The sequence below is a fragment of the Manis javanica genome, chromosome 3 (assembly GCF_040802235.1).
Source record: "Manis javanica isolate MJ-LG chromosome 3, MJ_LKY, whole genome shotgun sequence".
Taxonomy (NCBI): domain Eukaryota; kingdom Metazoa; phylum Chordata; class Mammalia; order Pholidota; family Manidae; genus Manis; species Manis javanica.
Window position 1 is genome coordinate 120,723,001 of NC_133158.1, and position 144,179 is coordinate 120,867,179.

The window sequence follows — 144,179 nt, forward strand, 5'->3', positions numbered from 1 at the left end:
AAATAAAACTTTTTGTTGGCTTCTCAGGATCCCAGGCAAGAGTCTATTTCCTGTCATTGTACAGATTCAGAAGTGCCAAGACTATGGTAACACATCTACACACACGCACACAGAAACCTCTTTACTGGATGTCCATGGCTAGCCAATGGAGAAATATACCTCCCAGAAATGCTTGTGAGTTCAACTATGCTTTCTTCACCTGCCTGGCCCACTGCAGCTAGGTCCCTGCCCACCCCAACAGCATGCACGCCATGGGGCTGCAATCCTACATTGTAACAAACATGTGAAATGGTTGAAGCCAGGAAGAAAAAAAATCCCTAGTGGCAGAAAATTAGGAAGAGATCTTTGTATTTTGTGTTTCCTACCAAGGAATTCTTAGAAGTTCAGAGACTTCCATAATAAGCTGTCATCGGATCCAGCTGTTTCCGAATACAGCCTCAGGTTTGATTGCAGGGTGTCTGACCCAGGAATGCAATGTTCCCTTAGCCCAGCCCTGTCCCTACTTACTGGCTGGGGCAAAAGAATATAGTGTGTAACCATAAGTTATAGAAACCAAGTACGTATAAATCGAACCACCTATTAAATGCCTGAAGAGAGATGACTTGAAATCCCTTTGGTGGATTCTGAAAATATGAGCCCAGACTTTCCATGTTCTATAATTGTGAATCTTCTAGGTTGAGCTGTTCTGAGATCAGGCACACCTGTTTGGAAATCCACATCAGGAATAAGCCTCAGCCACTCCTTAGGGCACAGTCTCAGCTGCCATTTACTGATCCTAACCTAATGTTTGAATCCTCTCAACAAACTGTAGGTGAAACATATTACTGTCACCATCTGCCTCAGTTTGCAACTGGGGAATCTGATGCTCAGAGAGCCCAAGCAACTTGCCTAAGTTAGCCCAGCTAGAGTCAGAATTCTGATTTCCTGACCCCAAAGCTCCTTCCCAGGGAGTTACTTTACCAAAGAAGCCAGCTTGCACAGAATTTTACCAAGCGAATGTCTGCTTATTCCTGCTAGTCTGCTATTCAAAGCAACCTCTATTCTCTACCTCATTGCATCCTGTTTTTTTAACACATGTAATTTAATTTAAAAGCCATGCAATACTAACCAAATCAATTCAAGAGACTTCTTGAAAACCTTGGTTTCCTTTGCAAATAATTATCCTTTAGATGCTCCCAATACAAAGTGGAATCTCAAGACCTCTCTGACGTACTTACAACCAACCCATGCTCTCATGTTGTTCCCTCTCCCTAGAGGCAGATAATCTGGATGCCTCTAGTGAAGCCCTCCCTTTGGCTGACATTTGCCATTCACAATGGGAAGGATGCAGTCAAGCCTTATTTGAAATAGGCAACAAGGCCTGGCTGATCTCCCACAGTCATTCCTGTGCTAACACACACACACAAGGATGTTCAAGGTGTTGTTTTTAACCTCAAAAAATTGGAAACAGCCTGATATTCAACTTCAGTGAAACAAGTAAATGAAGAAGGCATACTAGGCAAGCCTTAAAAATGGAGTTTGTGCCCGGAAGATGGCTGGTTAGCCAGAGACGGGTAAGATTCCTCAAGGGAGGAACAACCTAAGACAGGCACAGTCGCAGGGGGGCCATCAGGTGAGAAACTGGGGATCAACAGAGGTGAGGCTTAGAACCTCACCCCCCTGTTTTGAGAGAAATCTTCTGCATCCGTGGATGTTTTGTTGCCCTTGTCTAGCTTGGATTAATACTTAGTCTCTAGGAACACACCTGATCATCTACATTTGCCCTCTTACAGCACTAAACTATGTTTTCTACCTTTATCTTGCATCTACCTACCACTTCAGCATTTATTAAGTAAATAAATAAATAAGAGAGAAATGTGGGATTCACATATAAATCAAGTATAAAAATCAAATGAATAATCATATCTGACTTGATTGTTTATAGTTCATGATGCGTGATCAAAACCGAAAGTTTCTGTGATATGACTGCCCTTGCATTGTTCACCATGTAAGAACTTATTCACTATGTAAGAACTTGTTCACCATGTAAGAACTTGTTCGTTATGCTTCAGAAGATTGGAGACCGTTGCGAATTAGGCTTGGGGTTGATTAATGATTGTGCACTGAGTCCCCTATACAGAATTTCATTGTTGTTAACAACCATTAGATCAATAAATATTAGAGATGCCCTCTCAAAAAAAAAAAAATGGAGTTTGTGAAGAGTGTTTAATGCCCTTAGGACATGCCTAGGATACAATTCTAGGCAAAATGCAAAGTTATATATTAAAAATTATATCTCCATTATGTAAAACAGCAAAGAAAAAAGGGAAGAAATATGTTTAAATGTTAACAGATTCATTTCTAGAAATATGGGTGTGCCTATTAGTTTCTTTTAAATCATTTTTTATATTTTCCTTATTATACACAATGGATATATAATGATTTTGTAATTTGAAATTACACATTTTTGAAACTTTTCAAAGATCAAATCCCCAATTTTAATGAATTAAAAAGACTAATAAAAAATTAACAAAAAACAATAATTTTGGGGAAACAGTACAAAAGTGAGACTGTTAAATATCTGAAAACTCTGATTGGAATTAGGCCATAAATTTTTAAAAATTTCTAAGTATCATGATAGATATGCATGCCTGCCAGTTGAAAGAACAATTTCTACTTCCAATCCTACTCCCTTACAAGCAATAATGTACCAAATCTTTTAAAATAACAAATGTAACAGCCTGCAGGATTCTGTTACTTGTCAGCCCTGCGCTTGGGCTCAAAACGGCTTGAATTGACCTCTTCCATGCTTAGTCAAGCTTGATGAAGGGCTCTTGGATGAAATCCCTGGTGTGGGTGGTGAGGGAGGCTCGGGCACAAGCAAATACAAGCCTCCTCCCGAGCCTGGTGTGAGCTTAGTCACCTACTGAAGGGATTTCAGACTCTGTTCTCCCTCCCCTAGGCAAGATAGCTGAGGCAGAACGCAGCAGCAGAAGGACATGCTGGGTTGTCCAATCAGTCTGAGGCACTCAGAATGCCAGTAGCCCATTGACAACACGCCTGCTTCCTGTGGACCCAGTCTTACACTTTTGAGTGTTCTGGGCCAAGACAAGGAGGCATCTAATGACTGCTTTTGCTTATTCCCCCCATCTCTTTATCAGAATCTGCACTATTTCTCTCTCACCTCTCTGCTCTGATGTACTTCAAGCCACCATTCACACACATTAGATTTGTCTTTCCCAAATTTCTCCTTTTCACTTCTCATCCCTTGCTCCAGAACTGAACTTAGCTCCCTCTTGCCCAAGGAATCAGATCCAAATTTCTCAGATCTCCAACACACAGTCCCTACCCAGCCCTCCTTCCCATGCCCTCCCCTCCTCCCTGCCCCCACCCTAGCATCCAGCCTGGCCCTCTCCATCCTGCAGCCTGCACTTCAGTAACCCTCAGAAGTCCCTTCCATTGGAAAGAGAAGTTCCTTCACTAAAATAGAATAATGAAGTCTTGTCCAAATTATGTTCAAAGACACAATTTTCTCAATGTCAAGTTTCCTCCTATCAAGTTTTGTGAAACCTTTGGCACCAGCAGCTCTCCCTATCTCTAGTGAGAGCCCACAGATGGCAAAGTGAAAAAACAAGTCCCTGATGAAAAATCGTGGAAAAGCCTCAGGAACAGCCCATCACGTGTCTTAAACAGCTTGTTTATTTCACAGAACATGTGTTCATGGTTGTGGTTTTATATGTACACATAAAATAAATTCCCATTTTCTACTAATAAAATTGTTTGGGTTCATGTGATAGAATTACATACCACATGCTTTTGTTAAAAAGCCTGTTAAAAAAAAATCCTGGTGTTCTCTCTAAGAAAATCATGATTGCCATGAGCCAGGACACCTGGGTGACTTGCAAACCATTGCTTCAGACACATCACACCCTTCTTCCTCTAATGTATCACACACTCATGCACATTTATGCCTTTATCATGCTGTTCTGCCTATAATCTCCACAATCCTTTCTCTGCCAAAGAATACCTTGCCATTCTGCAAGGTCCCATTTAAACAGCACATTCTCCATGCAGGCTTTCTGTCCCTCTTTCCTGAGAGCCAACAGAACTCATTTAGTTCTGTCATAAATCAATGAAGAAAAAAGCACTAGACATCAGAGATAAGTAGTTAAGAAGAAAACACTAAGTGAAAACTATAAGGGAAGAAGTAATCACATTGAGAAGCAAGGTAAGAACTGTTTAATTTATCCCAGGAAATACTGAAAAGGTTAGGAGTTGTCATGAAGGTTAACACCTAGTGCCTGAATTGGTACTGACATTGTATCATGTTTCTACTCTATGACAGACACTTTGCTAGATGCTTTTTGAATATTCTGTTTATGCCTCTTTGGAAGCCTTAAGGTTTGCATTGTTATCCCTATTTTACAATAAAACTGAGATGCAGAGAGATTAAATTTGCTCAAATTCACCCACTTAGCAAATGGCAGAGCCATGATGGACACCAGTTCCTCTGCTCAGACCCATGAGGCACTGAACATCTTCACATGCACACTGACTGAAGAGTCAGATGGCTCTGTAAGGCAGGAGTTATTATCCCCATGCTCAGATAGGAGACCAATGGGCAGAGGACTGAAAGGAGCCACACCAACAGTCCACAGTCAGCACTGACAGAGTTGAGACATAAAATGGGACTTTGGCTCCATGTTCACCCTCTTCACCACTCAAGAGAGTGTAGGTATAATTTGGTAACTGCAAGAGAAGGCGATGAATCAGAGAAGTAGGGGGAGGTAGTTTAATCCCCTGAAGATCTTTGAATAAATAAAGAGCTTCTTCCAGATATGAGTCTACAGAGCCATTACCATAGCACCATAAGGATTACCTTGTTACCATTTACATTTGCAAGGTGTAAACATAGTTGTAAATGAATGCAACCCACATTCCAGTCAGGAATGTGTGGGTTGGAAAGGATAAAGCATGGATCCTGTAATGAGAACTTACACCTTGTCACTGAGGGCAGTTTAACACAGAGGGAGGAAGAGGAAGACCATATTTAGCTTTGATAGTCTACTGTGGTTGGGATGGCCCTGTCAGAACAGGCCCCAAGGTCAGTTACCAGGTTCAAGACGAACATTCCTAAATGAGAACGTCCAGACGAAACCCAGATAAACATGCAAATCAATTAGGCTATGGAGAAAGGAGCCAAAAGAGTGAGCAAAGATTTCAAAGGTGGTTCAAGCCAAAGGGCATGTTAAATTCTCCCAACCAGAATGTTACCTGGTGACAAATGGTCAGACTGAAATGATCTTTCTTGGCTACCTAATGGAGACCTGCTGCATGGGCTAGGGTCTATCCCAGGAAGCTGGCCACATGTAGAAGGGCCAGGCAGGCCAGCAGAGAAATGGAAAGTGGCTCTTCCAAGCTGTTCAACATTGCCAGCCCAGTGGCTAAGGGGGCATCTGTGGTGGAGAATCCAGGTTAAATGAGTCAGTGAGGAAGCCAATTCTCTCCTGAACAAGGCCTGGATTTCTGAAATGGGGATTTGGGTTGTTGAGGGCTGAGATTAGCTGTAGAGTCTCACCAAGCTCCAAGCCATCCCAGTTCTGGCTGAAATGAAACTCAGCGTCAAGGCCCAGGTATTGCTGTTGAAAAATGAAGCACTTCCCTAGGCACATCATGCCTACTGTAACTCATCCTTCATTTGCACTGGCAGAAGCTGGGTGTGTGCAAAAACAAATCCACAAGGAAAAGGTAAATCAGTCACCCTCTTTCTCAAGCACAGTGTTTTTTACTGTGTAGTCGAAATCCCTTGCTGCTCACTCACTATTCATTCATCCTTTAGTGACCATCTGCTAAGTGCCAGTTGCTCTTTGGAGTTGAGCAATTCAGACAGGCATCCGAGGGTGTCCTCATTAGAGGACTTCATCCTGTGGGCAGTACAGACACATGAATAATGTGATATACACTTTCATCGAGGGCCTCACAGAAGATATGATGTTGGGAGTAGTCGTTCATGTCTTTGGTCGATTGTTTTTAAGCATCTCTGAGATGTATCCCATGATTCCAAAATGTAAATGATCACCCCTCTAATGACTGTATAAGACTCCTTACATGCTGTCCCCACAGTATCCATTCCAGCCCCTCTCAGTCATGTCTCCTGGCCCTAACATCCTCTACATGCTGTTAGCCACCCCTGAGCAATTGCCAGAACTCAGACATGCCAGTTACTGCTAAGCTTCCATATGTTTGTGACTGTTCCCTCTGCCTGGAAGGCCCTTCCTTTCTTGTTCTGCCCAGCAAAGTTCAAGTCATTAATCATCCAAGGACTGGCCCAAATAACAACTCTCTCTGCTGCCTTCCTTATCCCTAACAGGAGGTATTCACTGCTCCTTCATGGGTACTCCAAGAACTCATTTACAGGCCTCTGTGGCGACACCTATAAACATTGTATAATAGCTGTTTGTTCCTGTGCTTCTCACCCACCTCCCACCAGACCAGGAGCTCTTCTCTTATACACCCCACAGTGAGGACAGTAGCCACTCAACAAATGTTTATGGAAGTGAAAATGAAATTTACTGCTGTGTAAACTCCCATGTGTCTTTCCTTAATAAGGGCCTATTAAAAGTGACAGGCCAGCCTCATCTAACAGGAGGGACAGACCACTCACCTGCCATAGTCAGACACTCTTATCCACTTATTGCTATGGGGGCAGGAGGGAGGGTGCAGAAATACAGTATAGTGAGATCCAATTTGTGGGATTTATTTAAAGGCTATAAAGCATCTACTTAGATATGATTGTCTAGGCAATAGAAAATATCTAGAATGATACCCAAGAAACTGTCAATAGTAAATGTTTCTGAAGAACAGATATTGGCTGGAAGATGATATAGGGGCTTCTATTTTCCATTCTACATCTTTGGTGATGTTGAGATTTTTGTCATGAGTCTCTGTTGCTTTTCAAAGAAAGAGAGCATTAAAATGGATCCTCTGACTCCATCTTAAATGAACCAATTCCAATCAGGTTGATTACCAAAAGACATATACTGGAGTCTCACTAGGCTGTTCATAACAGTATCATTAGTAATAGCAAACTCTGCAAGGTGCCCAAATGTCCATTAACAGTAAAATGGATAAATCAGCTGTAATATATTCATACAATGAGATACAATACAGCAAAGAGAATGGAAAAAACACAGTCACGAACTACCAAATGAATGACTCTTCCAAACATAAAGCAAAGAAGTCAGATACCGAAGAATATGATTCTGTCTATATAAAGTACAAAAACAGTCAAAATTGATGTATGATGTTAGAAGCCAGGATGGTGGCTACTCTTGTGGGGAGGAGGGTTGGGGGATTAGTGACTAGAAGGGGGCATGAGAGGGTCTTTTGGGAGCGGGAGCTGATAATGTCCTGTTTTGTAATCTGATCACTAGAATACAGAAGTGTTTGCTTTGTGAAAGTTCCTCAAGTTCTACCCTTGTGATTTGTGCAACTTTGCTGTATGTATACTTCAATAAAAAGTAAACAAGCACATGAAATAGGCCACAAGTGAGATGCCTGAGCATTCCCTCGCATCCAGCTAACCATCCTTTTAAGAGGCAGATGCCTGTGGCAGTGGAGATGGGAGCTAAAGCCTGGTCCCTAATGGTTTTATGAGCACCTGTGTCCTGCCCCAAGGCAGAGTCCAAGTGTAGGAAGGAACATTCTGCACCTACATAGTGCAGAGAAGGCAGAGCTTCCCTGGGGTGGGATGCTATTCTCATATTCTGCATTTTTAGCAAAGTGTTTTGGCTTCTAATGGGAGAAAATTCAGAAAAGGAGAGGAAAAGGGATGAGGAGAGGTTTTCAGGTGGGCTCTGGAGTAAATGGAAACTGCCTTATGCCCCAGAGCAAGCAACAGCCTGTCAGCAAGAATCATGGTTGGGAAGGGACATAAGAGGACATCTACTTCCTTTTTAAACACTGATTGTTTGGCTTCAAAGTGAATATAGGCAGGAAGACCACCTCGGGCTGAGAGGGCATGCTTGGATGCCCCATTTGAAGCCATGTGATCAAATCCCCTAACGGGTGTTTTACTGGGGCCATTTCATCAGTTGGTTATGGTTGATCTTCCCTTTGTCCAATTCAAAATAAATATAGCCCCCTTCACAGGACTGACAGAGCCAAAGCAGAGGTAGGGACTTACCCAGCAGTCAAGGGCTGAAAGCTTCACCCTTCTTACCACCCACTCTCCGGCTGCCACACTGAAGCAGGCCCAGGAAAGGATCCACATTCCAGCCCTGCCAGCCCCTAGCCTGCTCTGCCATTGGGGCCAAGGGGCAATGCCAAAATGAGGCCTTTCAGAGCTTAAGGCAGGCAAAATCTGAGTTAGCCTGCTTCACAGTCTTTGGGGGCTGGTGTCTGAGGGTGTTGCAGTAAGGGTTAACCCCTGGCCATGTGAAACTCTCCACTAAAGGCATAAAAGGAAGCAAAAAGAGGACTGAATGGTCAAAATAGATTTTGCCAAGTCTACACATTCAAGTTCATCCACTTCCTCATTGAAGGAAGGGGGTCATTTAGTTCTCACTCAGAGCCCACGGACTCTTTCTCTAACCTATTTCACACCCACTTGGTTTGCTGGTTTCCAAGCCCATGGCAGGTCAGAGTCAGAAAATTACAGTAGACATAAGGGGCTGCTGGAGAAGCATATTCTTAATGTCCTGAGAAGTTCTGATTGACAACCTGACTTGGTAAAGGCATAGGAAAACTCTGAAGACTAGGCACAGGATCCCCCAAATCCCAGCAGCCTGAGACTCCTTCATATGAGGACAGGAGTCCTTCATGGGCCTCAGGGCTGGTGCAGGATGCTAGCATATGACTGGCTCAATGAACAGGTGTCTGTCCTGTGAGGTCAGACCAGAGCTCAGGAGAGACTGCAGGGTCACCTGTGCAGGTAAAGATCCCTCTGTGGACCTTACAGCTTTGGGAAGCCATGGGAAGTTTCCAAAGATTTTCACCCAATTGTTCTTCAAAGGTTTGGGGCTTAAGGAAGAAATCCCTCAGCCCTTAAGACTCTGATATGACATACCCTGCAGGTTTTCTAGATAATAGATGTCATAAAATGTAAGAATTGAGAGTTAGAAGGAGGAGGCAGGAGAGACAATGTCTTCAAGCTCAGGAAATGAGCCAGGAGAGGGACGGGGCCCCACTCAGCCAGTGGATCAGTGGGTCGAGAAGATGAACTTGGTCAGTGGCCTGGCCTGCTCCTTCCTAACTGTGAAACCCAGACATGTTTTTTAACCTTTTGCTTTGACCCTCAGTTTCCACATCTACAAACTGGGTATTATTACTACCTCTGAGAAGGATCGGGAGTATTACATACAACAATGTATGTGAAATGTCTATCACAGAGCCTGGCATATAGGGAATGCTCAGCAAATATAGTTTCCATTCTTGTTGGCCCCCGGATAGTAACTCAGAAGTGTGGCCAGAGCTGCTGGAACAAGTTCCCAAGGAAGCAGAGGGATTTTCATGGGAATGGTAAGTAGGCAGCCAGAGTCCCCAAGGCAAGATGATGAGGGAAATCCACTGGGAGAAGGACGCAGGAACTGAGACTCAAAGTAAAGCCTTTCAGAGCAAGGACTCTGTTCACAAACGGCATTCAGCTTCTAACTCCAGCTCTTACAAGTATGAGATCTTAGGCAGCTTGCCTAACTTCTCTGTGCCTCGTTTTCCTCATCTACGAAGTAAGGCTAATAAAGGTATGTCTCCGCATCACATTGTTAGGAGGACCAAGGGGTCTGATGGAGGCAAAGCTCCTAACAGGCCTGGCACCGTGAAGTGCTCTTCCAGTGTTGGCTGTTGTCACTATGCACACATGCCTTTCCCGTGGCTGAGGCAGCCCAGCAGAGTGGCTAATGGCCAGGCTCTGCAGGGCCCCCTTGGGTACACTCTCCTTCTCGCTGTGTGCTAGTTATGTGACCTGGAGTGATTTATGTAACCTTCCTGTACCAAACATTCTCAGCTGTGAAGAGTGGAGGTGGTAATAATAGTACCTCCCTCAGACGGCCGGTGTTGGTACTAAATGTGCTAATGCACGTGAAGTGTCTAGAAAAGTGTCTGGCTCATATTAAGCACACAATAAATGTCAGCTATTATTACTCCCTGGCTATAAGGAACCCTGAAGACAATATGGCCCCTATTCATTTAAAGAGACATTGAATCTAAAAGATTTTCTTTTCTCTCCTCAGCTTTTAGAATATTTATATCTGAGTTTTAGAAAGGAAGGTGTGCCAGCTAGATGGAAGCCTTTACCTCTCCCTTGAAGATAAGAAAAAGGTTTCCATAACGTTTGACCCTGTCTTCAAGACCCTTCTTCCATATTCAACAGGAATGGAACAACCCTGAGGCATGCAGCCCCTACCCGCACCTCCACACAGGGCTGCACTCACCCAGCCTTTCTAACAGGGGCACGGGAGGCATTTGCCCAGGGTGTGGACTGAGATCACCATGCTGCCATGCTCCCCACTCCCATTTTGGTGATGAGCTCAAGGCTGGGTTGCCTCCATCACACTTGAACTTACTTTCGGCATTTTAGGGAAAATTTTAAAAGTGGTCCTCGAAAGGGAAACAAGCTTTCAGGTTTGGGGCAAGGGACTTGTTTTTCTCTCCTTCCATGTTGTTTCCCTGAAGACACACTGCAAATTGAAGAATAAGGCACAAGTTTTTCTATTGGGATTGAAGTTTGCTACTTCCAGAGGACAAAGGCTAGACTGAATAGTAGATGAAGCTCCAGAGGGCTGGCCTCTCTTTTTGTTATCTTATCCAGTGTTGGTTCTTTCCTGGAGGAGAAGGAATGGTACACTGTCTCCTTGTAGCCAATTATAAAGTGTAACTTATGTGCTACGGCTTATGTGGTAAGGACCTCTGACCCCACGGGCTCCAGTCCTTCCAGCAGGCTGGGGCCTGAGAGACAGATTCAAGCAAAGAGGAGTATGAAAGCTCTTCTGGAGAAACTAGATCAGAGAACAGACTGAAAACAGAGATCTCCAATGTAAGTAAGGTTCTGAGGAGGAAAAACTCAGTGTACTAGACAATGAGCTTCTAAATACTGACCCTTAACTCTTATAAAGGCACAGAAAAATAGAGAAGATGGGGAGTGGGGTGGGGATGGGAGCTGAGGAGGTGAGGCACTAAGAAGCAGCAGCAGAAGGAAAGAAGGAAAGGCAAGAAGAAAAGACATCGTACACACTAAATGACGAGGAATGAACTCTGGACCAGAAGTCATTCTGACAAAGTAGGTCATCATGAGTTATATCCTCATGTTTCATCCCAGAGCCAAGGTGCCTGGTCCCAGGGTCTGACATCTCTGTCCAACATGAGCTCCAAATTCCTAAACTGCAGACTTTTAGAGTTGGAACAATCCTGAGCTCATCTTTCACACTCACTGCTGTAGTCCTTCTGTTCTATCCCTCAATCTTTGTGTAAATGTCTCCTGAGATGCGCAATCAATACCAGTGCTGTATTCCTTTGCTGGGCTACTCCAAACATTCAGGTCCTTCTTAGTGCTGTACTGAACTAAAATTCACCTCCCTGTGACTTCAGCCAGTTCTGTCCTCTACCAATCGGGGTTCAAATATTTCCTGGGGGTTTGCTGAGCAACAAGGGAGCATGCTAGGTCTCCCACATCTGGACTCTGGGGCTTGCTTGCCTTAGTTCTGCAGGTTTAGCAACCTACAAATTCTGTGACCATTGGCAAATTACTCAATCTCTCTGTGCCTCAGTTTCTCATCTATAAAATGCAGATTAGTAGTAACCACTTCAGTACTATTATTATGAGGATTAAATGAGATAATCTGTGGTGAATTGTACATGGCATGTACATGTACATGGCAAGATCATATTTTAGGTGCTCAGTATCAGCTATGGAAATTGTGTGACAGATTATAGACACCTCTAAGACAAAGACTGGATCTTATTCACCTCTGTAACTTTTTTGCCTAGCACAGGGTCTGGTTGAATATTTGGTGTACAATAACTATTTACTGAATGACCAAATAATTAATTGGCAATAGTTCTATTCTGGTATACATCCCTACACTTGATCTTGTGTCTGTGACAACTGTCTTATAAAAACCCATCCCCAACTCCTTCCCTGCCCCCAGTTTAGCCATTATTTATTACTACTTAATCCAGAAATATCAACTTCTCTTCCTATGGTGGGATGGAGAGCCTTGCCTTGAGGTAAAGGTCACAAGAGTCACACTCCAGGCAGTAAGTCCAACCCTGTATAGGAAGTCGTTGTTAAGTGCCCTGTACTGTCTCCTTGTAGCCAATTATAAAGTGTAATTCATGTGCTATGGCTTATATGGTAAGGACCTGTGACCCCACGGGCTCCAGTCCTTCCAGGGGGCTGGGGCCTGAGAGACAGACTCAAGCAAAGAGAACTAGGAAAACTCTTCTGGAGGAACCAGATCAGAGAACAGACTGAGAAATGATGAGATGGGGCAGAGATGGGGAAGATAAAGCTGGGGAGAAGGAGGATGGGAGATAACCTGGGCCCTGAGTCTCCTGGAGAGATAGAGCCCTCAGGGCAGTCAGCGAACAGCTGGGAGCACATTTGGACTAGGGTACAACCTCCATCCACCAAACAGAAGTGGCACAACCTGGGGAATGAAGAAAGGCACTACGGGAAAATTTTCCTGGAGCAGGAGTAGGCAGCAAAATGTTCTGCTAGGAAATTAGGTATCACAGAACTGCTGTTACAAGTTCACAGCACTTTCCCCACCCATTAACACAGGCCCACCCCAGTCTCACAAAGCCGTAGCTCATGCCTGGTCAGCGCTGGGCCCAGGACTCAGAGTACTCCAGGTCCTTTAGGTAACTCCAACATTTCTTGAGCTGGAAAGGACAAACCAAACACCCACTCTGTTTAAGAAACTCAAGTGCAAAGAGAAAAGAAGATGGGCAAATTTTGACTTAAACACATTTTTTTCACCTTAAAATCCAAGATGGGGGTGGGGGGAAGCCCCAGAGTTGGCTACCCTGGAACTCCATTTACTAGGGACCCTCTCCTAACATTTGGTGCCTTTCCTCTCCACCGCTGGCACATGGGGTGAACGGCAGGGCACACCAACGGAGAGAGAACGTAAGAGCTCCCTCCCCAAGCCACAGCATCCTCGGGGAAAGCAGAGAGCAGCCCCACAGCCTTCACAGGAGGGGGCAGAGGGGGCGGAGGGGGAAGAGGATTGCTTATTTATTTGTTTCCTGGAACACCCTGTTAAGAATCTCAGCAATTGCAGTTAGTGCCCGATCGTTTGGCAAGCAGAGTAGCTTCTCTTCGTTCCCAGCTGCACGGGATCTAATTCGCAAATGCACCATCTTGCATTCAACACTTAAATGGAAAACAAGCAGCCCGGAAGGGAGGCAGGCGGTCTAACTCTGCAAGCCTGTTTTAGAGGGATTTATGTTTCTAGGTCGGTTGACTGGTTGGTGCCATCTCGAAGAGGATTTCTTTGAGCACCGTCCCTCTCTCATCTCGGGTCCAGAACCCACGTCTGAGGAGATTATAAACTGCAATTAAACATGGAAAGGGGGATTTGGCGGGGCCTTAGGCCTTGCCAGTATAAAATAGTGACTAAAATCTGAGAGTTCAGATTTTAAAGGGAGATACTGCCTATCCTTCCCCCTTCGAAACTTGCTTAAAGGAAATTTAAGGCCTCTCTTAAAGGTAGCTAAGATTAGAGAGCTCGGTTTCCGTTTTCTGTGTTTCTGTGGGCCGAACGCCCAGGTCGGTCAGCGAGTTTTTCTCTGGGTGAAATGACGAATTCCTCTCGCCTGAATTCTAAAATGATAACTGCTTGGTGCTGCAGCTGCGAACGTCTGGCGCCCAGCGGCCCAATCCTGGCGGGTTTTGCGAGGGGGACAAGTGGGGCTGAATTGTTAAGAGGGAAGGAACCATCCCTCGGTGAAAAGTTGGGAACGCTGCAAGGAGTGAAGTTAACAGCGGCTCTTCCCGGCCTCGGCCCCTTTAAATGCTTCACTGACTCAGCTAAGCTTCCCCATCAGGTCGCGTTTTTATGAATGAAAAACGTCCTTACTTTCATTATATAAACAAGCCTGCGCTGATTGGCTAATGGCCCCCGGTGCATAAATTATGTAAAACAACCCCTGAGGGGGTGGGGAGGGAGATACTGTTGACCAATGGGAGCCGGAGTTGATGGGGCCGCTTGCCTGGATTTGCCCGCAGACAGGGTAAACAAGAAGTGAAGGACAGTCGCGGGAGAGGCCTCGAGCCAATAGAAAAGAGGGTGGGCTAATGCCGCGGGCCAATGGTGGCGGACGGAGCAGCGGTCCTTTGGGGGCCGGGCCAGCGCTCCAGCCTGGTTGGCAGCTGCAGCGCAGAGTCCAGCCGCTGGTGAGCGGAGCAGTTCAGCGTCCCCGGAGCGGTTCGGCCCAGCCATTCGTCTAGGCGCCCAGGCCCGGTGCGCGCGTGCGTGAGCGCGCCTGCGCCCCGGTGCCACTGCAACGGGAGGTGAGCGGCCACCTCAGGTGAGGGGGCGTCCAGGGCTCAGCGGGGCATCGGAGAGGGTGTCCAGAAACGAGTCCGAAGGGCCTAGACGGCGAGTGTTCACGGGCTGATTCAGAATCCTCAAAAGTCGGGGTGCACTTTTTGTCTGGGCTGAGCACCACCGGGGCTGGCTTCCCCTTCCTCCTGTGGCCCGGTCCGGTTAGGTTCCTGGGAGGCGTCAGGCGGGGGCGGCTAACGGTTCCGGAGCGCTGGGAGAGCGGTTTCCGCACGTAGCGGGGGAGGCGCGCCGGAGTGCGAGGTGCGGGGGCTCCTGGGTGGGGATGCGGTCGCGGGTGGGGGACGCGGAGTTGCGGGCTTTACAGTCTCTGGAGGTCTGAGAGCCCCGAGGGAACTTGGAGGCTCGCGAGAAGAGACGCTCGGCGGAGCTTTGCAGTGAGGAGGAGGGGGCGGGAAGCAGCTTCTGTGGGGATATTTCAGAGGTGATGCTACCCCTTGGAGCACCAGGAGGGGTTAAGTGACTTAGGCATGTGCAGCCTGCGGGGGTGGTGGTCGGCCGGGAACTTATGCAAGTCCAGGCCTTTCAAGTTTCAGGTTGTGGAAAGTGGACACCCAATCCCCCCACTCGCGCCCCCAGCATACTGAGGGCGCCGAGCTGCACGGCGATTCTCGAGAACCGCGGCCTGGGGATGGTGGGGGAAAAAATGGGTGCGGAGGGGCGATGGAGAGACGCTGGAGCCTCGCGCTGGGTTAGGCATCTGACCGCATTTTCGGAGGGGAGGGGTCCTCTAGGGGAAACCGATATCCTGGGTGAGAATGGGTTCCAGGGAGAGATGTTTGGAGGGTTTTTTTTGCGTTGAGGGTATTGGGGGCTGTTGGTACTCCTGGCACCGCAGCTTGGCTTTATGAATGTGAGTGACTTTATGAATGAAGCGGGTTTCTTTCGTTGGCTCACTGCTCCCTGTGGCTTTTTTTTTTCCTACTTTTTGTGAATGAAGCATTGAGCTTTCGTCCTAAAACGCTAGGGTGAGGGGCCTGCGTTGGGTGTGCATTGGGAGTGGGGGCGGGGGTGCATCTGAAGGAGTTTTCATGAATGGGGAAGTCTGGGAATTGGGTGGAAGTGTGTCTTGTTTTGTGAATGGGGCCCAGCGCGAAGGATCCAGTTACAGCCTTTACCTGATGTTGCGGCCGCGGCTCGCTCTCCCATTCATAAAAAAAGGACCGCTGCGCGCCGCGGGGGAGGGGCCTCGATCCGACCGCTGCGCCGTGTTAAAGTTTTCCTGGGGGCACCGGGAAGGGGGGACCACAAAGGAAGTGGTTTAAACCCCTGTATGAACTCGAGCCTTCGTTTTAGGCTTTAAAAATATATATATTTTTTTGAACTCGATTTTTCTCGCCCTTGAACTCAGGGCTGCTTTAAAGATCTCAATGCTTCTTTTGGTTTTGCCTGTGGCAGCTTCTTTCTTTAATTTTTTAAAAAGATATTTCTCCTCTTCATGGTCAAGTATTCTGTTGCAACATATTTCATCGTGAAACTCTGAAAATATCTTCCTCTCAGATCTCCTTCCCGTTTTCCCATTTCCCCAACAGATGTTTACAGAATTCCAAGGCCACGATTTAATCTGACAGATTTTTTAAAGGCTACAGAGGACTCGTTTTCCAGCCCCTCAACTCACTGATGATATTTCTCAGATTTTTGTGTATGAGTTGGTGATATTTGAGAAAGGTTTTAATTTGGACGTTTCAGTGTTCTTTGCAGTGCACGCAAGCAGGCTAAGCGGGAGTGTTTTCCTAGGAAGTTATGAACCGTGTGCGGTTTTGCTCCTCTCCCTCTTTCTCTTTGACTTTGAAAATATCTGATTGCTTGGGCCAAAGTGCTGAGAGGGCTGGCAGTCAAGGGTTTTCTTGTATCCTGCTCACTTAAGAAAATTTGATAATGTTCCACATAGTGTGAAAAACAAATGGGGTGGAATTGCTCCCTGAGAAAAAGTTCCCAACTTAAAAATTTTATTCAAGTTAGACAAAAGAATTAGCCTTAAGTACTTTGCATTGCTTAGAGCTGGGGTGAGTGAAATTAATCTGGTCCTCATTTTGTCGAATTAACTGCGTTTTTGTTTTGAAAATAAACCAATGTTCAGGAAAATGGTCCTTACCTAAAATAGTTACTTTATTCCTCTTAAAGTAGAAAAGGTTCCCCTCCTCTCCATTTTGATCCCCAACGTCTCTTCCTAGCCTCAATCAAGACTTGACAGTGCTGAAACAAGTTTATTTTTATTTTGGGGGCATATTTGGGAAAAACTGACTTCACTCTAATAAACTGAATTTTCTTTCCATGGATCTTTTGCTTTCAGTGCTTTTTAAAAGATCTGTGGTAGAGACACATTTAAAATATGTGCAGTGGAATTTAGTTTCCTTTATTCATTTCTTTTCATAGTTATTCCTTTAGAAGTTGGAGGTATTACTGATATCTCTGTAAGTTGCCATGGAAATATTTGTGATATTACAGACACTACACCTAGTTGGACGGAAGGTTTAGATTTTAATAAAGAGTTGTGTGAAGATAAGTCTATCTCTGATCAATATAGCCCTGGAACTAACTATATATAGCATTTTACCACTGACCTACAAAATACTTTTAGAAACACTATTTATGTCACATTCTTAATTGCCAATAATTTGGAATGTTTAAACCTAGTTTCTCTACTTCCTGTCACTGTAGTACCAAAAATTAAATTACCTCCGCAAGTGCCCTGGGGAATCTTTTGTTGGAGAAAATCTTGAAATCACCCATTTATAATAAAAATAAGGTTTTTTGGGGGAGTTAGAGAACAGATAGTAGTGAACCTATTATCTTAATGATAAAAAAGAGAGAGAACAAACCAACAGAAAGAAAAGAATGCATAAATGGATTTGGCACTAAGTACATTATGAACCTTTGATGCCCTTTATCAAGGCCAGTGTTAGTCTGTAAAGCTTACACCTCCAGTGGGCTTTAAGTACCTCAGAGAAAGGTAGTGATTTTGCACAGGCCCTAAAGAAAGAGCAGTATAAATTACTTCATTTCTCTTCTTCCGCCCCACCAGTTAAAATCTCCCAAATTCATATTACAGGAGGACCCCTTTACCCCCAGAAATTACTCAATGCTGAAACCTTTCAAAGTGATATTAGAGACGTTGGAAGCACCATGGATGGGTTTTATGATCAGCAAGTCCCTTTTATGGTCCCTGGGGTAAGTTAATGTGGCTTTTGGTTTGTATTGTTCTCCCTCTTCGAATATAACTCTTCTCCTTATTGGTTTAGTGGTACAACCCCCGTTTGGGCTCCTTTATTACACTCAAGTCTTCATTCTGTTGGCTTCTTTCAGAAATCTCGATCAGAGGAATGTAGAGGGCGGCCTGTGATTGACAGAAAGAGGAAGTTTTTGGACACAGATCTGGCTCATGATTCTGAAGGTAGTGAAGCTTTCCTCTCTGTGTTGTGGCTTCCTCAAATGGCTCCGTTGTGAGAGCCCCGCCGCAGGCACTCCTCCCTCTTCTCCCTAGCAGAGGAATTCTCCTCATTCTGGTGTCTTCTGTTTTCAATTCCAGAGTTGTTTCAGGATCTCAGTCAACTTCAAGAAGCTTGGTTAGCTGAAGGCAAGTTTCTTGGCTGTCCTGTTTTCCATATAAAACATTTTACTATGCTTTTTAATAAAACTTAAAGGTCTAAAATAAAAATCTCTTTTCCAGCACAAGTTCCTGATGATGAACAGTTTGTCCCAGATTTTCAGTCTGATAACTGTAAGTACCTTTCTGGTGGTGGCACATTTGTTCTGGGATCACCCATATCTAGAATACTCTTTCAACTATCACCAGCATATTTGGACAGTCGCATGCTCTTACTTTCTTTTAATAATTAAAAGTTAATCCCCCATACTTTTATTCCCTATTGAAATTATTTTTAAAGAGCTTTTATTCTATTGCAGGTAAAACTTACTGGACATAATTTCAACCTAAATTTCTTTTTGCCTGAGAATATTGCAAGGGCCATTGTATATAAGATGTTAGACCAAACTTCCATTAACCAGATATTATCTTACAGTATTTTTTGTTTGATTTGCAAGTTAAGTTCTTGATGAGAATCATGAAGTCTCACTTTTTTTTCTTTTAAAGGTGCAGAAAATAGTTAATGGAAGATTCCAGTTAATTGTGGCTTCACCCAACATGTTGTCGATTTTGTTTCTACTTCTAAGCTGACAGAGGGTGGACACAGAGTGATCATTGATTTTCTCTTATTGTCCATGTAGTTGTCAGGATTCTTCAGAGAAGAGTAAAAACATTTTCTTAAAATGGTTATTAAGTGCTCATATCATTGAGATAACAAATGCAGTAGGAAGCTCAAAAGATGGCTCTCTGTGCTGGCAGGGGCATGGTTAGCTTTGCACTGATCTTTCAGGGCTGTCGTCCACAGGTTTCGGAGCTTTTATGGCCCAGGCAGAGCTATCAAGGACAAAGCTGGCTGATGAAATTTGAGTAGCACAGGGCAGCTCTAGAGAGCATTAGTCACTGGTGAATGAGCAGGTTTAAGAGAGGCCTGGAGAAAATGCTGCCTCTCTTGAGAGTTGCATCATAGAGAAATTCATGTCTCTTAGTCATAGTTTATAATAGCAAGCACCTGAGCCAGGCAAGAATTCAATTTCTCATTTTGTACCAACAAATTCTTTCCAGCTTTGTTTTGTGTGTGTGTGTGTGTGTGTGTGTGTGTGTGTGTGTAAGTGTGTAAGAATGCCATTTGGAAAGAGGATATCTGAGTCTAAGTAAAAGTTGGGTGTTCTAAATCATTAATGAAAGAGCAGAGATAACCAGATAAACAATCTTTAATGACAGGCCTCATTCAAGGCCATGAAACTTTAAAAGGGAATAAACTAACCCACATATGTATGGTTTACCTTAGCTTTGTCACAGCTTGCTGTGGATGTTTTCTATAAGAAAGTAAATGAATGTTAATTATTGCCCTTTGATTGCTTTCAAATGATTGGGAAGCTTGCCACTGAAAGGCTAAATAAAGATAACCCAAAGTGTGTGTGTGTGTGTGTGTCTGTGTCTGTGTTTGCAAGATAAAAGAGAGGATTTGTAATGCCACTTTGTTCTGTGTTGACAATTTGGCCCAGCCTTTCCAGTTCTTGCTCAGAGCAGCATAAACTGCAGTCTGTTTTGGGAGGTGGCTTTCTTGGCAGAGGTTCTTTGAAATGCTTTTATGACACTTTCCTTTGTTTCTCTGTAACCCTGAAAGAGTTAAGAGGGAAGTGAGATGACTGCATTCAAATTGATTTCATGTGCTGAAGCAAAGGTATGTTGTTTAGAGGAAGATGTCAGGATTTATATATGCAGAGAGATTTATCTGCAGCAATAGGCTAACGTGAAAGAATCAATAAATGTGTTTTGGCTCCTTAGAAATAATTTCTGCTCAGTGAATAGAATGTGCTAAGTTCTTTAATTAAATTGCCATACCTAAAATGGAGGTGCTTTGGGAGGTGCGTCTGCTTACCAAGGGTGATGTGTTTTTTAGTTTGTTTTTGCTGACCTTAACTTCTTAAGGTCAAGATTTTCGGTCTTTTAAGGATAAAACAGATGGTTGAATAGCCTTGAAAATTCTTTTAATAAATCTTTGCCCCTCTCTGATTCTTATTTCTGGAGATGAATCTTCGAGGAGGATAAATTCAAACAGATCCACTTGCCTTAAAAGTTAGGCAACACCATTGTGGGGTGGTATGACCCTGAGCCAGCTATCCTCACTGTTAGGTGTGACTGCTTTGTCTGCAGTTGAGACTATTGGTGTAGATGCCAGGGAGCTGGCAGAGAACCCCAGGCTGGATGGAATTTTCTGAGTGCCTTCTTGTCTCACAGCCGTTGGTTAAGGATCAGCTTCCATTCCAGTCACCCTGTAGAAGAGTCCATGATTATTCTAGGAGAGGGAGAAGCTCATTCAAATTTAATGAAACCTTACGAGTTGGTTTGAATCAACCAATCAGTGAGCCATGACCCAAACTTGCCGTTGCCCAGTAAAGCAAACCTTTTCCCTATAGTGAGCAGCAGAAGCATTTCTAACAAATCCTCTTCTGTGGCCTGCCACTGGTAATAGTTTCTCTTTACTGTCATGATTTGGTTAATTTACATTGTGCATGTGTGAGAGAGAGAAAGTGTTTAAAAGAAAAAGAAATACTAAAGATGGATAATTGTTTATTTAAGAATGTCAGTTTTGAAGTTTCTGGTTTACTTTTTTTGGTAAACACTACAAACTCAGTTTCTAAAGAGATTATATATATAAATTTTCCAATTTGGGTACCTACCTATAGGCATCCATCCATAAATGTGATTTGAATAAATGAAGCCATTGTTCTCGTCTCACATAAGTGTCCACTTACTTGTAGCTGTACAGATTTTACCTTACCTCACATACACAGACATCAGCAAAGTATCCCCCATCTGGAAACTCTTAAAGGTCAAATTCAAGGGAATAGAAAGTACAACCTATAGACGATAGTGGTTCTGCCAGTGCCCCGTATTGTCTGTTGGTCCTGAGAAGTAACCCTAGAGATCCCAGGTTGTTTGAGCTGGAATTCCCACGTAGAGAGAATCTTGTCCAACCCCTTCATTTCACAACAGATTATAAAGTCTGGATTAGCTGGAGAGGACTGACTAGCGTTCCAGGCAAATGGGAGGGGTTAGGTGAAATGGGGGGAAAAATTGTACAATAATATCCTTAAGGAAGTTATCACAAAGCTGCAGAGGCAGGGGGTATGGGCATTTTAATGTGTCAAGGTTCTCCCTAATTATTTCAGATACCTAGAGCCCATGCTGGGGAGATGGCCAGCCTAGTCCCTACCTCAATTCTCTTCAATCCATGATCCTGAGAAATTCACTAAGTATCTTGATGCTTTGAATTTTTCTATCTAGGATTTGGGGGAGAGAGAGAAATTATAAAATGAGCGTTTCCTAGTAGACATACTTAGTATGTGTACAGATAAAACTGGCGTGAGTGTGTGTGTGTGTATGTGTATATCTATCTCGAACATTATAAATGTGTGTATGTCTACATAAATGTGTGTGTAGCTAACTATGTGTATTAACATAGAAAGCTACCAAACCAGGAAATCTGGGTCAATAGATAGATGTGTACACATTTTTACTACACGTTTTCACAGAATTTACTGTAAATCAAAACCATGGATAAGATTGTAATTCAAAGTGCTTATGTTCCGGTGGAGGGGTTTACATTTCTGAGCCAACTGGGCACTTAAGGATATTATTACTAAATTTTAGCATACATAAATAGTCATTTTTCAAAAAACATTTCAGTTATGATTTCTTACAATCTCATTTGTTTTCGATTGTGATATTAATGAATGTTTACCTGTCAGCATCTGAATAACTAAAATATTTTATGCTGGGAGAAGGCATGATAAAATCTTATTTTAAAACCATGGTCTCCATACGAAATATAATTTAGAGAATTGTTTAAAATCTAAATGACCTTATTTTCCCTTTGATCTGTTTCAAAAAGAATGGACTGACTGAAGGAAGTATGAGTAATTTCCTAAGGACTAGTTAATGAACTGCTAAAATCGATTTTTTCATAAATACATTGCAGTAGGCCGGGGAAATAGGATTAACATATGACAGTCCTTGCGCCTAAAACACATGGATCTTAATCCTGTTTTAATATGAGATTATTCAGCTACATTTTCTTAACTATATATGAGGTTGACACAGTAAAGACAGTGTCTTCCGTTTGGAGAGGGCCCATCATTTTGGACCAAGAGGTGGTGTAGCAAAACTCTAGCTTCACTTGCTCTGTGGTCTTGGGCCTTTTCTTTTGAAAGGATCATCCTAAAGCCTTTGTTACACAAGGTAAGAAAGAAGACAGGCATTTCAATAATAAGAGGCTGGAGGGAGTCAAGGCTGTCAGCTTATCCTTTTCAAGAGCCAGTAGTTCTGAGGGTAGGAAAAGGAAAGAGGAGTCCTGAAGAAAGCAGGGAGCCTGGGGGGCTGGGGGGCAGGGGAGGTGCTGACTCCAGGGTACTGGGCTGCCTTCTAAGCCTTTGTCAGCTAGCCCACCGCCTTACCACTGAGAAGGTGCTAAATGATTTGAAATCCTTCCCGTTTGGTAGCCTCCAAGAAGAGCCTTAGACCCAGGATTCTTAAGGACCCAAGGCCTACAGTTCTCATTTACCTAAAAGAGCCATATTTTTACACAAAATCTGTTTTCATCTAACTGTAATACAGTTAGGCTTATTAGAAAGAATGGATTTTTCTCTTCAATGTCTCTCTACTCTTAGTTCTCTAATAAAACCCTTTGCAGTAACCTTTCCAGTACTTTGTGTTTGATGAGAAAGATGGGATAGGGATTACATCTGCGTCTGCTAGGCAGATCGCTTGTGTAGGTATCAGAGGTAACAAAATCCTGGCATGATTCAAGAAATTACTATCTAGCCCCTGTTTTTCAGCATTCCATTGACAGGATTAAGACATGGATAGCATAAAAAAGCTGTAAATTTGTATTATGTGCCATTTCTACCATCTTGCAGTTATAATTTCCGTCCCAGAAAAATTGTTACTGGTGGTGGGGTTGGGTGGGGTGTCTCATTATCTACCAAGAGAATGTTCCTTCCACATGTTTCTCAGGTTTTAATGGTGGTGAAGTACATCCAGGCTCAGAGGCTGACAGCCCCCTCTCAGGCGCATGGCTGCCCTTGAGGCAGCTTGGGCCCCATCTGTGCCCTGGCACACAGTGCTTCTCCACTTGGAATCCAGGGAGCTCAGAGTCTTGTCATGTTGCAGCTCCCAGCTCTTGGACAAGTGCCAGGCATGCTGATGCCAGTACCGGATTAGGTTGCTTTTTTAAAAATTCATTTTGTGAACTCATCAGGCTCATTTAACAGAGGCTTTGGTCGTCAGTTTCTATCATTGTCCCATCCCCGTAAGCGGCTCAGCTTAAAGGAGGAGCAAAATAGTAGGCTTCTAGTGTGTATGCAGGTGGGTGGGTGTGAATGTGTGTGTAAAACCGTAATGTAAGTACACCTTTGGGCTTGGCATGTAGATGACAGAAGACTAGCAACTCTTCTCAGGGGGAAGAGCTCCCACACTGAAGGGACCCTGCATAGCAAATAAAGGAGGCTTCCCTGCCTAGAAAGAGGAAGCATGTAAGAGAAAGTTGCAGCAGAGTGTGCAAGATTCCAGGGAGCAGAATAAGATCCAGCTATTTAAAGCCCTGGAGTTTGAGACTGATCTGCAGAGCACGCAGGGCGTTGAATGGGATTCTGTGGTCAGAAAGACTTCAGAGAAATGCCTCCCGAGGCACCGTCTGAGTTCACTGGCAGTAGTATCAGGAGAAAGTGAGAAGAGATGAAATATAAGACATTTGAAAATAGCTGAATATGTTATGAAAAAGAGGGAAAAAAACATGAGCTAAAATATCTCTCTTAGATTCGATTTTCATAAAGTAGCAGCTTCTCCTTAAAATATAGTCTGGTTGTCGGGCTTCATTAGATCTCCTTGGGGTGATTATTGAAGGTTTGAAAAACATCTCTAAGAAACCCTATGAGTTTTTAGCCTTGTACTTTGCATTGTCCTCAGAGTAGATTTCACCCTGCAACCCTAGATCTCCATGCTCTTCCCTTTTGATGTTTCAGGGGCATTCAGGGTGGTATTATAAACCATTCAGGCCGGATGCAAAGCCAGGAAAAGGAGCTGTGAAACTGTTCATAATAGGTAGCTCACTTCCTCCCCCTCTGCAGCCCAAGAACCTTCAGAGATCTTCTCCCTTGAGGAGGAAGCCAGGTGGCTCCCGACACAGCTATTGGCAATGAATGGAAAAGGAAGGAGTCTGGAAAGGCTGGCTTCCACGGAAAGCTGTCCTCTAACACAAACCAGCCTGCCTTGAGGGCAGGAGAAATACCAAGTCTGTTTCTTTCAGATTCTGAGCAGGGCAGCACAAGATAGTTTTCTTTTGCCTTTCCCGTACTGCCAGAGGGCACTTGCCGACCTCACTTGGAACTGACTTGTACACCCTTGCAGATTTCAGCCCTGCTCTTGGCCTTCTGAATCTGAGGGTGGGTGCCGAGTGCAGGCAGGCGCCTGCAGTGTCTGAATTTCTTACATAAACACAGCGTGCTGGGCAAGCAAGCCTCCCTGTGGAGACAGCTGGGCTCTGCTCTGTCTGCCCCAGCGGGCTGAGCTGCAGAGTCCCCCTCTTGTCTGAATGGAGCATTCCAAATTGGTAGTGAATGGAGGGCGGGGCTCCCTTGCAGACTTTTTCAATGAATAACCAGACCCCATTGTGCAGCCTGTGGAAAAACAACCAACTCAAACAACACTGGGACTGTTAGAAATATGCTTGTGATTGGCAGCTTGGAGAACCTCCAAAATTAGTTTCCTTTGGCTTCCCTGCTGCTCCCTGTTCTCCAAGCTTGGGCTTAATGAGCCTGGGCTTAATGGGGTTTGCGTTTTCTTTTTAAGTGCTAACTTTAACTCTCCAACTACCAGGCTGATGGCTGGGCTTATTGGGGAAGGGCTGCTTCTGACCAATGAGCATGCCAGCCCTTTCTCTGTCTCCCATTTTAGACTGTAGCTGTCTAAGGGGGAATGATAACCAGAGAGGGTAGTTTAGCTTCCCTGGAGAGAGAGGTGTTGAGACTTGATCTAAGGATATTACCCTTTTATCTTCTTCCCAGGGGGCTGTGGCTTTAGCTCCCCATTGAAGATTCCTGCCTGCTCTTCTATTGCAATTTCCAGTCTCCTTCAGGTCTAAAGAATGGATGTTTGCCTGTCACAACGCAGATATTTCTTGCTTAGGGTTACATATTAACATGAGAGCAACGAAGCTGTACCTGTTAAATTTCCCACTGTGGTCAGAAACATGTCATTTTTAAATGACACTTCCCCGACTGGTACTCAGCTATGGGGATGCCTCACTATGGCTGCAACCCTTTGACAAATCAAAAACTGTAGAGACTGAGATATCTTTGAAATAAAGGGTTTATTGAGCCATTACAGATGCAGCCAGAAAAAGGACTGAGTCCTGTTTAACCAGCAGCAAGGTCAGTTAACAGAGAACAGCTTGTCTGCCAGACTCAAGGGTCTCAAGGAAAGAAAGTTCTTTAAATTCCCAGTGGCTGTAGATAAGGAAGGCGGGCTAGTGCAAAGTGGGGAAAATCCAGGGATAGGTGGTTAGTCCAGAGAGAAGGCTCATGGACTGGTTGTTGATGATGGTCAGGGACTGCTCAAGTATAAGAGGGATTCAATGGTTCTGGGGACCTTTTAAATAATTGATGAAATGACTTCATCCAGGAATGTGGAGTTTCTGGTTAGCTACAGCCCACGGCTATTGACTGATTACCTTATCTTGTCTGTCTCTCTCCCATTCTTCAGGTCTTTTGCCACTTAATTTTAGAACATCTCAGGATTTTTCCTTATCACCCTCCACTGAGCACCCATCAGATGCCTTGCCTTCTTATGTGAACATCCCGGAAAATGCCAGAGAGAACCCAGCCCTGGAGCAACCCCAATACCAGAGTGGCCTCCTCACCCTAGAACAAGGGCAGGTTCTAGGGATATACTTGCCTCAGGAGCACCCACCCTAGACAGCTTCCAACATCTTGGCTGACAGCTCACAGACACACCCCCAAAGGGCTGTGTGGGTGAGAGCAGGGTTGTATGATAAACATAGAAAGGACAGTCAGTTAAAAAGCAAAACAAAACTTAAGAGTAGGGATCCAGTGCAGTTTTCTTGGGGTTTTAACAAGCTCTTCTTCTTTCCTACTCCTCATCGTCACAGCTGAAATGAGGCTGCTTGCATTTGTGTTTTGCTGTAAGGATTTTTTTTTTTTCTTCTGAAATATTTCCCTTGCTATAAATTGGTCCTGCAAGAATGTCTTCCCTTCCCTATTAAAAAAAGAACAGGTCTGGGCAGATTGTCCTTTTGTGAAAGAGTCTGAAATCTCTCAGGAGGTAACCCCAGATATCAGCTGTGTTTGAGGATGCTGATATTCATGCTTCTCCAGAGGGGCTGAGGAAGACCGCTTACATAAACACTTTTCAGCTGAGTGCCTGGAAATGCTTTGTAATTGCTTAAAAGGGCACTTAATGAGGGTCTTTTATACTTTTCCCATAGAAAAGGTAGACTAGAAGAAGGGGGGCGGGTGGCTCTCCTCCAAGGCCGCCTGCAGTAAAGACCAGATCCTGGAATGCCTATGCCAAGTTCCCTAGTCCGAATCGTATCAGTGGAGATAAATTCCCTGTGCTGAGGGGTCCCTGAGTCAGAACATTTCTACTCCCCCTCAACCCCGTTTTCACTCCTTTCTTCACGAGTCATGGCATCTTATTTCTTGAGGAATAAGGGGAAAATAGCCTCAGGTTTTAATGTATTCTGATTTTGACAAATATTAACTTAGTTCCTGCTACCCAATTTCCATTCTTGTTGAAATAGGAAGCAGTTTCTCTTCAGTTTTAAGTGTCTCCAAAAGCAGAGAACCCCTGTCTTCTGTTTCTTTATAAATGCCCACCCAGGGCACCTGCTCTATACACAGCCAAAACTTAGTGAATATATTTGCACACCCCACATTTTCTGCCATCTGTCAACAACATCCAACACCAGCCTGTAGCTGGTAGAGAAGTAACTCTGGAGAGGATCTCAAAACCTGAGGTCTGAGCATCCTTGGAATGGCCTTAGAGATAAATAGAAAAAAACTAGTCAGGGCTAGTTCTCATTTTCTGATTCCTCCTTCAAGCACGTAGACTAGCCAAGTCTTCTAGGCTACATTTAGACCTTGTGCAGCTAATGCTATGTTTCCCAGTCAGACTGCATGTGCTAGAGAACAAGTCACAGTTTAGGAAAACACACTCACTGAGTTTCTGCTTTTAGGAGGAGGAGGGCTGCAGATAAAAGGAATGGTTCTCAGGAGAAGCTGATTTCTCTAGAGCTTGGATTTTCTGCTGTCAGATTTTAAAGATGAATTTTAAACTTGAAGTCAAAGATAAAATTTTCCATAGTGCTTAAATCCTATTTCCAGTATTGTTAATGATTCTCTTAAATGCCAGTTTAAATGAGAATTATGTAAATTGGGAATAATTTATAGGAGAGATGTTAAAGAAGGTTTAGTTTTATATTTTTTTCCCATTGAAGAAAAATGGCCTGTTTCCCTTCTCCTGATGGTGTGTTCCACCATAAGCAGCCCTTTGTGATAAAATCTGTGGTTAACGGAAGGTCCTCAGTTGGTAGAGGAAGCCCTTCTGTCATCTCTTACAAAAGTTGAATTGGGAGAATGCTCTCTTTAGACCTCTTTCTCAACTGTAAAAATTAAACAAATAATTGTCTATCATTGGTAGAGATTGAATATTAGAATTCTTTGAACAGCTATCCCAGGAAAACAGATGGTATGAATAATACTCAAGTCGTCCTTTTGGTGTAATCAGGCCAATCTCTTTAATCTTGAAAGTAACTGGGTGCCCAAGGTGGAAGCTGGCTCTCTAAGCTATAGGTCTAAAAAGACCTATCTGGTGGTAGTCAAAAGTGGGTGGTGCATTCAAAGCCAGAGGAACCACTGATTTTTATCTTGATTCTCCTCTGAGTCAGCTCTGTACACTTGGATAAACCTTTCATTTGACTGTCAAATGCATTGGTTTCTCTGTGGCCCAGGAGTTTGGGGATGTGACACTTTTTAGGCAATTAGAAATATTCATTCTATACAAAACATTTCATGGACGAGCCCCATATCTATTAATAGACAAGCCGTACCTCAGTCAAAGTGGAGCCAACTCTTTTCTAAACTCCTTTTTCTCCCTTTAATTTCTGACTTGAATATGAAATAGTCAAGGCCTCTGGGTTTCCATTTTCAGAATTCTAAAGTAACAATCCTAAATTGTTAGGATAAATGAGTCCTTTGAAGAAAAAGAACTGAACAAATCCCAGCTGTTTCAAAAATAATTCTGAAGTGTGGAGAAAGTGTGAACTTAAAGGAAGTAAATCTAAAACTAGTTCATCTGGGTCAAAATAAAACAAAAACAACTCTACTATCCTTGGCATTAAATTATCTTCTTTATTTGATAATAGAGGTTTTCTGTTTGGAAAAGATTATTCGACAGATTTGTGGTTTTATACCAAAAGTGAGAGGCAGCTATTCGGTGATAGATGCTCATTCTTACCCCCAGGTCCCCATCTGTGAGTCAGGACATTCCTGATTCAGTACAGGCATCCCAAGTGAGCTCCTCTTACTAAGATGACCGCTTCTTTTGGGAGGACAAGAGAAGGAGCATTAATGCAAAGATTGCTTTCCTTCTATTTTAGCCAGACTTAGAATAGAAACCTTTAAAAATCACCTGAGTCATTATTGTTAGTACTGACAGAGGTGTTGAAAGGACAAGGCTGTAATTCTGGATTCCATTTAGCCACCGAGCCTCCTAGTTGATGACCAAGGACATAACCAGACAACTTGTTTACCCTGGCAAACTTGCCCCTGGACCATAGGTCAGCCTTGAGGACTCTATTGCCCTGAAGGCCTACAACAGTCAAGTCTTGTGCCTTGTACAGACGTGTGTTACTACCCTGAGCTTTTTCCAGGGCCCTCACAGCCTTTGGAAAGCAGGAGCAGCTTCCAGCCCCTTGCAATAGAAGAGGCAAATACCTGTGAGGACCACTTCTGTTCTTCCTAGCCAAAGCCCCTCCCCTCACTGTCCTTTAGGACCTATGTGTCATCCTTGACTTGGATCATGATTTCCTCTTTTCTGAAGGGGGGAGTGAAAAGGTAGGGAAGCTTGAGCACCTGTGGAGCCTAGGGTAACCCCCCCCATATTTTGAAAAGTCAGCCTGAGTGGTACTATCCCACCTTTAGGTTACAGTTGTACCTTACACAATGACTTTCCAAACTGACTTTCATGGACAAAATTTAGTTTTTCATCGTCTGACCAATAATATTTCAGCTGATGATTTGATTTTGAGATGTCATGTGCTGGTTCTGTTGGCCACCTGCTGCCATGCTGGAAGAGGCAATAGAAGAGCAGGGAAGGGAGGAGGAAATTTTTTGTGGGATGTTGTAGTCATTGAGCTGGGCCTAGCAGAAGCAAATCACCCCCCTCCCCTTCCTATTGTGAAATCACTAGATTAAAAAAACATTACAGTTGAAATAATACGATCCCAAGAGTGTAGGAATGCCCCCAACAAAGCCCTTTCCTATAAAGTATAACCTGTCAGGTCAATCCCCCCTTTCTCACTGAGAAATTACTCTTTTTGTAAGTATAAAACCACCATTTTCATCATTTCCTGCCTTTACCCAACCAAGAAAAGCTTTGTTTGGGGGTCTACTGGAAGCTACAACCTGGGGCCCCCTAAGCTGGAACCAGTGATGTGCTTTGGCATTTTTGGAGCTGGGTTTCTCCATTGTTGAATCTGTCTTGTATCGTATAATCCACACCCCAGGGCGGGTAAGGGCATGAAATAACCACAACACTGGCCCTAAACAAAGCAAAATTAGGAAACACATCACTCTCCAGAGCCAGTGTGAGTGTCTTGTCATCACAGCACCATCCTATGTACAGCCAGCATTTCCCCAGAGAACGCAGTGCCCTGCAAGCGCAGTACATCATCTGTGCCGTCATCTCAACCCCTTTTGCTGTTGTCAGCTCACACAGCAGAGATTAGAGATACCTGAGGTAAACAGAAAATGGAAGAGGCTTACAGAGCATGTCCTCATGACTTTAACTTCTTCATAGTTTTGATTCTGTTGTCTAGTTTTAATCCCAGGTAGAGGAGATTCTATCAATAACTCAAATTCCTGTATCCTGGGAGAAAGTACACTGCCTTCACAGGTGGCCTTTCAGAGATACCACTCTCAACTAATGTTACTTACACATTTTCAAAGTTGGACCACTTCTGTTCTAAATTCCTTTTCTTTCCTCTAATTTCTAACTTGTACTCAAAATCTCTGGGTTTCCATTTTGAGAATTCTGAAGATAGGCTTCTGCTGTCACTGTCCTGTATCTTCTGCTACCCCATTTGTGAATTGAGGGTGGGCTCTCTGGAGGCATAACCTCTGTACTATCTTTCAAGTAAGTATAGAGAACTCACTGACAGAGTTCCTGGGCTTGCTTCCCAAAAAAGGTTCCAGTTTCTGGATTTCCAAATACTTCAGGCAGCCTCATCTATTCTTACGGGCAAGAAAGGTATCTTTTTCCCTCACTTCTTTCCCACTGTAGCAAGACCTGGCTCTAGTTTCATGGGTTATGATTTCAATCTGGTATTCCCCAGCCATTTTCATGCAGGGTCATGAAGTCTTGAGTCTCACTCTCAAGTTGCTCTTATTCCTGTACCAAAATAAACCCTAGCCCTGTTTGTTGGATCTGGCTGTCTCTTCCCATAGTCCATGTCATGAAAATAAGTTCAAAGCCTTTTTTCTTGAGCTGATTATATTACCCCAAATTTCTAGGTCTAAATCATGAAAAATTAGTGGGGTTTTTTTTTTTTTTGTCCACACACCAATTCCTGAAGCTGCTCTTCTGCTGACTTTAGGTTTTCCCCACTGCATAGAAGAAACCTGATTCCTGGAGCCAGATGTTCCAGGAACTAGCATTATCAGTTCCCAATTTGGCTCTTGTGTTATTTATTGTACAAAAGATGATACTGGCTGTATAGGAAGAGCTTCTATAATTGTTAATTGATGAGTTCTGCTACCTTATGATCGATCCTATACCCTGGGGCCCTGAAATACACCACCAGGGTGATATTCACTCCTTTGGTCCTTGCTGAGAAACAGGACAAGTAGGAAAAAAATAACCTGGAGCAATCCACACCATGACCCCGCCACCACCATGATTAATCACCAGTCTGAAATCCTGAATACTGCTGCAATGCAAATCCTGAAGAGATCTTTCCCTATATCTACGGAGGGCAAATTCTATACCAGAGCAGTTTTTCTTTTCTCATGTAGGACTTTGCCTGGGACAAATGCAGCCATTCTTGCAGAATGATCCTGCCCCAAAATCTCATCCCCTGTGTGTGGAATGCACACCTGGGTGGACGCTGCACCAGACGTTTGTTGTACTTCCCATGAGTTAAGTCGAGAGCATAGCAAAGTCCTGCTGCCATCCTTGATTCCTAAGACATAAATATGTGGGAGATTTCTCCCAGCCAGAATACTTTCTTTAACACAATTTAGGTCCATAGCACCGCATTCCTTTCTGGTCTCCTAACTGATAAGCTAAGTTGGACCAGTTGGAGTCTTTAGAAACTCATGCCTGTATTCCCTAAGCCTCAGAGCACCAAAAGCCCAGACTACCCATTTCAGGATTCTTCTCATGTCCCTTGCCCTACTCAGCCTTTATGGGCAGAAGGAGCCAAATGTACTTGGGAAGAAAGAATGAAAGAAAATGTCAAGAAAGAGAACTTTAACTTACTTTTAATTCTGACAGTCTGCACAGGTTGGCAGTGGCTATGTTGTGCCCTCTTGAAGACTGGGGATGAAATCTAAGGAGTTGTCTGGCTGTTTGGGTAATATTCTAAACCTGTTGTGCATGCATATTCACAAGGAGTGAATGAACATTATCCATTTTTTCCCAAGAATTCCTTGTGGTATGGAGTTGAACATATGTTTTAGTTCCTGTTATATGTACATTACTGATAGATTACTGATAGATTTTACTTTTGTTAATACTTTGTGCCTGTGTAATTCCTGTCTTTTTACCCAGGCAGGGGTAGAGGTGGCAATGGGCAAGGAGTCACAGGGATAGTATTGGCAGTTTTCATTTTGCCCTGTCCGGGGTATTCCCCATCTCCTTTCTAAGTGGGCCAGGGCCAAAAAATTATTGGAGAAGCACTTGCATAGACACTAGAGTATGATCAACTAGAGTCCTTATATAATTTTAGATTCCTGGAGCTATATTATTCCAAACTATATTTACCATATTTACCATAGTAAAGGTAAAGTATAAACAGGACAGTATCCTTCCAATTTGATAACAGGCCAGGAATGATTTCCATCATGTGTGTGAATGCGTGTTTTTGAGGTTCCTCGCATGTCTACGTTTCAACCTGGCATTTTTTTTCTCCAAGTATCTCAGATGAGATGAGATCTATTATCTATTTTAGATGGAGTAATATATATTTTACTGATTTATTTTTAAACCATATTGCTATATTACTTCATTTCTCTGTGCATAGATTATTTTTCTTTCTGAACCATTTGAAAGCAAGTAGTAGACATTATGACATTTTACCCCAAAATACTTCAGTATGCATCTCCAAAGATTAAAGATATTCTTCTACATAGCTTAAGAAAATTACCTTTACTCAGTAATATTCACACTTCCCCAGTTGTCTTCCAAACGTCCTTTATAGCTGATGGTGATACTATCTTTGATCTAGGATTCAGTTAAGATGAGACATTGCATTTTTTGTTATGACTCTTTATCTTCTTCAATATACAACAATCTGCCTATGTTACATTTTTTCTTCTTTCATAACATTGACTTAGAAGTTTTGTAGTCACTGACTTTTTAGGGGACATTTTTAAAGGATGAGTAGAAATGCAAACAGCATACAGAAATGCTGACCTGAGGCCTGGAAATCTCTTATGTCAGTCTTCTCACCTCTCATATCCTTGTCACTGTATTGGCCTTAAAACACTGATAAAAACAGGGTGAGTCAAATGGAGATATTTGTGTGGGAGATAGTCTGTGCGTAATTTAAAGGGAGCACTTTTGAGGGACTCACTAAAATTTCTTAGCACAATTTATTAAATAGTTGATTTTACTATTTATGGATGAATTTTCACTATATTCACACTCTGAATTTGTGCTCACAAGATCAGCTGTGTCAGATGTTAAAGAAAACAGCACATTCTCCCATACCTCCTCCGATTCTGCTTTTAGAACTTGTGCTCCCTAACTAAATTTGATAGCATTTCAAATTTTTATTTTTGGAAACTGTTGCCAGGCAGAATTCATGTTAACCATTCAGGCAGGTTTGAGCATGTCTCTTACTTGGTTTGGAAATCCAAAAAGCATCTCCCAGAACCTATCCACTTATTTATCTTCCTTGAACCTTTTTCATTCCCAGAACAGCATATTATCTCCTGGCTTTGTCATTCACTGGTGCTGCTATAGCAATTACAGAGAATATTGAGATATTAGGAATATATTTTATGCTTGAAATGAATTTTTAATCTATTCAGCCCTAAAATAGAGACATACTTCTGACCACTTCTGGTAATATGGTAGAACTTAAAAAATAAGTTTCATCCTATGTACCTCTTTTTTCTTACTGTTTGTCTCAAAATTTGCCCAAAAAATGGCCAGGGCTAAGGAAAGGCAGCAGTATGTTAGAAAGGAGGCCTTTTCGCTTTGTTGTGCTTTTCAAACACAGAACCCAAGAGACCCTGCATATGGAGACTTGGCAGTCCTCCGTCCTCGCCAGTGGGGTACTCTGATAAGAGTGAATCAGGGGAGAAGAACCACACCTACTCTTTGTGGTGGCTTCTTTCATTCTGTTTTGCCAGTGTCATTTTTGTATTCATATGTCCCTCTGATTGGTAGTCTTTCCTGCTCTATCTCCTTTCCTCATGTTTCACTCACTGTTGTAATCAGAGTGTGGACAGATGTCTCAGCCTCTCCCCACCCCACTCTCCTTCATGAACTAAACAGTACACATTCCTTACTATGGAGGAAATGAGGTGGGGTGGTAATGGTCTAAAAGAGGGACAGTGACCTACAGCTGATGGCAGAGAGAATAGTAAGCTTAGGAATAGGCCTTCCATCTTGGGATTACCACTCTGGGATCCTGAGGAGTCTCTGGCCACAACTGTGCACATTCCACATCATACTCATTAAAAAGTGAGAGAGAGCTTCTAGAGACACAGACTGGCCACCTGAAACACAGTCTCAGGGACATGGCATTTGCAGGCAGGTGTTAGTATTCTAGTTAACTGTCATCATGAGGCACAACTTCCCATGTAAAGTAAGATCGTGGCTGTTGAGTGTGACCAAATAAGGTCTTACCCCAAGGTCATACCTGCACAGCTGATTTGGGAAAGATAGATCCGCCCCAGATGAAGGTAATGAAATTGAAGGGAGGAGGAGAACCCCAAAACAAAACTTGAACAACAGCTGTTGGAAAGCAAGCAAATCCCTGTGTGAAGTGGGAGAAGTAAAGATGGACTTGGTCTTTCTTCTGCTCAGACAGCAGTATAATTGATTGGCAATTTCTTGTAACACTCAGCATCTACATGAATATTTTATGTGTTCACAACAATGTCTGTAGCAAGTTGAAACTTTGGTGATTATGAAACAGCAAAGGAAAAGACTTATTAGAAGACAAGGTGGTTTCTGACTAAAAAAAATCCTTTTGGATCAAACTGTTGTTCATCCTAACATTTGACAAAAGTGTTTTCCTTTGTTTTGATCCTCAGCACTGTAATAGTGAAGCTTACTGCCAGCATTGGCATGGGTTGGGTGCCTTGGACAAGGTCCACAGGCCTGTACTTGTGGGCAGGAAACAGATTTTGTCAGCAGAGGGAATTATTATTTCTCTTGAATCGGCCAGTTTGTCTGTTTTTTCTATTTTAAAACAATTGGGTTATTTCTTTAGAATACTGCTTCTATACCATCACAGAAGAAAGATTTTCTTAAATTTGAGAAATCTTAGTATTAACTCAGTTATGCCATTTGAGCAGGACAAGGACAAGGACAAGGCTGCTTTTTTCATAGAAACTTAATAATATATAGCAATCATAAGGGTGCAGCTTAATACATTTTTACAAACTATACAAGCATTTAGATTAATACCCATAACTAAGCAGAATACAGAAAGACTCCTTGTGCCCCCTGAACAGGCACTACTCCTAGACTTGAGCAATTTCCGTCCTGACTTTAAATACCAAAGATTAGTTTTGTCTCCTTTGGAATGTTACATAATGGACTCATAGTATGTACCCTTTTGTATCTGGCTTCTTTTGCCCAACATGCTTGTGAGATTCTGTGTTGTTAAACGTAATTATGTGTTCTTCATTCTCACTTCTGCATAGTGCTGAGATTTTGTTTGGGGTGATATTGAGTCTGTAGATAAATTTGGGGAAAATTGATAACTTTACAATATCAAGTTTTCCAACAAGCATGATAAATCTTTCCATTTATTGAGAGGTCTTTGATTTTCCTCAGTGTTCTGTAGTTTTCAGTTTAGGGATCTTAACGTGCTTTTTTTTTTAGGTGTGTTCCTAGTTATTTGATGTTATTTGTTGCTATTGTAAAATTTTTTTAATTTCACATAATTTTAGTTACTGTATATAGAAATAGTTCTTTTTACATATCAGCCTTGTAGCCAATAATCTTGATAAGTTAGCTTATTGATTCTTATGGTTGTGGATACTTTTGGAAATAGTTCTACAGTGGAAATTGTTATAAGGTAGAACAATCTTCCAGGGAAAGAAACAAACTACCATAGACCGGGTGCCTTATAAACAATGGAAATTGTTATAAGATAGAACAATCTTCCAAGGAAAGAAACTAGTAAGACAAGCAACTACAAAGTTAAGTTGATTGATTTGTGAACTTCATATCTAAATTTTAAATGGTGTTAAGGTGTTTACAAAGCAATGCATTGTACTTTGTAGAGCATACCTACAGATGCAGACTTAAATCTAATCAGCCAGCCGCCCTGTCTTCTTAACCCTGACAAGCAGAGACTCTCATATCTATCTGTGCTCACAGATCCTTTATGTGTTCACAGAGTATCTGTAGTCAAATAGGGGTCCACACAGCTCACTCAAAGTGTCCTTGCTCATAGGTGGCATTGAGAGGGAATTGTCAGAAAGCACTTTCAGGAGGAGCAGGGCATTTGGGCAGAGATGGTATCCATGGCGACAGTGTGGTTGGTGTCTGGCCAGTGAGTGACTGGTTGTAAAAAAATACTAGGTCTTCCAAAGTGCTTGCAGCTGTCTAAATGAGCAGATGATTTGGCTAACTGGAATATAGAAGGGAGAATGGGATCTCTTAGATGGAATACTAGAATGGGAGGTATGGATTATAAGAAATAAAGGGTACTGGTGTCAAGAGATGTTAGTTGCCAGGAGTGAGGGAGGGATGCTGGGCATTTTGGTGGACTAGAGACAGGGGAAGATAAAAATCCTTAAGTGGATCCAGGTGTACCAGTTGTGCCTCCAGCTGAAGAGCACCGAGTAAATATGAAGATACAGACCCTGAGAGTGGGCAAAAAGTTTCTTTCACTCTCCTCTCTGGTCTTGTCTTCCTTCTCCATCTCTTTCCCTACTTGTTTTCATCTCTTTCTGATTTAGTCATTTTTTTTCTCAGATTCCATCTGGGAGGTAATATGATAGACTAACTAAGAACTAATCCAAGGTAGGAATCCTGACCACTTACAGCTATGAGACCTTGGCAGATTACTTGTTTTTTTGAGCCTTAGTTTTCTCATCTATAATGAGGAAATGGAGACAGTAAAAGTAGCTTTTCTTGTGGGGTTGGGAATATCAAATAAAATAATGTATGTAAGAGCAACTTGGGACAAAGTAAATGCTAAGGGGTCTGCCTGGTTGCCTCTTCTTGCTGTCTACCTTGTTCTTTTCCAGAGATATTAGTCCTTACCCATTTTTCCTTTGTTCTAAAGCATTTTCTCTCAACCAGGGGTAATGTAGTATTTTTGCTGTTTTAGTTGAAAAAAATATTTATGTCCTCTATTTTTAATGTACAGAGTAGGTGAGTGAAATATCTCCCATTTCTGTCAGTGTGGTAGAGTACCGAAATGACAGTGGGGAGCTCTTGCCTCCTCTCCCCTCTCACAGTAGCAACTCCAATACCTTAAGCAATTGTTCAACTCCTTTGGGTCTCATGGTCCTTATCTATAAATGTAAGGGCCTGAATTAAGTGAACCATGAGGAACTAGTCTAACTATAATTGCATCTATGAGCTGATGCTAAAAGTCAAATCCCTCACTAAATTATGCATGCCATGAAGAAAGACCTTACCTGCTTTACTTACCATTGTGTCCCCAGCACCTCCAGAATGCCTGGCCCATAGAAGATGCTCAGTGAATGAATGGATGGAAGAATAAATGAAATCTTTACAACAAGGAGAGGTGCTCCATATTCACCAGAGTTCTTGTTGGGGTAGCACTGGCTTAAGGGGCCCATCTTCTATAATTCTGAGCTTAAACTCAAAATTTCTCATTGTAGAAAATGTTTATCAACTCACAACTAGTTGATTTTTTTTGGCATTTCTCTTGAAACTTCTTAAGGAGTTGACAATCCTTTTCAGTTCCAGTTCATTGCCATGCTTTATAATCCTAGGTCTCTGTCATTTGGTAAGTCACCTGTGCAAAAGGTAAATACTCTATTTTTGAAAGCACAGCGCATAATTACACAGCATCGTAGCATCTACAAGGTGCTGTGCCTTTTTCTTTTCAAGGCAGCATTACATACCTCATTTTACAAAGGAGGGGACAGAGTGAATGCAGGAGCATTCCTTGGGCTGCTAAGTTCCTGCTTTAAATACAGCACTGTCTCTGACTAAGCATGCTCTAATCAGGCTCCTTCACACATTTTGTGGCCCAGCAGTCACTTTGGAGAGCTGAGCCTTCTTCCTTACCATGCACAGAGCCCCTAATGGCTTTTCTGTCAATGATCTGTGAAACTTTCTGTTCTCATTTCTGCCGTGTTCCACTCTTTTCTTTCTCCTCTGAATGGTCGATTCCTGGGGAGGAATATTTATGACTGACCTTTTGCCTTGTAGCCTTGTAGGGTAGATGTGGTCTCTGCTTTACAAGGTTAAGAATTGATTGGAAATATAATCCATTCAGTCTGCTCTAACAAACTACTGTAGACCCGGTGCCTTATAAACAATGGAAATTTATTTCTCATAGTTATAGCGGCTGGAAGGCCAAGATCAGGGTGCCACATGGTTGGGCAAGGGCCCTGTTTTGGATTGTCAGCTTCTCACCGTGTCCTCACATGCTCTGCCCTCATGACCTAACACTTCCCAATACCATCACACTGGGCATTAGGATTGCAACATAGGCGTTTTGGGGAGACACAAACATTCAGACCATGGCACTCATCAGATACTTCTTGAACTCCTCCTATTCCTTTCTGAAATCCCCTCCTACAGAACATGAGACTCCACCTATAAGACAATTTGGTGGTAGGAGAAGATACCATATAATTTAGAGCCAAAATGGCATGATATACACAAAGAGTACTATGTAGATTTGAAGAAATCAAGATATTAGAATTAGCTGCCAGTTTAGATCATCTTTCAAAATGGGTGTATGCTGTTCCTGAAGCCATTGTCTAAGTTTTTTTCTTTCCAGGCAACTTTGATTTACCCTCTGGTGTTAGTCTTGACAGCAAAACTGTAACTTTTATATTAATACTCTGAAAATGTCAAGACATTTCCAAAACCTGAAATGAAACTATTGAATAGTACCAAAATTGTTCGTTTTTTTTAACTTAGGTAAGACAGTGATTTTGAATTATTTTCTTTAGATAACATAAGAAAAGTAGACTTTTCAAGGATATGTAACTTTTGTTTACACTGGGGTCAGATTTTCTCATTCTTTTGCCAAAGCTTCTCTGGCATAAAGCTGGTAAGAGGAATGGTAGAGACAACAGTGGTGCTGAGAACCACCGTGAAACCACCCCTACCCCTCCACCCCCGACCCCTGATCCCGCCCCTTGCTGGAGAAGTGGTTTTCTGTGTCAAGTTGTCTGCCTCTCCCTTCTCATCTGCTGACAGCATCCTCACAACAACAAACAGCCATTTTCTGTGTCCAAATGTCTGGAAACATATGATAACAATTAAGGGTTGGCTGCAATGAGCCACCATCAAAAAAAACTAATGACTTCTAAACATAACCTGCCACTTCTGAACTTATTTCATGTATTCAAGAAAAGCAGTTGGTGTTAGGTAAGAAAGGAATTATGAACCGTTCCTTTCCAGTCAGTTGCTGGCAGGACTTCACTTTATAATTGTCATCTCTGCTAAAGCCATCCATCGGTCTCATTTGTTCATTTCTGACACCAGAATTGGCTATAGGATGTCCCTGAGAAATTGGTGGGCCAGAAGGGATATCAGACAGAGAAGGGATAACTGTTTAGCTAATTCTGCCTACTATGATCACTAAGAATTACCAAGCTCCTGAAAGTGTTTTGGGAGTAAACACTGAGTCAAAAAATTTTAGTGGGTCACCAGGGCACTGATCGTGGTTAGCTACTTAATGAAACTTTTGATACAGTGGAAAGTGACAGGCACAAACAGGTACATCGTTCTCCTTCCCCACCCTCCAAGGTAGCTGGACTAAGAGGAGCATTCTAACGTGTACCTAGAAGACAGCCCCGCTAGACCTCTCTAAAATGAGTTAGCTCCTCCTCAGTTAGATAAGAAAGAAAAGGCAAACCTGGTTTGGTTGGCTGTGGTTTTGCCACTATGTAAGTCACCTGGATTTGAAAAACCCTTATTACTTTGCTTCCCAGGAGCACATATGGAATATGCAGTTGACTTCCAAACATAAAGCAAAAGCTCAGGGTACTATTTCATCGACTTAGGAAAAGTAATTGGCACCATCTATCAAAGAAAGGGTTGGTTGTGAAAACCTTTCCTGGTTGAGAGCAGACATAAGCACGAAGGCTTGTGGGGCTTCTTTGTGCGCGTAGTCTTTCCTTGGTTGTGGCTTGGTCCACTGGTGTAGTTCTTTGCTTTTACAATTTTTGAAATGCTGCTAAAATTGAGTAGTTTACTCAGAGCTGCTATTTGGAGTTGCTTGAGGGAGGACTCTTAAAAGTCATGTGTTTAATTTGTAAATATGCCTCTGAATAAGAAATGCACTTGCCAAAGCAATTTCAAACCTTTGATAAGCTAATGTGTAATGTCTACCAATATATTTTTAGCTGTTTTGTCCTTTCAGAAACAAAATTCTCCATGTCTGCAACCCTTGGTATTCTATCACACCTGCATTTTTTTAATTTTTAAGAGCCATCACCTGCAGGATTTTTAAGTGTTTCAGAGCCTCTGGGAGGCAGACCCAGCTCCAAAGAAATTTGGAGAAAAGGACTAATGAAAAGTGTCAGATGATTTCTGACTTTAAAAGTACTTTTCATTGGTTGTAGATGGAGGGCTCTATGTTTAAGTGTTTGGCTTTTTCTGTCCATGTGACTTCACAGGAGTTCCAAGAATAATCAGCTAGTTACAGGGTCTGCAGAAGGAATGACTGTGCTCCCTATTCATCGGCCATCCTCCCCCTGTTCCTCCCTCATCCCTCTTCTGATTGCAGTGGTGCTTCATGCCCCACCTCCAACCAAGATCAAACGGGAGCTGCCCAGCCCCTCCTCTGAGCTGTCGTCCTGTAGCCACGAGCAGGCTCTCGGTGCTAACTATGGAGAAAAGTGCCTCTACAACTATTGGTAAGTGGAGCCGGGAAAGTAGCCTGTTGCCACTGTTATTCAGCAGAGCATGCAGGGTAGTACATCCCATCTTCCATGACAATGGTATCCTCTGGGTTTAGGCCAGTCCAGGAGGGCCTTTGTGCTGCACATAAAATGTTAACACTAGTAAACCGGCTCTTCAGGGAAACTGAGTTCAAGGAGCACTAAGCCCTCCTAAAGGAAAGAACCTTGAAGACTGGGATATTTGATCTGTGGCTTCAAGGGAGGGAATATGTACTTCTTCATGTCTATCATATGTTAATGTGAACTTTAAGCACCAAAGAACTGATCTTAAAATCAGAATATATGAAAAAGTCCTGATGCTTGTGCCCTTTACTTAAGAATATCCAGGCCTGAGGAATGAAGCTTTAATTTTAAATCATTCTTTGCTCTAGAAGATAAACATAGATCTGCCCGAAAGGGGGAGGAGAAGAGTTGTTAATTCAAGTGATGTTACAGCAGAAATTTGTCTCCAACAAAGATTCTAATTCCTGGGAACCCTGAAATACTTGGGGAAGGGGGCCAGAAAATTCCTCCCAAGGCATAAATTCTCCCCTCATCCATCCACCCCTACACACGTGTACAGGGAGGATTCTTTTAGAAGGGGGAAAAAAGGAAACCGGAAGCAGAGGCTAAAATTATCTTTAAGAAGAATCGCTAGAAGTGTTAAACAAGTCCCTGTGACGCAGTGTGTTTGTCACTTTCCAGAGGTACAGATATTCCCTTGGGGCTGCCAGCAGTTTAACTATGTTAATACCGTCATTTCCTGGCAACCATGGGCTGCAACCTAGCGGTGTGCTGGACCTGTGACCAGCTAATGGCTTCATTGTAGTAGTTTACTGGTTCCTTCTCTTTTTTTCTGTTTACAGTGCCTATGATAGGAAGCCTCCCTCTGGGTTCAAGCCATTAACCCCTCCTACCACCCCTCTGTCACCCACCCATCAGAATTCCCTATTTCCCCCACCCCAGGCAACTCTGTCCTCCTCAGCTCACACCCCTACAGCTGGTGCAGTACAAGGTGTGGGGCCCACCCCTGCCCCTCATCCGCTTCCAGAACCTGGACCACAGCAGCAAACCTTTGCGGTCCCCCGGCCACCACATCAGCCCCTGCAGATGCCAAAGATGATGCCTGAGAACCAGTATCCATCAGAACAGAGGTGGGTGCTGCTCTGGGCTTCCTTCCCCACCTCCATCCTCCTCCCCTTTACCTCAAGGGGTGAGGTGGGGGCAGTTAGTCATATTTACCTATAAAGTTCTCATTGCATTAGAGCATCTTGCCAGGTAAGACTAATAATAATAATGTGAATATGACCTGTTTGCATACTGTCCTGTTCCTGAGGATCTGCAGCTTGCCCAGGGTGCACGATCTGTGGACACCTGCTGAGGGTGGGTTTTCCAGCTCCTCACTGGGTGCTGCTGCCTACTAGAACTGCACCTTGGTTTATGCTACCCATAAGTGCCTTATTACTGTTTTACTTACATATTAGAGAAGATTGCTGAGTTACAGGAGGTATGATTAGTCATCTGGTTTTAACAATAGGGGATTAGCTAAAGACCTTACTTATAATCACCTACTTTGGAGATAGAAACCTGGTTTCACTCCAGGTGGTTCTACTTTCTGATAAGGAAATTTAGGTATCGGGAGTAACTTGCCCAGAGTCATTCACTCATCAAACAAATAAGGTGTGAAGGGAGTCTACTCTGCAAACAGCAAACTTAACCTTGTAGGTCCCGCCTTCTAAGTCCAGTATCTGGTATTCTAGAATTTTAAATGCTTGTAGCCTTCCTTTGTTTTGGGCGTTCTAGGGGCCAGTCTTTTTTATTTCAAGTCTGTCTGGGATGAGAAGATAACTTATGTGGGTAGTTGTCAGTGATGTTACCCAGGGCTGCAAGATAGTGACAGCTATATTTCCTTTCCATCGTCCTGGCTCTGCACCCATGTGGGTGTGAGGCGCAGGAGGGGTGGATGTGTGAATGTACCTTCCCCAGACCTGGTCCACCCACTGCCTCCCAGGATTGACTCAGAGGTCACTTTATTTCTAGATGAAATGCAGAAAAAAGCAAGCCCTCTTGTCTGGTTCTGAGCCCCTCTTCCTCCCTCTGTGTGAAAGGCAGCGTAAAGAACAACATAATTCCCTTGGTGGGGCCGAGGGCCACGTCACCAGTGGTGCATAATGAGCCATGCCTGGGAGGTGCGGGCTCAGTGGCGGGCCCTGGGTTTGATAGGGATCCCCTCTGAAGGTGACAGCTATTGCTAAGCGTTTCCCAGTTATTTCCTTGTTAACAGCCTTGCAGTTTTTCTGGAGAATTTGAAATGTGGATTTTTATGTAAAAATTTCACATTGTTTTTTTTTTTTAAGCTGGCAACTAATTCAAACTAAAAACAACAGCAACACTGCAGACTAAACAAAATCTCTCTGTGGACAAAACCACCATGCGGGCCTGCCAGTTTGTGGACTCAGACCTGGATACCATTTTTATTTCGATAGTTTCCTGATTTTGTGTGTTTAAACAGAATCTTCCTCATTTTCTGTAGGGATTATTAATTGTGGAGGAAGGGTAGGATGGGGCATATATTTGGTATTTGAAATACTTAGAAAACTTTGTATTTATTAGACCATCTTTAGAGGAAAATTACTTCGTGTTAAATTTCTTTTATTCATATTTTTCCAATCCTTGTTTCTTATCCAGAGGGGCATGTGTAAACAGATTGTTGTGTCAATGGTTAACTGAATTGGGGAAGCAGTACCCTAATTCTGCTAGAGGCTATCCGTCCTCCTGCAGCCCTACCAAGTTTGGAGCCTTCACCCTGGTGATGACATAGATTTGTCTCCAGACTACCCAGCCTCCTCCGCAAAGGAGGAGTTTTGATCCCCAGATTTATGAGTGTCTGCCATCAACTGTCCAAAGAGAAAGAGGCAGGAACCAGGCAGTAGGTCTTTCTTTTGGGGGATGATTCTTCCCTAAAACTGCCTGTCCATCTCAGACTCACTTCCCCTTTCACTCTCTCATTAGCAATGATGGGTCTAAAACAAAAAAACCTCACACACACAATGGGGTGATAACAGAGATCCATGAGAGAATTGGGGTGAAGGGCAAGGTCCTCAATCAATAAAATGAAAGCAACACTAGGGCCCTGAGGCTTCTATATGGGAGCTCTTTAGTCAAAAAATTGAAGGTGCACAGGCATTCCCTCAGGGCTTATGAAATACGTAGATTCCTTGTTCCACCCCAGAGATGGAGTTGGTGAGTCTGAGGCAAGGCCCTGTTATGTTACTGTCACACTTTGAGGAATCACGATCCCGCTCTCTTTTCTACCCCCATCTGTATTCCAGCCACCTGTGTTTTTAAGCATCAAGTACCCAGCACTCTGAATTTTGTTCTTACTGCTTTTGTCTGTTGTTGACGAAGTATCTGAGTGATGCAAAACACATCAAAAACATGGCAAATGATTTTGTTTATAGATACTGGATAACACACAGAAAATGAGAGAAAATAAAATCCCTGGTCTGGTTTTGTAAACATAATAGTAATTGCAGTTATGTATGGTAACAAGCTTAGTAATCACCTATTTAGTAACTTTCATGCCTGCCTAGAAGTGGAGCAGATGATTTGTTAGTAGCTGTAGCTTGTTCCTTGCTTACTTTTTATTTAAATCAGATGGAATATTACTTCAAAACTAACCCTCACAGGAATACACAGTATTTTGCAAGACAAGGAAATGCCACCTTTTTGAGCCTTTGACAGTTCTGTAACCAAGGCAATGTAAAAAGCCCTATTTTACAAATCAAAAAATCAGGTCACAGAACAGTTAAAGAACTTCTAAAGGTCATTTAGGCAAGAACAGGGGGGCCTACATTAACTTGAACCAAAATATTAACTTAAAGCTACACCATTTGTTGTGGTTATGATTTTTTGGGGGCGGGTTCCGAATGTTCTCATAGACTACAGAACTTTATCCATTCTTAAACTACAGTCCTACTCAACACCCATATCACTTACCTAACCCGACAGAGTGACATCTTTTTGTTTTGTCCACATTGTTGCCTTGTCCCTTCAGTTGACTAGAGTAATAAACTCTTGAGGTTTTAAAACCATGACTAAGACCCATTCTTTTAGACCACATGTAGTCTAGTACCTTACTTTTCCTTCATATTTATTTATTGATGGTGATAGGAGTTCACTAGGATTATACCTTACAGAAATAAAATATAACCTAGTCAAAAGTGTACACTCTTAATTTTTTTATGTAATCTTAGTATATGATTCTTCACAACTCAAAATTTATTTTTAGATGATAAATGCTGTGTTTGGAAGCCATGATTTGTAGTCATATGACTTGGCATGTTCAGACATGTTCCATTTATCCTTAAAGACCAGCTGCTTCTGAGGAGGAGGAGTGCTTTTATTTAGCCATCCCAATCCTGAACATTTTTTCGTCATGCTGTTTATGATGTTAACATGTGCTGGGTGGAGGGACTTAGGAAATACTCCTGCTATACCCACTGTAGTGGCCAGATATGCTTTTTATGATACTGTTTCTCATTACATCTCTAGTTGAAGGAGTCCCCACAATTCAACTGGAGAGGCTCCACTAAGAAATTTATCATCTAAATTTTAGAAAACACTGCTCTTAACTCACTTGGTATCAAGAAGCAAAAATTAAGAAAATACAAAATTGAAGAAAACACTGCTGGTGGAAGGAAACCTGTGCTTCTTGATGCTTCCTAAGGGCATCAGTTTTGTAATAGGCTATCATGCTGAAATTGATAGAATAGAGCGCCTGAGTCATCAAGAAAAGGGTCCCTTACGTGGGGCACCTTCTAAAAAAGCAAAACAGGTAAAGGAAATAAAGACATACAAACTTGCACTTATAAAATAAGTCATGAGGATGAAAAGTACAGAGTAGGGAATATAGTCAATAATACTGTCATATCTTTGTATGATGACAGATGGTAACTACACTTATGGTGGTGAGCATTTCATAATGTGTATTATTGTCGAATCACTATGTTGAAAGCAATATAGCATTGTATGCCAACCATACATTAATATACTCAAGTTTTTCTCTTGTCTCTACTTCCTGTCTTACAGTCCATTGCAAATATTCATTTTTGTCCTTCAGATTTTGAAGTTTTTAGAGGGAAGAACTTGACTGTCATCACATTCATAGCCCAGCCTGGCATGAAGTGAACGTGTCTGACGCATGCCTTCTCCACACACTCGTATTCATAAACTCCTTCATGTTACATACGGCAGCAGAAACTTACTTGGGAATCTGAAACAGTGTTTCATAGATGCTTAATGGAACTTCCTTTGACTGTAAAATGTACTTCTAATGGTTTAGGTGTGAGGTGTTTTCAGTTCTGGCTCTTAAAGGGCTTCTTTTCAGCATTTCATGATGTTCACTGTAGGTTTTTGGTTATCTTTTTTCAAGCTAAAGGAAATTTTCTTCTATCCCTAGTTTACTGAGAGTTACTCATATGAATGAATAATTGAATTTTATCAAACACCTTTTCTCCGTCTATTGAGATCACCAAACAAAATTTCTCCTTTAATTTCTAAATGTGGTGAGTTAACATTGGTTTATATGAAACCAACCTTGTATTCTTGTAATAAACACAACTTGTTTGTTAGGTATTATATTCTTCTGTACAATGCTGGACTTGGTTTTCCAGTGAACATTTAGGACTTGCTCATCTGTATTTATGAGTGAGAATAATGTATAATTTTTCTCTCTTATATTGTCCTTGTTGGCTTTTAGCTTTGAGGTTATTCCCATCAAATGAATGAATAGTGGATATCCTCCTTTTTATATGTTCTGGAATAGCTCATGTGAAATTGAAGTTCTTGAATTTTTTTGAAGAATTTTCTTATAAGCCCATTTTGACCTGATTTTTCTCTTGGGGAAGATTTTTAATTACCGGTTCAACATCTTTGCCTTTTATAGACTTGCCCTGGATTTCTATTTAGTTGAGCAAATTTAATAAATTATTTTTTCTAGGAACTTTTCCATTTTATGTGAGTTTTAAAATTAATTGGCCTAGAGTTGTTCCTTAGTGTCCTTTTTAAAATCTCTATGTATACAATCTCTGTGGCATCTGTACTTACCCCTTTTGAGACTTGATATTTATCTAGACCTTTTCTTTCTTAGTCTTAGCAGACAGTATCATCTTGTCTTTTCAACTGACTGACTGTGGCTTTGTTCATCCTCTCTTCTGGATGTTTTCTGTTTCATTGACTTCTTTCTGCTCTTACTAGAATATTTTCTTTTTACTTTCAGTCTATTCTGTTTTTCTAATTTCTGTGGTTGGATGATTCACTCATAAATTTTTAGTTTTTTTCTTTTTAGTATAAACATATAACCAAATAAAACTTCTCGGAAGGCTGGAGTGACTACACATTCAGTTTTTTCTTGGTCATTTACTGTTTATGCCTTATCTGGAAGTCATTGTTAATAACTTCCCTTTATATTTCCCAAAAATATCCTGGTTTGGACAATCAGTTATTTGATCTCCCTACCCAAGCCCTGCTTTAGCTGCATCCCACAGGTTCTGATTTGTTGTATTTTAAAAATTGAGTTCCAAGTGCTTTCTATTATTTCTTTCAATGCTCGAGTTCTTTAAAAATATACTTCTTAATTTCCAAACATATGGAAGTTTTCTAGTTGTCTGGATCATATAATTTTTATTTAAATTTCATCAAGAGAGTTTTAGAAACTATGAGAGAAATAATTGTGGAAAAGTATAAGCTCTGTAGCTGGACCTGGGATTGAATCTCAGCTCTACTTCCTGTCTGTGTGACCAAGACAAACTTTTCTAAGCTTCGGTTTCTTCATTTGAAAATGGCAGAGTAGTAGATACCACACAGAACCATTGGGTGGATTAAATTTTGAAATCATTTTGGCACTTAGAATGTAGTTAGCGTCTATGACAATTTTACTTTCTAAAAATCACTTTTATTTCCCATAAAGAGGACTATACTAAAGGAATCTTCTTAAAATGTAGATTCCACAACTTAGAAACTTCTGTTCCTTCATTTTTTAATATTAAATTTTTTAAATGGGAAGCTCTGTTTATACCTAATCTTTTATCTTCACTGCCAGACTGAAGTAGTGTTGTAAAACTAATACTTTGACCATCTAATATTCCTGGGGACATCTCATATTTCCATCACCTTCCTTCTTCCATATTTGATGTTGAGAAATCAAACATCTAGACCTATAAAGGCCATATTTTGTTCCTCCTCCCTTCATGTTTTTATCACAGGTCAGTGTACCACTGAGCAGTGCGAGTAAGCCTCAGAGGGCCCTGGGAGCTGTTGCAGAGTTCTCTGGGGCGCATTTAGGGCAGTGTTTGGGTTTTGCTTGCAGCTGTAGCTGATTCTTGGTAAATGGCAGGAAAATAAACATTAATGTGAAATCAGTATGAATAAAAATCAACATTCTTTTGTGAGTAAGAACTGATACCAGGTAGGCAACTAGTAGACTCTGTTTTGTGTGTGATACTTTTCTCCCAATTCCTTAAGATCTTCCCTTACATTTGCATAGCTTCTGAAATTCAGTTTGTTGGGGGTTGGAGGAGGAGTTAGACAGCTGATGGTAGTGTTTGTAGGTGATATGTATGGAGAACTAAACAGTTTGCTAGACCCTGGGCCCTGTTTCATGCATTATCTTATGTAATCTTTACAAAAGACCTTTGGGTCAGGTATCCTGGTTGTCCTTTACTGATGAGGAAAATGAGGGTCAGATCTGTTACATAACTCTCCCAAGATCACACAGTTAGTAAGTGGTAAAGATTGGATTTCAGCCCAGGATGTTCTGCCTTCACAGCCAGAGCCTCTTACCCAGCTACGCTTCTTCTCTACTTTCTATCTTCTCTTAGACTTAATGGAAATATTAAGTATGTGGTGTTGGTTTCTCGACTGATTTTATGTATCATCTCTCAGCTGGCCTCTGAACCGTCACTATTTCATCTGGCACCCATAGCCACTGTGTAGCCTTCATTGAATCCACACTTTTCTCCTTTTTTCTCTAAGCATTGTGTTTACTCTGTGTGTTGGCAGCAGAAACTGAAAAGGAAATGCAGAAAAAGCATCTAATGGTTTTTATAACGTAAACCAAATGTTGGTAGTGTGGGTGAGCTCCTGGGAAGAAAGGCGTTATATAAATCCGACAAATAAATAAATAACTTGTTCTTTAAATAAACTGGCGCCGAAAAGGCCTTTATCTGTAACCTATTGAATTTAGGCTCGCTTGATAGTCAGAAGTCTCCTTTTGCTCACCAGCTGTGAGTTCACCATGGCCGGGGCTCTGTTGGGAGAACGGGAAGGGCTGGAAGTGGTAAGGGGGATGAGCATAAGAGGTTTCTAGGAACCAAACCACTCCTCCACTGAAAATGATTGCCTGCCTCAGTAAACAATGGGCATCTTGTCATAGCCATATTATGTAAACAACACATTCTTAGATACTTCAAAAGGATTGCAGAAAGGGGAAGGGGGTTCAAATAAAGGTCAGTGAGTAAAGTTCACAGAATGTATTTTGAGGACTAGAGCCAAATCACTTTACTAATCTCTGCAAATAAAAGGCATTATCAGCAGCAAGCCCAGAGAGAATCTCTTTTTCAATTATGCTGGCTTTGTAACCTGCTGCCCTCAAGGTTCCCCTTTGCCACTCATAACTCCCTCAAAATAAACCAAGACTGAACAATCCCAGTTATAGAATCTCTTGTGCAGATCCTAGGCTCCTAAGCTTTGTGCATCCTCAAAGTTGTGGTGATGGGAGGGAATGGGGATTGCTGGCTGGTGCCCATATGGAAGTACTTTCCCTGACAGGGCCATATCAGACTGACTCTAGAGTTTCAGTGTGGAAGGTGAGAAGATAGCACCAAGCGGACATGGTGGATAGGGCCTGCCAGCTGCAGAAGCTCTGGTTACAGAACTGAGTGGTTCTGTGCCAACTTGGAGCCATCACAGAAAATGATTTGTGAGGTCACCTTTGAAGGTGCTGAGATGGTGACAGAAGGGAAAGGGGAGAGAATATGAAAGATGGGTGCCCTTGTTCCTTTTCCTTTCTGCCAGCATGAGGTTTGGGTACTTTATAAAAGTAAGGCCGTAAGAATATCTTCATCTTTCTTTTCTGCCCACTTCTTCAGAATTTTCTTCAAAAACACAGGTTTGCATCAGGCTGCTGGTGCCTGCATTCAAAATATCAAGTATAAACCCAAGTCTCAAATTTACACCTTTTGAAAGACCATGGAAGGGTTTCCCTAAAAAACAGCAACCTTGAAAATCTGTATCCCTGCTGACGTACACTGTAATGCATGCAGCATCCCGAGTAAGGCTCTCAACCCAGTGAACTTTATAAAGTTTGTAAAGACTGTGTAATACATGGCCAGGCAGATTCTGATGCTTCTGGTGTGTGAAATAAAAGGATAAGTGTTTATAAAATTGTTTGGTGATATTCATGTCATAAAATGATCTTCCAGTGCTGCTTTTCATAGGGTAGCAAAGACTCATAGAGTGAGTACAATGCTATACCCTAATCTGAAGAGTTTTATCTGCACCCAAATCTCTTCAGTTTAAGGTTTTACATCTTGATGGTCTAAAAATCTGTTGGCCACCTGTTGCCACAGATTGATTCAAATCAAATTCTAATTATTTGATTAAAGCTATTAATAGGAGTCAAACTAAAAGTAGAGAGTAAGACCTTAATGTTACAGGACTATGTTGTTGATTTTTTTTAAATTAATTACTTGTTCTAAATCCTTTATTTTTCCCTGAACTTTGGCTCCTACTTTCTACCTGAGGGCATGTATGTATTCACAAATGCTTTTCTTTACACACATAGAGTAGTACCTGATACATATTTCTTGGATAGAGGCCTTGCACTGAGGATGACCATCTCTAACTTCTATACTCCCCCTGAAATCTATGCCAGTCTGTCTGTGGTGACAGCTGCAGCAGAAACTGTGCTTGTAGACATGATTTCATTTCATCATTTCAATAGCATTTTAATGGATAATATACCCCATGTTACAGATGAAGAAACTGGAGCCAAGAATATTTGCCCTTGCTTCTGGATTTCAGCCTGCCTTTATTACACTGCCTCCCTGACAGGGAAAGGGAAGTTGGCATACTGCTGGATTTTTCTGACAGCTAAAGGATGTTAATGCTACCAGTTGATTAGTAGCAAAAGGCTTTTATTGTTCTCTCTTTCTGTAAAATAATGCATATTTGTTATTACACTGTAGATGAGGATAAAAAATCACCTAAAATCATAACCACCCAAAGATAAGCAATATTAACATTTCAGCACAAATATTTCCAATATTTTATGACACCATAAATACTTTTTTTAGTTTTGCAAAAATTTGATACTCTTAACATTGTTTCACAATACCTAGAAAATACTTTCCAGGTCCTTACATATTTACAGATTACATTATATATGATGGTTGTATTCAACTAAATGGCTCTATCACAGTGTACTTATTAGCTAGTTCCCTTAGACATTTATAGTGGTGACCATCTAATATCTATGATTTTAGTGCTTTTTATGTGCTAGGCACAGAATTATTAGCTGCTTGCTTATCTTCCAAGTAATCAGGAAAACCTTTTTCTCTCTTACTACTTTTTTGAGTACTGATGAAGTTAAACTTTTTGTTTATAACCCTTAGTATTTCTTCTTTAGTCATTTTCCTGGTTCTGTCCTTTACCCATTTTTTCTTTGGGATGTTCACCTTCTGTTAATTTTTAAAAGCTCTTATGTCATTGATAATGACATTGCTCTATCTGTCAGAGACTTTTCCCTGGTTTGTTTTATTTTTGGTTTTGTGCCTCATATTTTTTAACTTATAGAAATTTGTATAATCGGGTATATCCATATTTATCTTGATGATTCTGATAATGACACATAAAAGATTGGTATGATTATGTAAAAGACTGTTGGTAATTGTTGGTATGATACATAAAAGATTTCCTCACTCCAAGTTTATACTTTTCCTATGTTTACTTTACCATATGGTTTCATGTTGAAATCTTTCATTCATAGGAAATTTATTTTGGCATGTGGTACAAAACAGGGGTCTAACTTTTTCCACCACTAATTTGAAATGCTAACCTTGAGTAGGAAATTTTTGGAATATATCTGACAGTTTTTAACTTCCCATTCAATTCCTTTGATAGGCCTATCTTTCATTCCCTGTATTACTGTTTTAATTATTTTAGTTTTACAATATTGCCAATATCTAAATAGATCCTTATTTCTTTTCAAAAATTATTTGATCTTTTAAATAAAATTTAGAATTATTTTATCAATGGCGTTGGAAAGCCTTGCTTTTATAGAACAATTTTCAGTGAATCAGTACCTTCAAACTCCTAAGTACTTTATCTTTAATTAGATCCTTTTTCCTCAGAAAAGTTTTAAAGTTTATTGTTATATTGCCCACATTTCCTGATTATTCCTAGAGATTTTATATTTTTGATTGCTATTATGAATGGGATTTTTTAAACTAATTTGTACCTCTTTGGTCTTCAAAAATTGTATCTAGAGGTATAAGAATGAACTAGCAAACACATGTATATGTTACTCTCTTTGCAAATAAGTGATTTTATATATTCAGATACATAATCTGAATTATGTATTCGCAACTATACAGATAGACTGTGCATGAAAAAAATACACAGGAAGATAAGAGGCTACCATGTCATTGTTCTGATTGTTTTTTTGCCACTCCCTGACTCAAGGGATCTGAAAGGTGCCATATGGTTTTGGGAAGAGGGGTTAAATTGTTCAGAAATAAGCATTAAAAAGTACTTTGCAAATAATTTCATTCATGTGAACTTCTAATCCCCAGTACTAAATCATAGTAGGTATTCATCTTGTTCTTAGTTAAAAAAATGTAACTACTTTCTTCTTACAGATTTCAGAGACAGCTGTCTGAACCCTGCCACCCCTTCCCTCAGTCGGGAGTTCCTGGAGATAATCGCCCCAATTACCACCGGCAAATGTCAGAACCTATTGTCCCTGCAGCTCCCCCACCCCCTCAGGGATTCAAGCAAGAATACCATGACCCACTCTATGAACATGGAGTCCCAGGCATGCCGGGCCCCACAGCACATGGGTTCCAGTCACCGCTGGGAATCAAGCAGGAGCCCCGCGATTACTGCGTTGATTCAGGTTAGTACGACATCATGCCATTCCTTACTTCATCCCCCCAGTCATCTGTCTGATGATTATGGAGTGCTTTCATGTATAGGACTTTAGGGAACACTTTTATAAAAGTTGCCCACAAAGAACTTAGGAGCTATTAGACATGTTTATGCACAACTGAATATAAAACAAAATAGAAAAGCCTTGCAAATGGTAGGCAGTACAGCAGGCATTCAAAAGTGGTGTGGAATACACCTCTAAGTCTAGGCTTAAAGATTACTGGGGTCCAATCTCGGTGATCCCTTCTTTTTAAGATCTATTATCTTAGGGCAACTGGACACAGGAAGTATTATTTCTGCAGTTTAGTCCTGCCCTTAGTTCTACAGCATCCTTTTTGAATACAGTAAACTCCTAAATCCCCAGTGTAAGCGTAAGGAAGAAAGGCCACATGTAGGATGGGATTCTTTATATTCTTGAAGTGAATGGTGATCCAGGAAAGCACCTGGTGTGCCCTAATTATATGGGGTGATGGACGCATATGGAAAAGGCTGCCCTGTTCGTTGTGTCATGGGATTTACTGCCCTGTTGCATCGCTTTGCTCTGGTGAAGGTCCGCTGTCCTTCAGTGCCTGCTAGTGAATACAGGGAGATACATAACACGTTAGGGCACCCATTATTTGGTTATAGATTATATTTTGTCTACAAACTTAAGCATATCAAGAAGTTTGAGCTACGCTTGGGGACCCTTGTCCCCCATCCCAGACACACACTCATTCATTGACTACATATCTTATAGGCTAGGCATCTTAGATGAGATCATTAGGGGAAAGGAGAGTTGGAATTTTGCAGTTTGCACATTTAGAAACTCTTTCTTCCTCTTTATTTCCCCTTCTTACAGACATGCCTTAAGCTTTTTCATTCTTTTTTTGAAGTTGGTGTTAAAGGAATTTGAGGGTGGCAGATAGGTTTTCATCCTTTCCCATGTATGCTTTTTTTGAAGATGGTTGGTTGGGGGGTGGGTCAGTGTGTACTTTTAATGGCTTCTGCAAACAGAATAGAATATAGAATTTGCTCATGGCCTTCTGTGAGATGATACATAAATCACTCAATTCAGGGAGAAATTGATTATGGGAAGGGCTGAGAGGCAGGCAGAAGGGAGTCATCCATTGCTTTATGATAGAAAACTACCAAGTGTAAGTATTGATAGCTTGTAAAGTGTTCCACTGGCATTCCTTCTGAAGACTGATGAATTTTCTTAGGAGCAGGCATGTCTAGCAACTTTCTTCCTTTGGGACTGACATTTTAATCTGTCCCTGATGAGTTTTCACCCCACCCCACCCCCTTAAAGCAAGATACCCAGTAGATGTCACTGTATCTGTGATTCATGTGTCCCACACAGGCCCAGCTCAAACTTACTGTCTTCCCTCTGGACAGACACTTTGATGACATGACGCCTAAAGAAGAGAGCACTTGAATGTGGGTTTCCGTTCCAGCGTACTTGCCAGCTGCCCACTCTTACTCGCTCTTGTCCTAGCTTCATAATTTCAAATGCCCTAATGTCGCTGGCTTAAAAAACACCCTCACCTCTTGGAGCAGAATTGGATGAGACCATCAGCTATAAAGGAGAGTAAACTGGGAAGGATCCTCCCCCACTCCAAACCCCAAAGCCCCCGAGTCAGTATGGGGCCCAAGTTTGGCCTTTTGAAACAGAAGCCAATTTCTTTTCTACCATTAACTCTCTCACCACATTAGATTTCTAAAAGGAGCAGCTTATTGAGAGTGAGGCATCATTGTTTTCCTCCCAGTTCTCTTGATGAGTCAAGAGCCCTACTTCCAGATGGTGGGTCATGGTGCTTCCCATCTTGCTTACTGGGGTGGTACCTCTTTCCCAGGAAAGACCAAAAGACATGACCTTGGAGCAGGAGAAGGTTTGGGGTCTTTAGTGCAGAGCTGCAGTTCAGCTGGTGTGCTGATTCAACTGCAGAAACTATTGACAGGACTGTGTATGTCGGTATTTTTCTCTTTCAGAAGTGCCTAACTGCCAGTCATCCTACATGAGAGGGGGGTATTTCTCCAGCAGCCGTGAAGGTAAGTAGTTTGGGTTTGGTTTTTTTTTTAATAATATTCAAGGAAGGTTAAAAGTACTAAGTTTCCAGGCTAAGATTTGAGATCATAGGTTAAACCATCCTTAGCTCCGTAGTAGGAAAGCTAACTGATGATAATCTGCAGTTATTTTGCACACAGGGTTTGAGGCAGGCTCCAGAACACTTAAGGCAGCCATCATCTTCAGTAGTAATGACCTTAAACTTTCAAGTGTCCATGGGATAATATGAAGACAAAGATGAATCAACCTGGTTTCCATACGAGGAGGTTATATAGTTGTATATATAAGACTATTGGCCTAAATTGGCACTTAGGAACTGTTCATGACTTGAGATGGTAGACTAAGGACTTTTCTGAATACTGAAATGGGAAAAGGCTTTTTTCCTTAGAAAAGGTTCCCCAAAAGTATATACTGTTTTTTGTCATATTAAAGTTTTTGTTACTTTAAAACTTCTGGTGTCCAGGCCTCACCCAGAGCAATTAAATCCTTGAAATGCTGAAGCGGGACCTAGGCATTCATAGTTTTTAAAGCTGCTCGGGTGATTCCAGTGTGCATCCTATGTTGATGACCACTGTTCTCTAGAGGAAGGTTTAAGGAGCTAATAAAACAGCACCAGAAAGCATTGGTGGTGTTTGTGATTGGTCCACAAGAGTGGTTTCTATCGGTAGCTGATTCCCACTGACTTGGTTGGAGGGGAGACCAAGTGTGGGTGCACTGGGCACGCGGTGATACTCTGATGCGTGTCCAGCCCTGGGGCGGAAGGGCTGTCCGCAGGACCTCTAACAGTGATTGGCACAGCTGTGTGGGGCTCTCTTCCAGGTTACCAAATGTTTTCTACAGCAGCAATTGATGTCTGCAGCAGACAAACTAGGAGGGAGTGAGGAAAGAGAGGGAGGAAAACATTTTGCATAATTACAACATTTAGAAAGGAGCATGTTCTTAAAGGAAATATTTTTAGTAAGGCATTGGGCTGCTTACTACACACAGAGTATCTGGCGAGTTTAGATGTGTTTTTTTCCTCTCCCATTCCTTTCCCTGACACCACACACATCAAAGAAGTGAGTTTCAAAGAGACCTGCATTCTTAATTGCTCTAACTTACCCTGACATGGTTCTTCTCTCCTTCCTACACAGGCTTGACCACAGAGGCCAGTTAGTGAAACAAGTGTTTCTGATTGGCATCTGTGATTACTAAGATAGCCATCCTGCCTTAGCGCTCACCTGGAGTCTTTGCATACTGTTTTGAATCTTTCATTTCCACTTTGCTCCTCAAACAGGTTCTTCCTTCCTGCCACCTTTATTTGAGTGATTAGATGGTTGTGGCCACAACTGCTGTAACTGATAGTGCAAATTCAACTGACTTAAATTTTACTTAAACCAATAGCATCTTCCAGATGTCTTCAAGAAGCATATGTGGTGATGCCTGGAAACCATGAAACACACCAATGATACACGTGGGCAGGTCTTCATCTGATTAGTTTGAAAACCAAACCTAAAATTTAATCTAGATTTATATTTTTCCCTAATACTGTGAATGCATTATCCTTATCTTAGAAAAGAAAAGCTTTAAAAATAACAGCAAATTTGTCAGGTGTGTGAAACTTATAGTGACTTTATATAAGGCTATAAAAACATCAACGGTGTATCAAAATCCATATGGAATATAAAGCCTGGCAGCCAAGGCAAAATGCATGAAGCATGAAAGGTTATACAATTCTTGCTGTTAATACAAAATATAACAGTTTGTCATAAAAATCAGTATCCTAGTACCAGATTGGAAAATAAATTTGTCATAGGAGTCACTGAGTACCTGACTTAAAAGTTAGCATTGTATTCTTAAATCTCTTTTTTAAATGGATACTATAGATTCTCTCGTATCCATTTAAATATTTAGTGAGCACTTACTATGTACCAGTGCTATGAGGATACTAAGGTATTCAGAACATTGTCTTTATTCTCAAGCGATTTAGAATCTATGACAGAGAATATAAGAAAAAGCTCTCACATTATCCAATTAATTTCTTATTAGTACTTATCACAATGTGCACTTACTATCTTTTTTTAAACTATCTTTTGTGATGCACTAATGTACCGGGAGCTATTCTTGGCACTCTGGTATAAAAGTAAATAAATCAATGGAACAGAATAGATATACCTCATCATATTCTTACAACAACCCTACAAAGTAGGAATTCTTATCTTCCCCAGTACTTAGATGGAGAAACTGAAGCACAGAGAGATTAATTAACTTGTTCACGGTCACACAGCTACCCCATGTCCATCAGCCTGACTCCAGGGCCCACACGTTAATGTTCCACACCATGTCTCATATTCCGCCCCCTACTTTATTGTCTGTCTCCACCAGTTGGGACACAAGGTCCATGAGAGCAAACGCCATGTCTGTATTCTTCTCATCATCTACCCCCTTCTAGCACAGTGCCTGGCATAAATATTTTTTGGATTAAATAATTAATAAATGCCAATAAAATATATTTCCTTTGATACAGTGAAGCAAGCAAAGCAATAGTGCTTGGGGCTGAGAACACAAAAATGAATAATACAAACCTCACAATAATCTCAGTTTCCTCCGAGTTGGGCAGTGTCTTGCCAGACCCACACCTCTTAAAAAATGGTACTGGTTCTGCCAAGAACAATTTGATCTAGGTTGATTGTGAAAAAAGAATAGCAAGTTATTTTTTGGTGCCTTTACTCAGGGACTGTTTTTTTTCAAGTCATAGTGAATCCCTCTGAAAATCTAACAATAGCCCTTCCCTGCAGAACAGCTTCCCCTGCCTGTCCCCACTGCACACCTGACATGCATATGTCTGCACTAACTACACAGCAAGATCACTCGACCAGAAAACTGAGCACAGGGGCGTCATTACCAGACAGGAGCCCCTGGTACTTTCTCTGGAGTGGTGTGCCAGTAGAGTGTGCTCACGCCCTGAAACAGGCTAGGCCTCAGGGAAGGATGTGTCCCCCATCCAGCCTCTCTGTTAAGTGGCTTTGATGTGCATTCCAGTCTCGTCGGGTGCCGAGTGACGTGGTGGTCAGCGCTGAATGCATATTCAGGCTTTGTGGGTTGAGACCACTGGGCCAGCCTTCTTTCTCCTTGACCCCTTTCATTTTTGCCCTACCTTCCTCTCATTTCCACTTACACGTGTTACTGGACCCGTCAGTTTCCTTTTCTTGACCTTTGTTTTGTTATCTAGACAATAAGTTTTATTGCCAGAAAATCTCTTCAGATTCCTTGCACTGTGTCTGGCTGATAATACCTCCAACTTGCTTTTACATGTATTGCTCCTCACAGTCCTCCACAGGCCCAAGTCTTTACTCATTTCCGCAACGTTCTCTACTGTCCAAGCTCTTTCATAATTGAAAGAGGTGTATGGGCAGTCTGGACAAGTTGTAGGAAAGGCTGAAATTAATACTTGCTTAAAAGGAAAATGGCAAGATGATGTACAGATCAACCAAATCCACCCAGCTAGTCCCAGTGAAATAGATGAGATGTCTTCTCAGATGCAAAGGCTTAGTCACAGCAGCACTGATCCACGCAGACCTCATAAGCAAGATGTGAAGGAACTTACTGGTGCTTCTCAGCAGTCTTAGCTCTAAGAGCGGGAATCAATGCCGCTCTGACTGAGGCGTGGTGGTTACATCAGAACGTGGGCACCTAAGTCCTTTTGAAGTCCCCCCACATTCATCTGGCATAGATACAGCAGTTAATAGGGCTTAGGACCTGAAATAGTAGAATTCCATTTTAGTCCTTAAATCCAGATTTAGTAGGACGCAGATGGAATTTGCTAAGCAACATAGTCTTTTTGAATTCTCCTTCAGGTTTTCCGTATGAAAAAGATCCCCGGCTGTACTTTGACGACACTTGTGTCGTTCCTGAACGACTGGAAGGTAAGCATCCTCATCCAGTTTGTGGCTAAGCGGGCGGGTTGGAGACATCAGAGCCCCTCAGCCAGTCTTTTTAATGCCAGATTGACATTCACAACTCCTTTTTGCCCAAATCACCGGAGAAATTTGAGACTAAAGTATTGCCTATGTACTTTACCCCAAACAGGCAAAGTCAAACAAGAGCCCACCATGTACCGGGAAGGGCCCCCCTACCAGAGGCGAGGTTCCCTTCAGCTGTGGCAGTTCTTGGTTACCCTTCTCGATGATCCAGCCAATGCCCACTTCATTGCCTGGACAGGCCGAGGCATGGAGTTCAAGCTGATAGAACCTGAGGAGGTGAGCACTGGTGCTGGACTCAGGTGGTTTGTGGTCTACTGGTGTTAATGATGATGTTTGCTCTCCTTTCACTCCCCGTTGAGGCTTTTTATTGTGTTAAATGTGCTCTTCCTTCTCATCCAGATTCTGGCCTGGCTACTGGGCTTGGCACTGCCCTTCCTATCCATAGGACAATTTACAATTCATGGACAGGCAGAGTTCTCCACTGTAGAATACATAAGAACTATTAGTAAACATACACCAAGTGTGGGAGGCCCATGAAGATTTACATTTAGAAAGGGTCTGTTTTCCCTCTTGGGAAGGCTTTTTATGGGTTCTTTCAGTGATAACCGACTGGTTCTGGTATGTTGTGGCCTGTATCTAGACTGCATGAACATGCTGTATGACATTTTGGTAATATGTTACAAGATGCAACTACCCCACTGTGTATGCTCAGTGGCTGTACCGTAGAGAAATAAAATATCAGAGATGGCTCAATCTTATGAGATTAGGTTTTTTAAAGTGTGTTATGTGGCATCACAATGGTTGAAAGAAGACCCAAACTATTATTTTGTTAATAGGAAAAGAAATATTGTTACCGTCTGTTTGCCCAGAACTGCTGATAGAGTGGCCCACCATTCTACCAGACAGAGCCAGTAGTGTTTCTTCAATGGAAAAGACACATAACAGAACCCCTTCCCTGAATATCAGGCCCTTGGTTTGGCATGTTCCAAAGGGGTTTATTTTTCATTTCTATTTCACTTAGAATCTAAAGAGATTATAGATGGAAAAGCAATAAGCACCTGAAAATCTGACATATGCACCTTTTGATAGCATGTATGTAGGCATTGTATATTAAACCAGAAAACCAAAAGGTATCTTTGGGTTGGGTGCAATTGAAATGGGAACAATACTCTTGGGAAGGCATTTGAGCAAGAACGGCAGTTTTAAATGTTGTTCGGTTAACTCCAGGGCTCACTTCAGCACACCAAATGGATAAGTTGGTGTGTAAGTTAACAGCAGGAGGTAACAACCTCACATTTGGCTTGGAAGAAGAAAATGGTCTAACAGTGAAGATGGGAAAAGAAGAATATGTGAATTGGAAGCGTAGGAGGAATCCTAACCGGTAGAGAATAAGGAAGGCTTCATTAAAGGCAGTTACAAAAGAAGTACATATGGTGTTCCCTGTCTGGCATCATTCATGAACATGGCAATGAGCCAGCATCTTACTTTGTAAATAGTTTCTGTTAAGACTCAGTCTACCTTGAAAGCCAGGGGTTGGTACTGGTGTGTTTTTCCAAGGTTTCTTTGTAGCTAACTCATGTAGAACTGGAGCCATGTTTTAGGCTTCCAGCTATATGGGAGAGCCATCCACCCGACGTCCTCATAACGTGGCCTGGTTTATGTGAGGCTTGAGGAAAGCATGTTGCTGAGACTCACTAGGCTCTTTGAAAGTAAACCTGTCATGTGGGCAGCCCTTATTGATTTACTGCCTTTCACAAACAGGAGCTTTTATTACTTTATTGCCACTGCCTCAGGCCTAAGCACAGGCTGTACACCTGCAGGTAAACCTGGTTATGACCCTGTGTAAAGCTGTTATTGAATCTTCTGCTCTCCTGCCAGTGGTAAAGAAAATGATGAACAGATGGCAAAAGGTCCCTGCTTTCTTACTTAATAAGGAAACTAATATTAATCCAGAACGTTAATAAATGCCAAGCAGCCATGTCACGTGAGAGGCCTGTGGTGACCTTGAGCCTCCCTGTGCCGACTGGACAACTTTGTTTCTTCCAGAAGGACTCCTTTCCATCCCACCTCGAAGTCCCCAAGGTTTCTGTGAACTCTGAATGTTCCAGGACCAGTTCTGTTCCATGTGTGCACTTTGGTGCCAGGACATGCAGCATTTGCTAAAGGTTTTTTTCCACTCTACTCCATGTATAGCTCTGCAGGCCCTACTCTTTGTCAATGTCAGGAAGATATCAACTCCTCAAAAAAGCTGTGAGAAGTTGTCATGGGGGGAGCTTGAAGGGTGAAGCAGAGGAGGAAGCTGTTTGGGACGTAATTGTAGGCAGCTGTGTGGCTGAGTAGTGCACTCTGGGTAATTATCCATAATATCCATTACACTGTGCATGGAAATTGTGGTTTTAGAACTGCGTTTTGGCAGGCCCCCTAATCAAATGTCTTTTGATAGTCATCCAGCTTAGCACCCTCTCAATTATGACTGACTCGGCTTTAATCTGGAGCCATTTTAACTGTGAATCTGCATTAATGAATATTTTGGGGGGTAGGGTTGTTTGTTGAACATGTGGCAGATAACTGATGCCATGGGGATGTTTAAAAGGATGGGCTGCTAGAAAGAGCCGCTCCCTGTGCTCTGGCTGTTCTCTCTTGAAAAGGGAGGAAGAGACATGTGAATTTTTAACTCCTTCAGCCTCCACCCTCAAGATGCATGCTATCAAAGGCACGAATGGGAAAGATGAAAGTGACAAGCTGTTGCCTGCTCCCCTCACCCCAGAAATGGGGCAGCCCTAATTTCTAGCTGTTCTGCAGTTGTGTAACATCACACATCACCGTAGAAGCAGCAGCCCTGGTAAAGGCTACTGAGTCATAGAGCTCTGGCCCAAGAGGATGAGTCAGTAGCTATGGCTACAGGCAGCTCGGCAGTCTGTGCATATACAGAACCCCCTCCAATAAGCTGTTACATATGCAAGTGACAGCAAAAGGAGGTCATAGCTAACATTGAAGAATATTCAAGAATTGTTTTCCATCACTGAATATGGTAAAATGCTGAGTCTAGGCTTCATTTAAGGTGCTCTGCATCCCTGTGGCTGACAGAAGTTTAAGTATTAAAACTATGCTTTTCTTTTAAATGACTATAATGTCATTTCTTTTGAACAGGGTAGACAGACATGCCTTGGTTTAGCAGACTGCCTTCTTACTATTATTTCTACTGGTTTAAAATGTTCATCTTCTCGAGCCAGGGGGTGTAGGTTTGGTTAATTTTGCCTTTTTTGCTATTTTGAATGGGTGCACTATGGAGAAAGGAGGAGGGCCAAGGACATGATCTGTGCCATAGAGGCATGCAGCAAATGAATGGGAAATTTAACTTTCACTCGGTTTCTTGCAAAGCAGAGTGGAATTGTGGCTATTGAATTATTCTAATGTAATTAGGACAGATGCCTTCTTCCTTACTTATCAGATCATTTTTGGTATTTATTAAAGGTCATTTAGAATCCTGAATTCAGAAGATGTTGCTTTCCTTCTGCCCAGATATTTAAGGAAATACTTTAAGTGTAGTGCTGTTTTATGATCTGCTTTTCCACTTTGCAGTCTCCCTACTTCTCATTCCTTGTTTAACATCAGCTTTTTCAAAGATCAAAGGAATTTGGTTCTTCTGTTTTCTTAAAAATGTTCCCTACAAACTGACCTATAGTGTTCAAAACATGACCCCTGGCTTGCATACATTTAAAGGCCTCTGAGAAGACTCACATTTTCAGGGTTGTTACTCTCCTACTTTAACAGTCATCCTTATAGGTAGGATTTTGGATGTTGAGTTACTGAAGAACAGAAATTGCTTGGCCATTCTGATAATTGGGGGAACTCCAATAGGAAGCTTTCTTGCTATGAGGATTCTTTGCCTGAAGCTCCAGTTACAGCTCCCCATTACTGCACCTCAGGTGGACTGGGTTGGATAAAATGTACTTCAGAACTGTTTTGGAAGCCCTGTTAATTTTTCATTAAGTGGATAATGGTGCTATATGTTTTAATGTCCATTCTGCAAGTCTGCTGGGAGCAGGGGATTGGACAGCAGCAGGCTGAAATGATCTGATTCCCCCTTACTCCATGCACTGCAATAAGTAAACATCTCCCAGCCCCTCTCCAATCTTATTAGAATTGAACTTTTGCTCTGCTGGCCCATTAGCAGCTCACTAGTATGTTTCTAATGTTTCAGGAATGACCATTCTAATTATTCCTTATTGACTGCTACAGAAACCATAGCACTTAATGGCAACATGCTAATGGTCTATGGGTATTGGTCAATAATTCATATGTGGAGAAACAGTAGAGAGCCTGCTTCCTCTGGGACATGAGCCAAGCCTCCTGCAGTCTTAAAGTGCTAGGATTCTTCAGACTCAAGGTCTCACCTCTTAGCAGTTGTGACTGAATCATCACCTTTGTTGTATGTTTGGTCTTGAGGGAACTCAGTCCTTTTGCTTCCAGGTCAAGGAGATGCATCATTGGCCAGAGCAGCCAGGTCACAGAACTGGCTCTCCTCAAACTGGGAAAAGGCCACTGGGCCTTCGGAATAGGCATCCATTGCTCTCTGTTTTCCTGTCTCTTGAGGTTGCTCGGCGTTGGGGCATCCAGAAGAACCGGCCAGCCATGAACTATGACAAGCTAAGCCGTTCTCTACGCTATTACTATGAAAAAGGCATCATGCAGAAGGTGAGCAATTACAAGAGACAGACCATTCTAACCACTTTTTAAAAGGTGTCAGGGGCTTCTGTAGTAAGACAGTTCATAAAGGCTGAGAGAAAATGTTAGCTTCATAAGTGATTCTGTGGTCAGAAAAAAGCTTGAGAAAAACTTAAAACAAGAGTCAAAAGAGATAGAAAGAGCACCTTTAATTGCTCTTGGGTATGAGAAAACCAAAGGTTATGTGCCAAACATGCCATAGGCTCCTCTGCTTTATTTAAAGTGCCTATAATTATTAGAATGTCCAGAACCTTAGGCCAACTCTTATATCCGTAAAGGAGCATGTGAGGGGATCGACTTGAAGGTCTCAACTCCCACAAGGGCTTAGTTGAAGTCTTTAGTTGTTAAAATACCTAGACCCTTAAATCTGTAAGTGTTAGAGGAGTAAGGAAATCCTATTTCTCTTTCCAAATCCAAGAAACTGGAGGTCAGGTTAAAAATCCAAGGCAAATTTTTGGTTGGTCTTTCTAAGCCATTGTATTTTATACTGTTACCAAGGTGCTAGTATTTATTCAGTCATGGAAGAGGCCACCGAGGTGCACTTAGAAAAAGCATACGGTCATTGCTGCTGACAACTTGTCTGTTCTGAAACTAGGTTTACCTTTCTCATAGGCAAGTAGTAATGTGACCCCCATATTCCTCTCACCTCCTTAAAAACCATTAAATAGCTTTTCATGGTCCTCTGGATAAAGTCCAGACTCCTTAGTGCTTCATACCTATTCAAAGCCTATCCCAGTCTGGGTGCCACCTGACTCCTCTGTTTCCTCACTGCTGCTTGACTGCTTTCACCAGCATAGCCATCCACCTCCTCATTAATCTAGTACTTGTTTACCAAAGAAAACATACCACATATAAGTTACCAAGCATACAATGGAAAAACACCTAGTAAATTACCATCATACTTAAGAACTAGAATATTCCTAATGCCTTCACTACTGGCCAGCCAGTAATCACCTCTTCACTCCAAGAATCTGAAGTCCTCAGGCTGGGTCACATGGTCCCCTTTTCTGCTTCTGATAGCACCTGTTCTTGTCTCTCTCACTGCCCTTCTCTCAGGTTGTAAATTACCTGTTTCTTTTCAGTATCCTCCACCGGAGTGTAAGCTCCTTTGGGGCAGAATTGAGGGTTTGATTTTAGCACTTGGCACAGACTTAAAGGATACTCTAAGATGAATGGTCAGCCTGCTCTCCCTCCCCTTGTTTTAAAGGGTACAATTCAGCAGTTTTTAATATATTCACAGAGTTTTGCAACCATTGCCACAATCAATTTTAGAACATTTTATCACTCCCAAAAGAAACCCAAAGCCATTAATGGTCACTTCCCATTTTCCCCCAAACCTCACACACATGCACACACGCTCCCCTTTTAGTGTTAATAATATCAGGTAGAGTCCTAAATTTAAGAAGGAGAGCTGTTACTCCTTTGGTTTTCCCAACTTCAGATACAATTTAAGAGAAGGTAACCAGATACAGTAACATGAACCAAAGGCAATGAGTTGTCCCTGTGACTAGTTCCTACATTCTCTGAGGAAGTAGAAGAGAATTTTATTTCTGAGACTAAAACAGACAAAGAGTAAGAAAGACACAAGGAATGAAGCTTGGATGGGTTCAGATCCTCATACTTCCATTTATTAGCTGTATGCTTTGAGGAAAGTCACTTAACCTCCCAATGCCTCTGTTTCCAGTAAAACTTTAGATAAAAATCTCTGCTCTAATCTCATAGGGTAATACATGTAAAAAATTTCCAGAAATAATAATGTGCTGTTCAATGTAAGGGATTATTACATTTATTAGATGGCCCATGAGTAAATGAGAATTAAATAAAAAGTGGTTGAAAGCATACCAGTGTGGGAGAGGGACCTAGAAAAGCTGTAGTCCCATATCCTCAGTTTTTGAAAGGGAAAACTGAGAGTCACAGAGCTTAAGACTTGTTAATGGCTGAACCAGAACTGGAAGTTTCTGATCTGGGATTATTTCTACTGTACCCGCTGCCTCACTCTTCCTCAGACATGAAGTGACTTTTGGGATAGGGAACCAGAGATTTAATGTAAACCTGTGGCATAAGAAAACTAGACAGGGATGGTTGACTGTATACCTCCTGCCCTTAAGACTTGCTTTGGTGAGAATGCTGATCAACCAGTTTCAGACACAGCCCTTAACTCCTCATGTCAGAGCTCCAAAGATAACTGGGGCAGACACCCATGAAGACTAGACATAGAAGTGTCACCATAAAATAAGCTATAAGATCTCTTGGGATAATTGGATAATTGTAGTATAGCCTCTGTACCTGCCACTATGGCTAGCAACAGACTTCTTCAACCCAAGATTTGGAAGCAAAGCCATATTTCTATAATTAAAAAGATTTAGAGTCACAACAGAATGACTGAAGGGCAAGGTTAAACTCAGTGTTTCCAATTTTGAGTCTAAAATGTTTATTTTATCAGTAATTTTAGCTGCTTTCCTGTACTCCTTTGTACCATCTGAACAAAGACAAGTATCTGGTTTGATTTTCAATAGTGTGTGTCCTCCCCTACAACCAGCAGGGAAGGGATGACCCCATGACTTAGATGGCTCATAAGCTACACCATGAGGTCTTTGAAGAATCAAGACCTCTTGGCTCTTGTAATATGGTAATGCATAAAATCCATATAAAGGTAGTCAGTTCCTTCAGTGTAGCAGAACCATGGGATGAGTAATTTAAAACTGCAGGCTAGCCAAGAAGCAATTCTATTTGGGTTTGGAGCAAACTTAAAATTCCCACTCTCTGACCCAATCCCAAGCCCTTCAAAATAACAAAGCCCTACTACCATAGGGACTGTAAACTTTGGAGGTGCTGAAAACGCGGCCTGACTCCCCTGCATTGGACCTTTCAACCCTTACCTTCTTGGCACACCAAGCCCCAGCCTTAGCATACTATTATGTCTAAGCTGAGTGTGACACTGTGAGGATTTTCTTCTCAAAGAGCTTTGAATTTGAAACTAAGATACCATCGTTTTCAACTGCTGAGCAGTGGTGTCAACAAAACACTTGTCAGGTAACCAGTCCCCAGGCATATCAAAATACATCTTAATGATTTGGATAATCAGCTACTGACAAGTCTCCTTTGGTCCCTGCCTCCCTGAGGATTTGGTGTCTTATAAATACCTCATTATTTCTCCCCTGGCACCCCGATGCCCTGCTCCAGCTGGGCCTCATAAGGAGTATTTTCTCTTATAGGTGGCTGGGGAGCGATACGTCTACAAGTTTGTCTGTGACCCGGATGCCCTTTTCTCCATGGCCTTCCCTGACAACCAGCGCCCGTTCCTGAAAGCAGAGGCTGAGTGCCACCTCAGTGAAGAGGACACCCTGCCACTGACCCACTTTGAAGACAACCCTACTTACCTCCTGGACGTGGATCGCTGCAGCAGCCTGCCCTATGCCGAAGGCTTTGCTTACTAAGTTTCTGAGTGGCTGAGCGGCCCAACCCTAGAGCTAGCAGTTCCCATTCAGGCATACGAGGGCAGTGGTTTTGTTTGTGTTTTTGGCTGTTCCTAAAGCTTGCCCTTTGAGTATTATCTGGAGAACCCAAGCTGTCTCTAGCTCGGCACCCTTAAAGACAGATGCCTTGGCTGGGGGGCGGGAACAGGGAGGGCAGAAAAACCACCAAAAGGCTGATGCCTCAGCTCTGATCCTGACAAGGTTTCTGGGAAGAGATTGAAATGGAGCCTCCTTCCCAGGGACAATATATGCAAAGCAATACCTTGTTCAGGTTAATACCCAGGACCGAGTGTGTGACAATCTGCATTGATCATGGACTACTAAATGCCTTTACCTAGAAGGGCTCTGATTTGCACAATTTATTGCAAAAGTAATCACAAACCCATAGAACAGTCAGTTGGCTAAGCTGGGGAGACTCAAGACATGAAGAGTCAAAAATACATCTTAAAATTCAGAGAGCTCTTCTAGCTCAATCTGAAATGGTTCCCCTTGGTCTAGAAAGAAGGGGTGGGTGGTCAGAACAGCTGTTACCCACTCCATGGTTCTCAAATAAGAAACCATTGCTTCTCTTGGGAACCTTCTGGCTAGGTGGTCACCAAGAACAAGCCCCCTTTCTCTTCCCCATCACATGGCTGTGTGTGGATGGCTTTAATGTTAGGAGAAGGGTGATTAACACTTTTGACAGTATTTTGATTTGGGGGATTGTTTTGTTTTGGTGGTTGTTTTGGAAAAACAGTTTATAAACTGATTTTTTGTAGTTTTGGTATTTTAAAGCAAAAAAAAAAACCCAAACTTTCGGTAACTGCACCAACTGCGTCCTTTTAGACAGGGCAGTGCTGACTGATGAAGATGCTGCAGCTTGAAAGGGGCTTTGCTGGGGGCTTCCCTTGGCCATGTACAAGCCCACTTTATTGCCTGCTTTGTGCTTTCTGCACCAGACAGCCTGATGGAACATTTGCACCTGAGTTGTACATTTTTGAGGTGTGCAGGGGAGCCTGGACACACCGCTTAGATTCTATGTGTATAGTACCCCGTGTTCTCTAACATGCCCTCTCTGGAAAGCATATGTACATAATACACGTCCTGTCCATCTGACACCTGGTCACCTGGTGGGAACCCTAGGGATTCTTCCCTGGGCATGACTGATGACAATTTCCATTTCATCGGTTTGTTTTGGTTTCCTTTTCCTTTATTTCTTGGACTATAAACCCTGCATATGATTCAGTGGGGTTTGAGACTCACATGTGACACTGACAGGTAACACAGTGCTAGCATATTAGTCTCCTGCCAGCTTAAAAAAAGTTTATTCTGATTGCTGTATTATATTGGAAAAGTTTTAAACAACTTAGCTAAAACTGAGCTCAGAGTGGAGGAAGAGCTGTTGGAAAGTGGCAGTGCCTTGCTGCCTGCTCTGTCAGTAGGATCCTGTGCTCCCATGGCACTTGGCACATTAAGAATGACTATGCTGTTCTTCATATGCCAAGGACGGTGCTGACTTGGCAAGGGTAAGACACGTACTTTGGATTGTTTTTCTATTAATGGAGTGCTCATAGTCTCACAGTTCCCTTATGACCAGCAGCATATTTGTAATGGGTACACAGGGGCAGGGTGCATTTTATAGCTCTGAAAACATAAGGTTTTCCTCTGTTGGAAGCTAATTAGCCCACAAAGGTATTAAATCCGTAGCTTGGGCCTTAATTAGCATTGTACTCTAATCAAGGGACTCTTTCCAAACCATATTTATAGCTTTCTAACCTACACATAGTCTATACATAGACACATATTTTACCCCCAGCTGGCTAGAGATCTATTTGTTGTAAATGCTGTATAGGATTTGTTTTTCCTTTCTTTACTTATCCTGGTTTAGGGTGTTTTTTCTTTGATTGTTTTTTGATGGATTTATGCTGCCTTAGCAAGTATGAAACTAATCCTCTGTAGCTTGAGCTGCCCCTCCCTTCTGTAACCACGTGGCCTGTGCTGTCATGGGACATAGGATGGCGCCGTCACTGTTGCATTCCCATTGGACTCATGCACCTCCCAGATGGTTTTGGTTTTTTGTTTTGTTTTTGCTTCTTTTCCAGAGTGTGGAAGTCTCCAGTGCAGAAAGGCTTTAACCTGCCAGTTGATTTGAGATGCTTCTCCCCCTGCGCAGGGCCACCTGCATCCTGCCAAGCTGCATTATATTCTGTACTGTGTACAATAAAGAAGTTTGCTTTCAGTTTACCAAGTCCCTGAAGCATTCCTCTTTCTTGCCATCAGTGATCTAAGGTTAAAGTGAGGAGAAACTTCCTGTCTTCCCCTCTCCCTTCTCTCTCTTCTCCATCCCTCCCTATTTCAATCCCCCCTCTCCCCCTCCCTTCCTCTACTTCTCCCCACCTCTTTCTCTTGCCCTCACTCTCTCCCTCCCCTCCTCCCACCTATTTAGCCTTCCAGTGGACTGTGCAGCTGAGAGCAGTTTGTGGAACTGTAACCTGGAGACAGAAGTATATAGCTGCTCTTTGGCCTCATGTCTTAAAGTCTGGCTAAAAATTTGATCCAAAGGAGTAGAAGGTAGAGAGGTGGGCAGGGCAGTTTCCCAGCCAATGGTGAGCTGAGACCACCCTATCCATTGAGCCCACCTACTCACCAACTCTTAAGTAACTATTTTTTAAAGCATAGTTCATGTTTGGACTTTGGGTTGTATGAAAAATTACTAACTAAGCTAGGACTGTTAGTTCCAGAATGGTCCTAGCTCAGCCCCTTAGATGGATACTTGGAAAACCAGTAAGAACTTAAGACCATTCATTTCCTAGTTGTCCCCAAGTTTTAGTCTTAACAAGTAAGAATTTTACTATAAAGGTTCCCTGAAAAACAACGACAACAAAAATGTAGGAAGGTCTTGCCTTTCTTTGTTCTAGCTGTGCAGCAGTAAAACTTCCACATTTCTCTTTCTCATGGGTTTATGTCACTTGGGAAATGTGTAGAAGAAAATAAAGTTTGCAAGGCTGTGCACAGTATTGTGCCTTTCAGGTGTTCTTATTTCACCGTTTTTCTGTATCTTAATCTGGGCTCTTCAAGACTCATATTACAGAAGAGAAGGAAGTCGAGCCTCTTTTCAAGCCTATAACAGAAGGCTTTCTGTAAGTTTATCTACTGTCTGTCTTTCACTGTGTTACAAGCCCTTAAGTGCAAAAACATCTGAGACTGAATCACTGTACAGCCGCTTGAATCAGAGCATGTAAGGAATGAAAGTCTGCCACCTAAACCCATTAATTTCAACAGATTAAGATGCTGGGTGAAGCAGGGGGAGCCCAGGACAAAGAGCCCTGCCTTGGCTTCACCGCGATAAGGCTTCAGCAATCAGCTCCCCACTATTCCCAGGCCCATTATCCAGCGTGGGCCTAGACCCAGATGGTGAACCTAATGCAGGAGGTCACCAAACACTGGGCCACCCTTCTGGTGTTGGGCACTAAGAGAAGGAAGCCCAGAAATGGGAAGTTTACTCTTTATCGAGGTCCCCTTGCTCAGCCAAGCCAGAAACAATACTCATTCAGTTGTTAGATAACAAAGAGGTACTGTGAGGGCAAAAGAATGTGGTTTTGAGAGCCAGAGTATGTGTAGAATCTTAAATTGTAATGCAGCTGGGACAAATGTAAACTGATGTAGAAGAAAAATGCTCAGGCACCCAGACAGTTGGGTCTCGGGAAGAATCCACTGCCCAGTGGTGCAGGTGGCCAGGCTTGGTGTGTGGCCTCTAAAGCAAGCAGAAGGAAGAAAGACAGGAAATCATCAGTTTTAACACAACTATATAATGTAAGCATTGATTTTATTCAGTATAAGTGTATTGTACTTAAAATAGGGGCCAAGGGTGAGAGCAACACACAGACAAGCCAGTGTGTCATTCCGGTCCCAGCAAAGACACTGGTGTCCCGTTTGGGAGGGACCCCGTGAGAGAACAGCCTTTCTTCAGCTCCTTCAGACTAAGAGCTGTCTTTATACCCAGGCCTGGATTTGTGGCCCTTGGCAGTGAACCTCCAATAGCTAACCTTTCGATAGCCCTTTACACAGCACTTTCTCATCCCCATTATCTTTTTGGCAAGCTTTTTAAAATGTTAACACTGTTGAAATTGAACCTGCAAGTCAGTTGTTAGCCTCCAAAATTACTTTCTTGGAATGTTCACAATGGCTACTGTGGAAAAAAGACATGAGAAGGCAGGACATGGGTTCTGACGGAGCAAATTCACTAGATGATGTCAGGGCCACCCTGGTCTAACCTCCTAGGTCAGTGAGAACACTGATGACCTGCTATTTCTCAGATCTTTTAGGCTGTGAAGGAGAAAGTATAGAAACTCAAGAGGTGTGTGAGTGAATGAGTGAGTGAGTGTGAGTGTGTGTATGTGTGTACATGCACAGGTTTGACAGTTAAAACACAGGTCGCCACCTTTAAGCAAGCTCTGAAGATTGCTGTCCCACCATAACAGGCATCTGTTCATTTCCCAAGCATCCACTGAGCACCTCCTAGATGTCAGGCACTGCTGGTGCTAGAAACAAATGATTCAAGACGACGTTTTCAAATAAAGCCCTATTCATGAGTAATATATGTGACTTCTTGTTTAAATGCTCTACTCACCAGCTCATAGCAGCTCATACTTTAAAATAGAGTACTGCCACCATCTCATTCTGACCACGTTGGCCAGAGGCTGTGGAGGCGGGGGTATTGTCCACCAACTCCTGGATAACCATCCCCAACTAGCTGGGGTTTATCCCCAGGGGTATTAACTCTTCGATGTACTTTCTACCAGGACAAGAAGGTACACGCAGGTGTCAGTGTTCCAGGAACGGCCTGCAGATGCAGCACCTCATGTGGGCTGAGGGGCCTGGAGCAGGCATCACAGTTTTTACCACACCTACCTTTGATGCCCTGGTCTCTTTGTTTCCAAACTTAAGGTGGGTGACCCTTGCCTCCATCCTTCTGTTAACAAACATTTGTCAAACATCTTTGGTGCATAACACATTGTGATAGTCATTTTGTGGGGAACATTGTGATAGTCATTTTGTGGGGAATCACAATGAAATCCATGTTCCCCTTAAACATCTCACAGGCTAATGGGGGAAAATTTCTTCTACATGAAACCAGAATGTAAGTGATAACTCAGTGAGTATTACTCATCCACTATATAGTGCCTATTCTGTGCCCAGTTCTGCTCTAGGATTAATGAAGGAAAAAAATGGACACAAATCTGTTCTCTCAAGGATCCTGCATCTGAGGAAGGAGGCGAAAAACAAACAAACAAATGATCACCCTCACTAGATAGTATTAACTACTGTGGAGAAAAAAAAAGCAGGAAAGGGAAGTAGTGAATGGGGTTGCGATTTTAATAGGGAGGTCAGTGAAGATCTCACAGTTGGGTGAGGATTTGGAAAAGACAAAGAAATGGCCAGGTAGACATTGGCAGGAAAAGTATGTGGGCAGAGGGAAGGGGAAGCTCAAGAGCAAAGCCCTGAGATGAACTTCCTTGGAAAATTTGCAGTTATGATGCTGGGTCAGAGCAGGTGAGATGGGATGTGGTAAGAAAGTCAAAAGTGCGGTGTCTCATCAAAGGCTGTGTAAGCTTCATAAGGACTCTCGTGTTTACTCTGTTAATGTTTAGCTGTTAGGTTTTGAGTGGAGAAATGACATAATATGCTTTATATTTTAAAGGATCTCTGACTCCAGAGCTGAAACTAGACTGTAGGAGTGAAAGGAAGGAAGCAAGGTCAAGCAGTAGGCTAATGCCGTGATCCAGGCGAGCTGGACAGTGCTTCGCACCAAGGGCCCAAGAGTGTCATGGTCTGGATATATTCTTAAGGTAAACAGATTTTGAACGTGTAGAGTGAGAGAAAGAAAGACTCAGTTATGGCTCCAAGGTTTGGCCTGAGCATAAGGAAGTGGGCAGTTGCCATTTACTGTGACAGAAAGGACTGAGAAGGAGAAATTGCGGGTGGGAGTGGGGCAAGAACAGGCATTCTGTTTTGGACATACTAACCTTGAGATGCCTATTAGAAATCCACATGGGAACATCGATTTGGACATGAGTCTGGAATTAAGGAGCGAGATCAGGAGATAGAAATCAGGAGTCATTAGGTGTATGAGGTTATTTAAAGTGGAGACTGGACGAAATCACTAAGAGAATAAGCCTAATAGAAAAAAGCAAAGTTCCCAGAACTGAGCCTTGAGGTACTTAAAGGTTAAGAGGTTGGGGAAGTTAAGAAAAAACACGAGAAGAGACTGAAAAAGGTGGCTAGTGGGGAAGGGACAACCAGCAGGTATTTCCAGGAGAAAGGAGTGATCACCTATGGCGGGGGCTTTGAATGTGTCAGGAAGGTGAGGCCTGGGACTGAACTAGCAGCAGGGGTGAAGGTCATGCATTACTCGCACAGTTCATTTCCAGAGAGACAGAGAGAGAGACAATGGATGGATGCGACTCGAGTCCAAAGGTTTGAGTTCACCCTCTGCTGGGGGCAGGGATCGGAGAAGGCTCCAGTGGTCCCCAAATCTTAGACTGAAGTTCAGCCCTCGCACTAGCTCTTCCATTCCCAAACTCTCAAAATCTGAAAGAGGCCTAGGAAATCCCTGCCAGGGATCCTGCCAGGAAGTGTAAGGCCAGCCATTCAAAGGCCAGGGAAAAGAGACCAAGGTGCTGCTACCACCACCTTCCCCATCTGGATAGGACTCTATTCTAGTTTCATGCTCTTATATTTCTTTTTCTAAAATGCTACGTGTTTTTTAAATACCTTTTCTTCATATTACACAATTAGCATATGTTCTTTATAGAAAAACAGAAAAAAACTGCAGCCCAAATTTAAAACAATTCTGAAAATTCAACCTAGAGATCAGTTAACATTTTACTGTACATATTTCCAGATGGCTTTTCTCTACACTGTTATTTTCATATAAAAATGTGCTCATACTATACATTGTATATAGCTTTGTAACCTAATTTTTAAACAATATGTTTTGAACATCTTTACATGTCAAGAAACATTCTGCTTTGACACCATTTTTAATGACTTCGTGGTATTCCACAGTATGTATATGATAATTTAAGCAGCCTCCTTTGCTGGAGATTAAGGCATCACAAACATACCTATCCAAAACCAAGCCAAGTGATATCCATCTTTCAAAATTAAACAACCGAACAACAAAATAATAATAATTTGTGTTTTTTCTAGTGTTCCCAATCAGCAACCAACTCCTAGTAGTCTTCCCTTCTAAATATCCCCCAACTCCATCCCCAGCACCACTCCCATGACCAGTCATTATCATCTGTCACCTGGACAGTTGCAGTCATCACCTAACAGGTCTCCCCACATCTGTTCTGACTCCACTCCAACCCCTTCTCCATAGTGTAGTCGGGCCCATGTATTTTAGCCCATGTCATTCCCTCACTTGAACTTTTCAGTGATATCCACTGAACACCAAAAGCTGAAAAAGACTAATACCACGAAATATTGCTAAGGATGCAATGCTGGGGGATTGTAAAAGGAAACAACCACTTTGGAAAATTGTTTGGCAGCTTTGTATAAAGGTAAACATACATCTACTCTATGATCCAGCAATTTCAATCTTAAGTATTTACCCAAGAGCAATACAAACGTGTTCACAAAACACCATGCATACATTACCAACACCCAGTTAGAAAGCCTAGACACCAAGGTTTGGGTGAGCTTCCTTACTTGGCAATACTTCCCTGGATGTTTTCACATTGCTGCTGGGAGAATTATGTCCTTCCATAAAACTCCACTGGGAGGGGACAACTAGAAGCATGCATCTGGTCTCTCCTGCCCTATGTGTCTTTTTTTCTTTGCTGATTTTACTCTGTATTCTTTCACTGTAATCAACTATAACCATGAGGATAGCAGCTTTTCTGAGTTCTGTGAGTCCTTCTCACAAATCATTGAACCTGACGGTGATATTGGGAACTCAAATAGAACTGTCCAACAAAGTCTGAATCTCAGCCCTTAGGAGAGAGGAAAGTATAGGGATTCTTCCTTGGCACTGTATTTCAGCCCCAGTAGTAGTATCCGTTCTTTACATCTGCTATTCCTTTACTTCTGAACTTCCAGTGCCTTGTTACTACAACCTCCTGTTACAGTTAATAATCCTTCATATTAAACTCTCCCTTTTCAAATTACTTTGTTGTTTCTCTCTCCTGATTGGACCTAGATAGATTCAGGGATCATGTTACTTAGTTCTCTCTAAGCAGAGATAATGTCACTATTTTGGGCCTTGGGATATTAAGAAAGAAGTTGTACCTCCCCCGGGCACTCTTCCAGTTAGATGTAGATGATGACAAGCCCCTGGGGGATGGTGAAGAAGCCTGGGTCTCTGATTCAGCACATGGCAGAGGGCAACTACCAATTAAGAAATAGATTTTGATTATTTTTGAACCATGTTTGAATCTATCTGGAATAGCAGTTTAACTTACCCTAACTAATATTGCTTGTTCACTTGAACAAGTACTTAGGAATGGAATGAGTTGTATGTATGTGTTTTTAATATAAATGCCACTCCATTCTTAGAAGTCCTTCCAAGTTAATATGCCAAAACTCACACACTGATCTTTCATCAGAAATTATTTTAAATGATCTATCAATTGACAACTCTATTAGGTCCTCCATTAATGTTGTTGAAAGGTTGGAAACAATTTAACTTACAAAAGTAGAAGTTACTAGTCTTTAGAATCTGATCATTTTCTCAATTTCTGCCAAGTATACCAAAGAGGTTTTACCAAAACTAAGCTACCAAATGCCTCTATAAGAGTGGTTCTTCAAGTGTGGACTCCAGACAAGCTGCATCAGCATCATCTGGCAACTTGTTAGAAATACAAATTTTCAGGCCCTACCCCAGACCTACTGCATCAGAAACTCTAGGGATGGGGCCAGCAGTCAGTCTGTTTTATCTATCAGCCCTCAGTGACTCTCATGCATATTCAAGTGAGCTTATTGGTAAAACAGAGCTTGCACTTTATAGACTTTTACAAATAAGTAGCAGAATAAATAAATCTAAGTGAAATGTTTACAAGTGTTCATTATATTCTTTCAACTTTCCAGAGATTTGAAATAAAAAGAAACCTTGCAGACAAAATTAGGTATCCTTCCTACAAGCATACAAAATATATGCTATATAAAAATTACACGTGCTTTTGAATTTGGTGTCCATCGTTCAATAAAATAGCTCAAAACCTATTTTGTCAAATCATATTATGAAATATTCATTGCAATTATAGTCAATACTCATCTTATTCCAGCTTATAATAAGATTTTCTAGTTCCTATTAACAAAAAATAAAATTATGTGCTAGCTGCTGGACCAATTAGTTTTAGCAGTATATACCTTTCTTTTTCATTAAATGCATGGGAAATTTAATCATAATGTCTAATGAAATTAATGGAGCTATTTTGGCCTTTTTAATGCATTGTTTTATTGCATTATCCCTAAAAGCTGTCCACCAAAGTTCAGTGCCCACATGGACAAACAGTACTGAAGGAGTACCTTGCCTTCTGTAATACTTATCACATTAACCATAATTGATAACTTCAGCCACACATCACACTGGATAATTATAAAGTAATGAATACCACCATTATCATCTTTTTCTGGTAACTCAGATATGATCAATTATATTAGCTCTGCATCAGTTTGATCTCAACTACTTTTAGTAATCTTTGTTACAGTCTGTGCTACAAAATGTGTTATTCCAAGTTTTTTATATTATTTCTTAAAATTTATATCAACATATTTATTTGAATTGAAATATGACATCAGACTCTTTCTGACAGAAAGTATGTCATAGTCTGGTTTGGCTGATTGGTTTTAACCTTGAGGCCCAGCTTTGCAAAAAATGTTCTAGTAATCATTTTTCAGAATGCTTATTATTGAATGCACTAAAAGGAACCTCTGAAATTTTTATTAAATAGAGTTAAAGCATGTGATGAAACAAAGGCATTTAAACAAAGAGTATTGAGTGATGTGGCAGTCTCAGGTGGAGCCAACAATCCCTTTTCTTGGTATTCCTCCCTGTGTATAATCCCCTCCTCTTGAGTATGGGTGGGACCTATGATTTGCTGTCAATGAAGAGAATATGACAAAGATGATGGGGTGTACTTATTCTGTTTATGTGCTTACATTACACAAAATTGCAACACCAGTTTTGCTAGGAAAGACTCTTCCTTTGTTGGCTTTGAAGAAGCAAGCAGCCAGTTCCAGAGGACCTCAATGTGGCGAGTTGCTGACGGAGGCAGTTTACTGTCCAGCAGCAAAGAACTTCTGGCTACTAGCACTCACAGGAGCTTAGAAGTGGGTCCTGTTCCAGCTGTGCCTCAGGTGAGACTGCTGTTCCGGACAACACCTTAACTAGAGCCTTATGAGACCCTGAAATCAAAGGCCCATGCCTGGACTCCTGATCCACAGAAATTGGGAGGAAAAAAACTGCATGTTATTTGAAATCAAAGTTGTGGTAATATTGTTATTCACTCACATGTAACAAATACAAGTGGCAAAGACAAGTTGAAATTAATATTTCAATATTTGAACACTTTTGGAAGCTATCAGGTTAAATACAAGTCCAGGCAAAAGAATTACAGGTATAATGCATAGCAGTGATCTCAAACCTGAGCATGGTTAAAAGTGGTGATGCCAGTTCTTTTGATTATAAAATTACCTTTTTCCCTATGTAATTAATAAGTAGCCTGTTCCCCAACTGAATTTCACCCAATGATTTGTTTTATCATCCTCTGATGATCTTACCTGAATAAATACGTACATTGCAAGTTGTTCAATGTTGGTTTTCTGCTATATCTTCAAAGATTATTAGATCCAGAAAGTTTTGCAGGTGCATTTAAAAGACTCAACACCTTAATCTTCATTACTTCAGCTATTAGAGAGGCTACTCTTTCCAATTAGTGACAGTTCCTAGGGTTGACTGTTGAGGTTAGCTGAAAAGAATTCCTTCTCTCTAGGTCCATTAGAAGCAGAGCCTGAGATTGGAATTCTGCTCAAGTGATTTATTGGGAAGTTTTCAGAAAAGGTGTACAGGCAGTAGGGAAGGGCAAGGAGGAAAAACTAAGCCAGGATGCTCTGGAACACAAAGTCGTCCCACTTTGAAACAAGAGGATTGGACTTTTTTACCCCATGCCAGGTCAGTCATTGACAGAGCCTGGGGGTGGCTGGAGACATGAATGGGAGGGCTTCTGTTTGACCAAAGCAATTCTCTGGAGAAGAGGCACCTAAGAACTGTTAGTAGCCAACACTGATAGGACCATTCAAATTAAAAATGGTTTTAAACATTGAGTTAACTAAACAAAATACATCTGAAAACCAAGTTCCTCTATTTTATGACCATTGGAATAAATAGGTCATGGAAAAGATTAGGGGAATACGTTTACATCATAATTTTACATATAAAGTATTTACATAAAAGCATTATTTCAAATCAGTGGGGGTATTTTAGTTAGGGATCTTTTGAAAGCAAGTGAAAACCTCAATTCTGTTGTGTGTGTATATATATGTGTAATATGTACAATATATATGTGTGTATAATTGGCTAGACACAGTTGAATCCAGAGACTCAGATAATTTCACTAGCACCTAGTCTCTTTCTATCATACAAAGCACAGCTTTTCATTGTGTTGGTTTCATTCTTGAGCTACACATGGTGGTGGTCCCTGAAAGCCCAGGTTTATACTTTTACAGCATGAAGCCCAATAGAAAAGAACTATCTCTTCTGAAATAATTCCAATAAAAGCCTTAGAACTAAGTATTCCTGTCTCCAGTTGTCTCCGCTTCGGTCATGCCTCACCCCTGAACCAATGACTGTGGCCAGAGAGAAGATAGCAAGGTTGATTCACATGTCCAACCCTAGAGTAGGAGCTATTGTCAGTTCCAAACTGAGAGGTGGTTCCTCAGGGAAAATAGAAAGGCTATTATGAAAAGGAAAGGCAAAGGATGCTGGGCAGGAGGCAAAAACAACAGATGTCTCCTGTAACTGATTATTCAATAAAGATGTTTAACATCTGATAAGCCATCTGAAAAGACCAAGGTTGGAGAGTGGAAGGGAAGCTAGGCACCTCCTCACTCTTTACATCAAAATAAATTCCAGATGACTTAACATTTTTTTTATGTAAAACACAAAACCATAAAAATACTGGAAGAAAGTATGACTGAATAACTTTAAAAGCTGGGAGTAGTGATAGCCTCTTTAAGTATGACACAAAACACAGAAACCATAAAGGGTAATATTGATAAAATTTGACCACATAAAACCTTAAAAGCTTTTGTACATCAAAAATACCATACTGAATGAGATAGGGAAGATCCACAATGAAGATAAAATAGTCATGAAAATCTATACACCAAGTAATATAACAACATCATATAGCATAAATTATGAAAGATACAAGAAGAAATAGGCACAAACACATTAGTAGGAGACTTTAATTCACCTCTGTCTGTGACAGGTCAAGTGGATAAACAATGATAGATAAGATCTTCTATATAATTATTAGCAAGGAAGTTCTTACAGATAAAATTCAACTTTATACCCTGAAAATAAAAACATGCCCCCTCTCGTCAAGGGCCCAGTATGAAAGGCAAAATAATGCCCCCCACCAAATGTCCACACTTTGATCCTTAGAACCTGTGAATATATTACCTTACATGGCAAAAGGGACTTTGCAGATGTGAATGAGATGAAGGACCTGGAGAAGGGGAGAGTTGTCTGGATTATCCAGGTGAGCTCAGACAAATTATATAAATCCTTAATATCAGAGAACCTTTCCCAGTGAAGGGGAAGAGAGATGTATGTGAGAATTTGGCCTGCCATTGCTGGCTTGAAGATGGAGAGGGGAGACCCTAAGCTAAGAAACACAGGCAGCCTCTGAAACTGGAGAAAACAGGGAAAGAACTGCTTTCCCAGAGCCTCCAGAAAGGAATGCAGCCCCTTCATTTAAGCCCAACACTTGATTTTAGCCTGGTCACATGCAAGTTGGACTTCTGACCTACTGAACTATTAAGATAATAAGGCACTAACTTTGTGGCCATTTCTTACAGCAGCAAAAGAAAACGAATACAATGAGAAAGTTCATCTTCACAAAATAAGAAATGACAAGGGAGAAATAAACATAGAATGAGAAGAAGTTTAAAAATTCATGAAACTAATTTGCTAATTCTATGCAAATAACTTGGAAAACCAGAATAAAATGGATAAATTCCCTAAAATCAACCCCAGAGCAGGTAGAAAATAAAAATAGACCAGTTTCCACCAAAAGAAGTGAGAAATTTATCAGAGCTACTCCCTCAAAAAGCAGCAGACTTGAGAATTTCACAAGGAATTTTGACCAGACTTTTGAGAGTTGATAATGCCAATGTTATTTAAACTGTTCTATAGAGAGAAAAAAAAAGAAACCGTGTATTTTTATAATGAGAATATAACCTCAATACTGATAAATAACAAAGATTGCATACACAAAAGGTATGAATCAATCAAATGTATAAACATCGATGCAAAAATCCTAAATAACATGTTAATAAATAGATCCCAGCAGCCTTAAAAAAATAAAGACTATGGGGGGTTTGCTTTACAAATGCACAGGTGGCTCAGTACTAGCAAATCTACCAATATAATTCATACTAATAGATCTAAGAAGAAAAATAATATGATCATTTCCATAGACACTGAAAAGGCATTTGACAAACTGTGTTGCCAGTGGGTTTCAACCCTGGGCAAGTTCACTATGGATTCAGTGAGACCAAGAAATGACAATGGAAGTTCTTGGAGTAAAAGGGTTTATACCTGGTTTTATTCTCCCAGCAATAGGTCAACCACTAGAATCATGTTTGCATCCAACAGTTTGCAAGTCGTAATCCTCCTCCATCTCTAGCTCCACTCAGAGCATTGGGCAGAGAGCTCTTTATATAGTGACTCAGTCAATAATAGCTTATTGCCTACAGATGTGGAAGCAGTAGCCTATCAGTACGCCAATTACATCAAGTAGTTTAGGGTTAGGGGAGGATCCTGGGCACAGGAACTTCCATTTTCCCCACACAAACTTAAAAGAGCATCATTTGAAATCACTTAATAAATGTAGAAGACATGTAGGAATTAGAAAATCATCATTTGGCAACTTTATAATAATATAATTGATTCAAGTTAAGACTCATCAATGGACAGTAAATTAGTAGGTGAAAAGTTTGAGGACTCACAGGATATTTGCTAGTTTTCAGATATCTCCCCACAGATACTTACTAATTGCAATGGAAAAAATAGTATAACTTTACAGTGGAAAAACCTGGCTAACACCACCAAGTGGTGAAAGTATCACTGATTATAGTACAAATCCATCATGTGCCTGCTGATATGGCACACTGAAAACACAGCATCACTTCTGTGGTATTCCAGCCAAAGAAGAGAAACCTCACTCTAATCATGAGGAAACATCAGAAAAATGGAAAAGGAGGGATTTCCTACCAAAAAATGGCCTCTATGCTTTAAAAATGTCAGTATCTTAAAACACAAAGAAAAACTGAGGAACTACTTCAGATTAAAAAACAACTAAAGGAACATGACAAATGAATGCAAAACATGGCCCAGAATGTTTCTTTCTTATAAAAGATATTGGAGCAATGGATAAGTCTGAATAAAGTCTGTATATGAATGTTAATTTCTGATTTTGATCAATATTTTGATCATTGTATTATGTTTATAGGGAATACACACTAAAGTATTTAGGGGTAAAGGAACATAATGTGTGCAATGGTTCAAGAAAAAATAGTTATCAGAATAAGTAAACATGTTAGAAAAGAGAAAAATAGAAATAAGTATACATCAAGACATAATAAAGAAAAATAATAATAAAATATTTACCTATAAACATATATATGTATGTGTTTATGTTAAATTAGAGAGAAAGGACATAAGGTAAAATGTAAACATTTGGGAAATCTGGGTGAAAAATATATAGAAAGTCTTTGTACTATTCTTGTAATTTCTTAAACAGCCTTGATTGTAATGAAGAAGGAGAGTTAAGCTGGTCAAAGATTTGGAGGATTTGGGGTATTTTCAATGAGAAACTTGAGCATCCTTAAATACCAATGGAAAGATGCCAGATGCGGGGGAGGGTGATGAACAGGGTGGGAAGAGTGTGCAAAAATGAGAAGGAGCAAGAATGAGGGAGCAAACATAGAAAGAATGACTATGTTGTGACTGTCAAAAAAACAATATATGTTCAAGGTTGAAAATGTGGTAAATATAGAAAGGTATGTATAAAATAACACAAATCACCTGTTAGATGAAGACCTAACATGAAAGCTCGCTGGTAGAGGCCTGTGGGTACAGGCAGGCCTGAGGGGCTCTGAGGACAGAGGTGCATAAGCCACCTCACGGGGCCTCTGGATGGCCCCCTCCTTTCATAGGGAAACTAAGGCTCAGAGACAGAGCTTTAAATGACAGAGCTTTTTAAGGGAAAACATCGTTTTCTCAGTCCAATCCAATGCTCACCCCACTTTACAGGAAAGTCTGTAGCAACTGTCAACCCGGGGAGGTATGGTCCCAGTAGCGATGGCAGAGCATGGCAGCCTTTTTATTCATCATAAGACAAGACAATGCCACGGCCATTGAGTGGACAGGGAGCAGAGATGGTAATCTTACCACCATGATCAAGGAAGTCCTGCACTTCAAAGGTTATACTGTCCTAAATACCACTGCACCTCTGTCAGGAAACCTTACAGGCGCTGTGCATGTAAAGCAGGCTTCTGAGGTCAAGGCCCAGCCCGCTATTACTGAGCCATGCAATTGTGTAAAGCACTGATCCTTCTCATTCATCTTGAAAATTAGCACTTGATACCAGATGGGAGCTCACATCCTTCAGCCTTTGACTTGCCCAGATTCTGTCATCACGTTTGGTCGGCCCCTCCGAGGAGGCCAACCATGGTCAGGAGCTGATTCTGCCAATGACAGATAGGCACAGGGAGAGTAAATCCCCAAACCCTCCACTTTGTAAACTTCTTGGGCTGGCCTGGTTCACAGACTTACTAAGCCAGGCATCTAACATCTTAGGTGATAACTATGCTCTTATTTGTAAAATTTGTTATACTTATAAAGCATTTTCACCTGCATTATTTCATTCAGTCCTCCCCCTAGCCCTGTGAAGCAGTTATCACAACTCCAATTTTATACATGAGAGAAATTAGATTCAAAGTACAAATGACTTGTCCCAGATAACAGGGCCGGTAAGTGAAAAATGGAGCTGGGGTGAAGCCCTGTCTTCTGAGGCCAAATCCAAATCTCTTTTCAGCTGCTCCCCCTGCCATTGCCCTCGGGGCAAATGCCCATCTTGGACCTGCTCCTTGTGGTCCAGGCTGGACAATGATCTCCTCTCTCCCCCATCCTCCTTCTCTCCAACCACTCTCTTCACTTGCATCAGAAAAGCAAGCAAGAGGACCACAAACTTGCTCTCATCTTCCGTAGGCAACAGCTTTCTGTTGCCAGCAATGGATGGCCAACTGGTTTGAAAGGTAGTGAGCTCTCTGTCATTAATGATGTTTGAGAAGACATTGGATGACTATTTGGCAAAGATGTGGTAGAGGAGATTCCTGATTTGAAACTAAAAAGATCTTTGAGATCCCTTCCAAATTTGAGAGCAGAGGACTCTGTGCTTACGCAAGCTGGCTGGGCAAAATCCCAGGCTGTGGAATAAAGAAAAGTCTAGAGAAGGAAGAAAGAAAGAAAAAAATCTGAAAGTGATTTCAGATCTAAAGCATATTCTTGTCTTCCAACAAAGAGACTGGAGCCCCAACAAGCATGGGGAGACAAACTGGGTTAATGCCTAAAGAGGAAGTTAGGGGAAATGTCAGTATTTCTCAAATACTTGTCCAGAAAATGTGTCAGCAAACACCCAGCCAAACTTCCCTGACTACAACTCAGGCAACACAGACAAGAAACAGAGGAGCAGTCTCTTGAGAGAGAAGCACTTGAACTGAGTTAAATATATATTAAAATCACAATCAATCAAACATGCTAAAGGCCTAGAGAATATCTTTGGACTAGATTTCTTCCATTTCCCTGAAAGTATGTGGTGTGGGATTCTTCTTAAAGCTTTATCTAAATCAACATTTAGGGCAGGAGGGTGGGGAAGACTGGCCTTGTAGTGGGAAATCTCCAGAGCAGTATTTTTAATGCAATTCCACAGGGAATTCTGGGGACTACTGCTTTTCTTACAATGGAAACCAGGTCCAGAATCGATTTTTGCAGCCTGGCAGCCTGAAGTAATAAACAGGTGAAAAAAGGATTCACATTTAAAGTCCCCTACAGAATGCCTTTTTCCCAAAATCCTCAGAAATCTCATCCAACTCCTCTTTTCAACCAAGGGTGCAAAAACTTTAGTAAGTTTGGAAAACAGGTTTTAAAATAATTCCTTTTCTCACACATGTGAAATATTGGGAAAACACAGATACACCAAAAGAAAGAAATAAACATTACATGTTTCTCCACTACCCCAAAATAAGCATTTTTGGTATGCTTACTAGATTTTTAAAATTTTAATTTAGTTTTTGGGATGGCTTAAAATGAAGTCATATTAAAAAGATACTCCTGGACAAGTGTTGTCCCTACCCCACCTCTATCCATCATGTGTCCCACCCACTCCCACCCTTTTAGATGAACTCTTTTGGTTGTGTTTCCTTCCAGTGTTCCTTAATGCAAAGGTACGTACAAACCTAGTTCTTATTTTACACCTTTCTTAGAACAAAAGACAGCATATCACATATATTGCCTCTAGCTTTTTGCACTCGACAATATATACTAGTTCAGATTTTTATCTTTATACAAACATTTAGTTTTTACTAAAATGGGATCATACTTTTTAACTTGCTTTTTCCCTTAAGAATTTTTTATGGACATGTTTGCCTATTGTCAAATATTCTCCAGTGTGATTTGTAAAGGCTAGAATGTCAGAAAAAAACCCTGGGGTTTTAACATGGCTGTAGTTTGCCTCCTCCAGGATAATCTCTGGAATAGGAAAGAAGAATCCTCCAGCCCTTGGAGACAAAAGGCCTGTGGATGAGTTCCAGCTCAGCCAGCTACCTGTGTCAATTCCCAGTATTTATACCATCTCACCTACAAAAATGCCAGCCTGGCTGCTAACCCAGGACTGTTATGAGGATTAAATGAGACAGTGGTTAGGAATAGACCAGCCAATGTGAGACAAGGTGTTAAAATATTGATATAGATACACCATATACACAGGCAGAACCACCTACACACACACACACACACACACACACACACACACATACACACACACACACACACACATACATGCACAAGTAACCACATTTCAATAGGAATCTCTTTTGGTTAATGTTTTATGGTCTTTCAATAACCATTTTTCCTCAAAATTTGAGTCTTCTAAAAACACTTTTTTTGTTACATATTTAATGCACATGTATTATTAGACAAATTAGGAAGAATGAATACACAAAAAGGAGAAAATTGAAACAGTGTGTGATTTATTTGCAAAAATCCTTCCAAAATGTTCATGTATATACCGTGTATATATGTGTATATACAAATAATTTACAAAACTGGATCCATAGTGTATGTTCTGTTCTTGTCATCTCCTATTTCCACTCAACAATATGTTATAAATACAGTTCCATATCCAGAAATATAATATTTATTGTTATTAATACCTATATAGAATTCTATCACATTAATGAATTTATGACTGTGTCAAAACAACCAATTTTTATGGGCACCAAGGGCTCACCAGGGCCTAAAATTTTATAATTGGGGGTACTTTTTAAAATAAAAAATAAAAAATTACAAATATCGAATTAGTATAAAAATAATAGTTACTTCAAGAGAAATCACAGCAAATTGTAAGTTTCAGAATCTGACCTATCACAAAATTCCTGAGTGCCTGATACACTTCTTTAATACATTTCAAATTTTCCAATTATTCTGAGAAAAAATAACATTGGCCTGAAATTAAGGAGTACACAAGAACAATTCAAATACATTTTTAAATGGCTATAGTCTGGTGCAAGAAATATGCATGATTAGCCCGTAGCATAGCATGCTGTAGTGCCGGAAGGTAAGGAAGTGCTGAAAAACTGACGGTGATAGGTGTGAGGGACACAGAAACTGACTGAAAGTGTTCCCACAGCTGGAACAATTTGAGCAAAAAATAAAGAAATAAAGAAGTATTTTGTACCCAAAGTACAAAATAAATATCCGGAGTCCATATTGATATAAGTAGATGATTGAATAAATGAAAAGAAAGGAGAGAAAAAGAGGAGAGAAATCTCCCAATATTAGAATTCCAGATAATTGGTGTAGATACTGCCCCTTCAAGAAGGGTTACATAACTCCCCATCCCTTAAGTGTGGACTGCACATCTTGATTTTCTTCCAAAGAGTGCCGTATGGAAAGGTCAGGGATGGGAAGAGTAGCTGTGCAGGGGAGAAACCTGACAAACACGACCTCAGTCAGGTGATCAAGGTCAACACCAACAGTGATGTCACAGTCCCTACCCTGGGTATGAGGTGATGAGAGATAATCTCTGTGGACTTGCTCCCAAAACCCATCACCCCAGTCTAACCATGAGAAAAGTAGACAAATCCCAATACAAGGGCATTCTACAAAACCTGACCAGTACCCCTCACAACTGGTCAAAGTCTTCAAAAAAGGGAAAACTTTAGAAACTGTCACAACCAAAGAGAGCATAAAGATGTATGACAGCTGAATGTAACATGGTATCCTGGATGGGATCCTGAAAGAGGAAAAGGACATTAGGTAAAAATAAGGAAATCTGAATTAAATATGAACTTTAGTTAATGAAAATGAATCAATATTGGTTCATTAATTGCAACAAAAGTAAGATATTTGTAACTAATGTAAGATATTAATAATAGGGGAAAGCTGGGTACAGGTTATATGGGAATCCTGTACAGTCTTGGCAACTTTTCTGTAAATCTAAACCTGTTTTAAGAAAAAAGCCTAATAGGATAAATGGTTATAATGTATTGAACTTGTGTAATTAATTTGTTCTTAAACTACAAAACTTACCTTGTTAATGAACTTGATTGGAGCTTTATCATGACTGCACTTGTTCTTAGGCCATTTTGCTGTATCAAAACAAATTTTCCTTTGGTTCTTTTGTCTAGTAAATGAAGGGTTTCCATATCTTACCTGGAAGCTTATATTAAAAATTAACAGATAAAAGTGAGCATTCCAGTTGAAATAAGGATGGCGACCTGGAGCCCAGTTAAGTGGCCTTCCTCTTGCCAGCCCTCTGTGGCACCCAAGGGACTGCCCAGGGCTCTGAGGATTAAGTTTGACCATTTATTCAAGAATTATTCATGTTGCTAGGGGAGACAGTGGTCAATAAGAGAGACAAGATCTCTACCTTTGTTAAGAGGTGGTCTGAAGACCCTGGACTGGTTCTCAATCCTGGCTGGACTTCAGAATCACCTGAGAAGCTTTTCAAAAAATACCAGAATCTTTTCCCCAGAATCTCTAAGGTAGGACCCAGGAATCCATATGCTTTAAAAGCTCCACCAAGAGATTCTAAAATACAGTCAGGATTGAGAAACATTGACTAAACGATCTAAGAACAACCTGCTCTCCAATGGGTATTCTGTGATGTTAGTTATTGTGGATAAAGAGGAAAAAGGGCTGAAGTCCAGCCCTGGGGAGGTCCCCTCCCAGAGGGAGTTGGGGAGGAAGGAGTGGGGATGGCAGAGGTTCCTCAGCTGAAGGCAAGACTGGAGTTGGCAGAAGTGGGGGCGAGGGGCGGGTGCTGAGGAGCAGTGGTGTGTAGCAACCCACACACTTGCTAGTTTTAGAACAAATCAGTTCTTCTCAGACATATGTACTAAAGAATCCTCCTCCTGGAATTTTCCAGGCAGAGCTGAGGACTGCTCCCAGCATAAAAGCATCAAGCCTAGACTCTGCTACTGTAATACAAAGAATCCTAAGACTGGAAGGTCCTTAGAGGGTTGCCAACCTCTCTCTATCCCTCTCTCTCTCTCTCTCTCTCACTGTCTCTCTCTCTCTCTCTCTCTCTCTCTCTCTCTCTCTCTCTCTCTCTCTCACACACACACACACACAGTCATGCACACACGTTAATGCATAAGTTGTGTTTCAGAACAAGTTTTCATGGTGCTTCTGAATATACCATGTAGACATTTAATCTGCCTTTTGGCCTTTTTACAATGGCAACTAAGAACTCTGTATAAGGTAAAGCCTAGGAAACGTGGCTGAGAGATAAAAAAAAAAAAAAAGGAAGAACAGATAGCTCAGTAGCCTAGAGTTAAACAATGTCCCACCCCTATGACCTTATAGGGAAGGTATGACTCTCCCCACTTTATGGAGGAGGAACCTGTGCTTGAAAGGGTCACATGTGTTCTCCAGGGTCATTTGGCTAACACAGGACAGAGCTAAGATCTACTTCATCTTCACGACAACTCTATGAAATAGATATTATCACCCTGTTTTCAGACAAGGAAATTGAGGCAGGAAGATGGTGGTAGCAGAGTTAGTTAAGCTTTAATATTGGTCTCCTACTGCAAGGTCAGTGCTGTCTTGGAGTTCTCAGTCATGGCTGCCTACTGATCTGGGAGGCACTATCTGCTCCCTGCCCTCACCCCTCTCCCATTCACACCATGAAAATTTCTCAAGACTCTTGGCATTATCTTTGCAACTTTTCTGTAAGTGTGAAATTATCCCCAAATAAGTTTATTTTAAAATGATAAAAATTCAATATCATTGCTCACAAATCCTTTGCATACAGTAAGTAAACAAGATAAATTTTTTTTACTATTAGTGTTCTCATCCTTACATGTTTTCCAATATCTGTTTTCCATGTATGGTTTATAACATACATGTATACCAGCCCTGCAGCACATAGACAAGTTGTGTTAGTTTCTCAGAGCTGTTGTACCAAAGCACCACACACTGCAAGGCTCAAAACAACAGAAATGTATTATCTCACAGTTCCAAAGGCTAGAAGTCTGAAGTCAAGGTGTGGGCAAGGTCACAATCTCTCTAAAGGCTCTAGGAGAATCTATGCCATGCCTTTCTCTTTGCTTCTGGTGGTGGCAGCAGTCCTTGGTTTCCCTGGCTTCTAGTCACATCACCCCGCCCGTTGTCACATGGCCTTCTGCCTGTCTGTCTCTCCCGTGTATCTTCTCTTCTTATCAGGACACCAGCCATATTGGCTTATGGGTACACCCTATAATCTTAATTTATACCTTAACTATATCCATTAACCCAATTTCCAAATAAGGTCAAGTTTTGGGATTCCAGGAAGGACGAGTAGTCAACTATTCACATTTGGTGCATTGCCACATGTGCATCAAATTTATTTTTCATATATTATCAATTTTGTACATTATACCTGTACTACACAAGTGAAAAAAGGAAAATGATATATATTATATATATATAGGATTCTGACTACTTTGTGCAAGCAGTTTGTGTCCCATGCCACATATTTCCTAGCCACTGTCACACGCATAGCCTTGTGGGAAGGGGCAGGTGCAGTTTCAAGTGATGTCCAGCCACCAGCCACCGACAGCCACAGTTGGGATGGGGAATATTTCTAAGAATAGGATGAAAAGTTATCTTTTTCAGATGAACATCCTGCATTTTTTAAAGCTCTCAGTATTTGCTCTCTTATTTTATTTGGCTGACCATAATGGAGGCTCTAAAGAAATTAAACTCAAAAATATATTATCACAATAGATTTTAAAGGAATATGATCACAAAAATAATTATTTGAATCCATAGATTCATTTGTTTTTGTTAAGTATTCACCAAAATTCTAGAACTGTGCATCAATTATAGGAGGGATAGTATTCCAATAAATAAGTCAAATGTGAATTAAAAAGAATCTCTACATATGGGTAGGCACAAATGAGGATTGGATTAAAATGGCTGATAATGCAGTATTGAAAATTATTCAGGATACCTCATAAAATTGTACCTATCTATACATTTTTATCTCCAAACACTTGCTCAATAAGTTCACTTTTTTAAGTTAAGATTTTGTGATCATGTTAGGATTTTGTGATCATGTTAGGATTTTGAATGTTTAAGTTCAACCATTTAATAAAACGTTTTATTTTTATTTAAAAATTTTTAAAATCACTGTTAAATGCAAAAATCCCAGCAATCTAGCATCTAGCAGCTCCCCTTCCATCACACCATGCATCCTTTGCCCACAGCTGTTTTTATTAACTGGGATGCTGTCCATCTCTGTGTAACTTTATAAAATGTGTTTTGGCTTGGCGCACAGAAAATCCATTTAGACATTAATAGTCTAGTTGCAAGTTATGTTATTCATTCACAAGAGTAACAACAGTGCCCTGTGATTTTTTTCCAGCATTTTCCCCTTAATTTTACTGGCTAATAAAATCCAAATACTGGAACGTTTCACCCAGAGAGTGGCGCCAAGGAAAAGCAGCTGCCCACCCAGACCCCCAGGGGCTCTCCAAGTAGGACCTTAGTCTTAGCTGAGGCCCCAGGGGAGAGAGGAAGACCTGCCCTCCAAATGCAAGGCCTCCCCACAGGGTCAGTCAGAGGTTTCTTTATGTCTTCCTAAATGGAGGAAGAAAATTCAGGTCTCCCTCTAGCTGGAAATTCAAAATGGTACTATCACTACAGAGCGTTCCCTCATTTAATTCTTTCACCCAAGTGTTCTTTTTCTTCCAAACCTCAACAAACAATTTTGAGCAAATATTATGTACCAGATTCTATGTAATGTATGGGCCCAAAGAAAGAAGCTCATGGTTGAGTGGGGGAGAGAGAGATGTGAAACCCAGTAAGTGCAGCACAAGCTGAGAAGTGCCACAATGAGAGAGGGACGAAGGACATGGAAACCCAGAGTAAATTTGGCACAAAAGCCAATAACTAAGATTTAAAAGGGAAACATCTGACCCATATAACTGTTTGTAAAAATAATTATCAAAAAGCTATTATTTATAGTATATAAAAGTCAGTAAAACATACATAAGAATGTCATCTCAACCCCATTAGACAAATGGTAAGAGACATAGTGGCAATTAACACAAGAAAAAGAGGAATAAACAAGCAGTTTTTAAAGATCCTCTATTTTATTAGTCTTCAAAAACACAAAAATTAAAACAATGAGAACAAAAATTTATAAAATCCAATTCTCAGAAGTCTACAGAAAAATTGAAATGCCACTTAATCTAGCAGCAATATAAATTTTTACAAACCAGTAGGAAGACAATTAGCAATATGACACAAGTCAAAGCAATAATTATCTTTTTAAATGCAAGACTCACAGTTACACAGAATTTATCTTAAGGAAATAATTGTAATGAAGAAAAAATAAAAACCACATATGTGAGATGTTTGTCCCTTATTCATATTATTAGTATTAAATATTGTCATGGTTATTTAATGATAAACTGAAGATAACCTACATACCTAACACAAGGGGACTGTTTCAATACATTTAAAAAATAATTATAAAGGCTCTATAGCAACTAGAGAAATGGTTTACTTCTTAAATAAAATTTAATAAAAGGAAGACACAAAACTGTACATAATAATAAATGTAACTCTAGCCCCCAGATCCAGCTGGGACTCCAGCATCAGAAACCCTCAACTAGAACAGGCTTCACAATGATTTAGGACACTTTAGGATAGATGATTCCATAGTCAGAGGTAACCAGCCCTTCCCTTTTATGCTTCCTTCTTCCTAGCCACCTCTCCCTCTTGTCATCCTCTGCTTTTTTTATTCCATTTTGAGATTCCTTTTTTTTCACCTCTCTATCTCTCTCCCTTTCAAGATAGAAACTTGTGTCCTACTCATTTTTGTAACCTACCCCTTCACCATCCACTAACAAATTCAATAAAGTCATGATTATTTAATTTATTCAACAATGTACAGATATGCATAAGAGAGAACGCAAAGCAATGACAGTGATTTCACTAGGCCAGTGGAACTGAGCACTTTTTCAAAAATGTTCTTTTATGTTTTGTTTTACAACTTTTTAAAAAAGGTAGGACTCCTTCCCTCCCCCCTTCACCCCCTCCCCACCCCGGCGCTTCCGCAGTCCCCCCATCCACCAATTACCTGGACAGGATTGCACTGTAATATCTTCTCTGAGCATTTATGTCCCATAGGAGTAAACAAGTTTACCTGTAAAAATAAATTTATAAATTTGAAAGAAAAGGCAAGACTTTTTGTTAAAAAGTAAGGAAGGGGCCCTTATTCTATAGAGTATTATAATTTCTTTTAAAGCTCTAATCATGTGAGTGAGAAAGGAGCCAACAGTTCAGACACTCATCTGAGCATGACTGTGTGTTTCATTATCGCTGGAATGGGTCTGACTTTAAGACACACACAGAGCAAGTACTCCAAGCGCTCAGTAGTGCTGGACATCTCAACATTTTTCACTGTGAGCCATGGGAAGTCTGAAGGGCCACATTTGGCAGAGTAGCTTAAGACCGACCTTAGACATGACTCAAGTTCATCATAGTGAAGCATCATTTATTTCCTTTTTCTTCTTGTCAGTAATTTTCCAAAATGCTTCAGTTTTATGATATGGCTTTGAGAGGAATTAAACTTCAATAGCACAAAATTGTATAATTATGTTACAATTCCATTGCAATTATTAACAGATCCAAGTCTGCTACATCATTATTAGGTAATGATGATGATGATGATGATGATAATGACAGCTAATGGCCATGGTCTGTTTGCCATGTGCCAGATACAGTGCTAAACAACTGGGAAGATGACTAGGCCTACCAGCCTGCTAGTTCACGTGCGCTGGTTATTTGGAGGAAAAAAAATTCTAAGAATTCCAGGTGAACCAGAGTCTGGAGGCAGATGAGTCACATTTAGCTCCCAGAATACATACTGGATGCACAGGCCCTAGAGCAGTGCCCAAATCCCCCACATGGCAACTATGGGCAGGAGCTGAACTTCTGAGGTTCCCTTTAGGTAAGGCATACACTTGCTTCCTAGTTCACCGCAGTCCCCACCGCTCCTTACTGGGCTTTGCATCCAGCCTTCTTCTTTCACTTACATAGCTTGATGTCCCATGTACTGAGTTTTCAACCCCTCCACCTAGACATTATGACTGCACGTCAGGCATCTGTCACTAAATGGTACAATGCCAATAGGTAGACGTAAAGCTAATCCGATAACCCGATAGTTCTTCCAAACTTTTTACAGCAGTGAGGTATTTCCTCTAATAAAATCTTACACAAAGGCCTAATTGCTAAATATAAAACAGATGAAGTTCTAGCTGAAGGTTTGCTCTGGCTGAAGGTGGGAAAAAAACTGAGGAAGCAGCTAACCTTCTTGGCTCCTTTTACCCCCACCTTCCTCCCTGGCGCCTTCTGTAGGACCCCTGCACACTACTGGGGTGCTGGCAAGTCCAGTCTCCTCATCACAAAGCAGAGGACACAAACAAGTGACATCACCTGTCCTTAGTCGCACAGCTAGTTAGAGGTGGAGAATCCAGGTGTCTGATAAATGATTCAGTGTTTGGCAATTCCTTCCATTAAAAAAATTGTTGTATTTGTAAACTTTAAAAAAGGAAGAAAGAAAATTAAGTGTAAGAATAATAATTACCCATCTGCTTTTTTTCCCAAGCCCTCTTGTTACTCCATATCACATACCTTTATTTAAAAAGTTTTAAATGAAATAGTGAAACATAGAACTATGAAAGCACATGGTCTTAGAGCTGAAGGAAATACTGAAAGTTTTTTCATCCCACACCCCATTTTACAGAGCAGAAAAACAAGGAATTGCCTAAAATCAATTCCCCTCTTAATTGTTCCCAGTTACTATCCTGTTCAATATATCAAGTACTGTTACATCTTGACTTGATGGCCAGAGCCAGAACTTTCTATTTTAACCACTTTCTCTATGAAAATTATGGAGTTAAGATATAAGTTAAAGTTGTGATTTCTTTTTCTATGTGATTTTCTTCAATCTTTGAAACACAGTCTCCCAGCTGGGCATTTCAAACATCTCTTTACACCAGAAAGTGCTTTTATAACTTAAGGGAAGATAGTTTCAGACTAAACTTTTCCAAGAGAATTTGAGTCAAATTGTCTGTGATCAAAGAACTTTTATTTCAAAATTTCCAATTCATCATATTGTAGACCAATAATTTGTAAAATACAGTAAAATCCAACTAACAGACAAATGAGAATTTTGAAATATTCATGCAATATAAACTCTCTTATATTATTGGATTATAAACATAAAATGACTCATCAAATTGCTGTAACAATTTTTAAAAGCCTACTTTCTGTTCCTGTACACACACCATAGTGAGCCAATATCATGGAAGCCTTACAAAATGGACTAAGGAATTTGGGACTTCATCCTGAAAATAGTGGTAGTTGTTAAAACACTTGAATTAAATTTCGGTATGTGAAACATGGTCTATTTGCAATGTGGGGCACGGCTTAAAGGGAAATAAAACCCATGAGGAAGCTTCTGCAATAGAAAGAGATGATATGGACTGAACTCAAGTAGTAACAGTAGAATTTCAAGAGCAATTTAGAGGACTTGGTTATTGATTGAACGTAAGTGTGAAAGGCACGGAGGAGTCAGAAATGACATCCAGTCTTTGGCTCAAATGCCTTGCTGACCAGCAGTACTGATCACTAAGATGGGGATCCCAGCAAGGGGTGGGTGCTGAAAACAATGAATTTGGTTCCTGACAGGCTGTTTTTGAGTTTTCCAGACACTGTGCTACAGGTCATAGTGGTGTCTAAACTGGAATCCTCTACTCTCATGTTCACTCAGCAAATCTTAACTATAAAAAGGCTCTGCAACCATAAAAGAGCTTATTAAGAACATTAAAGCAAAATGGGAAAACATTTATTAAGTAATGTTTGGTAAAATAATAAAAATGCAAATTGAAACAAGGTAAAGTTTTTCCCCTGTTAAATTGGCAAAAAAAAAATTTTTAATTAAAATGCCCAAGACTGCCAAGGCTGTGGGAAAACTGGCACTCTCAGACATTGCTGGTGGCAATGTAAATTGGTACAAACCCTTTGGAAGAAATTTGGCAAAATGCATCAAGAACCATAAAAGAGTTTGCATCCTGTGACCCTGTAATTCCACTTCTGGAAATCTATTCTAAGGAAATAACTCAAAATGTAGGAGAAAGCACTTCATACGCAAAAAAGATGTTTATCACAGCAGAAATGGGAAGCAATCAAAATGTCTAATAATAGGGGATTGGTTAAATAAATTATTATACATTTCTTTGCTGGCCTTTTGTGCATAATGTAACTGCTCAGCAATGAAAAAGAACCCTTGTACTATCGTGTAGAGTGAATATGGATAATATATACCTGCTATTATCCTAATTATGTAAATAATTTCCATAGAAATGACTAGAAGAAAATGATTGTGATTGGGTTAGAGTAGTAAGTCCATAGATAACTTCCAGTTTTTTTTCAATTATTTTTCCCAAAGCCATTGTAAATGATCAATATGCTTATATAATAGAAGCCATAGTGTATTAAGAGGAAAACTATTAAGTGAAAAAAGTAAAAGAAAAAATTTTATCTGTTAGTTTTTTTTAAGTGTATGTTTTCTTATGGACCAAGAACGGGAAAGATCATAAGTAAAAGTAAACAGTTGATTTGTTTGGGTGAAGGATTTGTAAAATTCTTTATTTAATTACAATATTATCTGTGAACTTATATTCTTTTCAAGCAATCTAGCCTATCATCAAAACCCACCATAAAGACCACCTCTTTTCTTAAGGAGATTTTGATTCTTCTTTGAACCACCAAGGCATTTAGTTTTAGCTCTTGTATAATTGTGGACCAGTAATTCTTAAACTTTAGTGCACATCAAAACACCATTGCTGGGCCTCGCTCCCAGAGTTTCTAATTCAGAAAATTTGGAATGGGATCTAAGAATTTACATTTCTGACAATATTGCTGGGCTGCACTACTGCTAGTCTGGGGACCACATTTTGAAAACCATTATAGGTACAGGTACAAACGCGATAGGATACCCACCCCCTTGGGGCCATGTCTATTCTATTCCTCCCTCACCCCTGGCTGAGGCTGATTAATCCAAGATTAGAGACAACTGACCCAAGTCCTGCCAGTCAGAATAGATCATGGCCCTGGGCTCATACTTGATTCAAAGGACCAGCTGTTCATGCCAGACCAGTCAGAGCCTTCCCCACAATTTTTAAACACCAAATGAAATGTATGTGTGGACCTTCCTCAAGTGAAATATAGCCAGCATTAGAGGGAAACCCAGAGGGAATACAGAGTCCCGAGATGTTTCTTTGAGCCTGTACCGATTTGGATGTTTTAGGTGAAAGTAATAAGCATTAAACTCAAATCATGTACAAAATGAAAATAAAAAATTTTCAAAACTAATTGTCTCACATAACCTGAGATAAGATGGGTTCCGGGGCTGGCTGATACAGGCGCTGAACGATGTCACAAAAGACCTGGGTTTCTTTCCTCACTCTGCTCTTCTTACTTGGATATCATGATTGCCTTAGTGTAATCACTGGACATTAAAGGATATAGAATATTAAAGGATGTAAGGTAAAGAAGGAGGTAGCAAAGGCAGTGAGTATAATCAACACAGCTTCCAGCTATGTCACGGAGTCATTCACAAAGCTCTCCTCAGGATCCAGGAACTATACTTCTGAAAAGGTATTGTTCAACTCTTCATTTGACCCTGCAGTGCCTACACCAGGCTACTTCCAATTCTTTTTTCCTTACTTGTTGTTCATTGCAATCAGAGCCCTAACTATTATCTTAGTCTACCGTGGAATATCTCCATTTTTGTCACCAATTTCCACTCACCCTTCAGGAACTTGATTCCCCTTTCCAACCTTCAGCCTGTGGCTTCAGCTGGAGTCCAACCCTTGGCTCAAAGATGGAGCGGGCAACCTAGACCTAAGCTCATCAGCCCATCATCTCCTCTCCCCTACCTACTAGGATTGAGAAATGGGCATATGACCTATTTACAGCCAGATAGGCATTATGAGATTTTTGCTAATAATCATGGTAAAGAAACTTCTATCTCCCATTAGACATGAGCAGATAGGTTGCCCCAGTAGATGCTAGAAACCGTCTTGCAATCACAGGAGTGAAGTCTGCAGAGAATGCAGTCAGCCCAGAAAGTGACACACTGGATCCTGAGCCCCTGGTTCTTGGTCCCTGGGTGCCTATTCTTTCTCTGCTTAAATCATATGGAAACATTTTCATTACTTAAAACAAAACCATCCTAACTGATAAACTCCACTCCCCACTTCTCTGGCTGCAATTAGATAGTGTGAAAGCAGAGACTGGACTTTGTTTGCAGTTGTGTCCCTAGCAGCCATACCAGTGCCTGATCTTGGATGGGCTTGTGGCTGCCTTCACAAGACATTTTTGACAGTGTCCCCAGGATCCAGATAGCTAGGAGAGTCTTTGTCCCTTCCCTGGGGACAATTACTAATGCAAGGCCAGGCCCTTTGTGGGTCACCAGCAGAAATGCACACAGGTCTCGGTCATGAGGAAAGGTTCAGTGTGGGTCACAACTGATGATCAACTTGGAGCTTCCAGTTGGAACTATGGAGACAAAGTTCACCCATTTCATTGCCCACTCGCACCCCAAATAGGCTTGAAATGCAGCAGTTTTCACAAGAGCTGTTTATATGGCAGCTAAGCAGGAGTACCTTCTTATGTATTTTGCATGAGAGCCAAAGATTAAACCTGCTCCATCTGAAATGCCCAACACCCTGAGAGCTTAATTTTTACTTTTTTAAAAATTTTTTATTAAGATATGATTGATATACACTCTTATGAAGGTTTCACATGAAAAAACAATGTGATTACTACATTTACCCATATTATCAAGTCCCCACCCATACCCCAATGCAGTCACTGCCTATCAGTGCAGAGAGCTTAATTTTTTACAAACACTTGAGTGTAGAAGGGAGTGCTCAGGTTCTCCTTTCAGGGGAGGGATGTTTAGGTGGTGGTTTTCCGGAGAGAGACGCATGCTTTGTCTGTAGCATCTCAGCACTGTGGGCTCTGGGTTGCTTTAATTCCTATGTCTGCTGCTAGAAGATGTGTCAGCTTGATCACATCAATGTGGGACTGAGAAGTGATGAAACTGCTGCAGTTTTGCTAGTTGGTATCAGAGCAGACTGAGCCCCAGGCCCCTGTCTCCCAGTTCTGCAGAGCGCACTGCTGGTAGGAAACAAAGAAGATCAGGATATACAAACCTCACCACTGAGACCTCCTTGGACCCCTGCCTGCCTCTCTCCAGCCCCATCTCACACGAGACCCACCTTTTAACTAATACTCCAGTGGTAACCTTCCTGGAGCTGACTACTTACAGCAAGCCACATCACCCCATCCTTGGTTCATGCTGTTCCTCATCCCATATTGTCCTTCAGCCTCTAGCCTATTCTGATCTCTATCCATCAAAAACTCCCTCATCTTTCAAAGTCCAGCCCAAATGTCATCATCTTATCTATGGATATCTCTATCTTTCTTCATCTCACCCACTTCCCCACCCCACCAATAATCTTTCAGCCCTGAATCCTCAGGGTAGCTTGAGGCTGTATTGGTTAGACTCACTAGTCTTTCTAGCCTTCTAACATACATCCTTAAATATTCAGGTATCATCTCCCCCAAGAAATGTATCCTGATGCTCCCAGGCTGCACTGAGCACCCCATCAACCTTCATGCCTTGTCTTAAAATAATGTGTGTCTCTCCCCAACTAAACTCTGAGGACCCCTGCAGCAGAGACAGAGTCCCAGTCATGTGCATGTCCCCAGAGTCCTACACAGGGTCTGCCACATAATGGGGATCACTTTGGGGAGTTTAACTGGCTGAAGTGCCTGCCAGTTGGGACACCTTCTTAGAGACAGACACATTCCCACTGAGCAGTTGCCTATGAATAACAAGGAGGCATTTACCCAGTATGCTGCACATTTCTGGAGATCAGGGAAGGCAGCACCACTGAGCCTGAGACAGCCAAAATCTCAGGCTACTGCTCTGACTCTTTCTTGGCATCATGGGAGTTTGCCCCGTTAGCTTTTAAAGCTTCCAATAAAGTAATATATGCTGAACAAGTCACCAGGTGGGGGTGGAGAGAAATGCATAAGATTTAGTCCTGTGACTAAATCAAGATCACCTAGTGACACAAACAAGTGCAGTAAACAGTCCCATGGAGTAGAAGTGATGTGGCATCAGCTTTGCAAGGAGGAGTTGACACAGGCTTTGCAGAGAAGCCATATTTGACCTGGGCCTTACAGGATGAGGAGGAATCCATGAGACAAAGGTGGGAAATAGTGGAGAGCAACCCAGGCAGAAGGCCCCACCCTGGCACAGTCTCACAGCCTGGCATGTACTGCTGGATAGCACACACCTACCTGGCTGGTGTTAGGGGCATTGTGGAGGGTGAGGGATGAAATGAGGACAGAGGGTGTCTTGGACTCTGCTTATGGGGGACCTTGAGCACTCTGTTACAGGTGAGGCTCTTATTTGATAAGCACTGGGGAGCCTTGAATGTTTTTAAGCAGAGTTACAGTAACTAGCAGCAGTGTTTAGGATGAATAAGAGGGACAAGGAGGCACATCAGAAAATACCGCTGTGGTCGGTGGACAGGGAGCTGTGCTAGAAAAGGACAGGAAGGGATGGCTTGAGAGATGCTGTGGGGGTGGAATCACAAGGAGCCAAGCCTGTTCAGCATCCTGAATCCTTCCAAATCCTTTTTACACACTTACCCCCACTGCCCCCCACTCCCCAGCTCCCCAGCATGTCCTTCTTCCCTCCTTGGCTGTTAAATTCTAAGGCAAGGAGATTCCAAATGCTGACTACATTTCCTTGGCCCATTCCAGCTTTTGGCAAATAAATTGGTGCTGTTCCCCAGAAAGCTTTTCTTGAACTTCATGAAGTTAGCAAAGAGGAGAAGTGTTAACAGTATGATCTGTTGAGTCTCAAATTCTAATCCCAACCCTCACACTCACCCAGCTTTTTCACTCCCTGAAGTTCTGCCAAAATCAAAAGAGGAGTTCTGTGCCAGACACCAGTAATTTCAGCTGAGCAAGCGCTCCGAGAGCCACAGGGTGTGCTGCTGTGCACACGGAACATTCAGCCGATTCAGAACAGGCTTTGGGTGGCTGGGGGCGGGGCATGGGGGTGACACAGGCCAAAGGAGCATGCAAAGCATTCTACTTCAGTAAATAAATATTCCACTGTTGATGCTGAATCAAGTCAGAAGCTCCAAGCAGACAGGTGCCATTCCTTTAACACAAGGAAGAGTGAAGGGAGAGACTGGACATAATTCTGGACTGCTTTCTTCTAGCAAGAGACAAAATGGTTTATCCCTAGCAGCTTGAGAAAAGTCAAGATTTGGAGGCACGCAATGCACATTCTTGAGTGTTTATTGTGTGTCTAACCCTTTAAAAATGCTATTGCATTTAATTCCCACAATGTAAAGCAGATGATACTATTCCCATTTCACAGATGAAGGAGCTGAGGTTTAAAAAGATGAAATCATGTGCCCAAGGGAGTATGTAAGCAAACTTTGTTAGAGTGAAGTACAGACTGTATAGAAATGTTCTTAATTTGGGGAACAAGAGGGAAAAAGTATGTTGCTTCCCTTATATTTGTATGAGACTCTAGAGTTTGCAAATCACACTGACATCTGCTATTCTCACATCATATTCAGAAAAGCCCTGTGAGGAGGACAGTAATATTCCCATTGTAGAGATGGGGAACTGAGAGTCAGAGAGAAGAAGGGATTTGACAGTGGGGCACTGAGACTTAACCATAGAACTGAGTCCAGATCCAGCTCTTTTCCCATAGAGGGAAGCTCTATAAAAGACACAGGGTTTGAGAAGAAAGAGAAGGGTATTCCTGGGAGAAAGAGGACCAGGAAAAAAGCTCTCAGGGAGATTTAGGGTGCATGGTAGAGAGTCTGAGATCCTCATGGCTGGGTCACATCAATTTGCAATGGTATTGTGGTCACGTGTCAGGCCTGGAGTCCCACCACTGGGATTTTAACCCATATTCTGCCATTTAGGTTATTTGTGTCTCAGTTTCCTAAACATAAGTTTGATGGTAATAGCACCTCTTTCATAGATAACACTGTGAAGAGCGAACATAGGAGAAACACTTAGAAGAGGGCCTGGCGTACATATGATCTTAATGAAGTTTCACTATTATTACTTTCATTATTATTGCCACTGCTGTTTCTATCATCAGAGAATCCTGGATGAGACTGGGCTGAAGAAGGAGGGCTTGAAATCTCAGGTAGCAAAGTTTGAACTTTGTCTGAGTCTGTTTGGGCTGCTGTAGCGAAGTACCACAGGGTGGGTGGCTTGTAAAAACAGAAACTTATTTCTCACAGTTCTGGAGGCTTGAAGTCTAAGATCAGGGTGCCAGCATTGTCAGATCTGGCAAGAACGCTTGCCTTGCCAGTGGGTTTCAGCCCTGGGCAAGTTCACTATGGATTCAGTGAGACTGAGGAACGACAATGGAACATTCTTGGGGTGAAAGAGTTTATTACCTGGCTTGTTCTCCTGGAGATAGGTCAAGCACTAGAATTACATCTGCATCCAACAGTCTGCAGGTCCATAATCCTCTTTCATCTCTGTCTCTACCCAGAGCACTGGGAAGAGCTCTTTATATAGTGACTCAGTCAATAAATAATAGCTCATTGGCTACGAGTGTGGCAGCAGTAACAGTGACCTAGTAGCAGGCCAGTTACATCAAGTAGTTTAGGTTCAGGTGAGGATCCTGGTCATAGTAACCTTCACTTTATCCACACATTTCTATCCTGGTTTAATTAAAATAGACCTCCTATTATTTTCGTATCTTCAGATTTACAGTGAGTTGAATATGTCCCCGCAAATTCATATATCAAACCCCTACCCCATAATGTGATGGTATCTGGAAGTGAAGCCTTTGCAAGGTGATTAGGTCATGAAGGTGCAGTCCTCAGGAAAGGGATTAGTGCCCTAATTTAAAGGACCCCAGAGAGCTCTCTTGTATGCTTTCTGCCATATGAACACACAATGAAAAGACAGCAGTCTGCAATCCAGAAAAGGGTTGTGAATAAAGTGGGTTGGCTGCTTCTCACAGTATTAAAAAGTCTACAGATGAGAAGAACATGCTCCTGAAAGAGGCACAAGAAATGGCAGCCCAAGAACGCAAGCTGTGAACTGCTGTGGATTCACTGAAGAATGAAATGGCATTGATACGAGAGGAGGCAGCCCAAGAACGCCTACTGTGAGGTGCCATTGGAAGGTAAAAAATTTGTTGGTGACTAAAATGGCATCACTACAAGGTACTGCAGAAGAGGTAAAGACCATTGTGGGTAAGTTGGGGTTCTTATGCCAGGATCCTCACTGAACTTAAACCACCTGATGAAGTAACTGGCCTGTTGCTAGGCTACCACTTCCACACCTTTAGGCAATAAACTATCATTCCACTATATAGCAAGCTCGGCTCAGTGCTCTGGGTGGAGGCAGAGACACTAGTGCTCGACCTACTGCTGGGAGAACAAGCTGGGTAATAAACCCTTTCGTCCCAAAGAAACATTCTACTGTCATTTCTTTGGTCACACTGAATCCATAGCAAACTTGCTGGGGGCTAAAACTCATTGGCAAGACAACCATAAAGGAAAAGGACGGCCCCTGCAAAAACCACAAGAGGCAGTGCAAGAACATGAGCTGCAAGGTCCAGTGATGTAGGTAAAAGATTCCTTATGGAGTGAGACATCAGTGCTGCCAGGTGCTCTGAAGGAGGAAAAGGCCATGGAGGAAAAGGACATGCTCCTGAGGGAAGCACAGGAAGGGACGGCACGAGAACACCAGCTGTGAGACATTGAGGTGAAGGTAAGAGAACTACTGAAGACAGACCTAGCATTGCTGAGAGGCACTATAGAAAAGGTAAAGGATATAGCAGAGGAGGCACTCAGGGGAGTGGAGAGAAGGGCGCCATCAGCCCTGAAAATGGAGGAGCTAATGAAGGGATGAGGGGGTGTGCTGGAGGCACCAACCCCTCCTCTATTGAAAGTACATCCAGTGGTTGTAAAGAAAATAAAGACACAGCAACTAAGGGTTTCTCCAGGAGACGTGCAGCCCCCTCCCCAGGTCATGGAGCACTCTATGTTTTACCACTATACTCAGGCTGAGTTGGTGGATTTGGGCTCCCAATTGAAGGCCTTAGAGTCAGCATCACCTTGGCTCCTGCATCTGTGGGATTTAGGGATGGATGGAATTGTTCTGTCTGGATGAGAGATGGGAAAGCTGGCTTCTGTGACACTTCATCCTGCCTTAAGACAGTGATTACAAAATGCACATCAGACCCCAGGAAATTACTCCCCCCTTGATTGGCTATGGCTGCTCTTCATGCCGTGTGGCCCAATCAGGCTGATTTACCAACCTCCCCTGCTAGATGGCAGATGTATGCTGAGCTCCAACAGGTGTTATGGGAGCTAGGCATAAAAATTGCCATCTATAGTCCAGGGAATTATGGCCCAGTAAGGAGCCATTTACTGCAGGGATGAGAAATGTTGTGCTTCAAATGTCTCCCACATTCCTCTTTGCTTTATAGTGGTCATTCTTGCCCCTCACTTAGGGCATAAGTGAGGTTACCATAAAGACTTAGGAGAGGCTGAAGCAATGAGAGCACAGAAAGAAATAAGGTTTGCTACTCAGAGATAGAATTTAATGGGCCCCATGAAGATTACAAGGTTGATTTAATCCAAGCAGGAACAGACAGAAGGAAATTAGATGGGAAGTCAAATAGGATCATACTGGAGCTGTGGCAACAACCAAAACTGGAGCAGCAGTTCCAACCATTAAGAACAAAGAAGCAGAGGCCAGGGACAGAGCCACAAGTCCAGCCTGTGTGTTTGCAAGACTTCCTGCTGGAGAGTGAGCCAATCTCACTTGAACCCACACAGGAAGATGATTGGGAAACACAGTTTGATTGAGGGGAAGGTCAAGGTACCTGCCCTGAGGAGCCAGGGTGGGATGAGAGCATACATGTTGAAATATCTATCCATTAGTCACAGTGAACATGCAATGTGTCCTGGCTCTGGTGGACACAGGAGCTGAATGTTTACTGATTTATGGCAACCCTGAGCAGTTTCCCAGGACCCCCACTATTATAGATGGATATAAGGGTAAAGCTATCAGAGTGAAACAGGCCCAAATTCCTTTAGGAATAGGGCATCTACCTCCAAAGAAGTATACTGTGTATATCTCTCCCATCCCTGAATATATTTTGGGGTTTGATATCCTGCAGTTTCTATGGTTGCAGACTACTGCAGGTGAGTTCGTACTGAGAATACGTGTGGTATGGTAAAGGTAGTTCTTAGGGGACATGCTAAGCACCCAGTGAAAGCTTTGCCTGTGCCTTGGCGGGTGACTTATACCAAACAATACAAATTGCCTGGAGGGCATAAAGAAATTGGAGAAATCCTCCAGGAACTGGAAAATGTGGGTATTATAAAGCCATAGTCCTTTCAATTCCCCAGTACAGCCAGTAAAAAAGCTGATGGCTCCTGGCATATGACCATGGATTACAGAGAATTGAATAAAGTCATACCCCCCTATGCATGCTGCTGTCCCCTCTATTGCAGACTTGATGGATACCCTCAGCCATGAATTAGAAATGTACCATTACATGGTAGATCTTGCTAATACCTTCTCTCCCATTGACATTGAGCAGGAATGTCAAGAACAGTTTTCCTTCACATGGGAAGGATAGCAATGGACTTTCACCTTCCTTCCACAGGGATACCTACACGGGCCCACCATCTGTGATGGATTTGTGGCCCAGGACTTGGCAGCATGGGAGAAACCATCAACAGTCTGGCTGTACCATTATACTGATGATATCATGCTCATATCTGATTATCTTTCAGATATAGAAGGTGTAGCACCTAGACTGCTGCAACATCTACAGGAGAAACAATGGGCTGTGAACAGCACCAGGATTCAGGGACCTGGTTTGTTAGTCAAATTCTTGGGGGTTGTCTGGTCAGATTAAACTAAAGTCATACAAGAAACAGTCATAGATAAAGTCCAGGCCTTTCCTACCCCTACAATTGTAGAATTGTTACAGGAGTTTTTGGGTCTTCAAGACTATTGGAGAGTGTTTATCCCGCACTTGGCACAAATTCTGAAGCTCTTATACCAGTTGGTACAAAAGGGCATCAGGTGGGACTGGGATGAAACATGTGCATCTGCCTTTACTACAGCCAAACGGGTAGTCAAGGCAGTGCAGGCCTTGAGTGTGATAGACCTATCAAGGTGCTGTGGGCTGGATGTTCATGTGACTAAAGATGGTTATGGCTGGGATCTCTGGCAGCAGCTTGAATGAACTCCCCAACCTACTGGATTGGTCACAACTCTGGAAAGGAGCAGAGGTATGATATACCTTGATAGAAAAACAGTTGACTGCCATGTATAATGACTTACTGACTACAGAACCCATCACTGAAATGGCCCTGATAAAGGTAATAACTACCTATTCCATCTTGGGGTGGGTAAGAGGAGTGATATGGCACAAACACCTATACTGACCAAGTGGGGTGCGTACCTACAGCAGCGTAGCACCCTCTCTAGTAGTCCCGTGAGTGAAGAACTCCAACATTTATTGGGGCCAGTAACATATAGTAGTGAAAAGCAGGAAGAATTTGCTTTAGAACCATTAGTAGCAGAGCGTCCTTATCAGAAGGGAAGAGCCCCTATACCCAAAAATGCATGGTGCACAGATGGCTCCAGCCATGGACAGTCCCCAAAATGAAGGGCTGTAGCTTTCCATCGTAAAACTGACACAATATGGATGGAAATGGTGAAGGGAAGAGTAGTCAATGGGCAGAGTTGCAGGCAGTGTGGCTTGTGATCACCTAGGAGCCCTCCCCAGTAGTTGTCTACACTGACAGCTCGGCTGTCTATTGGGGCTTGACCCTGTGGCTACCAACCTGGTACCATGCCAACTGGCTGGTTGATCACCGACCCCTTGGGGGCAAGGATTATGGCAAGACTTATGGGCCTGTGGTCAGTATAAAACAGTTACACTATATCATATGACAGGTCATTTGTCACTGGTACCCCCAGGAAATGGTGAAGCAAATAAATTGGCCCAGGTATGTTGGCTAGAAGGAAAGCCTGCCTCTGATGTAGCCCAATGATAACATCAGCATTTGTTGCACACGGGGCAAAAGACAATGTGGGCTATAGCCCATAGGTGGGGCTTTCCTTTGACTTTTGAAGAAGTCAGCAAAGCCTGTCAGGAGTGCAGCATATGCTCTAAAATGGACTTACACAGAGTTTCACAGAAACATGGGACAATAGCTACGGGGCCAATTCCGCTTCTCAAGTAGCAGATAGACAAACTATATTGGCCTCTGCCCACATCAGAAGGGTACCAGTATACCATGACTTGTGTGGACACAGCTACTGGACTTCTGATTGCTTTTCCTACATGTTATGCAGACCAACAGATGACCAAAATAGGCCTGGAGCCTCTCTTTGCGACCTATGGCTGACCACAGGTAATTGAAAGTGTTTAAGGCACCCATTTTACTGGACATGCACTACCAGAATGGGTGCAACAATTGGCAATCAAATGGAAGTTTCATATGCCATACAATTCTACTGTGGCAGGCATGATAGAGAGGTACAGCGGTTTGTTAAAATCTGGACTGAAGTCAGACACCAGCAGTCTGCAGGGATGGTCAGTCTGCTTATGGACAGTGCTACAGTGTTTGAACAAGAAACCCTGAAAGGGATCCCTGAGCCCTGCAGACATGCTAACACAGATTACTGCCTCACCTATACAACTGCAAGTACAAACAAAGGAAGAATTGCTGAAGCCAAGGTTTGGTTACCAGAATAATATCTTGCTGCCAGCACCTACTGCACTAAGCCCTGAAGATTCCATTGAGTGGACATGGCCTTGGACATTTTCACACATGATGGCTTGCCCTCCTGGCACCTTGGGGACAAGGCCTGGAAGCTGGCCTCCTGTGCATTCCTGGAATAACAGCAGATTGGCCCCCAAAGATCACAGTTGTATATCCTGAACAGCCAGAAGGTAGGAGCATCTTACCAGGAGTTTTGTTATATCACTATGGCCAGTACATGCACCTCCAGTAGCACTATATATAGACCCCTCAAATAACCTCCATGGGGAGAGGAGTAAAGGTATGGTACACTAGACCTGGACGGGACCCTCTTCCTGCTACAGTCCTAGAGCAGGACCACTCTTTTGCATGCATCCTACCTGATGGACAAGATTTGCCTATGTTGGTGTCATTAAAACATGTGTCTTATCACCCTTAAAGTCTTTGTGGATTGGGCACACACCCTAGCCAAAAAAAGAAAAAGAAATGCTACTCACTGGGGTGCATGGAACTCTCTATCCATACCACTACTAAGTGTGAGTCATAAACTCATCTGAGTAGAACTGGTTTTGAATATAGCTAAAATAACCTCCTCAGGCTTGAAGATTATTATAATTTTTGTTACCTGTATCAAAATTTTGTTGTATCTTAATTTTTGTTATTATCTCTATGTCGTTGTTATCTTCTGTTGCTTTTGTGGAATCTGGTTACAATGCTCCAGCTTTCTTGCACAGGGACCATTGTGGAAGATTGAGAGCATGTAGATGGTGAGGCGAGAATCCTGGAGGGGTGGAGTGTGGATTAAGTGAAGGTTCCTATGGCCAGGATCCTCACCTGGACCTAAACTACTTGATGATGTAACTGGCCTGTCACTGGGCTGTCGCTTCCATACCCTAAGCAATAAGCCATTATTAACTGAGTCACTATATACAGAGCTCTGCCCAGTGCTCTTGGCAGAGGCAGAGATGAAGGAGGATTACAGACCTGCAGACTGTTGGATGCAGATGTAATTCTAGTGCTTGACCTATTGCCAGGAGAACAAGCCAGGTAATAAACCCTTTCACCCATAGAATGTTCCATTGTCATTCCTTGGTCTCACTGAATCCATAGTGAACTTGCCCGGAGCTGAAACCCACTGGCAAGACAAAGTTTTATTTTATAATGATGAGTCTAGCAGGGGTATGCAGGCCTCCCCCAGCATGTCTTCCTATCTGAACTAGGGCCCCACAGGAGGGCTTCCCTGGCTTCCATCACCACACTCCTCACAAAGTACTGCAGTTGCCTGATAATTCCCTGCCTCCCCAACTGGACCAGGTCTGTCTTACTGTTGCATCTGGTGTACTGTCTGGCACTTAGTGAGTACTCAATAAATATCCTTCTGATGAATATATAATAAGCGGTTGGAGTGACATGATAGTTGGAGATGAAAGTGTCTATGGACAGACCAGCCAAGAGGCAGATGCAAGACTCTGGATTAGGATGGGGGCAGAGGGAGTTAGGAAAAAGTAGGAAATGCAAGAGGCATGTGAAAGAGAGGACAGACCAGGCTTTGCATATGACAGGCTATGGGAGTTCATGGGAAAGGAAGGGTCAGTATTTATTCCAACCCTGGGCTCCTGCGTGCTGGCAATGGCCCTTTAAACTTGGGAAGAAAGAAAAGAGAAGTGGATTTGTGAGAGAAGGTTTGGCTCTGACTTTGCTCTTGTTGAGCTTCAGAGAAGTACCTTGTGATAAAAATGGAGTAATACAAGACAGTGTGGGGCAAGAGGTACTGGCTAGAAATGGGGATCTGGGAAGAACTCACTTAATAACCCTCAGTGAATGCCTCTTCTTCTGGAAAAGGGGCAAACTCCCAGGGTGGGACTGATCAGTCTGAGGAGGCTTAGAGCAGAGAGGAAACAGGTGGCTGGCAAGAAGGGGACTTGGATGCAGTAGTAAGACCTTCATTCCCAGCCTGACAGTTTTGCCTCAGGTGGCCTGATTCATCTGGTGGAGCTGGTTTTAAAGCCCACCCCTGGCACTGCCCAAACAGTTTCTTTCACTCTACCTCATCATCCTGCCCTTCCCTGCTCTTCCCTTCCCTTCAGTGGTTACCCCATCTTTTTCCTTTGCCCCAAATAAATAAATAAAAGCAAGAAGACAGCACATTCACCAAGTGTCCTAAAAGAAGAAAGTCAGCTCTTAATTCTTGGAATCACTTACTCTCCTCTTCCTTTCTTCCTAAATCTTTGAGACACTTTGCCCAAGACCTGCCAGTGCAAGAACTGAATCAGAAAAGAAATCCATTTTATACAAGAAAGCAAATTTAACTGAGAGTGAAGCACAAAAAGAAAAGCCATTTCAGTTTTGTTTTGTTTTGTTTTCTTGAAACATTTTATTACAATCACGGCTACTGTAAACCCACTTCTCATTTCTTCATTTGAGCGGGAAGACTGCAGCTGCTGGGGTTCTCAAAAGAAAGAAAGCACAGAGCCATTTCTGCACTTTTCTGCCTCCCTGAGTAGGTGGAAAATCAGGGAGAAGAAGACTAATGTTCATCCATACTATGGAACAAAGGAAAAAATCAACTTTGGAGTCACATAATCTTAGGTGTTCTCTGCAACTAATGGGCTGACTCATTATCTTTCAGAGTTGGTTCCCTCATTGATCAAACACAGCTGATAAAGGCCCTTAACTACCAGATGACGAGATAATAGGGTCACAACGTAGGTGCCCCATGAAGACCCACTCTTGGTGTTCCCTGGTGGTTCTCATGTGAACCTGCCAGCTATCTGTGGGCCTCTAGGAGATCCACAGAGAAGGGACAGGCTACAGGCCCACCCCAAGGGAGCTTTCCACCTAATAATGTCCAAAAATTTTCACTTGATCACACATTTTTTCAGTCTTCAGTCTGATTTGATTAAAATGTAAAGAAACATTATGTATTTGGCACGGCCAGAACAGCATACCTTCCTAAGCTTAGCACACTCTGTGGGCCCAAGTTTAACACCATTTCGAAACAAAATGACTATTTCTGGCCATAAGAAGGTCCCAGAAAGACTGAACCGTCTACCTCATCAGTGGTGCACTGGCTTGGAAGGGATCCAAGCATGTTAGAGCTCTGGCCAGCCCAAAGCACCCCAGCCATTTTTGGAAAGAGCAGGCGGAAGTGAGTGCTCTGATTTTCATGTTAAATCCCCATTTGGCCTTGGAAATTTTAAAAATAAACTTTCACCTGCATCTGATTTTCCTCTGTTATTGCAACCATTGTCTGTTTGAACAAAGAGGTAGCAAAGAGCCTCTTTGAGCAGTTCACAGAGTTCAAACCAGAGCCAAACTGGAGGGACACAGATGCTAATGAACAAGGGGACCAAGCAAGAGTGGTACTGGGAATCAAAATGCTTCCCCAGGATTGTCAGGCCTCACTCTGCTCTGCTGCGGCCCCACCTCCCACCTGGCTCTCAGTGAAAAGGCCTGGGAGCTGCCTTTGTATTTCCCTCTACAACTTCATTTTAGAGGGAGATCTTGTGATTTCATCCCATCCCCCCTTACTCCCTTTCTTCCCACTGAGTTCCACTTTGGAGGCACCCATCAGATTTGAGGATGGGTGAGTGTAGCGCTGGAGAATTCCAGCTCTGGGCAAGTTCACTTTGGATTTGCTACAACCAAATAACAACAACAGAATGTTGGAGGAAAAAGGTCTTATATGGAGCTTTAATCTCACAGTGGCAGGTTGAAAGCTAGAATCACATCTACATGCAGCAAGTCCACATTCCATGATCAGCCCCCATCTCTGCCTCTGTGCAGAGTACTGGGCAGAGGTCTTTATCTAACAACATAGTTAATAATGGTTCATTGCTAACACGTGTGCAAGCATATGCCTGTGAGCACTGCACATGCACAGTGGGCAAATAGATTAGGGTCAGGTGAGCATCCTGGCCATGGGAACTTCCATTTTCCCTACATTTCACCTCTCCAGGATTCTCACCACACAATCTACATGCCCTGAATCTTCTGCAATGGCCCCTGTTGGAGAAAGCTGGAACACTGTAATTAGATTCTACAAGAGCAATAGAAGCTACAACATACTAGGATACAAATAACAACAGAAAGGAGAACAATTGCCACCAAGTGGTTATTCCAGCCCTGTTAAAACCAGTTCCACTCAGATGAGTTCACAACTTGCACTAAACACAGGAGGCCAGTCACAGTACTGATAGGGAGCTCCATGTACCGCAGCAAGCAGCACTTTTTGCTAGGGTGTGAGCCCAATCCATGAAAACATTAGAGGAGATTAACCTTAAGGGCAGTAAGACACATGTTTTAATGACATCAACATAGGCAAATCTTGTCCATCAGGTAGGATGCATGCAAGTGAGTGGTCCTGTGAAAAGAACATGGCAAGGAGGGGGTCCCATCTAGGTCTAGTATACTATACCTTTACCAGGCTTTTTACCCAAGATCAGCCTCCTGTGTATTCCCGGAGTAGTGGCAGAGTGGCCCCCATACATCACGGTAGTGTACCCTAAATGGCTGGAAGGTGGGAGCATCTTACAGGGAAGTTTTGTTTTATCTTTATGGCCAGTGCATGTACCTTCCATAGCCCTATATATTGACCCATCTGTAACTCCCACAGGGAGTGGGGTGAAAGTCTGGTATACTAGACCAGGACGATATCCCCTTCCTGCCACTGTCCTATCACAGGACCACTCTCTTGCATGAATCCTATCTGATGGACAAGATTTGCCTGTGCTGGTGTCATTAAAACATGTATCTTATCACCCTTAAGGTTATTTTCTTCTACAGTCTCTATGGCCTGGACCCAACCCCTGGCTGCAGCTGCTGTGTGATGATTGCTCTGAACTCACTACCTGTTCAGCTACTGACTGCCTGTAGAATGAGTGAGCTAAAGACTTAATCTGCATGGGACTTTGAACATACTGAATCCTCTGGCTTGAAGATTATCATTATTTTATTGCTGTTGCTATTGTATGTTATTAGTCTGGTTGCAATGGTCCAGTTTTCTTGCACAGGGGCCATTGCGGAAGATGGGGAACATGTAGATTGTGAGGTGAGATCTCTGGAGGGGTGGGTTGTGGGTAAAATTGCAATATTTCCAGAATCTCTTGCCTTGCCTTAGTGCATCTCCTTATCAACAGGTATTTTGCCCCAGGCTGGGAAAATATTTTTCCCCCAAAGTTACACACATTTTTAATCCTCTTGCAACAGTCAGCTAAGTAGCCCTTCAGAAATGCCGTTAACTATACTCTAGGATGTTTGGAAATTCATGCTATTGCCTTCCTATTCACTTCAGCAAAAAGTCCAGGCATCAGCTCCACTGCCTGAGATCAGCTTCTGTGGAGAGCACACAGTGTTTGCTGGGGGCTGCCCAGCATGCTCCTCCTTTTCCTAACAGTGCCCTGAATCCCTTTTGGGAAAGCATCTCTGCCCCTTATACAGTTTTGGTGGGTGTAAGAGTTAGAAGCATCCCAAAGAGGATGGCACATGATGGTGCTGAAGTCAGCTGCTGGAGCATGAGCATCCTTCCCCAGGCTCTGCCCCTTGCTGCCTGCTAAGAGCAGTGCTCTGTGCTCCTGGGGCTGGGGCCTGGGTACCCTCTTTCCACAGAAGCCTTCCCTGGGTCTGAGGGCCTCCCTCTGTGGTGGGTGGGGCCCCATGCTAGAGCCTTTGCAAAATAAATACCCTGTCTCTTCCTTTCCTCAAATCCGAATCAGGCACAGAGAAGGCACTTAATCCCACAGTGCCAGGCATAGGGAAGGTGCCTGGCACGTCTTTGGGAAATGACCATGGAGGGGGACTGAGACGAGAAAGAGAGAACCTGAAGGGCTGTAATAGGCACCATGCAACTGCCTCCTCCTGAAGCCGTGTTCCCAAAGGCCCCAAGGAAATCCACCTAGGGACCAGGTTGACTTGAGCCTCTCTCATTCTAGGCTCGCCCTGCCACCTAGTGGTGGGCAAAGGGGAATGGGCATGCACCAGACCCTGGCAGAGGGCGGTCAGGGTACCAGGAACCCACAGTTAGAGAGAGGCTACTGGCGGGGAGGCAGGTTGGCGGAAGGCCCGGAGCAGCCTGCAGGCACCTCAGGGTGCCACATGGAGACGGCAAGGGCAGGAATTGTCTCAATAACAATTACAGCTACTGTTTACTGAGCACTTACTCTCTGCCAAAGACTGTCCTAAGTGCTTGTCACACTTCCCACCTTTTAGTCCTCCCAGCACCCTAGTGAGGGCAGGGAGAGTGAAGCCTGGAGAAGCCAAGGACTTGCCAAGTCCACAAAACTGGTCAGCGGCAGAAGCAGGACTCAAATCCAGCATTACCCAATTTCATAGCTTGGGTTTCTAGGAATACTTCTAGAATCACAGAGATATCTCCTTCTGCATCCCTTCTGTTCCCCCACCCTCACCCCACCCCAGCCAATTCCCTGGATGAAAAAGGGTGGTTTGCACTGCCCTGCACAACCCCGTTTCCACTGCCCAGCCTCTCTTGGGTCCCCAAGTCTCTACTCTGAGCAACTGCAAAGGAAACTTTTCTCTCCTCAAGCCTGGAGATTGTTATGGCGTGGGGGCTGGGGGGCAAAGGTGGTGGTGGAGTCCCTTGTTTACTGTCAACTATTAAAATCTTTCAGACTAACCATCACAGTTCTTCCCCCTTACTGGTTGATGAGATGGAGACACAAACTAAGTCCCTAAAAGGCAGTCCTTCAGATCAGCCAGCTTAAAGTTTGCTTCTAAACCCAGAAAGGGCATCTTGTGCTTTCCAGGAACAATGGTGGGGCTGGCCCGGGGCTACCCCAGCCTTGAACCAAAGAACCATCCCCACCCCTATGAACACACAGCAGGCCAGGAAACCCGCTGGCTGGCAGACACTCCCCGTTTAGGGAACGTTGAGGTTTATTTAGGAAATAGCAGCCATTTTTCCTGCCTGGCCCACCCAGATGAGTAATAAACTATCTATTTTTAGTTTAGGGTTTTGTTTTTCTTTTCCCTTTTTAGAAATTTATCCAGACCCATTTCCCAGGGTTGAGAGCTTGGGCTGTATCGACTTTACTCCTCAGGGAATAAGGAGAGTGCCCTTTGAGAGGGACAGTGGTCCTCAGATGCACTCGTGATTTCCCCTCAAGAATCAAAATTTGTCTGCAGTAACTTCAATATTATTCATTCAACAAATACTTACCACTTAAGAGACAAAAAAAAAAAGAAGAAGAAGGCTGATGTCTGGCATTGCTAAGGCTCCTTCTCCTCTGAGTTAGAGCCAAGGCCGCTATGTCCCCTCACACAGGCACCACCATCCCCTCCTTGCTCAGCTGCTCCCAGCATCATCCACCACCTCCCTCGGAATAGGAAGGACTCACCTCCCCTCCCAGAAGTAGACAGCCTCTCACCCAGGATGTACCAGCTGCTGGCTGTACCACTCTCTAACTTATTCTCCTATTTGTTTCCCTTTTCTTGTAATGACATGCAATTAACTTTATTCACTCATTTAGTCAATCAACATTTATCAGTTACCTACCATGTGCCAGGCACAGGCATAAAGAGAAGTACAAGTCTCTCCAGGCAAGAGGAAGACTAGTAAACAAGACATTACAATAAGGTGTAGAAAATGTCAAGCCAGAAATATATAAACATGCAATGGGTACCTTGTCTTTCCACTTCTCTACCTTTCCCCAGCCCTTGCCTAAAACTCCCAGCCTTCAGCCACTGCAGTCCCTGGGTTTCACTTATAGCTAGATGGTTAGATGGAGTTTATTGCTTGGGGGATAAGGACAAAGCCCTTTGGAAAGGAGAGTGGTCCTCCAATGCACTTGCCCTGGCATGTCACAGACCCAACCACAAACTGAAAAGAAGCCATGGAGGCCTTTGGAGGGTGGACCACTCCAATTAAAACCACATAGAAAGAGCAAGAAGGCCACAAGTGTGCCATCAGTGCTGTGGCTAAAAATAAAGTTTGTGGAATGGATAGGTGAAGGATAGACGAGTAACTGAATGCTGATACAATAGATGATTTAATGAATGAATCAGAGAAGGAACTTCCAACCTTCCAGCAAACTGAATTTTGGAGTATCCAACATTCCTTGAACACCATGTTCCCCAGAAAGTCCTCTATAATGATTTTTATTTTAAGAAATGAACATTATTTAAAAGTTTGCTGAGAATGTGACAATGCACTTGAAAAAACTGGAGCTGCCTCAGGGATTTTCAGAGCCAGGGCTGAAGATCCCTTATGCAGGCCAAAGCTGAGTGACCATCACGTTTGGAATCTCCAGGTTTCTCTGACTATAGTCTTTTGAGGTGACTTGGCTATTGGGGAAAAAGAGCTACAAAGGTGATAGGCTTGGGACTTCTGACTTAACGACACAGTGTACCACCCTTAGTTAGCTGGGTAAGATATATATGAGTCAAATTCTATGTCAAATCACCACTGCAGTGTTCCTACTCAGCTGCAGGGAAGCTTGCAGTGTTGCAAACAATTGCATTCTAACCTCTCTTCTGTAAATGTAGATTCATGCTGGAAAGAGGACCAGAACATTGATGATGGAGGGTCTGTGTCAGGGGCCCACCTGAAAAGCTTAAATGCCTTCGAGGCTCCCTGGTTCTTTGAGATCAACTGGCTGAAGCTTGGGCTTTAGGGTTTAGTAGGTGGGTGAGATTGACATCACGATCTGACTTCACTTGATAGAAACAACACATGTTGGCCATTTCTTCTGCTGCAAGAAATCACAACTTATCATAAGCTTTCAGGGTGATCTCTTTAGAACAAGTGGAAAAACAGGAAATATTACAACCCACATTTAAAATAGTTTGAAAAGAAATTATTCAACTTAATCATGGTACAGCTCCAAAATTTTTTAGCCTAACTCCAAAAACCAACAAACTCTGAAGTTTTTTCAGAAACAGTTTGTCAGCAAACTGACTTTTCTGAGTTAGTTTGATGGCAAAACCTGATATGAACCTATGTGAGGCTATTTATGGTGTTCACTTATCCCATTTAGTGGAAATAGAGATATTGATGTGTTGATGACAAGTCCCCCCTAGCCCCTGCTAGTGATGTCACAAAATACATGTAGACCATTACCTACCTAAAATCAGAAAGATTCTAAAAGCTGACTTGTTTCTGGCCCCACACACTTTGGATAAAATACTACGGATTTGTGCCTACTTCATCCGACCATGGGGTTTGCCCAGTAGCCCTCTATGCAGCGTCAAGGCCCCCTCACTCTGGCACTGGGCTCCCTATAATCCCAAATGGCTGATGTCCCTTCCATCATCACTACCTTCCGTGATTAGAAATTAACATTTTGACTTCAGCTTCTGCTAGGGCCAGAGCCAAACAGAAGTGCTGCCTACATACACCTACTGAGCCACTTCCTGTCACCTTCCACAAAATCCGACCCTTGAGTCCCTTCCAGCACTAGCCAGATCAATGGTTCCCCCACCTGAATCAGCAAAGACCGTTCCTAACCAGGAGATCCAATGCAATCTGTCTTCAGCCCCCAGAGATAAACTCTAACCTTGCTGTTCCACTTGGCCTTTAAAAATGTGACAGTCACAAACAACTTGTATAAAACAATGATTATCATTTGCAATTTATAGTAAAGAAAAATCAAGAACAATCTACATGACCAAACACAGAGGAATGGCAAAAACAATTGTGGTACATCTACTCTAAGAATATTATACAGTTATTAAAATTAATGTTTTTGAAGAAGTATAGAAAAATGCTCATAATACAATGTTCAGTGAAAAAGCCAGATACAAAATGGTACATACAGTGTTATTTTAATTTTATTACATACCTATACTGGAGAAGACTGGAAGAAAATGTGCCAAATCTTAGCAGTTGCTATCTCTAATAGACTGAACTACATGGTTTTTATTTTATTTTCTATAATTTTCTGTATTTTCTGAATTTTCTGCAATAAGGACTTGTTATTTTTGAAATTGAAAAAAAAAACCTAAAAATTTTAGTGTGTTTTCAAGTAGAAAACTGTATGAGAAGCAAGGAAGATGACTTCTAACATGGGTGTCTCCTTCAGTCACTCTCATCCTGTAACTTTGGTAACTAATATCTCTCAATAAAGCAAGGGATGTTTTCTGCAAAATTTTGAAGGAAAGGGATTTGTTCTGTGTCTTTTACTTTCTGAGAGAACGGGGTTAGACAGTTTCAGGCCAGAGTTCCTGATGGGAATTTGTTCTGGGGCATGCATTCCTTGAAGTAATAAAGCAAACAGACGTAGGTAGTCAGACTGCCGAGGATGGAGCGCCATCTTATGGCCACATGCGTCCTTTCCGAATAGAACTGTGCCGAAGCATTTTCCCATTTTTAGACCAATGGGCAGCATCTTTGTCAGATGGCTTACTAAGAACAGCATTAACCATACTGTATATTTTCCAGCCTCTAATGCCCTAGAACTTTTGGTGCCAAAGAAGTTTCTGCTGCAATGTGAAACAACTTGATGTATCAAGAATAGTCAAGGACCAGATATGTAGTTAAGAGATGCTTTGGAAGGTCCTGAGCCATCCAAATCAATGTGTACCTGGTCGTCTGAGAATGAACACACACACACCATATACCCACACTCTTTGCTTTCTCCCCTTCTTCCTTACATAATTGAAACTCCACAAAACAAAATGAATATAAGACCCAAATGCAAATGCCCTAGGACAGGGGTCAGTCACTGAGAAGTAAATGGTACAAGTGACTTTGCAGATTTTATACTCCATCTTTTGAGTGGGTGGCTACCTTCTTGAGTCTTGGAGTAATTTACTTTCCCCATGAAATTTTATGTGGTTTTGAATGAGATCTCCTGGTGTGGTTTTGTGGCTGGATTGACACCTACAATAGTTTACAATATTTAAAAAAAAAAAAGATCTGTTAGCCTCCTCACAGCTCCAATAACTGAGGTTGAATTAGGAATTAGATACCTCCTCAAGGCTGACTATACCAAGAGTAGCAGATGAAAACAAAACGCAATTTTCTATCCCTAACTCTAGGACACATTCTAGAGCAGGGGATCAACAAACTTCTTCTTAAAGAACTAGATATTTTAAATAGGTATTTTAGGCTTTGCAGGCCATAAGGGTCTCTGTCATAACTACTCAACTCCATCACTGTATCATGAAAACAGCCAAAGACAATGCATAAACAATGGGGTGGCTGTGTTCTAATAAATCTTTATTAACAAAAGCAGGCTTGAACTCTGTAAGGAAGAAGAGACACTATTCTTAAGAGATGCTAGAGCTGGGCAAAACCTTAGAAATCATCTAAACAATACATTCATTTCACAGCGGGAGAACTGTCACCAAGAGAGGCAAGGAGCTGTTGTAGTTAATGCGGCCAGCCTTAGAGGTGGTGTGGGTCTTTCTTTCAACTCTGATAGTGTCTCTGCGAGGCACAATCTCCCTCTTTAGAAACCCTGTTCTCATTCTCCTTCATCTTCTCAACACCTGCTTGGAGAAATGGCTGGTAATGCTCAATGTTATCAATTCCTCTCACTTTTCTGTAACAGGTCCATGCTAGCCACACTTCAGTCCAGGCCATTCCAGCCTGATCAGCTACTTAGGGCTCCTATGTTCCAGACAGAGTCAGTGCCAGGCACCTCCCATATGAACCTCATTTCATCCCCACAACAATCCTAGGAGAGAGATGTAATAACCTTTCTTAACATCTGAGTAAACTAAGGCTAGAGAGGTTAAGTAATCTGCAAGATTCCATGGATAGATAAGGGCAGAGCCAGGATTTGCTTAATTCCCCAGACTGCCCCTGGTTCATTCATGCTGATACTAGAATTTAGCCACGCCAGACCTATCACTCCCTCCACCTGTGCACAGTCTTACCAACCCTCAAGGACCACCTTAAGGGTGCTTCCTCTATAACACTTTCCCCTGCCTTCTCTGGTCACCTGCAGCAGACAGCGCGGCCAGCGCAAGGAAGCCCCCAGTGTGTTCTGTATGGTGTGGATTACTGCGATGTCACGTGTGTTAATGCTTTCACCCTGACTGTGCTGTGAGCTCCAAGATGGCACCAGGTGCATGGGATATATATTATGGCTTGAGATAGTATGTGCCAACCACTTTGCTAAGCCCCTTAAATGGATTCTAATTTTCACAAGAACACCTGTAGATAGATGCTATCATCCCACTGTGAATGAGGAAGCTGGGGCTCAGAGAAGCTAAGTGTCCTGCCCTCACCAGTGAGCTCTAGCAGACTGGAGTAATCAGCAATGAGTGCTTGGGAGAGAGATTTGGGAGAGTGTACATGAGAAACCTCTACCTCGGTCTTCAGATTCCAAGTTCATTCCACCCAAAAGTAATTTTACTTTAACAAGCTGATCAACCTGAAGCCAAAAAAATAAAGCCACAAGGGTGGGATTCAGATGCACCAACAGATGAAAATTCATTTGCAGAACTGGAATCCTCCTCATTTTCTTTGGTAGCCCACATGCAACCCTACCTAAATCCATCCAAAGTCTACCAGAATTTGTAAATTTGTGGGATGTGACCCAAGGTGGCCTCTTGGGTTCACATTTATGTCTCCTAAGAAGTCAACTTTGCATTCTCAGACTTGTTTCTTCAAACTCTTGGACAAAACATCAGCATACTGTTGTATTGTAGGCACTTCTGTGCCAAGACCCACAGCCTTGCCTAAAAACAAACTTCTCTGGAGCTTTAAAATTCTAGAGACAACTGCTCCAGTATCAGCAAAAGAGGCGTCATCCATCGCTATGTCCCCCATAGGAGTGCTCGTGGAAAAAATAGCTGATTATATCACATCCTTGGTAGGCCCCACCTACCTGGATTAATCAGCCACTTGATCAGAAAGTATGGGAGTGCAATGTAATGCTGAGTAGCCATAACCTATGCACAGCTGTAATGTTTTGTTTGAGAAAACAGCAAAAGTTGGGGTACTGACTAAAGAAAAAAGAATGAGCACTTACTAAGCACCTTCCATGTGCAACATATGATTAATTATATCTCCAACCCTGATCTCTGCTGAATTCCAGAATTATATGGCCAACTCCCTACTCAACATCCTTACTTAACTTTAATAGACATTTTAAATGTAATGTGCCCCAAAAGGAATTCCTACATCCCCCACAACCTACAAACCTCCCCATCTCAGTTAATGGCAATACCGTCATTCCAGTTTCTTAAGTCAAAAATCTTGGAGGTAGCTTGGCACTTCTCTCACACCCCAAATGCTGATTTTTTTGGAAGTCCTATTCATAGCATGTCCAGAATCTGACCACTTCTCACCATCTTCACTGCTACCATGCTGGTCCAAGCCACCATCAACTTTGGCTTGGATCATTGCAGAGTGAGTCTCCTTGCTTCTACTCTTACCCTTCCATAGTCTCTTTTCAACACAAAAGTCAGAATGATTCTGTAAAAAACCTAAAGCCAGCTCATGTAATGTCTGCCCATATGCTCTGATCACTCTGTGTCTCACAGAAGAAAAGCCAGTGGCTTACAGGAACAGGCCCTCTGTTAGCTCTGGCCTCACCTCCTGCTGCTCTCACCTGCTCTCCTCTGGCCACACTGGCTATTCCTTCTGCACAGAAAGCTCTTCTGCTGAGCACTCACACAGCCCATTACTAACCTCCATCAGGAGGGGCTCAGCTGTCACCTCAAAGAGGCCCACGCATCATCTTGTTGAAAGGTCGCACACCACCCCTTACCGCTAGCACCCCACATGTAACTTACCCTGCCCTATTGTTTCTATAGCACTTATCACTTCTTAACATACAATGTATTTTACTTATGTGTCAACAAATTTCTCTGTAAAACAGGAAATACAGTGAAGGACAACTTCATTACAAAAGAAAATAATTTGCAAACCTGCAAGGCATAGTCTTCAGCTATGAACAGAAAGTATGAAAGTATAATCAGAGGACACAAAGAGAGGGGGTCATTTTTTACAGTTAAAGTCCCTGTGTGGGTTCTCATTCAGGTCCTCATTGTGTGAATGTTAAGTCCTGAGTGGCTGATTTGAGGAGAAGCAGGTTGGTTCATTTCCCAGCAGCTGCCTGTTCTGGAGGCAGCCTCAGGAACACATCAGGAACTGGTTCTGCTTTGGAGACTAGACCTCATGTGGTGGTCCTTCAGAGAACATAGAATAATTGTGTAACCTCCTGTCAACACATGGCCACCCACCTCTACTTTGTTTTAGGACCAGTTATTAGCTTGGTGGAATCCATCTTGTTTTCTGGCATAGCTGGATTTGGGGGCTTTGGGATTCATTTTGCTTTGTCTTATTTCCACATACCTATTATTTTTTTATCTGTCTCCTCCTCCAGAATATGGGCTTTATGAGTGCAGAGTTTTGTCTGTTTTGAACTGTTCATTACTGATTCCCCAGTAAGTGATGGGCACATAGTAGGCCCTCAAATATTTATTGAAGGAAAGAAGGAAAGAACAAATGAACATACTGGCTGGTTTAATCCTCAAAACAACCTGGAAACAAGGTTATTCAGCCAGCAAGCAGCAGAAATAGATTCAAACCTATCCATCCTTTCAAAGCCTGTGTCCTTCCTGCAGTGCGATACTGCTTCTCATAGATTCCCAGAATCCCAAAATCCTCAGCTGGAATCTGATATGAACATGATCTACTCTCATTTTTTAAGTGAAGAACTAAGGTTACTGGCTTGCCCAGTGCCTCACAGCTAGAAAGCAACAGGCCAGGACAAGAATCAAGGTCTCTGAATTTTAATCCAGTGTAAAAGCAACTGCAGATTTAGTGGCCAGGAACTAAATATCATATTTTACGTATTGTAGCAAAATTAGCTTCCTGCCTCAATTTTGTGATAGGTAAAATATCTGTTGTTCCTCAGATTAAACTGTAATTGTATTTTATACTTGTAAAGCAGTTTGAGCCTTTTGAGGCACTCAGAGTTAAGCTTGTACTGACCTTGAGGTTTGTTTTTCATTGAGGATTGAGGTTCTCAGGCTGAGTTTAAAAGAAGCTGTGGGATAGTGGTAAAGAACATGGCTCTGGAGCCAGACTGCCTGGGTTCAGGTCATCTGCTTTATTAGTGATCTTAGGCAAGTTACTTAATCTACTTGACCCTCAGTTTTCTCATCTGTAAAGTGGGGGCAATCAGCACAGAGCCAGGTGCCTAATAAGGGCTTAGTAATTGTTAGCTCTTCCCACAGTGGAGGACGAATCTCAGGTTGGGTTCACAGACTGTGGGGCCCCAAGTAGGACTGGGTACCAGCAGAAGTTCAAAACTTCATCTCTTCCCCCAGGGCCAACCTAATCCACAGATTACAATGTTCTGGTTCAGGACCTGGGAAATGTCAGGTGAGCTGCTTCTAAAACCTGGGAGGGGCAGAGGAAGAAAAATGGGTGAAGAGATGTAGCACATTGATACATTTATACATTTATTGAGTCATTTGTTGACCAATTACCCAAGCTGGCTGTGATGTGTGACAGGTGCTCCTCACTAGCTCAGGTCCAACTTGACTACCACTCTTTATGCCCTGTTGAGTCTTAATTACATGCCACGGGAGAAAGACTGAACTGCTGCCCCTGATGCTTCCATATTCCCTCCACCCCACAGAGCCACCTCGGGCTCTGGGCAAAAACAAGGTCCCCAAAGGGCAGGGGAATGCTGGCCAGTGGGCCGGCAGCTTTGGAATTAACAGGAGTCCTTGTTACGGTAGAACAGGGAAGAGGGAAGGGGAGCAGAGAAGAAGGGAATTCCAGGGACCCATGGAAGCCCAGAGGTGACCTGGTGGGAACAGTCAGGAACATCTGGCCCCTTCCTCTGGGTTTCAGTGTCTTGATAATTAACTGCCACATGCATGTACACAAAATATTATTTTCTGGTCATGGATTTCATCTCTTTAAGCTGTTTATTTCTAAATAACATTTATACTGCTAATTCTTGATTTTTTCAGTTTAAAATATCATCTCCTAAATTCCCACTATGAAAGATGAGCTCTCATCTTGAGTGTTTCCTCTCCTTTGCTCTCTGTCTCTCACACACACACAGTTCAGCACCCCCCTCACCATCACACATGTATACTATCCCCTTTTTTATCCTCCAGTATCATACTCTGATCTAGATCAATAATCAGTGCTTACACACAGCTGAAGCTGAGCCATGTAAGAATCTATGGTTATATTTACTTTTTCTATAAACTTTTGTTTTCCCTGGAGTTAATCATTAGGTTTATTTGCTTGTTTCTTTCTTTTTCTTTACACCCAGTACAAATTAATCCCCAAATTCCCTGCCAGAAGTGTACTACACTAAATATATGTGTGTTCTTCCCATTTCACTCTCAGAGTAACCTTAATGTGTGGGGTGTCCTTACTGCCACCCCTCTACAAGCAAATGGAGAGTATTAGAGAATCTAAGAACCAGCTCCATTATATGGTCACTCTCAAATATCCAAGGTCTTGAGATCTGCACAAGTGCTACATAACATTGATCCCCCGTGGACACCACCTCTGTCTGACAAGTACCTGAAGTATGTGTATTTCATAAACACCAGAGAGATGTTGTGGAATGAGGCTTATGTTTTTGCCCAGACTGAAGACCTACCCCTTTCCAGGGAGGGCAGAGCAGCCAAGAAGGATTCAAGGGAAGGGCTCAAAGGTGGTTCCCAGCTGACACACTCCTTTCTGTTAGCTGGGATGGTCCCAGAAGTTGGTCACTGCAAAGACCCCGCAGGCACCTTTTAAGGTGGGCCCCATCGATGTGTCATCATTTAAGTCTCCTCTTAAATGGCTGAGTCCCATCCCTGGTCAGAGCTCTCACAGCAAACATTTAACTGTCTGAAAATGACCCTGGCCACAGAGCTACCCCCAGAAGTTAGTGACCAACTTCTCCTGAAGCAGAAAGCTAGAAAGAATCAGAAAGAATGCTCACTAAAAGAAGGTAGTCAAGAAGTCCCTCTAGTCAGAGTAAAGCTGCCCTAGTAACTGCCTCAGGAGATATCTCTGTGGTTTGCAACAATGGTTTTCAAACTAGGTTTCTTGCAGCCTCTTCATGGGGAAAAGGAGGAATGGAAAAATCTTGAAGCAACAAGGATGCCAAACGAGTAGGGCGCCAGACCCTCTTCCCCAGATTCATTTTGGCAATCCTATTATAATCTGGTTTAGATTTCATTTTGAGGTTTTTCATACAACTTTATTTTCAAAAAGGCTCCTATTCTATATTCTTTTTTAAAAGGTTGAAAACTTTCAGAAGTTTCTTTTTATGGCATTTAAGGCCATTCATGATATGATGTCCACTGACTGAATAGTTACTATAAGTCTCATGATATATACCAAGGTGCTGTGCTGGGTTACTGACATTTGGAGTCCTCCATCAAATTGGTTGGATACCTTCCCTGAATATATTTTTTTGTATGTCCAGATCCACCTTCACCTCCTCCACCCTGCTTAGTGCCCTGGGTGGCTGACCTGATAGAGTCCATCAATGGGTTCTCTTCCCCTCAGACCAGATCTGGATAATGGAAGGAGAGGTGATCCTCCCACACTGCTACTCTACCGGATTTAAACCATCTCTCTTGCCCTTTGCTCCTTCCTCCTGTTGCTTACTTACTCTTTATTGCCTTCTTCCCTGTCCACCTTTATTTTCCTCAGCTTCCCTGAAAGACTGTGGCACTTGTTTTTTGTGGTACCCCAATACCCGACTGGTAACCCTATCGATGTGCCATTCAGTGAATTCTGCCTCTGCATACACATGAACCTTTAGCTAAAGTTTAGTGCTCTAGTTGTGTATATGAACAGATAGCCAAGGTTCACCAGATATTTGAGGAAAGCCTTCAACAAGAAAGGCAAAACCAAAATAAACAAAGTAATGAAAAGAAACAGAAATGATGGAGGGAAGAGAATAAAAACCAAAAAGCATTAATATCCTCAGAAATTGGACAAGATTTTACATTCAGAACACTACATCAGCATACTGTGTCAATAAAAGGGGAGAAGGCAGCAGGAGAAAAAAGAGTATTCAGAAGACAAGAAGAAGCTCTCAAAATTTTAAATTGCTATAACAGAAATAAATTTTCAATAGAAAAAATTTGGAGAAATCTCCCAGAATTTGAAAGAAAAAAAAACAAGAAATAGAAAATAGCAGAGAGAAAATGGAGGATCAAGCTAAGGGAATTCTTAGAGAATAGAGAAAATAAGATACAGAAATTACCAAAGAAGATAATAATTTCCCAGAATCTAAGGATATTTTCTGAGCTTCCAGATTGAGGGTCCACTGAGTGTGCAGCACAATGAATAAATAAAGGCCCAAATTATGTACATATTATTATGAAATTTTAGAACACTGGGGATAAAAATCCTATATACTTCTGGTGACAAGGGGAGAGAAGGGGTCAGGAGGGTAAAAATAACACTGGATTTCTTTATAATATCAGAAGCAATGGAATAATATTATTTACAGTAAATATTAATTTATATCTAGAATTTTAAACCTAGCCAAATGGTCTGTTAACTCTAACAATTCTACATAAAGACATTTTCAGAGTGAATCAGGGTCTGAGAATTTTATCTCCCATGTGCTATTTCCCTTCAGGCTGCTGGAGGATGCACTCCCGCAAAATGAGAGAATAAAGCAAGCAAGGGGAACCCAGGAAACAGGAACCAAACCCAGGAGAAAGTCCAAGAGAATGATTAGAATAATGAGAACGAGGAATCCTAGAAAAGGGAGCACTCCAGGAGGGAGCGGGAGAGACAGAACCAACAGATTAATTGACATGTTTGCTTATTTTGAAAGAAATCACCCAGTTTTATTGGAGAGATTAGAGAAAAATGAGTAATAGCTACAAAGAAACCTAAGCAAATGGGAAATAAAGGCGATTTTTAATTTGGGGAAAACAAATTATGTAAGAAAAGAAAGTGCACACTCTGTGGCTCAAGGATGAACAATAATTACATGGTCATAACAAGGGTCCATATTAGTTCATTGTCCACATGGAAAATGAAATTGTGATTAACTAGACAAGGAAGATGAGGAAAAGGAAGTAGTACATGGGTCTGGGAGTGCAGAAGAGCTAAAGACAATGGATAACATCTGAAATGAAAACACAAGAATTAATATATTATCACATTATTTAGAAATATGGAGACAAATACCAGTAGAAACAGAAGGATTAAATGTGGAATAAGGTAGGGCAGAGTCTTCTGGGTTTCTGTATAAGCCTTATAAGACTACTAGACTCTTGAAACTATTATATGCACTTCTATTTAAGTAAAAATTCAATAAAAAGTGGTTGCTTACTTTATCAGTTTGTTTGGGCTACCATGACAAAATAGCACAGAGTAGTGGCTTGAAAAACCAAAATATATCTTCTCACAATTCTGGAGCCTAGAAGTCCAAGATCAAGCTGCCAGCAGGTTTGGTCTCTCTCGAGGCATCTCTCCTTGGATTGCAGATGGATGCCTTCTCAGGGCCCTCATGTGGTCTTTCCTCTGTGTACACTAGTGCCTTGTGTGTGTGTGAGTGTGTGCGTGTGTGTCAAAATTTCCTCTTCCTATAAGGATAGCAGTCAGATCAGATTAGGGCCCACTCTCATGGGCCTCACTTGAACTTAATCACCTCTTTAAGGTCCCATCTACTGTCACAGTCAGAGAAACTAAGGGCTTAGGCTACAGCATACAATGTCTTTATGTAGACACAATTCAGCCACACATTGATTATTATAACTGTTTATTTATAACCCTACTAAACGGAGTTCTCCTTGGGAACAGAAACTGATAATTCTTTATTCCTGCTTGCCAACCTTGTTCTGAGACTAGGACCTGGCACATTGCAAGCTTTCAATATCTATTTGCTGATTGAGTGAAGTAGAAAAAAATGAAAGCTGTGCTCTCGGTTCTCAGCTTTGGAGGTAGACAGTCCTGGATGCAGACAGAGTGAGATGGAGAAGCAAATGATGGGACCAGTGTGAAAAAAATAAGAGGAGCTGGACCAACACACCAGGACTGGCTCGCCTAACCACTCCCACTTTGACTCAAACCAGGAAAGAGATTCATCCATCTTGGCCCTGTTCCTTTAAATTTGCAGGACACACCCATAAACACCTATCAGCTCAGAAAAGTAGTCCCAAAGCATCCATTGTTGTCATATTCAGTTGTCCCAGATCATCCTCATTTATTCTGGTTTGTGCCCTATTGTACCCAGTTCTCTTCCAGGTGATTCCAGGTTAAAAGTAGTGTTTGATAGCAGCGGACTCACAGACTCCAAGACTAATGGCCACCAAAGGGGAGGGGTGGGGGAAGGGCAGGTGGGGACGGAGGGAGAAGGGGATTGAGAGCTATTGTGATTAGTACACATGGTGTTGGGGGAGATCATGGGGAAGACAGTGTAGCACAGAGAAGACAAGTAGTGATTGTGGCATCTTACTACACTGATGGACAGTGACTAAAAGGGGTATTGGGGGGGACTTGTTAATATGGGTTAATGTAGTAACCATATTGTGATTTTTTTGTTTTTTCTTTTATCTTGGTATCATTAATCTACAATTACATGAGGGGCATTATGTTTACTAGACTCCCCCCATCACCAAGTTCCCCCTACATACCCATTACAATCACTGTCCATCAGCATAATAAGATGCTGTAGAATCACTACTTGTCTTCTCTGTGTTATACAGCCTTCCCTGTGCTCCCACACACATTATACATGCTAATCATAATGCCCCCTTTCTTTTTCCACCCCCCATTATCCCTCCCTTCCCACCCCTCCTCCCCAGTCCCTTTCCCTTTGGTAACTCTTAGTCCATTCTTGGGTTCTGTGAGTCTTCTGCTGTTTTGCTCCTTCAGTTTTTTCTTTGTTCTTATACTCCACAGATGAGTGAAATCATTTGATACTTGTCTTTCTCGGCCTGGCTTATTTCACTGAGCAGAATACCCTCCAGCTCCATCCACGTTGTTGCAAATGGTAGGATTTGTTTTCTTCTTATTGCTGAATAATATTCCATTGTGTATATGTACCACATCTTCTTTATCCATTCATCTACTAATGGACACTTAGGTTGCTTCCATTTCTTGGCTATTGTAAATAGTGCTGCGATAAACATAGGGGTGCATATGTCTTTTCGAACTGGGCTGCTGCATTCTTAGGGTAAATTCCTAGGAGTGGAATTCCTGGGTCAAATGGTATTTCTATGTTGAGTTTTTTGAGGAAACTCCATACTGCTTTCCATAATGGTTGAACTAATTTACATTCCCACCAGCAGTGTAGGAGGGTTCCCCTTTCTCCACATCCTCACCAACATTTGTTGTTTATCTATTGGATGGTGGCAATCCGCACTGGTGTGAGGTGATAATCTCATTGTGGTTTTAATTTGCATTTCTCTGATGACTAGTGATGTGGAGGATCATTTCATGTGTCTGTTGGCCATCTGAAATTCTTCTTTGGATAACTGTCTGTTCAGCCCCTCTGGCCATTTTTTGATTGTATTATTTGCTTTTTGTGTGTTGAGGTGCATGAGCTCTTTATATGTTTTGGATGTCAACCCTTTATCAGTTCTGTCATTTATGAATATATTCTCCCATACTGTAGGATGCCTTTCTGTTCTATTAGTGGTGTCCTTTGCTGTACAGAAGCTTTTCAGTTTGATGTAGTCCCACTTGTACATTTTTGCTTTTGTTTCCCTTGCCCAGGGAGATACGTTCATGAAGAAGTCGGTCATGTTCATGTCCAAGAGATTTTTGCCAATGTTTTTTTCTAAGAGTTTTATGGTTTCATGACTTACATTCAGGTCTTTGATCCATTTTGAATTTACTTTTGTGTATGGTGTTAGACAATGATCCAGTTTCATTCTCTTACATGTAGCTGTCCAGTTTTGCCAAAACCAGCTGTTGAAGAGGCTGTCATTTCCCCATTGTATGTCCATGGCTTCTTTATAATATATTAATTGACCATATATGTTGGGTTAATATCTGGACTCTCTATTCTGTTCCACTGGTCTGTGGGTCTGTTCTTGTGCCAGTACCAAATTGTCTTGATTACTGTGGCTTTGTAGTAGAGCTTGAAGTTGGGTAGCGAGATCCCCCCTGCTTTATTCTTCCTTCTCAGGATTGCTTTGGCTATTCGGGGTCATTGGTGGTTCCATATGAATTTTAAAACTATTTGTTCCAGTTCGTTGAAGAATGCTGTTGGTAATTTGATATGGATTGCACTGAATCTGTAGATTGCTTTAGACAGCATGGCCATTTTGACAATATTAATTCTTCCTAGCCAAGAGCATGGGATGAGTTTCCATTTGTTAGTATCCTCTTTAATTTCTCTTAAGAGTGTGTTGTAGTTTTCAGGGTACAGGTTTTTCACTTCCTTGGTTAGGTTTATTCCTAGGTGTTTTATTCTTTTTAATGCAATGTGAATGGAATTATTTTCCTGATTTCTCTTTCTATTGGTTCATTGTTAGTGTATAGGAAAGCCACAGATTTCTGTGTGTTAATTTTGTATCCTGCTTTGCTGGATTCAGATATTAGTTCTAGAAGTTTTGGAGTGGAGTCTTTAGGGTTTTTTATGTACAATATCATGTCATCTGCAAATAGTGACAGTTTGACTTCTTCTTTACCAATCTGGATGCCTTGTCTTTCTTCATTTTGTCTGATTGCTGTGGCCAGGACCTCCAGTACTATGTTGAATAACAGTGGGGAGAGTGGGCATCCCTGTCTTGTTCCCAATCTTAGAGAAAAAGCTTTCAGCTTCTTGCTGTTAACTATGATGTTGGCTGTGGGTTTGTCGTATATGGCCTTTATTATGTTGAGGTACTTGCCCTCTATACCCATTTTGTTGAGAGTTTATATCATGAATGGATGTTGAATTTTGTGGAATGCTTTTTCAGTGTCTATGGAGATGATCATGTGGTTTTTGTCCTTCTTTTTGTTGATGTGGTACATGATGTTGATGGATTTTTGAATGTTGTACCATCCTTGCATCCCTGAGATGAATCCAACTTGATCATGGTGTATGATCCTCTTGATGTATTTTTGAATTCGGTTTGCAAATATTTTGTTGAGTATTTTTGCATCTATGTTCATCAGGGATATTGGTCTGTGATTTTCTTTTTTTGTGGGGTCTTTGCCTGGTTTTGGTATTAGAGTGATAGAGTGATGCTGGCTTCATAGAATGAGTTTGAAAGTATTCCCTCCTCTTCTATTTCTTAGAAAACTTTCAGTAGAATGGGTGGGTATTATGTCTTCTCTATATGTCTGATAAAAATTCAGTGGTGAATCCATCTGGCCCAGTGGTTTTTTTCTTCAGTAGTTTTTTGATTACCAATTCAATTTCCTTGCTGGTAATTGGTCTGTTTGGACTTTCTGTTTCTTCCTTGATCAGTCTTGGAATGTTGTATTTTTCTAGGAAGTTGTCCATTTCTTCTAGGTTTTCCAGCTTGTTAGCATATAGATTTTCATAGTATTCTCCAATAATGTTTTGTATTTCTGTGGGGTCTGTCATGATTTTTCTTTTCTCATTTCTGATTCTGTTTATGAGTGTAGATTCTCTTTTTCTCTTAATAAGTCTGGCTGGGGTTTAGTTATTTTGTTTATTTTCTCAAACAACCAGCTCTTGGTTTCATTAAATTTTTCTATTGTTTTATTCTCAATTTTATTTATTTATTCTCTGATCTTTATTATGTCCCTCCTTCTGCTGACTTTGGGCCTCATTTGTTCTTCTTTTTCCAGTTTCAATAATTGTGACTTTAGACTGTTCATTTGGGATTGTTCTTCCTTCTTTAAATAGGCCTGAATTTCTATACACTTTCCTCTTAGAACTGCCTTCACTGCATCCCACAGAAATTGGGGCTTTGTGCTGTTATTGTCATTTGTCCCCATATATTGCTTGATCTGATCTCTATTTTAATTTGGTCATTGATCCACTGATTATTTAGGGGCATGTTGTTAAGCCTCCATGTGTTTGTGAGCCTTCTGTTTTCTTTGTACAATTTATTTCTAGTTTTATGCCTTTGTGGTCTGAGAAGTTGGTTGCTGGAATTTCAATCTTTTTTAATTTACTGAGGCTCTTTTTGTGGCCTAGTCTGTGGTCTATTCTGGAAAATGTTCCATGTGCACTTGAGAGGAATGTGTACCCTGCTGCTTTTGGGTGTAGATGTCTGTTAAGTTCATCTGTTCTAGTGTGTTGTTCAGTGCCTCTGTGTCCTTACTTATTTTCTGTCTGGTGGATCTGTCCTTTGGAGTGAGTGGTGTGTTGAAGTCTCCTAGATCGAATGCATTGCATTCTATTTCCTCCTTTAGTTCTGTTAGTATTTGTTTTACATATGTTGGTGCTCCTGTATTGGGTGCATATATATTTACAATGGGTATCCTCTTGTTGGACTGAGCCCTTTATCATTATGTAATGTCCTTCTTTATCTCTTGTTACTTTCTTTGTTTTGAAGTCTATTTTGTCTGATACAAGTACTGTAACACCTGCTTTTTTCTCCCTACTGTTTGCATGAAATATCTTTTTCCACCCCTTGACTTTTAGTCTGTGAATGTCTTTGGGTTTGTGGTCTGTCTCTTGTAAGCAGCATATAGATGGGTCTTGCTTTTTTATCCACTCTATTACTCTGTGTCTTTTGATTGGTGCATTCAGTCCATTTACATTTATGGTGATTATTGAAAGATATGTACTTATTGCCATTGCAGGCTTTAGATTTGTGGTTGCCAAAGGTTCAAGGTTAGCTTCTTTACTATCTAACTGTCTAACTTAACCTCTTCTTAAGCTATTATAAACACAGTCTGATGGTTTTTTATTTCTCTCCCTTCTTATTCCTCCTTCCATTCTTTATATGTTAGGTGTTTTATTCTGTACTCTTTTGTGTTTCCTTTGACTGGTTTTGTGAGTAGTTGATTTTGTTTTTTGCCTTTAGTTAGTATTTGGTTGGTCTGCTTTCTTTGTTGTGATTTTATTTTCTCTGTTGACATCTGTTTAGCATTAGTAGTGATTCCATCTAGAGCAGTCCCTTCAAAATATCCTGTAGAGGTGGTTTTTGGGAGGCAAATTCCCTCAACTTTTGCTTGTCTGGGAATTTTTTAATCCCTCCTTCATATTTGAATGATAGTCATGCTGGATACAGTATCCTTGGTTCAAGGCCCTTCTGTTTCATTGCATTAAATATATCATGCCATTCTCTTCTGGCCTGAAAGGTTTCTGTTGAGAAGTCTGATGTTAGCCTGATGGGTTTTCCATTGTAGGTGACCTTTTTTCTCTCTCTGCCTACCTTTAATACTCTGTCCTTGTCTTTGATCTTTGCCATTTTAATTATTATATGTCTTGGTGTTGTCCTCCTTGGGTCCCTTGTGTTGTGAGTTCTGTGGGCTTTCATGGTCTGAGCAACTACTTCCTTCCCCAGTTCAGGGAAGTTTTCAGCAATTATTTCTTCAGACACTTTCTATCCCTTTTTCTCTCTCTTCTTCTTCTAGTACCCCTATAATGAAATATTGTTCATTTGGATTGGCCACACAGTTCTTTTAATATTCTTTCATTCCTGGAGATCCTTTTATCTCTCTCTTTCAGCTTCTCTGTGTTCCTGTTCTCTGATTTCTATTTCATTAATGGCCTCTTGCACCTCATCCAGTCTGCTCTGAAGTCCTTCCAGAGATTGTTTTATTTCTGTATTCCCCCTCCCAACTTGATCCTTTAGCTCTTGCATATTTCTCTTCAGGTCCATCAGCATGGTTATGACCTTAATTTTGAATTCTTTTTCAGGAAGATTGGTTAAATCTATCTCCCAGGCCCTCTCTCAGGGGTTCTCTGGGTAATTCTGGACTGGACCAAATTCTTCTGCCTTTTCATGGTGATAGATGTAGCTGTAGGCAGGTAGCACATGTGTCAGCTGGGAGAACAAAGTCCTTTCCTTCTTGGCCGCCTTGCCGTTCACCGCTGCCTGTGTCAGTTCCCCACACACCTGGAGCAGCCTCTGGATTAATTCCCTAAGCTGCTGTGGGCGGGGTTGCCATCAGGGTAACCCAGAGCCCTGTGGGGAGTGTCAGGCATACCAGGTGTGCTCTCCTGCAAGAATGGTGCCCCTTTGTGCCTTGCTCTGGTTTCCTCTGCCTGCGCCAGGCAGCTGCATGCTGGCGGCGGCCTCTGGGTCTGGCCCAGGAGGCTGCATGCTGGGAGGAGATTCTGGGCAGTTGCTGTGGGTGCAGCTGCTCTCTGGCTGCTCCACCTATGTGGGTGGGTGTGGCCGCTCTTCAACTGTTCCACCGCCGCGGGCATGCACAGCTGCTCTCCAGCTGCTTGGCTGCTGTGTCGGGGCCATGCTGGCTGGGGGAATGACTGGCAGGCTGCCAATCACTGTGAGGGGCTTCAGGGGTGCATTGCCACCCAAGGGGCTGGGGCACCTGAAGTTCCTCAGAATTCCCAACCTCCTGGGTTGGGTGTGCTGGGACACTTCCATCCAGCTGTGAGGCCCCTGTCCCTTTAAGACTTTCAAAAAGTACTTGCTTTTCTTTTGTCCCAAGGGAGCGGGCTGTGGGGACCTGCTTGCAGATTTTGCTTTTCCGTTTCTCTAATATCCAGCACACCATGCAATGTGTGTCTGCACTCCCAGTGTGGATTACTAGAGCTGGTTATTTAGCAATCCTGGGCTCCCACTCCCTCCCAGCTATGGCTCCTTTCCTCCCACTGGTGGGCTGGGGTGGGGGTAGTTCTCCAGTCCTGCCGGTTTGCAGCTTGTATCTTACCCCCTTCATGAGGCACTGGGTTCTCGCAGGTGTAGATGTAGCCTGGCTGTTGTACTGTATCCATTGGTCTCTCTTTTAGGAATAGTTGTATTTGTTGTATTTTCAAAATATATATGGTTTTGGGAGGAAATTTCCACTGCCCTACTCACACTGCCATCTTGGCTCCTCCACCATATTGTTTTTCATGTGAAACCTTCATAAAAATGCATATCAATGATACCTTAATAATAAATAAATAATAATAAAGTAGTGTTTGAATGGCACTGGAGGTACTGCTCAGAGTCTGACATGCCCAAGTAAGGTATAATACATGTCAAATTTAAGTGTCTATTTTTATTTTGACTAAATGTGTATTTTCATTTAGCTAAGTGTGTATTTTTATTTGCTAAATCTGGCAACCCTACCTCAAACATTCAAACACACCCAGCATTTCAAGGTTACTGAACTAAGGACAAGAACCGGGCAATAAGGCAATGGCCCACCCCGTTAGCTAACCAGGAGTCAGCTTTCTTCACCTCTGACAACATCTAGCCTGATTCCTTTAGGAGTCACTCCAGAGGCCCTTATTCAACTGCCTAGCAGATACCTAGGCAGCAACCCAAGTTTAAGGCAATGGTCCAGCTGAGAGAAGTCTGTCAGTGCATTCCCTAACACCCACCCCCTCCACTCTTTCGGAATGGCTGGCATGGGGATATCCTCTCTATACCCATGGGGGCCCCATCCTTGCTCCTTTTGTTTATCAGGAAGTGAGTGGAGAAAAGTTTCCAGAGCATACATAGCTTATGTTGAAATGAAACTTAGACCAAGTGAGCTCATTATCAAGATAGGAAGAAAATGTCAGCTGTCCTTGTCCCACTGAGATCATTTCTGATGCATCAAATCAAATGACTCTGCCCCTTTACTGCATCTGAAACTCAAGCGACGGGATGCTTTTCTTAATTTCCTCTGAAGGGCTCTGTTTAGCCCATGCTTGCAGTCTCTGGAGTTGAAAACAGGAATACAGGAAAGCAATCAAAGTTGACATGCACTTTAAAATTAAGATGTTTTTCACCTATTGCTCCAAACAGTGCAATTACTTTCTTGCTGGTCATGTTCTACTTTCCTCAGAACAGTGACAGCAACTGAAATGCAGTTTCTCTTTGAATATGAGAATTGTAAACCACATCTGATTACTATTCCCCTTATTTTACCCCTTCCCTTTAAAGTTTTCATTGTTATTACATGCTAGCTTACTCACTCCGACACTGTGATTTTCTAAGTAAGAATTCATTCATTCAGTTACTCATGTGTTCAGCAAATGTGTGTGAGTGCCTTTGGTGTACTATGTATTGAAATGGAGGCCCTGGTGATCCAGATCTTGGAAGGGAGATAAACTAGTAAATGAAAGTACAGTCAAGGATAATGGCAGAGGGGACACAGATCATGGAAAAAAGACATAAAACCCAGATGGGGGTTGTTAAGGAAGGTTTTTCAGAGGAGATGGGGCTGGAGCTGCCTGAAGACTCTATGAGCTGTTTAATCAGGGAGAAAAGGGAGAGAGACCCTCCCAGGCAGGAGGAACCACACGTAGCCAAGTTTAAAGGCAGGGCAACCATGACAGAGGGCTTATGCTGGCTGAAATAGTGCTATGTAAGAGACAGGAAGTAAGACTAGAAGGATGGCAGAGGCCAGAATACAAAGGGCCTGGTAGGCATGGCAAGGAGTTTGGATTTATTTTGATAGCCACAGCAGGTTTTATGTGATCCTCTGACAGCAGGATGGAGGCAGGATTGAAACGACAATGCTGGAAGCAGGGAAGCTTATGAGGAGATTAAGTAAATGCGACAGATAAGAAATAACAAAGGCTTAAACAGAGGCATTGTTTGGGGTTGAATGGTGTCCCCCCCATGATGACATCCTAACCCCTAGTAGCTTGGAATGTGACCTCATTTGGAGAAAGGGCCTTTACAGAGGTAATCACAGTAGCATGAGATCATTAGAGTGGGCTGGTACCCTTACGATATATCTTTATAGCAATATGACTGGTATCCTTATAAACAGGGGAAATTGGAACACAGAGCTACACACAGAGGGAAGATTGATGTGAATATATAAGGAGAATGCCGTGTGAACATGAGGATGGCCATCTAAAAGCCAAAGGGAAGCCTGGACCATATCCCTCTCTCACAGCCCACAGAAGGAACCAACCCTGCCAACATCTGGATTTTGGGACTTATGGCCTCCAGACCTGTGAGACAATAATTTCCTGTTGTTTAAGCAACTTACTAAGTGGTACTTCATTATGGCAGCCCTCACCAACCGGTACAGGCAGTGACAATGGGGGTGAACTGAAGGACACTGAGGAGGAAAACTGAGAAGGTGTTTGTGACTCACTGGATGTGGGGAAAGGGAAAGCAAGGCACAGAGAGCACTGAAACATGGCTCTTCCCACTGGGAAGGCAACAGAGGAGCAGGAGAAGGGCTCAGGGGAATCAAGTTCAGAACTGGACCTCCTGGGTGTGAGGCAGCAGCCTGTGGATAACTGGTGGAGTTAGGTCCCTGAGGGAGCTGGAGGGCACAGATTCTGCAGCATAGATGAAGGGGTGCTGAAGATAGTACCACAGGGATACCAGAGACCCTCTGCCAAACAGATCCAAACAGGAGGCAGATCAGGGGTCCAAAGTGCATTTGCCCTTGCCTGTCCCTCCACTCTCCTACTAATATCACCTGCTCCCACCTGATTATTCTTGCAAGAGGAAGCAATTTTCCTAACTGGCCCTCTCTCCAGTGTAATCAACAATGAAGCTGAGAGGTAAACTCTGCAGCTATTGCAGATTGGAAGAGCTGGTCATGCATTTGTGCCCAGTGGTCCATTTCTTGACAGCAAAGGTGCAAGGCTAAGCTGGGTGAGCCAAATCCAACGGGTCCAGTAAGGGGAAGCTGTATGTTCTCTTTCCTAAGATAAAGATACTGATAGAATAAAGTCAGATATGCCATAAGACAGATATATGATGCCTCTGCTACTCTAAACTTATCATGATCCTACACTAGCCACATGGAGAATTCTCAGTACTATTCCAAGCAAATGTGCAAAAGAGACAAGATTTATATTCAAGATGGTTTATCTACAGCATTATTTATATGCAAAAGAATTGGAGACAATCTAAGTGTCTGCCACCAAGGGACTAGTTAAAGCAATTATGGATAGCCATAAGGGTATAGCTCCATTAAAATAATATTTTATAAGCATTTTCATAATATGGGAAAATGCTTACAATGTAAAGTTAAACAAAATCAGCAGAATAGAAAACTGCATATGTAGTGTGGTTCCAGGTTGTAAGGAAAAATATTTACACACACACACACGTGCATATCTAAGGTAGACTGAACTGGCCATTACACATTATTGTTCTCACACTTTGATCACAGCATAGTGCCATGATATGCACATTGTAAAAATTCACTGAAAAAAGAAAAAACAGTAAAAGTCTATGAGGACCTTTACTCCACGATATGATTTGTGCAATTTTCTATATGTATCATATACTTCATCCTTCATTCTTTAAAACGACCCAACAGGAAAAGCTAAAATGGGCAGGTACTAGCCTATAAACGTTTATACTGCAAGGAAACAAAACACCAGAGCTTTTTAACTAGCTTAATCCCTCTCAGAGCAGGTAGCAACCCATTCAGACTATGTGCTCGTGGAGAATACAATGATTCTGTTTCTTTGTAGTTTGAGGGCATCTTGAACTAATATCATAACTTTTATTTAGGGTCCCCTTGATGAAATCAGCCTGGTTTTTTGCTCCATGCATTGATCCTCCACTCCTAACATTCAGTTATGTTCTCCCTTACTGTGCTTGTCTCTTACTTCCAAGCACATTAACTCAACCCAGTCAACTCTCAACTAAGAGGCCATGTAACAGAATGATTAAAGTTGTAGAGTATATCCATCCTAGGTTTAACACCCAGTTCTACCCCTTACTAGCTGTGTGACCTTATATAAATTTTAAAAGTCCCCACATTTCAACTCTTCCTCCATAAAATGGGAGATAATGATAATATCTACATCAAATAGGTAGTGAGGATTAAATGAAATCAAACCACTTAATCTGTGTGGTACATTCAAAAGAATCAACTTATTTCTCAACATATTTCTCACTGTCAGGCTCATCCCCTCCCCCAACCCAGCCTCTCCCCTAACCTCACAATTCATCTTCTCCACTGTGCTAAGTTCATGTGCTCAAAGAACAGCAATTAGCTTATAAAAAAGAGAAATGTGAAAATAAGTCTCCCTGGAGGTGGGGGGAAATGTGAAGCACATTCTAATCCACATGGAAAGGATTTAGTGTTAGCCCAGTTTGAGAGTTCAAGTACTTCCACTCTCCAGCAGTTTCCCTTGACAGATGAATAGCACCCTGATTCTACAATTTTCCTCAAGTCTCAATAACACCACCCAAAGGAACAGAGAAGCCTAGGGATCTAGACTAGGCTGAGGTGAGTGAGATGCTCATCTTGGTGCAAAAGCTAGGGGACTGCCAAAAAAATCTATGATCAAGATAAATATTTTATTGCAATATACTTTAATCAAAAGTAATCCCAAAAATCCATGATAAAAAATTTATCAAAATTTTAAATAAAGACAGGATCCAGCAACACCAGGATTAGGGTGAGGCAAGTGAGGCTGAGTCCAGCAAGCACAAGACACCTGAGCATCCTAAATTCTGAGATTTACCCAAAAGAGCCACTGCTCTCTCTGGTTAAAAAGAAAAAAAATACATTGTGTAATATTCCTTTACACTAGCTAATACCTTTTCTGCAGGAAAAGGATAGCCTGGCCCAGGTATCCTTCATTATGCTGGTTCCCTTTGGAGTAGACAGGGCCTTGGATTACCTGCGTTTTCCAGAGCAGCAGTGACTGTGTGTGTGTGTGTGTGTGTGTGTGTGTGTGTGTGTGTGTGTGTGTGTGTGTGTGTATGTGTGTGTGTTTCCTACCATGAGAATGGGGACAAACTCTCAGGGGAGAGAGTTTGGTTGGCCTAACTTGAGTAAAGTATCCACCATGATCTGCTCTGCTGAGGCTATGAACTTCTTCTTTCAGAGCTGTCACAGATGGCCCGCCTGCTCTGTCTCAGGCACTGTGTTAGATGCTTAACAAGATATCTACTCCTTACATAATCCTGTAAGTTAGGTATACCACATTCATTTTTCTGATGAGGAAATTGATTTACAGGAAGATTACATGGATTTATCTAAATCCACACAAGTAGTAAGTGGTGGAGCCAAGATAAGAACCTAGTTCTTCTTTCTATCTAGCTACAAAACCTGTGCTTTTTCCAGTGAGCACACTGCCTCCCTTTTTATATAAGAGGAACATGGAAGCTGTTCAATAATTTCTCAGTATTATTATAGTGAATTTTATCTGAATTATTGGTGTTCTGAAAAAGAGAAAAATCACTTAATCACGTAGAGAGAAGCTGGGTACTGAATATCCAGTGTTGGGGAAACTGGTGATATCTATACAGGAAAGGATAACATTATCTATATCATAAGGAATTTAGCCTTCAATAAAAAACAGAACTTAACCTAAATGAGATAGATGGAAATAGTAAATAGAAGAGAGTATGGAATATATTTGTAACTTAAGGGCAAGTAAAAACTTCAGAAACAAAATTTTCATAAACAAAAAGGCCTGTTTAGGACCTTGTAATAGAGAGGGTATCAAAAAAAGTTATAGCACCAGTCTCCATAAGGTACTGAGAGGTAAGCCGTGCAGTCAAGATCAGAGCCCCCAGCTCCCATTGTCCTGGCTGAGCATAGTAGAAAAATGCCACAAGGAGGGAGCAAGTGAGAGACCTCCCTAGGAACTTCCTGGACTAACCAGGAGGGACTGGGGCTGACTGGGGTTGGGAGGGAGGGTTCCAGAGATTTAGCTGGTTGAGCATCAAATACTTTTTGTAACTGGTTATTTGACCTCTCATCTTGCCATGCTGACATGGTCTGAGAAGATTTGTGTTGCATTTTTTTAAAAACTCAGCTCACTCTTTGAGTCTACTTTTAGTGATGTAATATCTAAATATGTAATATTCTGGTGAGGACAACATTAACACTAAGACATTCATGTTCCCATAGCAAGTCAGCAAAATAAAATCTCTTATATCAAATTTGTTTAATATGAAGAATATCAGATGACAAAGAGAGTTTTATTCTGTATTTCACTTCTGTCCAGTTCAAAAAAATTTGTTTCTGCAACCAAATCCTGGTTGTGGTGCTTCTCCTCTGTTTTCATAATGAAAACTGTCTAACTATTGTTAGATGTTTAGAGGAAGCCATAAAAAGAAAAAACTTAGAGGAAAACATAAGGATACATTTGTCCTATCTCAGGGTGAGAAAGGATTTTCTCAACCTAAGTGTGATAAAGAAATTCCTAACAAAGAAAATCTGTAGCTCTGACTACATGAAAATTTAGAATTTCCTGTGGTCACCACAAATTGAGATAGCTGCCCAGCTCACAATGACTCCCCATTGACCATATTTGTGCCACTACTTATTTTTCCAGTAATAGACCTGACTTCCAGCATAACCTGGGGTAGCCAGTCATAGTACCTCTCTCCAACTTCCTGTTCATTTTTGCATCTATTCATTCATTCCATAACTGTTTATTGAGGGGGGATTCAATGATGAGCAAAATGTTCCTGCCCTCTTAAAGCTTAGATTTTTGGGGAAAATATGCATTTATCAAATATTCCCACTAATAAATACATAGTTACAAGCAGAAATAAGTTCTCTGAAGGAGAGGAACATGGGTCTATGAGAACATATACCAAAGAAAATAGACACTAGAGGCAGGAGAAGGGCAGTCACTACAGGGCAGGGGACAGGAGGTCCTCTAGAGATGAAAGGTGAAGAACTAGGTGGGAATTAACCAGGTGAATGGGCTAGTGGGAGTGGGGAGAATATCACAGGCCAGGAGAACCATAGCTGTTCATCAGTGGTAAGAGCAACAGGAGATTAGCAGAGACAATTCTGGTCACTGATTGTTAATGAAATGCAATTAAACAACTACCAGATGCCACGTTTCACCTATTACATGGTGAACATTCATGGATTGCAACTAGGAGTGTAAACTAATACAATTTCTCTGGAAAGTAAGTTGACAATATGTTTCAAAGGTCCTAAAAAAGAGATATGTAATGTACAATATAATGAATATAGACAATAACATTATACTATTTTTTTAAGGTCCTAAAAAAGATCACGCTTGTTGACAAAGTATTTCTCATTCCAGGAATATATCCTCAGCAAAAAATTAAAAAACTCAGATATAGATTTATGTACAATAATATTCATTTAAGCATTATTTGAAATGTTGAAAATTTAGAAAAAACAAAGAAAATTATTAAATAAACTATGTAAAGTCATATGGTAAAATATTACACAGCCAATAGAAAAGAGTCAGAGAAAAGAATCCATTAAAATGTCCATTGCCAAATTATTTTAGTGTTCAATACAAAACAAAATTAATTACTACATGTTGAATAAAAATTCATGATTGAAACAAATATTTTGTAAATTCCAGATGTATCATAAGATTTTAATGTATTTGTGTATCTAACAATGTACTTGACAAATTCTGCTTTAATGTTTTATAGCATCTCAAACTTACTGAGTTCAAAATCGAACCCTTATCCCTTTCCCCTACTCTGTTCAAACTCCTCTTTCAGGCTTCTCCATCTCAGTCTGGAGCACCACAGCCCTTCTTCAGTCCTTCTTGACATCTCTAACCCCTCACCCTCGTAGAGGTCAATCAATTATGCCTCCAAAGTAGATCTCCGTCTCACTTGCCACCACCCTATTGCGGCTGTCTCTCCTGGATCCGTGCAATAGCTTCCTATCTAGTCTAGTTTTCACCTCTTTCCAACCCATTCTCCATCCAATGAGGAGTATGACCTTATAGAAATAAAAATTGAGTCTTGCCATGAGCCTGCTGAAAACATTTCTATAGCTTCCCACTGTATTTAAATAACATCCAACATCCTTTCTATGATCTACAGAATAATTGCCAACTTACGATGAGCTAGGAAATTGTTCTTAAATGCTTTACATTTACCAACTCTTGGAAACCTAACAATTGCCTATAAAGTAAGTAGTCTTATAATTCTTAATTTACAGATGAGACAATTAGGTACAGAGGTTAAACTTGCCCAGGGTATCTCAGTCACGGGAGAGGCAGGTTCAACCCCAAGCAGCCCAGACCCTACATTTGGCACCACAGGCTCTCTCCAGTGCTCAGCTATGCTCACGGGGATTCCATGATCTGGCTTCTCGGCTCCTGTACTCTGACAAACGTTCTCACCTGATGCCTTTGTGCCCTGGATGATTCCCTCCCAGGAATACTGTCTTTGCTGCTCTTCAGACAATTGGCTTCTCGTCTTTGTAAAAAAGGAATGGTAAAATAGTTCAAGCACATATTTACAATAGAATACCAGCAATAATTTTTTAAATATGAGTTAAATCTATGCATACTAACAAGGAAAAATATTTGACATATTTTAGATTACTGTATGAAAAAAGCAATTCACAAGAACAGCATATTGAAATAAAATATGCCTAGCATGATTCCATATGTTTTGTAAAAAAAAAAATTTTTTTTTAGTTTTTCTATCAAAGTTCTCAAAGTTTATACACTAAATTTTAACTAGGGTAAACTCTGAGGAATGGGACTGGGAAGGAAAGGAAATGAGGAAAAGGATTTTCACTTTTTTATATTTCTTACTTATTATTTGAATTTTTTATCCCCAGCCTATAGTAATCATATAATAATTCTAATACAAATATTTTCTTTATATGTTGAATATCTGAGCTCTAAATTTTGTTACTTAGGTATTCTAATTTTTGCTACCTTTTCCTTTCCCAGATTTCTCTCAATAGCTGGAGAAGGTCTCTAATTTAATTATTTTATTTTTATTTTTTAAGCTGAGTTCTTTTTTTGTGTTCAGGACATTCCAAAGCTATTGGTTGTTTCACCACAATTATTTACATTATACAGACAGTCATCATACTAATTAAATATATTCTTAATTTCCTCTCAGTCCTAAGCTGGTTTATGAAAGTCTGCCTTAACCAAGTCTCTAAGTTTTGAATTCCACATTCATGTTTCCAAGCAATGAGTGGGTGTTCAGTCACTTTATTGCTAATAGTTCTCTGAGGACACCCCACATCACTCTTTAAGGATCTTGTTTTTTCAATATAAGCTTTCTTTGACCATTTCTATACTGGTAATTCTAGCTCTGTATATTCTATCCAGATCTCTCCTGAGCCTCATGTCACTATAGCCAGTACTCATGGACATACTTTGGATGTGCCAGCAATACCTCAAATTCTACATGGTCCAAATTGAATCCATCATTCTGCCCCACCTACCCTCATTTTCCTTCCTAGGTAACGGAACCATTGTCCTTCCAGCTGATCACTCAAGCCTAGAAGTTGGCTAAGCTTTTCTCTCTCCTTCACTTCCATGCCCCAGCAGTATCTTGGGGGACCCCTCTTGAGAGCAATTCTAAATCAGTTAGGGTCCAATCAGGAGAGATAAACTACAGAGTAATATGAACAGAGAAAGTTCAATACAAAGAATTGTTAACTATAACTGGGGATAGGTGTAATGAGAGATTAACGAGAAAGAAGTAAAGAGCTCTCTGAGGAACATGGAATAGCAGACATAAGAAGCCCTACCTTTAGTTCTGTATTGGAGTTCCCAAGAAAACCCTCCCTGCTCCAGAGCTGAGGTCCAGACCGTGTTGGAGAGAGCATAGCTCACTGGATGACAGAAAAGGTGCTGAAGTGCCACGCTGACTGGACAACTTAATAGAAATCTTCCCTCTAGGATGTTTCAGAAATTTTCCCCTGGGTGCCAGGAAAAACTGTTCATGGGGCAGTGTCTCACCTACACAATCACCTGATGTGGCTCCTGGGGAGCTGCCAGTTGCTGACTGCTGCAGGGTGCTGTGCAGGGCTGTGCACTTCACGAGTAGGGCACTGGAGGAGCAGCAAATGCTGCAGGAGCCGGAGGCTTCTGATAGGAAACCTGGTCGGGGTTGGCGGTGAGCGCTGTGAAGGAAGCTGCAGGCCCTTGGAGCCACTTGCAGCTATGCACTGCGGAGCAGGGATCTGATGAAGCTGCCAACACACTGCAGAGGCTCAGTGCTAGAGAAAGCTGTGCTCTCTGCAAGAGTTGGTCCCTGGAGAGACCTCATGTGCTGC

At 41.8% G+C, this 144,179-nt stretch overlaps 1 protein-coding gene across 2 annotated transcripts; it reads left to right on the forward strand.

The window, feature by feature from the left end:
- The first annotated feature begins 14,288 nt into the window (after window positions 1-14,288).
- ETV5 (ETS variant transcription factor 5) lies at window positions 14,289-69,577 on the forward strand. 2 transcript variants are annotated; one of them, XM_017648797.3, is made up of 13 exons: window positions 14,289-14,508; window positions 17,596-17,714; window positions 17,850-17,937; window positions 18,073-18,120; window positions 18,214-18,264; window positions 40,784-40,913; window positions 41,804-42,091; window positions 52,856-53,112; window positions 55,113-55,172; window positions 59,025-59,093; window positions 59,257-59,426; window positions 63,747-63,848; window positions 67,094-69,577. In XM_017648797.3, exons 2-13 carry the CDS (start codon window positions 17,670-17,672, stop codon window positions 67,313-67,315), a joined length of 1,530 nt encoding a protein of 509 aa, XP_017504286.2. In that variant the 5' UTR covers window positions 14,289-14,508; window positions 17,596-17,669; the 3' UTR covers window positions 67,316-69,577. The 2 variants fall into 2 exon arrangements, with proteins under 2 accessions (XP_017504286.2, XP_017504287.2); XM_017648798.3 differs by having other exon boundaries at window positions 14,289-14,491.
- Window positions 69,578-144,179: the final 74,602 nt, after the last annotated feature.

Excerpts from the sequence above, each read along its gene's own strand:
- ETV5 (XM_017648797.3), top strand. The coding sequence starts at position 17,670 with ATGGATGGGTTTTATGATCAGCAAGTCCCTTTTATGGTCCCTGGG. Across the intron at positions 18,121-18,213 it reads AGAAGCTTGGTTAGCTGAAG|CACAAGTTCCTGATGATGAA; the intron begins GCAAGTTTCTTG and ends TCTCTTTTCCAG. Across the intron at positions 59,427-63,746 it reads AGCTGATAGAACCTGAGGAG|GTTGCTCGGCGTTGGGGCAT; the intron begins GTGAGCACTGGT and ends CTGTCTCTTGAG.